Here is a 120,112-nt window from a genome sequence, read left to right as displayed (position 1 = left end):
TGGTTTAGGGTGGCAGGTAGCCTAGTGGTTAGAGTTTTGGACTAGTAACTGAAAGGTTGCAAGATCAAATCCCTGAGCTGAGGAGGTAAAAATATGTGGTTCTGCTCCTGAACAAGGCAGTTAACCCACTGTTCCTAGGCTGTCATTGAAAATAAGAATTTGTTCTAAACTGACTTGCCTAGTTAAATAAAATGTCCAGGCTCTGTTGCAGCTGGCTGTGATGGAGTGGCTCACAATTGGCCCAGTGTTGTCTGGGGGAGGGTTTGGCTGTCCCATTGTGCACTAGTTGTGCATTAGTGACTCCTGTGGTGGGCTGGGTGCAGTGCACGCTGACATGGTAGCACAGTGTTTTCTTCCGGCACATTGGTACGGCTGGCTTCCGGGCTAAGTGGGCATTGTGTCAAGAAGCAGTGTGGTTTGTGTTTTGGAGGATGCACGGCTCTCGACCTTTGCCTCTCCCTAGTCCGTACGGGAGTTGCTGTGCCACCAGAGACTCTGGGTTCGCGCCCAGGCTCTGTTGTAACCGGCCGCGACCGGGAGGTCTGTGGAGCGACGCACAATTGGCCTAGTGTCGTCCGGGTTAGGGAGGGTTTGGCCGGTAGGAAATGTCTCATCGCGCACCAGCGACTCCTGTGGCGGGCCGGGCACAGTGCGCGCTAACCAAGGGTGCACGGTGTTTCCTCCGACACATGACACATTGGTGCGGCTGGCTTCCGGGTTGGATGGCGCTGTGTTAAGAAGCAGTGTGGCTTGGTTGGGTTGTGTATCTCCCGAGCCCGTACGGGAGTTGTAGCGATGAGACAAGATAGTAGCTACTAAACAATTGGATACCACGAAATTGGGGAGAAAAAGGGGTAAAAAATATGCAGGCATGATACATTAGTGGGACCTTTGTCTGTGTATGAAAAGGGTATTACTGTATCCGTGCATGGATGCTTCTAGAATGGCCTAATAAAAAGTTTATTTGAACCCTGTGCTCTGATGACCTCTGTCTTGGCATCAGCTGCATCTCTACAGGGGTCACACAAACTTTAATGACACCAACCCTCTCATTAACTCCCAATGAGCGCCAAAATGCTTGTGGATGCTTCCAATAAACCATGACCTAAACCCCTGTGAGTGATGGGAGGGAGGACCGGATAGACACTCTGCTATACTAGACTTGGCTAACAGGGTCTGGTTAACACACCCCACCGCAATACTGGATGCTGAGCTCAGCCTTCTCGCTGCTTTGTTCTTCCCACAAACCATACAGCTGAGTGCAACTGATGCCAGCTCTCTCTCTCTCTCTGTCTCTTTCTCTCTCTCTCTCTCTCCCTCAATCTCTCTCATCAACAGCGGCCATCTTGGATGCATGATCCAAACAGATTGTGTAGCAGCTGGTGAACAAAAAGCAAATTACTTAACAAACGCCACAGTAGGTCACCCGCTGGATTGGGCCTTTTATAATGTCCACTGACATCTCAGATAGAGCGGAGAGGAAAAGGAGGGGGCATGATATCAACTTGATCAGATTTGGTATCCTATTATTACTGTATGATAACAGAGGAAAGGAGCAATAATCAGGTCAATTTTACAGCAAAGGAGGTTGGTGGCAGCTTAAAATGGGAGAGAGGGCTCTCGTTAATGACTGGAGCGGAATAGGTGGAACCGTATCAAATACATTAAACACTTGGTTTGCAGGTGTTTGATGCCATTACATTTGCTCTGTTGTGTGTTTTACAGGTAGGTCAAACAGTAGTTTTCTTTACATACATACAGTATGTATACATACATACAGTATGTATGCTAATTTAGCTTCCATTACGTGTACACAAATCTTGTTAGATGAGGCGTGTTCAATTCAGTGAATTTGACATTACAGAAACATCAAATACCTGATTCACTGAACCAAACTGAAAATGAGGAGTAAGTATATTGCTGTAAATTAGAGCAATTAGCAGACAGCAGGATTAAGAACAGTATATTCTGCTGTAAATTACAGCAGTTAGCAGACAGCGGGGTTAAGAACAGTATATTCTGCTGTAAATTACAGAAATTAGCAGACAGCGGGATTAAGAACAGTATATTCTGCTGTAAATTACAGAAATTAGCAGACAGCGGGATTAAGAACAGTATATTCTGCTGTAAATTACAGCAGTTAGCAGACAGCGGGGTTAAGAACAGTATATTCTGCTGTAAATTACAGAAATTAGCAGACAGCGGGATTAAGAACAGTATATTCTGCTGTAAATTACAGAAATTAGCAGACAGCGGGATTAAGAACAGTATATTCTGCTGTAAATTACAGCAGTTAGCAGACAGCGGGGTTAAGTACAATATATTGCTGTAAATTACAGAAATTAGCAGACAGTGGGATTAAATACAGTAAACTTTCTAAATCTCATAAAACGCATTAACAATCTGTGGTTAAAAATGAATAAGCCTAAAATATATCTGGTGAGACCTAAAGCAGCAAACAAATGACATGAATACTCTTCAATTCAGATTTATCTTTTTGTACTCTCCAGTGTGACAGTGCGGTGGATATTAATTATCTGAAAGCTCTAAGGAAGGACAGTAAGCAGACAATTAATCTCAAACAAGTCCTTTCAAACTGCCAGACACAAAATGGACTCTCAAACGCCCAACAGCATTGTCATTGACAAGCCGCGGTACAGGAACGGGTGTACTGGAACACTACATATTAAAAATGACACAGGCTAAAAACCAACGGTGTAACGTGCGTTGTTTGAAGGAGACCAAGGCGCAGCATAATTTGTGGTCATCATATTTATTTAAATGAGAACCAGCAACAAAATAACAAAGTGAAACCAAAACGAACAAACCGTTCCATAGGCTACAAGAGCTGTACAAAAACAAGATCCCACAACATAGGTGGGAAAAAGTCTACCTATGTATAATTCCCAATCAGAGACAACGATAGACAGCTGCCTCTGATTGGGAACCACACTCGGCCAAACACAAAGAGACCCCGCTCCACCTCTGGCTCCCCCTACTTTGGTGGCGCCCCTGGTGCAGGGACTCTCGTCGCCGACCCCAGACTGGGGATCCTCTCCGCAGGCCCCGGGCTGGGGATCCTCTCCGCAGGCCCCGGGCTGGGGATCCTCTCCGCAGGCCCCGGGCTGGGGATCCTCTCCGCAGGCCCCGGGCTGGGGACCCTCGCCGCAGGCCCCAGACTGGGGACCCTCGTCGCAGGCCCCGGACTGGGGACCGTCGCTGGAGGCTCCGGACTGGGGACCGTCGCTGGAGGCTCCGGACTGGGGACCGTCGCTGGAGGCTCCGGACTGGGGACCGTCGCTGGAGGCTCCGGACTGGAGGCCGTCCCTGGAGGCTCCGGACTGGAGACCGTTGCTGGAGGCTCTGGACAGCGGATCCATGCTGGAGGCTTCGTGCCATGGATCCTCACTGCAGGCTACGGGCCATGGGTCATCACTGGAGGCTCCGTGCCATGGATCATCACTGGAGGCTTCATGCCTTGGATCATCACTGGAGGCTCCGGGCCATGGATCATCACTGGAGGCTCCGGGCCATGGATCATCACTGGAGGCTCCGTGCCATGGATCATCACTGGAGGTTTCGTGCCTTGGATCATCACTGGAGGCTTCGTGCCATGGATCATCACTGGAGCCTTAGTACCATGGATCATCACTGGAGGCTTCCTACGTGGAGCCGGAACAGGTCTCACCGGACTGAGGAAACGTACTGGAAGCCTGGTGGGTGGAGCTGCCACAGGGCTTACCAGGCTGGGGAGACATACTGGAGGCCTGGTACGTGGAATCGGAACAGGTCTCACCGGACTGGGGAGATGCACTGGAAGCCTGGTGCGTGGAGCAGGCACCGGATACACTGGGCCGTGGAGGCGCAATGGAGGTCTCAAGCGTAGAGCCAGCACAACCCTTCCTGGCTGGATGGTTGCTTTCACCCGACAAATGTGTGGCGCTAGCATAGGATGCACTGGGCTGTGCAGACGCACCAGAGACACAGTGCGCAGAGCCGGTGCAGGATATCCTAGGCCGAAGAGACCCCTTGTATAGTTGCCGCTCCTCTAATTCCTCGTATCCTCGCCGTTCCACTCTAGCTGCTTCTATCTCCTCCCTTGGACGGTGATACTCTCCAGCCTGCACCCAGGAACCCTTGCCTTCCAGTAACTCCTCTCATGTCCACTCCTCCAGAAAACGCTGCTTGGTGTTTTTGTGGTGGGATCTTCTGTAACGTGTGTTGTTTGAAGGAGACCAAGGCACCGCATAATTTGTGGTCATCATATTTATTTAAATGAGAACCAGCAACAAAATAACAAAGTGAAACCAAAACAAACAAACCGTTCCATAGGCTACAAGAGCTGTACAAAAACAAGATCCCACAACATAGGTGGGAAAAAGTCTACCTATGTATAATTCCCAATCAGAGACAACGATAGACAGCTGCCTCTGATTGGGAACCACACTCGGCCAAACACAAAGAAATACAAAACATAGAATGCCCACCCCACATCACAACCTGACCTCACCCTATGGCTACACAGAGTTATGACTAAGAAAATAGCCATGAGCAGTGTAGAGATGTGTGTGTGTGTGTGTGTGTGTGTGTGTGTGTGTGGGGAGGGGGGGGCATCTATTGCTCTTCAGCATCTTCCACTCCCCTTTAAGTCCCCCCAACAATCCACACAGTAGTAGCTGACAAACCAGAGTTAGAGAGGAAATGGGCTAACAGTTGTCATAGTCGAGTCAGCCAGCCTCACGCTACATCTTACCTAGTCTGAAGTGAAGTTCCCACCCACACACAGCAGGACAGAACAGCAGGGTGTGTTAGACATGTCAGGTCCTGAATTTGAGACAGGCAATTACACAATAAACTTAACAGGAAGGCGAGGCAGGATCACAGTCTTTCATTCAGAGTGACAGCTCTTCCTCTACTGTATGTGAGGAGAGCAGGACAGTGTCCGCACACAGGAGTCATGTTACCTCCCAGGCCCAGATATAACAGAGACAGCTAGTTTGGAATGCAGTTTGGGTCTTTGCGTGTTTAAAAAAGATACATATGTCAAATAACACCATTTGACACGTTAAATAAGCGTCAAATAACTCAGTTCTATTATAGAATGATGTTTTGTGTTCTTAATTTGTACGTGCAAGCCAAGCGCCACCACTACTATCAGTAGCACTGTCAAAGCTGTACAATAATGCATTGGTAATAAGGCATTATTTGTTGGACAGCAACTTCTGGGGTAGCTAGCTGGCTTTAGCTTGGTACCTAGCTGGCACCAATACAACCAGCCTGAAAACAATGACCAGTAGAAACTGCAGTCATTTTCATTATTCTTAGCAATGATTTAAGAATCCTTGTGAGTAAGTATTAGCTAGGTGGTCACTTGTTGTTCGCCTATTGAAATTGAACTTCAGTTCATAAAAATAAATATCTAGCCAGCTACTTAACCCTGTTGCCCAAAGCTAACGCTATAAGCAGCCAGCTAGCTTCATGAGACTCGACCGGACCGGGTTATGTCTTGTGAAGCTAGCCACAATAAGGATTAGTGATAGGTTGTTTCGAACGAGTCGGCTCTAAGAGCCGGCTCTTGTAGGTGAACGTTGGGAGCCAGCTCGCATATCAGAAGAGCCGAATCTATTTATACAAATATTTTTTAAATTAAGATATGAATAGTCAAAAGATATAAATGAATAGAATGAACAAATTAAAATAATGAAAAAATAAATAAAATAATATAGGCCTAAATGCACATGCATTCATTCTGACTGTCTGCTCAGACTAACAGCCTCACCTGTTGTTCCTGTCAATCAGACACCCAGTGTCAACCAATGAACCAAAGATGCGTGAGGGAGGGCCGAGCCAACTCACTCACAGTCACACACTTAGCAGCCGAGGAGAGAGAGGAAGGACAGCTGTGAAAACAACAGCTGGAAAATGAGTTGGAAGCATAGTAGCATTTGGATGCATTTTAATAATGTAGACAATGTTAGAGCACAGTGTAGAATTTGCCAAAACAAAATAAATTTTAAAGCCGGTTCTAGGCACAACCTTCACCGGCATATGTGAACTGTGCACCCAACTGTGAAGCTAGCTGTAGCGGAGCTTCGAGAAACTAGCGGGCGTGCTAGTGTTAGTGGTGGAGCCAGCACCTCCACACGTGGAGATGTATCCACTCAGTCAAGTAGGTCTACTCCGCGACCCATGGCAACGCAGTCTTCTATGGACCAGTTTATGCCAAAGTCTATGTCTGTAGCAAAACAAGGTCAAATTGATATTGAATTGGCTAAAATGATTGCCACCGATTTCCAGCCATTTTCGATCATGGATGACAGCGGTTTTAGAAATTATAGCAATAGTCTAAATCCAACGTACACAATTCCAAGCAGGAAAACCCTTTTAAAATCACTTATTCCACAACTGTACGAGAGCACACAGGCTTCAGTGCGGGAAAGTGTCCAAAAAGCTACTGCAGTTTGTCTTACCACTGACTGCTGGACATCAAGGGTAACCACTTCTTACAAGTTACAAGGTTACATGTCACTTCATTGAAGATTTTTTTATGTCTAGCCGTCTTCTGGACTGCTTAAAGTTCAGCGACAGACATACCTCAGAGAACTTGGCAGAGGAACTGTTGAGAGTGGCCAGAGAATGGCAAGTAGATGGAAAAGTGGTCTGTTGTGTTAGCGACAATGCAGCTAACATAACCAAAGCCATGAAAATGTGGACCCATCATCCATGTTTTGCCCACACAATCAACCTGATTGTAAGAGATGCTCTGAAGGTGATGAAGCCCACTGTGGACTAAGTGAAAGCAGCTGTGGAATACTTCCAAAAACTAAAGTCTACACAACACCAGATGGGGATGCCTGAGCTGAGGCCTAAACAAGACTGCACTACAAGGTGGAATTCAACATTTTATATGTTTAAGCGGTTTCTTGAGTCAAAGGATGCCATCATCTCTACCCTGGCCATTGTCAATGCCTTCAGTGATGCCAGAGCGATTGATGAGGTTTTTAAATATATTGTGATTAATGTAGAGTATGATTTCATGTAATAATTTAATTAGAATTGTTTAAACACCAATCATAGTCAAACTATCGCAAACTGTTTGACTTGGAAAAATACAAAACATGTTTTTTTAAAAGAGTTGTTCGGTAGCCGAAAGAGCCGGCTCTTTTTGGTGAGCTGAGCCGAATGAGCCGGTTCACTGAAAAGAGACAGAATGCCCATCACTAATAAGGATTAGGCACAATAGTGGAATTTGGGGTTTGCCTTCAAAATAAAAGTACCTATTTGAAAGTGATGCAGAAGGTTACAATCGGTGGAATCATGCCATATTTAGATTAGATCATGTTAAACAAGGTTGGAATGTGAAGCAATGAAATTGGGTATCAGTCTACTCGGTGACACCCACAGAACACAGCTCTGAAGAGTTTATGCAAATATCAGCGTTGTAGCTCTTATCGCGGGACTGTGACTGTGTGAAATCCCATCCCCAGTCAGCCTATTGTGTGTATTGACATTCATTTTGCACTGTCTAGCTTTACCTAATGATTGGGGATCAATGAAATGGGGTATCAGTCTACCCAATACCCAAGATATTCTTTCTCAACGTTTTTCCTCTGGAATACTGTTCAATACGCATAGGTTGACAATAAATGTGGCTCAATTCACAGTTGTTTCAGAGTCCCGTAATAAGAGCTACAATGCTAATGTAAATGTAAATAAGTATGCCCCCAATGCAATTCTAAAGTACACATCCCAGTGTGATTTCAACAGATTTTTGTCAAATTAACAAATTATTGTCTTTTATTGATTTCATAGAACAACATTCCAACCTCGTTTAGCAGGATCTATTCAATTATGGCATAATTCTACTATTTGTATTAATTTGCATCGCTGTCAATGACATACTTTTATTTTGAAGGTTAACCGCAAAGTCCACTATTGTGGCTAATCCTTATTGTCACTAGCTTCACATAGATGGGTCCGACCACCATTAATCAAATAAGAAATGTTTTATAAATTAGGGTTATTTTAGATGATGACACCTAGCTATATAGTTAGCTAGCTAACTATACCTCCTGGAACAGATTATGTCGTTTTGCTATGTTTTTGGGGAAGAACATTGTCTGCATCCATGAGCTTAGCTAGCTTTTTTTTATGCCGGCGCGGGATGGAACGATAGGGCCCTGATCGACCACTATTGCTGCAGTCTGCGTGAGGACGTCCGTCGGGAGTTGGCCTCCAGGGACACCACCCTCACGTTTGACCAGCTGGTGGACCTGTCCATTCTGGTGGATAACCTGCTGGTCACCCACGGACGTCCAGATCGGGTTCTATCGGTTCCATCCCGCAGCACCACCGCTCCGGTACCCATGGAGCTGGGAGGTGCTGTGAGTAGGGAGACTGGAGGAGGTTCCAGCTCATGCACCATCTGTGGCCGCAGAGGTCACACTGCCGGTCGGTGCCGGGTTGGTTCCTCTGAGGATCGAGGCAGCAGGCAGGGCACTCTGGTGTCATCCCAGGTGAGCCGGCACCCTTCTCACCCAGAGCACTCTGTTGCACAAATGTTTTTGTATGTTTCTTTCCCTGAGTTTCCCCCGCATTCCCAGCATAAGGTGCTTGTCGATTCAGGCGCGGCTGGGAATTTTATAGACAGATTGTTCGCCCATAGTTTAGGGATCCCCATTGTTCCCGTGGCTGTGCCCTTCCCCGTTCACGCCTTAGACAGTCGACCATTAGGGTCAGGGTTTATTAGGGAGAACACCGCTCCTCTGGGTATGGTGACGCAGGGGGTTCACAAGGAGAGAATTAGTCTCTTCCTCATTGACTCTCCTGCATTTACCGTGGTGCTAAGACTACCCTGGTTAGCCCCACTGTTTCTTGGCATGGGAGGGCTCTCACGGGGTGGTCGCAAGAATGCTCGGGAGGTGTTTAGGGGTTTCCGTTGGTGCTACTACGGTGGAAAGTCCAGACCAGGTCTCTACCGTGCGCATTCCCCCTGAATATGCCGATTTGGCTCTCGCCTACTCAATTATCACCCCATCGACGGGGCAATTGTGCGATAAATCTCCTGGTAGACGCTGCACTTCCCAGGAGTGTCACGTGTATCCCCTCTCACAGGCGGAGACTGCGGCTATGGAAACATATGTCTCCGAATCCCTGCGTCAGGGGTACATTCGGTCCTCCACTTCACCCGCCTCCTCAAGTTTATTTTTTGTGAAAAAGAAGGAGGGAGGTTTGCGCCCGTGTATTGACTATCAAGGTCTAAATTAAATCACGGTAAGGTACAATTACCCGCTACCTCTTATCACAACGGCGATTGAGTCAATGCATGGGGTGCGCTTCTTCACCAAACTAGATCTCAGGAGCGCTTACAGCCTGGTGCGTATCCGGAGACGAGTGGAAGACGGCTTTCAGTATGACCTCAGGGCATTATGAGTACCTCGTCATGTCGTACAGGTTGATGAATGCTCCATCAGTCTTCCAAGCCTTTGTAGACAAGATTTTCAGGGACCTGCACGGGCAGGGTGTAGTGATGTATATTGACATTCTGATATACTCCGCCGAGCATGTGTCCCTGGTGCGCAGGGGGTGGAGATGGAGAGTGACCGCATTTCAGCCGTCTGTAATTGGCTGACTCCCACCACGGTAAAAGAAGTGCAGCGGTTCCTAGGGTTTGCCAATTACTACCGGAGGTTTATCCGGGGTTTTGGTCAGGTAGCAGCTCCCATTACCTCACTGCTGAAGGGGGGCCCGGTATATTTGCAGTGGTCGGCTGAGGCGGACAGGGCTTTTAGTCACCTGAGGGCTCTGTTTACCTCAGCTCCAGTGCTGGCCCATCCGGTTTGACGCTCATAGTGGAGGTGGACGCATCAGAGGCTGGGATAGGAGTCGTGCTCTCTCAGCACTCAGGTATGCCACCGAAGCTCGGCCCCTGTGCCTTCTTCTCTAAGAAGCTCAACCCGGTGGAGCGAAACTATGACGTGGGGGACCTGGAGCTGTTGGCTGTCGTCAAGGCTCTGAAGGCATGGAGACATTGGCTTGAGGGGGCTAAACACCCTTTTCTCATCTGGACTGACCACCGCAATCACTTGGCACTCGGCGTCACCGGTCTTCTAGCCATCATCGATCCAGTTTTCAATTTCCATGTGTTTTGTCTTGTTTTTCCTCACACCTGGTTTCAATTCCCTCAATAATTTGTTGTGTATTTAACCCTCTGTTCCCCCCATGTCTTTGTGTGGGATTGTTTATTGTAAGTGCTTGTGCACGTGTTGATTGGTGTGCGACGGGTTTTTGTACCCAAATATCTTGTTATTTTTATGCCGTTCGTTTTTGCTATTTAACTGCTCCGGCTATTACCAAGTTCTGCTCTCCTACGTCTGACTACCTTCCCACCGGTTACGCACCCCTTACATACATAATAGTGTTATTATATGTGTATCTTTTTTGACACGCAAAGACCCGGTAGAGAGAAAGTAGTGACTTTCCACTGGAAGCCTGTATAGCAGTGCATGAACATATGGCTTTATGGTACAGTAGCGGTAGTTTTGCACATTGTGTGAGATCATACCTCCGAGGGGAAGTCAGCAAAAGCCTGGTCTACACCATTGGATGAAATACTGCCAGACTTCAACAGCTGCCCCCTTTTAAATCCTTAAGAGTCTAAAAACGCACCCGTGCAGCAATCAAAGTAACATAATAAAGAAATCCCTATCAAAATCCATCAGTTTAAATGAGAGATATTTGGGTTTTTGCATGGGCTGTCTCAATCCACCGCATCCACCTATGTTTTTGCCTACAAACTAACTGACCATTCTATGTTTTCTTCTACGACCATCAAAAGTGTCACAGGACTCGTCTGAAGGTAACTGGTATTGGTTTAAAAATTCATGAAAGCATGGAGGTAGTTTTGTACCAACAAAAAAAGGGTGTTAAATATGTGTCCAAAAAACGAAAATATTCCCAGAGCTTTCTTATCTCCCAGATGTAGGACAGACACTTCAAAACCTTATTTCTTTTGATTTATTTTTTGTCCACTGTGAGCAACTATAGCCTTTCACTCAGCTTGTCTACTGTTTGTTGGTTCCTTTCTGCCCTGTATTTGGGTATGGGTGGTAGAACTACTCAACAATTACATCAAAAATGGCACTCTATTCCCTATGTAGTGCACTACTTTTGAACAGGACCCATAGGGGTCTGGTTAAAAGTAGCACACTATATACAGAATAGGGTGCCATTTAAGACACCTAAAGGTATCTTTGACTGATGGAGGGGAATGCAGCTGTGATCCACAGGGAACCACAGTTAACAAGGTTTGTTTTTCTCCCAGATGTATTTTTAAAACCCTCTGTAAAATCCCTGGCCTACTGTCAGACGCAAAGCATTTGCAAGGGTTTGAAAGAAGAAGAGTTTGAAAAAAGAGCCATCTGTCTGTTTATCCTAGTGTCCCTCTCTATCCTCAGAGGGCAGGCTCCAGCCGAGGAGCAACAGTCAACACTAGCTCTCCCTAGGAAGAGGCATTCCTCCTCCCCATACCCAAGCCTTTGGTCTAGCCGTCCTCAAGAATGCCAAACAGCACTTGTGAGAAAGGCATACAGGGTCTGCCAAATGGTACACACCTACAGGAAATGACTGGTGTCTGGCTTTTATTTCCCAATCCATTGTTTGGGAGGCCGTATGGCCTGTACTTGCCTTACCAACCAACTGTGTGTCAGAGGAATTAACTGTGCTGACATGATGTTACAGTAGTTACCTAATTCCTACTAGGCACACCGTGTCATTTAACGTGGACATAGGGTAATATTTGGTTGCAATGTTGATCAATGAGATTTCAACCTTTATTCACCCACTCAAAAAGACAGCCAGAGGTGTGTTGAATTCCCAATGTGTTATCACTATGCTTTCAACCATTTAAAAGAACAACAAAGTTAAAATAGGAATAAAATGTCAAATATTTTGTAATGCATTATCACTGTGCTTAATATAATAATCAAATGACCTGGATTGCAGATGAGATTACATTAAAAGTTAATAGTTCAAGCGATCAATGCTGTTCAAGATTCTGTGCAGATTATTATAGCAATTGCGAAGATCTCCACAGACCTGTGACTTGTGCATGCTATCTTGAAAATGCAGGCTTTCTATGAGTACATAAGACATTTATAGTTACACTAGGCTAACCTCAAAATGTGGCCATGGATGTGTTACTCATTTCAAGGTTGAATAAATACTGTTACATTAGTTTGTAAAATAGCCTTAACTTTAGGCTACTTACTGTATTACAAAAGTATTATTGAATTGAGTCTAATTGACAACACAATCAAATATCAACATTTGAGAGAGATGTATATTTTGTGCCACTGACTTAGTCTGGCTTTAATTCCAGTTGGTCTACAAATTAATAATTTATATATTGTATTCACGTCTCCTCAGCCAAAAATCCAAGTTAAAAATAGGACTAAATCTAATTTAAACAAACTTTAAATGCACTTTAAATAAAGTGTGATTTGATTTAGTCCTATTATTTAACTTAGATTGTGGTTTGGATTGAGATGTGAATACAATATATTAATGATTACTGTAAATTGAAGATTACATTTGAAATCAACCAAAGCTTCAAACTCCAGGACTGTATGTATTGTCTATTTTTTGGTCAACACTGGGTTTAATTGAAACAATAGCTGTTGATGACTTGGCAAACCAAAGTTTGACTACCTGTAGTCTAGTGGTTAGAGTGTTGGGCCAGTAACCAAATGGTTGCTAGGTCAAATCCCAGAGCTGACAAGGTAAAATACTGTCATTCTGACCCTGAACAAGGCAGTTAACCCACTGTTCCTAGGCTGTCGTTGTAAATAAGAATTTGTTCTTAACTGACTTGCCTAGTTAAAACATTTTTAAAAAAAATGCTATGTAGTCCTAAATAATCTCATTGATGTGATATAGTATGGTCACATTTCCTTTGTTCTGCTAAACCTGCCCTTTGCATTGACTTCACTATCAACAGTAAATATTATTAAGAGATCGCTTAAGAGATAAATCTCACGATAGCACATTAGTGTAGTAGTCAGTGACAGATATCAAAGCTAAGTAGGGCTGGGCATTGTTAGAACCCTGCATGGGAAACCAAATTCATAGCTGAAGATAGAACTCTCCAGTAGGAGGTGCTGCCCAGCCTATAGTTTTTTTCTTCTGATAGTGGATATAATGTTAGAGATCTGATGTTATTTCAAAGGTACAAATTCAACATATTTTATACAAGATTTGTCAATGTTGAAAATTCGTTACAATGATGACATAATCCTGTGGTTGAAATTTCACCCTCAAAACTAACGTTTTGACTTTTTTCAAAGCCACTGTATTTTCCACCTAGATTCCACGTCACAATACTTTGACAAATTACATTGATTCAACCAGTTTGTGCACAGTGGGTTGTGTTCTGTAGGCTACCACAAGAAGGTACATATCTAACTAGAGAAAAGTGGATGACAGAGAAACAAAGCAGAGACACTGATTGGTGTTTATTGTGGTTTTGGCAATCGATCCCCATCATTCAGACATCTATCCCCCACATGTTGTCCACTATGAGCAACTAGCCTTTCACTAATGCTCTCCAGACCCTAAGGGTTTGTTTGCTTGCTGGCGCTCAGCTTGTCTACTGTTTGTTGGTTCCTTTCTGCCCTGTTTTGGGGTATGGATGGTAGAACTACTCAGAGACTTTGTCCCAAATGGCACTCTATTCCTTATGTAGTGCACTACTTTTGAACAGGACCCATGTGGGTCTGGTTAAAAGTAGCACACTATATACAGAATAGGGTGGCATTTAGGCCCCCTAAAGGTATCTTTGACTGATGGAGGGGAATTTAGCTGTGATCCACAGGGAAACACAGTTTGTTTTTCTCCCAGATATATTTTGAAAACCATCTGTGAAATCCCTGGCCTACTGTCAGACAGAAAGCATTTGCAAAGTTTGAAAGAAGAGGCTGAAAATATAGCCATCTGTCTGTTTATCCTAGTGTCTCTCTCTATCCTCCAATAACAGAGGTCAGGCTCCAGCCGAGGAGCAACGGTCAACACTAGCTATCCCCAGGAAGAGGCATTCATCCTACCTATTCCCAAGCATTTGGTCTAGCTCTCCCCAGGAAGAGGCATTCCTCCTACCTATGCCCAAGTCTTTGTTCTAGCTCTCCCAGGAAGGACCTAATAGGGTCTGGTCGAAAGTAGCACACTGTGTAGGGAATAGTGTGCCATTTGGGACAGACTAAATGTACACTACACGACCAAAAGTATCTGGATACCCATTCAAATTAGTGGATTCGACTATTTCAGCCACACCCGTTGCTGACAAGTGTATAGAATCGAGCCCACAGCCATGCAATCTCCATAGACAAACATTGGTAGTAGAATGGCCCGTAGCGACGAGCTCAGGGACTTTCAATGTTTTACCGTCATAGGATTCCAACTTTTCCGGTGGCATTCAGTTTTACCTAATTTTTACCAGCATGTCACATGTGCAACCAGGGGAAAAATAATCCTAGACCACCTTTACTCCACACACAGAGGTGCATTCAAAGCTCTCCCCCGCTCTCCATTTGGCAAATATGACCACAATTCTATCATCCTGATTCCTGCTTACCAGCAAAAACTAAAGCAGGAAGTACCAGTGACTCGCTCAATACGGAAGTTGTCAGATGACGTGGATGCTACACTACAGGACTATTTTGCTAGCACAGACTGGAATATGTTCCGGGAATCATCCAATAGCATTGAGGAATACACCACCTCAGTCATCGGCTTCATCAATAAGTGCATCGATGATGTCATCCCCACAGTGACCGTACGTACATATCCCAACCAGAAGCCATGGATTACAGGCAACATCCGCGTCGAGCTAAAGGCTAGAGCTGCCGCTTTCAAGGAGCAGGAGATTAATTCAGTTGCTTATAAGAAATCCCGCTATGCCCTCAGACGAACCATCAAACAAGCAAAGCATCAATACAGGATTATGGACAACAAAGGGAAGTCCAGATACGAGCTGCCCAGTGACGCAAGCCCACCAGACGAGGTAAATGCCTTTTATGCTCGCTTCGAGGCAAGCAACACCGAAGCATGCTCGAGAGCACCAGCTGTTCTGGATGACAGTTTGATAACGCTCTCGGTAGCCAATGTGAACAAAACCTTTAAACAGGTCAACATTCACAAAGCCGCAGGGCCAGACGGATTACCAGGACATGTACTCAAAGCATGCGCGGACCAACTGCAAGTGTCTTCACTGTCATTTTCAACCTCTCCCTGATCGAGTCTGTAATACCTACATGTTTCAAGCAGACCACCATAGTCCCTGTGCCCAAGGAAGCAAAGGTAACCTGCCTAAATGATTACAGCTCCATGGCACTCACGTCGGTAGCCATGAAGTGCTTAGAAAGGCTGGTCATGGCTCACATCCACAGGATACTCCCGACACCCTAGACCCACTCCAATTTGCCTACCGCCCCAACAGTAATCCACAGATTACGCAATCTCAATCACACTCCACACTGCCCTTTCTCACCTGGACAAAAGGAACACCTTTGTGAGAATGCTGTTCATCGACTATAGCTCAGCATTCAACACCATAGTGCCCATGAAGCTCATCACTAAGATAAGGACTCTGCGACTAAACACCTCCCTTTGCAATGGGATCCTGGACATCCTGACGGGCCGCCCCTAGGTGGTAAGAGTAGGTAACAACACGTCTGCCACACTGATCCTTAACACTGTGGCCCCTCAAGGGTGTGTACTTAGTCCCCTCCTGTATTCCCTGTTCACTGTGACTGTGTGACCAAACACGACTCCAACACCATCATTAAGTTTGCTGATTACACAACAGTGTGTCAACGGTGAGACGGCCTATAGGGAGGAGGTCAGAAAACTGGCAGTGTGGTGCCAGGACAACAACCTCTCCCTCAATGTGAGCAAGACAAAGGAGCTGATGGTGGACTGCAGGAAAAGGCGGGCCGAACAGGCCCCCATTAACATCGACGGGCTGTAGTGGAGCTAGTCGAGAGTTTCAAGTTCCTTGGTGTCCACATCATGGTCCAAACATACCAAGACAGTCGTGAAGAGGGCACGACAAAACCCTTTCCCCTTCAGGAAACTGAAAAGATTTGGCATGGTTCCCCAGATCCTCCAAAAGCTTCTACAGCTGCACCATCAAGAGCATCCTGACCAGTTGCATCACCGCCTGGTATGGCAACTGCTCGGCATCTGACCGTTAGGCGCTACAGAGTGTAGCGCGAACAGCCCAGTACATCACTGGGGCCAAGCTTCCTGCCATCCAGGACCTATATAATAGGCGGTGTCAGAGGAAAGCCCATAAAATTGTCAGACTCCAGTCACCCAAGCTATAGACTGTTTTCTCTGCTACCGCACGGCAAGCAGTACCGGAGCGCCAAGTCTAGGTCCAAAAGGCTCCTCAACAGCTTCAACCCCCAAGCCATTAGACTGCTGAACAATTCATCAAAATTGCCACTGGACAATTTACAGTTACACCCTCTCCCCCCTTCGCCCCAACCTACAAGTACAGATTACCTCAACTAGCCTGAACCCCTGCACACTGACTCGGTACCGGTGCCCCCTGTATATAGCCTCGTTATTGTTATTGTTATTGTTATTCTTATTGTGATACTTTTTATTATTACTTTTTATTTCAGCCTACTTGGTAAATATTTTATTCTTCTTGAACTGCACTGTTGGTTAAGGGCTTGTAATTAAGCATTTCACGGTTAAGTCTACACTTGTTGTATTCGGCGCATATGGCAAATAAAGTTTGATTTGATTTGATTCCAACAAGTCAGTTCATCAAATTTCACCCCTGCTAGAGATGTCCCGGACAATTGTAAGTGCCGTTATTGTGAAATGGAAACGTCTAGGAGCAACAACGGCTCAGCTGCGAAGTGGTAGGCAAAACAAGCTAACAGAACGGGACCACAAGTGCTAAAGCGTGTAGCGTATATACATTGTCTGTCCTCGGTTGCAACACTCACTACCGAGTTCCAAACGGCCTTTGGAAGCAATGACAGCACAAGAACTGTTCGTAGGGCTCTTCATGAAATGGGTTTTTATGGCCAAGCATCCGCTCACAAGCCTAAGATCACCATGCGCAATGCCAAGCATCTGTTGGAGTGGTGTAAAGCTCGCCGCCATTGGAGTCTGGAGCAATGGAAACACGTTCTCTGGAGTGATGAAACATGCTTCACCATCTGGCAGTCCGATGGATGAATCTTGGTTTGGCAGATGCCAAGAGAACGCAACCTGCCCCAATGTCTAGTAACAACTGTGAAGTTTGGTGGAGGAGGAATAATGGTCTGGGGCGTTCGGGCTAAGCCCCTTAGTTCCAGTGATGGGAAATCTTAACGCTACAGCATCCAATGACATTCTAGACGATTCTGTGCTTCCAACTTTGTGGAAACAGTTTGGGGAAGGCCTTTCCTTTTTCAGTATGACAATATCCCTGTGCACAAAGCGAGGTCCACACAGAAATGGTTTGTTGAGAAAGGTGTGGAAGAACATGACTGGTCTGCACAGAGCCCTGACCTCAACCCCATCGATGAATTGGAACTTCGACTGCGAGCCAAGCCTAATGGCTCAACATCAATGCCCTACCTCACTAATGCTCTTGTGGCTGAATGGAAGCAAGTCCCTGCAGCAATGTTCCAGCATCTAGTGGCAAGCCTTCCCAGAAGAATGGAGGCTGTTATAGCAGCAAAGGGGGGACCAACTCCATATTAATGCCCATCTAATTTTGGAATGAGATGATCAACGAGCATGTGTCCACATACCTTTGAGTGATGGAAGGGAATCTAGCTCTGACCCTTATTTACGGCCCCAGACTTAAGGAATGGAAAGTATTTTGTGGCTTTAGGGGGAGTTTGCAAGAGAATGCCTTACCTTCTTTGCATAATTACTTCCAGACTATCTGCTGTTTCCTTCTCGTTAAGCTGCATACCTCTGTCAAGAAACATCAGTGAGTTGATCCTCGGTGAGAGACATCCTTAACAACCTTTTATGGCCAACTTCAGAGATTCAAACAGATGAGCTTCAACAATCAGTCCACTGTACCGTCCTCATCTAACCCTTTGGTGAAATGCAATACTTCAATATCTGTGGAAATCTCCACTACTGCCATGCAAAGGAAATGTAATCATGGGTGCACACATGTTTTCCATTATATTCTGCTTATTTCTTCAGGTACTTTACACACTTTACCAACATAACATGACGTAACATGTAGTGGTGTGTTTCACATTAGATAGCCAATGAAACAAAAGTCAAATACTCAGAAATGTTTATTTTTCTTTGATGTGTGGTGTGCAGGTTTGGGTATCGCACAATTGGCCTGTCAATTAACGTATTACAATTGCATATTTGTTTTGAGTTGCAGGCCTCAAGGATTTTGTGCTGAGTGGTGGAATCTTTCACTCAGGAAGGAACTACGTTGGCTTTTTATAACAGACCGTGGTTAGAGATTCATGGTTTCTGGTCTTGTGTGGTCAAATAGGATTTAGAGTGAAATGCAGAGAAGACCTGGGGGTCTGGATTCCCTCTCTAAGCTGCTCTTTGAAACACTGCCCATGCCTCCTCTCCTCTATATATTTATATTACACCCTGAGTGTTGCTAGTCAAGCACCCTTTCCAAATAAGAATAGCCATATACACTATATATACAAAAGTATGTGGACCCCTTCAAATGAGTGGATTCAGCTATTTCAGCCACACCCATTGCTGACAGGTGTATAAAATCAAGCACACAGCCATGCAATCTACATGGAAAAACAGTAGAATGGCAGTAGAATGGCCTTACTGAAGAGCTCAGTAACTTTCAACGTGGCACTGTCATTGGATGCCATCTTTTCAACAAGTTAGTCAAATTTCTGCCTTGCTAGAGCTGCACCGGTCAAGTGTAAGTGTTGTTTTTGTGAAGTGTAAACTTCAAGGAGCAATAACAGCTCAGCTGCAAAGTGTTAGACCACACAAACTCACAGAACTGGACCGCCGAATGCTGAAGCGTGTGGTGCATAAAAATCGCTTCTCCTTGGTTACAACACTCACTACCGAGTTCCAAACTGCCTCTGGAAGACGCATCAGCACAAGAACTGTTCATCAGGAGCTTCATGAAATTGGTTTCCATGGCCGAGCAGCTGCAAACAAGCCCAAGATCACCATGCGCAATGCCAAGCGTCGGCTGGAGTGGTGTAAAGCTTGACGCCAATGAACTCTGGAGCAGCGGAAACGAGATCTCTGGAGTGATGGATCACGCTTCACCATCTGGCAGTCCGATGGACGAATCTGGGTTTGGCGGAACTCTACCTGCCCGAATGCATACTGCCAACTGTGAAGTTTGGTGGAGAAGGAATAATGGCCTGAGGCTGGTTTTCACGGTTCGTGCTCAGCCCCTCAGTTCCAGTGATGGAAAATCTTAACGCTACAGCATATTATGAAATTCTAGATGATTCTGTGTGCTTCCAAATTTATGACAACAGTTTGGGGAAGGCCCTTTCCTGTTTCAGCATGACAATGCTCCCATACAAAAAGTGAGGTCCATACAGAAATGGTTTGTTGAGATCAGTGTGGAAGAATTTAACTGGCCTGCACAGTGCCCTGACCTCAACCCCATCGAACACCTGGGATGAATTGGAACGATCTCACTAATGCTCTTGTCCCAGTAGCAATGTTCCAACATCTAGTGGAAAGCCTTCCCATTAGAGTGGAGGCTGTTACAGCAGCAAAAGGGGGACCAACTCCATATTAATGCCCATGATTTTGGAATGAGATGTTCGACAAGCAGGTGTTCACATACCTTTGGTCATATAGTGTACCATAGATGTAATTTGATTATAAAAGAGCCTGTCCCAAACCTAGAGATGCTTAAAACTGTATTTTGTGGGCTCTGGACTTAACATTGTAATAGGAAATTATTTGACCTGATTTCAGATCTCAAAGGGGAGAGTTGTGGCATTAGCCACATGCTATCCGTATTGAAAAGCAGTTCTGCAGCAGTGTCTGTCAATCTGTCTTTCTCATTCACTGTTTTTATTGCTGTGGGAATTTCTGGGAATGCCAGAAGGGTGATTTCCAGTCCTTGTGTGGTAGATATGTAGGATCATCATTTGAGCCAGTTTGCTTCAGCAGGAAAATAATCCTGCAGTAACAGGAAATGTAAATTATTATGTGTGAACATTTTTGTAGAGGTTGATACATTTTTTGTCGGGGCAAATTAAGTCTGAATTTTCCAAGTGGAAATGACAAACTTTAGAAGCCTTTTTAAAACTCAAATACACTACAATTTGCATTTCCTGCCGTGCAGGAAAATTCTCAGCAACATAATAGTGTTCAATCGAAGATCCTACATCTGTACTGACGTATCGTGGACGTTTATCCCTCCAGAGATGGAGTCTATTTAGGTTAAGTTATATTTCATCCTCATATTCTTCTTATTATTGGGTTCCTTGCCTATGTTCTGTGCCACTATAAACCAGATAGGACCTACAGAACACTTTCATTAGATGCCTTTGAATCAGGGGCTTGGTGCTGAGAGCTACTCCCTACTGAGAGGTCCCTCTCTGACCTGGGTCAGTACTCAGTGGTTATTTTGGTGTAAGGAAAAGCCTCTCCCTTGTTTTCACCTGTATTTTACCACTGTGATGGGTGGCAACCTGCTTGTCCATCTGGCTTGGCTACTTATCCTTTCAGGAAAGAACTGAGTCAATATTAGTGAAGCCATAACTTAGTGATATGTTAAACAGTAAAGGATGCTTGAGTGACAGGGTCGTGAAGCCATTATTTAAAAAAAATAGTAATAATTAATTAAACATTTATTTAACCAGGTTAAACCCATTGAGGTTAAAAAACTATTTTGCGAGGGCGACCTTGCAAGAAGGCAAAACAGGGAAATAGCAGCGTGTCCATAAAATATTACAGAATAATACAAAATACACAAAAGACAAAGTGATATGTTAAACAGTACGGGATGTTTGAGTGCCATTACTGACACACACACTAATAGATTTGCATGGGTGCGTACTCAAGCGACACACACACACACACACACACACACACACACACACACACACACACACACACACAGTGTGTAAGTACTCCAGACATAGGATCGGGATCAGAAAAGCCTGCTCACTAAATAAATGCAATCACACAAATCATACTTAATTTCTCTGCCAGAGTGATGTCACCAACTGATTGAAATGATCTACCAGCTTAACCTCAACAAAAAGACTATTAGCTCTATTGTTGGAGAATGAGCTGTAATGACAGACACGGCTTGTAACCTGATCCCTCTCGTTGAGAGATTGCCCTTGAGTCATTCCTTGGCTGGGGGGCTGGACACACTAATTCACCCTGCCTAAATCTCCTGTTCCCTGCCTTTTGTTTCTCTGTCATGTTCTGTGTTCTGGAAGCCAGGCAGAACGATCAGCTCTGGAGAAAAGGTTCTGGAGTAGTAGAGGTATACCTTCAAGTACAGTTCCTTCAGATGACTGATAAAAGTTTATTAGAGTTAACTTAAGTAAATGGGTGGAAGGAATGCCGTTTTTTCGAGCAATTCTGTCACTATATGCACAATACTCAGCTACCTGATACCCGAGTAGACAAAGCCACCAACATATTCAGTACATAGTCATCAGAGTGTCAGATGATGGAACATACTATATACATTCTACAATCTATAAATATTATACATCTTCCTACAGTAACATATATTTTTAAAAGTTAACTTTAGACAGCTATGCAAGTCAGTTAAAGAACAAATTCTTATTTACAATGACAGCCTACCTTGGCCAAACCCAGGGCCAATTGTGCAACACCCTATGTGATACAGCATAGAATTAAACCAGGGACTGTAGTGACACCTCTTTCACTGAGATGCAGTGCCATAGACCACTGCACCACTTAACAGATGCTTTCATCCAAAGCAACTTAGTTACAGTGGGGCAAAAAAGTATTTAGTCAGCCACCAATTGTGCAAGTTCTCCCACTTAAAAAGATGAAAGAGGCCTGTAATTTTCATCATAGGTACACTTCAACTATGACAGACAAAATGAGAAAAAACAATCCAGAAAATCACATTGTAGGATTTTTAATGAAGTTATTTGCAAATTATGGTGGAAAATAAGTATTTGGTCACCTACAAACAAGCAAGATTTCTGGCTCTCACAGACCTGTAACTTCTTCTTTAAGAGGCTCCTCTGTCCTCCACTCGTTACCTGTATTAATGGCACCTGTTTGAACTTGTTATCAGTATATAAGACACCTGTCCACAACCTCAAACAGTCACACTCCAAACTCCACTATGGCCAAGACCAAAGAGCTGTCAAAGGACACCAGAAACAAAATTGTAGACCTGCACCAGGCTGGGAAGACTGAATCTGCAATAGGTAAGCAGCTTGGTTTGAAGAAATCAACTGTGGGAGCAATTATTAGGAAATGGAAGACATACAAGACCACTGATAATCTCCCTCGATCTGGGGCTCCACGCAAGATCTCACCCCGTGGGGTCAAAATGATCACAAGAACGGTGAGCAAAAATCCCAGAACCACACGGGGGGACCTAGTGAATGACCTGCAGAGAGCTGGGACCAAAGTAACAAAGCCTACCATCAGTAACACACTACGCCGCCAGGGACTCAAATCCTGCAGTGCCAGACGTGTCGCCCTGCTTAAGCCAGTACATGTCCAGGCTCGTCTGAAGTTTGCTAGAGAGCATTTGGATGATCCAGAAGAAGATTGGGAGAATGTCATATGGTCAGATGAAACCAAAATATAACTTTTTGGTAAAAACTCAACTCGTCGTGTTTGGAGGACAAAGAATGCTGAGTTGCATCCAAAGAACACCATACCTACTGTGAAGCATGGGGGTGGAAACATCATGCTTTGAGACTGTTTTTCTGCAAAGGGACCAGGACGACTGATCCGTGTAAAGGAAAGAATGAATGGGGCCATGTATCGTGAGATTTTGAGTGAAAACCTCCTTCCATCAGCAAGGGCATTGAAGATGAAACGTGGCTGGGTCTTTCAGCATGACAATGATCCCAAACACACCGCCCGGGCAACGAAGGAGTGGCTTCGTAAGAAGCATTTCAAGGTCCTGGAGTGGCCTAGCCAGTCTCCAGATCTCACCCCCATAGAAAATCTTTGGAGGGAGTTGAAAGTCCGTGTTGCCCAGCAACAGCCCCAAAACATCACTGCTCTAGAGGAGATCTGCATGGAGGAATGGGCTAAAATACCAGCAACAGTGTGTGAAAACCTTGTGAAGACTTACAGAAAACATTGGACCTCTGTCATTGCCAACAAAGGGTATGTATATAACAAAATATTGAGATAAACTTTTGTTATTGACCAAATACTTATTTTCCACCATTATTTGCTAATATATTCATTAAAAATCCTACAATGTGATTTTCTAGATTTTTTTTTCTCATTTTGTCTGTCATAGTTGAAGTGTACCTATGATGAAAATTACAGGCCTCTCTCATCTTTTTAAGTGGGAGAACATGCACAATTGGTGGCTGACTAAATACTTTTTTGCCCCACTGTATGCATGCATGCATACATTTTACATATGGGTGGTCCCAGGAAATGAACCCACTAGTCTAGTGTTGCAAACACCATGCTCTGCCAACAGAGCTACAGAGGACCATAGAGGACTACTGTCTTTGGTTTCATACCATGCCTTCGCCGCTTTACACGTAATTACTAAATCACTGTCTCAGTCAGAGCTTTCAGAGCCTCTGCTAAGGTGTAAAATACACCCAATGGCATATTATTCCTTAAAATCAACTGAGGTGACGGAATACCTTTGTGTTTAGTAGTTAAGAATAAATGAGACACCTGTTTGAGTCAACAAGATGTGATTCCTCATGTAGCGTCACAATGAGAAAGGTGAAAGAGAGGTGAGGCCTGACGTAAATAAACAATAGCAAAATATCGGAATATTCATACAATCAAACTGACCCAGACTACAAAACATACATATTATAGCCTACGTCGCACATGATAAACAACTACAAGTGATAAACCAATTCTATGATGGAAAGCTTTACTCTGCCATTTGATGGAGTTCAGAGTTCAGAAAGTTCTGTAGAGGGTGACATCTGCTGACCTTAGTATCTTCAACGGTATTACAATGATATGATATGTAATAATAATATAAACCTGATAATCAATGTTAGTAGCCTATTATGATACCTGTATAGAGGCCCTGTAGGGCCAAGGTACAATAAGGAAAGAACATGTCATTTCAGAACATTATTATTTTCTCACACATGGACCATTGCTGACACCCAATGGATGTAACTGAATAATGCAGCCTTGTATCTAACCAGGGGTGTATTCATTACGGAAACCGTTTACCGTTTAAGAACCAAACAGAGCAAAATAATAGATTATATTGGGCAGCGCCTCTTCCCCTCCAGGAGGTTGAAAAGATGCAGCATGGAACCGAGGCTCTAGAGTTGCGCAGCAGTCTACGGATCTGCATCTCAGTGCTGCAGGTGTCACTACAGACACCCTGGTTCAATTCCAGGCTCTATCACAACCAGCTGTGATTGGGATTCCCATAGGGCTGTGCACAATTGGCCCAGCGTCATCTGGGTTTGGCTGGTGTAGGCTGTCATTGTAAATAAACATTTGTTCTTAACTGACTTGCCTAGTAAAATAAAGGTAAAAAAATAAATGTTCTACAGCTGCACCACTGAGAGCATCTACGGCTACACCACTGAGAGCATCGACTGGCTGCATCATCGCTTTGTATGGCAACTGCACTGCCCTTGATCACAAGGCCCTACAGAGGGTGGTGTGGATGGCCCAGTACATCACTTGGGCTGAGCTCCCTGCCATCCAGGACCTCTATACCTGTCAGAGGAAGGCTCAGAAAATTGTCGAAGACCCCAGCCACCCAAGCCATAGATTGTTCACTCTACTACTGCATGGCAAGCAGTACTGGAGCACCAAGTCTGGGACCAAAAGGCCCAGACCCCCAAGCCATAAGACTGTTGAACAGTTAATCGAATGGCTACGCGGACTATTGCCTTGACCCTTTGTTGCACTGATTCTGTGCACACTCACTGGACTAAACATATACACACACACACACTAGTGGTGCGTGGGCCAACAGTCAGAGACAGTGTAATGATTTTTCAACAGGGGGTGCAGGAATGCACAAAGTAGATGTCCTAACCGACTTGCCAAAACCACAGTTTGTTAATATATATATAGAAATTCCTGCACCCCCTGTCGAAAAATCCATACACTGTCTCTGACTGTAGCCTACAGTGCATTTTCTATAACGGGTTAGGGTTGGATGCTGGCCTCAGATTTTCACTTCATCACATATAGTCAGGTGGTTGTTTGAAATTGTGGGCGGGTGCAGGTAAACAAACTTTTGGCCCACACACCACTAGTGTGTGTGTGTATATGTGTAAATTTGTGAAGTGGTTGAAAGACTCCAACCTAAGTGCATGTAAACTTCCGACTTCAACTATATATATATATATATACAGATGAAGTCGGAAGTTTACATATATAAAGTTTACACACACACACACATATATATATATATATACATACACACACACATACATATATATACTGTATATACAGTTGAAGTCGGAAGTTTACATACACTTAGGTTGGAGTCGGAAGTGTACACTTAGGTTGGAGTCATTAAAACTTTTTTTTCAACCGCTTCACAAATTTCTTGTTAACAAACTATAGTTTTGGCAAGTCGGTTAGGACATCTACTTTGTGCATGACACAAGACATTTTTCCAACAATTGTCTACATACAGATTATTTCACTTATAATTCACGGTATCACAATTCCAGTGGGTCAGAAGTTTACATACACTAAGTTGACTGTGCCTTTAAACAGCTTGGAAAATTCCAGAAAATGATGTCAGGGCTTTAGAAGCTTCTGATAGGCTAATTGGCATCATTTGAGTCAATTGGAGGTGTACCCGTGGATGTATTTCAAGGCTTACCTTCAAACTCAGTGCCTCTTTGCTTGACATCATGGGATTATCAAAAGAAATCAGCCAAAACCTCAGAAAATAAATTGTAGACCTCAACAAGTCTGGTTCATCCTTGGGAGCAATTTCCAAACGCCTGAAGGTACCACATTTATCTGTACAAACAATAGTACGCAAGTATAAACACCATGGGACGAGTCCTATATCGACATAACCTGAAAGGCCGCTCAGCAAGGAAGAAGTCACTGCTCCAAAACCGCTGTAAAAAAAAGCCAGACTACGGTTTGCAAATGCACATGGGGACAAAGATCTTACTTTTTGGAGAAATGTCCTCTGGCCTGATGAAATAAAAATAGAACTGTTTAGCCATAATGACCATTGTTATGTTTGGAGGAAAAAGGGTGAGGCTTGCAAGCCGAAGAACACCATCCCAACCGTGAAGCACGGAGGTGGCAGCATCATGTTGTGGGGGTGCTTTGCTGCAGGAGGGACTGGTGCACTTCACAAAATAAATGGCATCACGAGGCAGGAAAAGTAAGTGGATATATTGAAGCAACAACTCAAGACATCAGTCAGGAAGTTAAAGCTTGGTTGTAAATGGGTCTTCCAAATGGACAATGACCCCAAGCATACTTCCAAAGTTGTGGCAAAATGGCTTAAGGATAACAAAGTCAAGGTATTGGAGTGGCCATCACAAAGCCCTGACCTATTGAAAATTTGTGGGCAGAACTGAAAAAGCGTGTGTGAGCAAGGAGGCCAACTAACCTGACTCAGTTACACCAGCTCTGTCAGGAGGAATGGGCCAAAATTCACCCAACTTAGTGTGGGAAGCTTGTGGAAGGCTACTCGAAATGTTTGACCCAAGATAAACAATTTAAAGACAATGCTACCAAATACAATGCTACCCACTGGGTATGTGATGAAAGAAATAAAAGCTGAAATAAATAATTATATTTACTATTATTCTAACATTTCACATTCTTAAAATAAAGTGGTGATCCTAACTGACCTAAGACAGGGAATTTTTACTCTGTCCCTCCCAAGTCAGTTAAGGACAAATTCTTATTTTCAACGACGGCCTAGGAACAGTGGGTTAACTGCCTGTTCAGGGGTAGAACGACCTTGTCAGAATCAGGGATTTGAACTTATAACCTTCCAGTTACTAGTCCAATGCTCTAACCACTAGGCTACCCTGCCATGTATGTATGTATGTATGTATGAGTGTATATATATATCATTTTTTTCTGCTTTTAATTTCCAACATTTTGGTAAGCTATTTGTTACTAAACTTGTCTATAAATAGAAACATGCAGCTGTCATTATATGTTGCCCTAGAAGACTAAATAAACCCTTGCTCACCAGAATAATGTCATAAATCGATAGAATGAATGCTTCAATCTAGTTAAAGTTCTTTGGGATCTCTGCTTCTTTCAAAGATCAAAGACGTTTAAGAACCAGGGAGAAAATGCAATAACCAAAAAAAAACTGGTAATATTTTCTGTGCAAAATGTCCAAATGACATCATTCTGACCTGTTGTAAGGAAATAGGAATCAGTGAAAACAACCCAACATGTTTCTGATAAAATTTTAGTTTGGCTTGGATGCACATTTTATCTGGTGGAAATACTATCAGATTTTATGTTGCTGATAAAGATAGCACCTCTACAGATGATATCTAATTCTCTCAAGATGCTGAAAGAAAGAAATAATATTTCTCCACTAACGTTAATGTTCCCAAGTCAAAATGTAGCCTATATTTGGTGTATCATGTTACTGCAAAAAAATGCTTAATTCTGCAGGAGTTCATATTAGGATATGTCAGAGATTATGGTTCTACAGTCAGTGTCCAGATTTCAGTTTCAATTTAACCCATCTGAACAGTCGGCAACCGTTCCCTTGAAGTGCCATAGGCCTATTTTAAGTCCCCGTCATGTGACTGTCAAATTTGTATAGTACCTCACTATCATCACACATAACATAGTCGGCACTGCTATCATCCTCTTTTACCACAAACATTCCTTTTCTGTCCCTCCCTTTCTTTATTTTCAACTCTCCATTTCACAGCTTTTGTCTTATTGAATTAAACTCCGACATTGTCCTTTTTCTGTGGATCGAAGGTAACTTGTTTTCCATGTGTTTGACACTATTCAATTCCTTCCTTTCCAACCATTATTATGAGCTGTCCTCCCCTCAGCAGCCTCCACTGGCACACACACTTTTTAACTCTGCATTGTTGGGAAAGGGCTCGTAAGTAAGCATTTCATGGTAACATGTACACCCTTGTATTTGGGGAAAATTTGTGACAAATACAATTTGATTTGAGAAAAATTACTTAGTTGTGACTGTTGTTCACACCTGTATCTGCCCTCTCATTGGCTAGAATGGTCCCACCTGATCTGGCCTGCATTCAATCATTAAGGACATGTATTTCCATTCTTAGAGCGGTCACTCGGCTATCTTGTCAATATACTAGATAATCTTTGATTTCTCTCAAAAATAGAGTTTGACCCCTCAATTCCATGGTGAACTGTTGAAGAGTTGATTTACGTTCAGAAACAATACTGTGGTTCATAAAGTAGAAAATAATGAAAATACAATATACTCATCAAAAAGTGGAGTTTGACGTTTCCATAAATAAGGATAGTATTTGACAACAACCCTTTTTCAAAGGTAAGTAGTTCAGGAGACAACATATCTTTAAATTCAGATTTAAATGATATATTAATTGCATTCACATTTGAGTAATTTAGCAGACACTCTTATCCAGAGCCATTTATTCATCCCAAAGTAAGTGTTTAGAAGGAAATAACCTAAGAACCCTAAGCTTGGTAACACTTAATTTGAGTCTACTTTCAAATAATCTTTCTATAAACATTATAGTGTAGTTCATTTAATGCTTAATTAAATAAACATACATGCGTAAGGGCTATTGCTCATGATTAGTAGATGATTACAGGCTCTTGAAATTAATATTAACATATAGACCTATTTACTGATGTATAAGGCCTAATGTCAATATAATGAGTATGGAAACAGTCTACTAGTTTGTACGCAATTTATAGTTAGACAGATTATATGCAACAGTGTTGCATTTTCCTTTATGGTTTTCATTCAAAATTGATCAATAGGCGTGTTGCTTGTAGGCATACAGGCTGTAGCTGCATGCCTACAAAACTGACCTTAAAATCGGAATCAGTTCTTTGTTACCTAATTGTTAACTTCATTACTGAGTGGTCAGCAATTAATCATGAATAACCAAATTACCTAAAAGATTGGCACTTTACAGGTCTAAAAATGCAAACTAGGCCGAGTGAAGCAGGAGTTCTGGTGGAATGTCTTGAGTTTCCAGAAAGATGTAGAACTTTAGTGCTTTAGAAAAAAAATTGGACTGTGTAAACGTGCAGCTGGGCATGTATTATATTACCGTAATTACCTTCAGTCCAGACAGCAGTATGAATGTTGGTTGCATCTGTAGCCTAGTCTATATCCCAAAATGTATTTTCTCTTCCAAGACGTGTCGAACGGCTCGAACTAACTAATTATTTACATAACATTCCAGTTAAACTTGCTTCAGACATGTGCTGGAAAGTAGCATACAAGAAGGAATGTTGACCATTGTGCGCTAGGTTGTAGGTGTGCTACCTTTTTATAATGTATAATTTTGGTAATAAGGACCTTCCTTCCATTAAGTGCGCCATGGTATCCACAGCCCTTCTATGACGGTTTGTCATCAGTAGCCAACTATATGAGTCTGATTTAATGCTAATACCACCAGTGGGGTTGAAGTGTCCCAGAATGAAGTGCGCATTTTGTAGGAGGTCTTTGACCTTCTCTACGGATGAGAGGAGGTTCTGTACGTGGCAGGGATAACATCTCTGCTCGTCACACTACCGTTCTCCTGGCAGCAGGATATTATGCTCGCATTATCATCGTGGATTATAAAAAGAACAAGAGTCCCCCTGCAAAGACATGTTAAACTTTGTAATATCACAATTGTTTTGCACTCTAGTGTAGTACAACTGTTTTTCACAGCATTGAAAACACCTTAAAAAAATTAAAAGGATAAATTGACGTATTTAAAAATATATATTGTAGTATTTATACAAGCATTCGAACGTTTACTCAAATACTGGTATGTTGAAAGCTATTCATTAATTTATAGATATTTTTAAATACACTTTTAATAAAATACAAATATGAGGTATTTGAATTACTCAATAGAGTCTGCAAAACTTAAATGGGTCTCTTGTGCTGCGTAACGGCGTTAATACAGAGTACTGGTGACTCCTTAATCCACCCACTCCATTCACTTCAATACACAGTATACGAGATGTTTATTGGCTTGTAAATGAGATAACGAATCTACCTGCCTCAACTAAAGTAAGATGGGAAAGTAGGGTCTCTACTAACCAAATAGAGTTATTTTTGGAGGGGGACTGTGTCATACATACCCAGCAGCACTTCGTTCTCCACCACCCCTGTGGCCATTGATTAAAAAAGCCCTCATAAAAATGTATACAAATTCAATATAATCTGAATGAGTTGCACTGTTTTGAAATGAGGGCGTTTTATTTTGAAGGTGTCATTACCACATAAAACTGACGTCATCATTTGTGCTGCTGGCAGAATACTCGTGCTAATCGCCTACCCCGGGCGGTCTTGAATATATGTTCTGATGCGGTTAAAGGTGTAGGATAGTCTTGCAAGGGAAAGAAACGGTAAGATTTCATATACATTTTCATGTTCCAAATGCATACTGTCATGATATCTTACTTGATCTAATATGTAATATCCACACAGAGGCGCGCATCATGTTATTACTTTAACATGCTGTGTATGGTTGTCAATAACAACTGCCCCGTTTTATGGGACATTCTTGATGCTAAACTTGGGATTTCTGCTGAATTATTTAATGAAATCGTGAATTGCTCGCTTTTGCACATGTGTTTGCTTTACGTGCCTTGTTGGCAACTGTAGCATAATGCAGCAAAAATGTAACATGACTTGCAGAGAAAGTTTTAAAAGTTTTAGCCAATATTGCAGAATGCCATTATAACTTCAGGTTTTTGAGGGGTAGGTAAGCTATATGTATTTATAACATTACATATACATTCACCTTTCTCTCAACATAAAAAAATAGAGCGATTTCAGAACAATTTACATTCACGAGACCCAGAAGTGTTCCAGTGACGGGGATTTCTAGAAAAGTCGGTGTCTTGGCTGACGTCACTGGCATTGTAACGGCGTGAAGTAGCAAGAAGATGTGATTTCCAGACGTTGAGACAGCCGGTCTGGGTTATTTTTGTCCTTATGCTGGGGAGTGTTATTGGATACGTTACTTTACTTTGATCCGTGAATCAAATATACACATATCTAATTTATCTGTTTAACAGGGAAACAATAGAAAGATCCGCGATAGGCTAAGTAGCCTAGTTATAACGGTACTACAATGCATATTTGATATTGCCATAGGTGGAACCTCTTACTTTTAGTACGTCTTTGTGCATTCTGGCTGCAGATATGGCAAGCAGCCATGCAGGTTACAGAACTGAGAAAACTAAGAAGCAAGCATCCCAAAACAATCAGTTTGAATTGAACCATTTATGCTCTATAATCCATCAGACTCAGTAAAGTCGTCATTGACAAGTCGTCATTGACGTCATTTACTCCTCTATAGCCCTACTGTCAGAGAGAACTGCTCAAATAAGACAAAGGAACAAAGTCATCATTCCCCAGAAACAAATTCGATTTAATTGGGGGAAGAAACTTGCAAAGGACATTTCTTATTTGCAATGTCATTATCTGTGTACAGAGACTCTACTACAATGTAGGTTTACATCTCAATATTCTGTTTAAAGAACATCATTACTTGTCTGTGTGTGTCTGTGTCTGTGTGTGGTGTAAGTGTTTGCGAATGTTACTGCAATATAACACCGGAATTTTTTGAGCCCATATGTGTACACAGCCAGGAGGGAGCTTGGTGTTAGATCAAGTTTGTGTAATGAGTGCCTGCACTGCTTGAGTCAAACTGTATAAACAGATATCCAGATAAATGCCAAAATAGAGGTGAGCTAGCAGTGACATCATGAGGCTGAATGCTGAACAGTGTTGCTGCGTCCTTGATTGGATGCTTTGCAGTTCATTGTGGAGCTCACGTCAAAGGTTGCTCAGGCTGACAAACAACAAACAGTTGCAGTAAGACCTGGACTGTATTGAGGATCTTGATCACTTAGCCCTGACCTTGTGTCAACTCTGGACCCTTATCAAACTTACTGGATCTCAGCTCATCATACATATTGGAGAGGTCACTTGCTAGCCAATACTGCTCTGGAATAGTTCAGAGTTCTATTCTTGAACACATCTCCTTCTTTCAACTCAAGTAACACAGAGAAAACATTTTTTACTAGTGTGCTGCCGAGATGGAAGGGAGTGAGCGGGTTGGCCTCCTGTTCCCTCTAAGCTTTGCGGGGGCGTGCAGCTCCCTGGAGAATGCCGCCCAGAAGAATTATCAGCCTGCGCAGAGAAGCACAATATTCAACTTTTCCCCCATAGGTAACACTATCAACATTTGCTTTACTGTGGGAATTGTAATCGAATCAATGCAATTTGAGCCACTTTCAATGCAACGTGCCCGAAACAACTATGCAAGACTTAGTATGCAAAACGCATCGGAGTAGGTTTCTATTGCATTGACAGGCACGACTCAGGCTTGTACTCGACACAGACCGGTGCACCATGACCAATCAGAGCTGCAGCACGCCTATATGCAAATATAGATCTGTGCCATTCACTTTGAACTGGACTGTGTTAACAGTATGAGCGGTCGTGAGTAGATGTGCTTGAGGCTTCTAAACAGCTTCTACCCCCAAGCCATAAGGCTCCTGAACAGCTAATCAAATGGCATCCCAGACCTGTTGTATTCGGCGCATGTGACAAATAAAAATTGATTTGATTTGATTAGAGATCAAAGCGAGAGCTGCATGTAGCAATGTGCGCACATTTGTTCGTATCCTTTGCTAGTTTGTGAGTAATTAGCCCAGTTATAGATAATTTGCAGTCAGCAATGGGGGAGTGATTGCTTCTTACAAGAACACAAAACGTGTACATTTCTAGACAACTTTGAAAGGCAAGTGGGGTAAAGAGCTTTTTTTTGTCTTAAAGGGGCAGTGTTGAGTTTTGAGACAGGTTTGAATAAGCTAAGTAGCCAATAGGTAGGGTTGCATGATTTGTCTGATTCTCTGTAATAATGGTATGGGAAGTGTATAAACAGCCCTGCATGTTTTTTTCAGTCTCATGGGATGTAGAACTACATTGAACACCACAAGCAGTTGGCTGCTGCTTTAGGCTGAATGATTGAACAGCTATTTCCATGTTAAGGGATGCATTTTCTCCATTGTTTTTGATGGTAGGCCACTCTGGTAGGTCTACATTATCATCATCCACAGTAATCTACTTGACCACTGTCTGAAACAGTAAAGGGGGTACAGCCTCAGTTTTCACAGTAAACGCACAGAATTTTCACAACGTTGAAGTTTGCACTCAGCAGACCTGAAATTTGCTCAGCGCCCCAAAAAATTTGAGGGAAATTTTACTCCTGAGGTGAAAGGTGTTGTGGGATGAATGTTTTAGCAGTGTGTTGTGAGTAATGAGTTAATGTTAGGAAATGACAGATATCTGGAAAGGTGAAGTCTGAGGCTTGGGTGGGTTGTCTCAGCATGTTCTCAGCCTGGGGAGGGTGTGTGTGTTTATGCTTGATCAGGTCATTTATCCAGATTAACTAGAGAATATCTATTTTTACACAGCAACAGTTTCACTGTGAGTTCATCCCAGCCTCTGGTCAATGTTGAAACTGGAACGAACTACAAAAATCTCTGAAACTGGAAACACTTATCTCCCTCACTAGCTTTAAGCACCAACTGTCAGAGCAGCTCACAGATTACTGCACCTGTACATAGCCCACCTATAATTTAGCCCAAACAACTACCTCTTTCCCTACTGTATTTATTTATTTATTTATTTTGCTCCTTTGCACCCCCATTATTTTTATTTCTACTTTGCACATTCTCCCATTGCAAATCTACCATTCCAGTGTTTTACTTGCTATATTGTATCTACTTTGCCACCATGGCCTTTTTTTTGCCTTTACCTCCCTTATCTCACCTCATTTGCTCTCATCGTATATAGACTTGTTTATACTGTATTATTGACTGTATGTTTGTTTTACTCCATGTGTAACTCTGTGTTGTTGTTTTGTCGCACTGCTTTGCTTTATCTTGGCCAGGTTGCAGTTGTAAATGAGAACTTGTTCTCAACTTGCCTACCTGGTTAAATAAAGGTGAAATAAATAAAAATAAAAAAAATAAAAAAAATGTTAAGCAAAAATAAATATAATGTACAATCAGTCAGTAGCTAGATTGGTATATAAATTAGAGCCCTACCGATATGTTTTTTTGGGGGTCCGATACCAATTCCGTTATTTGGGGGGGACAAAACTTACCCATGCCGATATTTTGTCATTATTTATTTTATTTAACCTTTATTTAACTAGGCAAGTCAGTTAAGAACAAATTCTTATTTACAATGACCGTATACCCCGGCCAAACCTGGACGACGCTGGGCCAATTGTGCTCCGTTCTATGGGACTCCCAATCACAGCCGGATGTGATACAACCTGTATCACAGATATACAGTGCTTTTGGAAAATATTCAGACCCCTTGACTTTCCACATCTTGTTACGTTACAGCCTTATTCTAAAATGGATGAAATTGTTTTTTCCCCTCATCAATCTACACACAATACCCCATAATGACAAAGCACAACAGGTTTTTAAAAATGTTTGCTGGTAAAAAAATAATAAACAGAAATATCACAGTTACATTAGTATTCAGACGCTTTAGTACTTTGTTGATGCACCTTTGGCAGTGATTACAGCATCGAGTCTTCTTGGGTATGATGCTACAAGCTTGGCACACTGGTATTTGGGGAGTTTCTCCCATTCTTCTCTGCAGATCCTCTCAAGCTCTGTCAGGTTGGATGGGGAGCGTTGGTGCACAGCCATTTTCAGGTCTCTCCAGAGATGTTCGATTGGGTTCAAGTCCGGGCTCTTTTGGCCAATTAAGGACAATTCAGAGACTTTTCCCGAAGCCACTTCTGCGTTGTCTTGGCTGTGTGCTTAGGGTCGTTGTCCTGTTGGAAGGTGAACCTTCACCCCAGTCTGAGCACTCTGGAGCAAGTTTCCATCAAGGTTCTCTCTGTAATTTGCTTCGTTCATCTTTGCCTCGATCCTGACTAGTCTTCTAGTCCCTGCGACTGAAAAACATCCCCACAGCATAATGCTGCCACCACCATGTTTCATTGTAGGGATGGTGCCAGGTTTCCTCCAGACGTCCTTGGTATTCAGGCTAAGAGCTCAATCTTAAGAATTTGTTCTTAACTGACTTGCCTAGTTAAATAAAGGTTAAATATTATTTGTATTTTTTAAAATCGTGGTTTCGTCAGAACAGAGAATCTTGTTTCTCATGGTCTGATAGTCTTTAGGTGCTTTTTGGCAAACTCCAAGTAGGCTGTAATGTGCCTTTTACTGAGGAGTGGCTTCCGACTGGCCACTCTACCATACAGGCCTGATTGGTCGAGTGCTGCAGAGATGGTTGTCCTTCTGGAAGGTTCTCCCAACTCCACAGAGGAACTCTAGAGCTCTGTCAGAGTGACCATCAGGGTCATTGTCACCTCTCTGACCAAGGCCCTTCTCCCCCGGTTGCTCTGGGAAGAGTTTAGGAGGTTCCAAACATCTTCCATTTAAGAATGATGGAGGCCACTGTGTTCTTGTGGACCTTCAATGCTGCAGAAACGTTTTGGTACCCTTCTCCAGATCTGTGCTTCAACACAACCCTGTCGACCTCATGGCTTGGTTTTTGCTCTGACATGCACTGTCAACTGTGGGACCTTATATATATCAGGATAAAGTAAGACCCAGATGCAGACCGTGTCGAAGTAACAATGTTTATTACAGCAACAGAGGCAACCGTACAGGACGGCAGGCAGGCTCAGGGTCAGGTCAGGCAGAGGTCGGAAATCCAGATAGGGGCAAAGGTACAGGACGGCAGGCAGGCTCAGGGTCAAATTATTTCCAACATTTGGAAAAAGTCAAGGGGGTCAATACTTTCCGAAGGCACTGTAGGTAGTGCTTTAGCTAGAAGCCATCTCTGATCCTCCTCCTCTCCCTCTGCTCATAACATCACACAAATTATTATTGGACTCATCATCTGGAAAGACTCAAGGGATTGGTATAATTTTGATGAAAACAATGAATTGCAAAATGATGGCATATACTGTACATATAAATCTATCAATTCTGCCCTCCCTTTTCAGTGTTTCACTTTTAAAAGTATAGCATAGTAATAAACAATTGGAAGCATAATGTAGAACTAGTTACAAATATTTAAGAATTTTAAATCCGTTGTCATAGCTTTCACGGTTCAATCAAAACTAGACACAAACAGTTATTGATTAAGCTAGTTTTTTTTCCAACTCCATAGAACACATTTAGCATGCTTCAGATTCATGAGCTCTGTTTGACAATTAGATATCACACTGTATTTTACTAGACGTTGTTGGTGGTGGTAATCCCAAATTCGAGCTGGATTAAGGAGAAGAAAGGGGTCCAGACAGTTTGGAGTGAGCTGTGATTTATTAGACAAACTGTCAGTAAACAGTCATAACAGGAATTATATGGTGAAGCAGCTGGAGAGAGTTCAGAAACACTCTGCACAATGCTGCTTCACACCCTGTATAACCTCACTGTAAACTCTCTCTCTCTCTCTGAAGTATGTCTTTTGTGTGTCTATGTCAACAGTATTTGGGGTTTTATATAGGAGAGAGAAAGTGGAACATGTTATTTTGTCTTTGGTCGAATGAGTACTTCTTTCAACCAAGTAATTCCTCTGTATTTGTGAGCCAGACAGGTTTTTGGGATTCTTAACCATTAGGGAAGCAAATGAAGCAGCAGTCTAGTACACTCTGCATGTCCCCTAACCCCAAGACCCCATGAACCCAAGTTCCAGACATACTGTAGTTGGTTACCAGACCTTTTAGCACTCCAAAGCTCCACTAGCTTCCCTCTGATGTGTTTTAAGAGGCGAGGAGAGCGTATATGATGAGTCAAGGGAAATTCTTTTGAGATTCACTATTAGTCAACCTTTCTCATCAAGCACGTGATGGGCCATCCCGAATGAAGGCCCCTGGTTTTGCAGCCATTTTAGACTCAGATGACAAGACGCCAGACAGCACAGGGCCTACCAAGTAACAACTGGCCAGTAATGGCTCACATATTAGGAAAAGGCCTGTTGGAAACTATTAACACAGCATTATTGCACAGACAACTTTCAAATAATGGAAACATTGCCAGTTAAACAATTTTTCTCATATTGCATCTCTGAAAGCCTAATGTAATTTGTTGTGTGGATAATGAAAAGGATATGCCTGATTGACTAACTGACATGCCTTTCTTAATCGCCCCTGAGGGGATACATAACGTTGAATTGAATTGAATGACTGACTGACGTGATTGTGTGATGTCATTGCAGGTCTTGTCTACCAGTACAATGAGAAAATACCCGTCCCTCCTCTCCCTGGCTCTGGTCTGCTGCTACTGTAGCGTACAGGCTGAAGTTTTCACCTCTATAGGTAAGCCTATATGTACTGTATACCTATACCATTACGCCTCTGTAGTGTATGCCTGTACCACTACAAATCTATAAGTAGGCCTATACCATTACGCCTCTGTAGTGTATGCCTGTACCACTACAAATCTATAAGTAGGCCTATACCATTACGCCTCTGTAGTGTATGCCTGTACCACTACAAATCTATAAGTAGGCCTATAGCATTACGCCTCTGTAGTGTATGCCTGTACCACTACAAATCTATAAGTAGGCCTATACCATTACGCCTCTGTAGTGTATGCCTGTACCACTACAAATCTATAAGTAGGCCTATAGCATTACGCCTCTGTAGTGTATGCCTGTACCACTACAAATCTATAAGTAGGCCTATACGTATAGGTATGACATAACATCAGGGTTTTTTGTGTAGAAAAGTATTGAGTGGGCTGCCTAAATGTTTTTTCTGACCACCTAAGTCCAAACAATAAAATCAAATGATAATACTTTTTCAGTGTAAACTTAAACAACTTAAACCAGATATAAAGTATGCAAAAAAGATAAGGGTCCTATATAGTATTTAAATAAAGAATATTTGAGAACTAACAATCACCAAATTAAAGCTAGACCGTCAGGGAGAATCTAAAGTGCCAAAGATGATGCATTCAGGAGTATTTTGTCATGGCATGGGACCCACATTGATTTTGTTATAATGTTTGAGTCACTCAGATAGCATAAGAACATGGCATAGGTCAATAAAATAATTATCTCGATCACATTTTCTAAGTCTCTGAACTCTTCTCACATCTGACCCGCATAAAAGCAGCATAAAAGCAGCAAAGCTATCAACAGAAGGAAACGCCTGCATCAGACAAAGCTTAGGAGAGTTTACATCGTTTAAAGCAGCCTTATTAACAGATTTTCTCAATACAACAAATGTTAGTAACTAAGCAAGTAGAAGTTGTTCTTATTCAGTTCAATTTCTGAAATAACATTTTGAACTTAATTTCACTCCAAGGGTTACCAGCAGCCTGTATAATGTTAGTTGAAGTAGTAATTTACTTTACTTTGCTTAGTTTGGCAGCCATTAGACTAAGATACAAATGTGCCGTGAAGCTGTTTCACTGTCCTCCTGGCAACCGCATTGAGCTCACTCCTAACTGTCCAGCGTTGCTATGGAATTGTTTTCTGCATACATCGGGAGCCACACCCCCTTACCTCAAAGACACATGTATATTTATAATGCGGTGTGGTTGGACACATAATACTACACAATCTCAGCAGAGGAGGCTACGTGTTGAGCATTTTTTTGCGTTTTCACTTACTAAAGTCTGTGTCGGAAACTGTTCAGAAAATTGCTTAAATATTTCACGGACCATTAAACCGAAGCACATTCTGCATCCACTTTCTCTCAGGAAATGATGATCATGGGAAATGACTCGACCTGGTTGCCTAACACGTTTATAACATAGGTGTACAGTAGTCTGTTATGACACAAAAGATTCAGGATATTGAATGAGTCGTCTTCAGTTTTCAACTTCACAGAATTGCTTTTTTCCCTTAAACCTTCTATTAGGTCAAATGACAGACCTGATATACACAGAGAAGGAGTTGGTTCAGTCCTTGAAAGAATACATCAAAGCAGAGGAATCCAAACTAGATGCTGTGAAAAGGTGAACACTACAATCTGTAACCATAGACTCTGTAACCATAGAATCTGTAACCATAGACTCTGTAACCATAGACTCTGTACCCATAGAATCTGTAACCACAGACTCTGTAACCATAGACTCTGTAACCATAGAATCTGTAACCATAGAATCCTTTTAGCCTTTTTTTTCCCAATGATGTTAATTTGCCAGAATATGCCTAACTGACAGATGGAATAGGTCAGTTTGAGAGATGATCAATGATCGGATTGTAGCACGACTGGAGATACTATTCTACTAGCCTGAACCTGACTCTTTCCCTCCATGTGCTGTAGCTGGGCCAACAAGCTGGACGTGCTGACGCGTGCCTCTACCTTAGACCCGGAGGGCTACCTGGCCCACCCCGTCAACGCCTACAAGCTGATGAAGAGGCTCAACACGGAGTGGTCCGAGCTGGAGAGCCTGGTGCTGCAGGACCCTTCAGACGGTACGATAGGGATGGAGGGAGGGAGAGGTTACAACTTCTATATAGCTTCTCTCTGTGTGGGTGTGTGGAGGCTTGTGGAGAAAGGGGTGTGGGGCCAATTGTGATCCATCATGCTCCAACCCCACATCTGCAGAGTAGAGTGGAGCTGAGAGAGAACACTGGCTGTGCAGCTGTAACTGTATCAGTTTACATTGGTCACGTCTTCAGTGTGTGCGTGTGCGTGTGTGTAATTGTCTTCTGTCTTACTTATATGTTTGTCTTTGCATGCTGTATGCACAGCCATGCAACTGAGCGTAAATGTGGGCCCACCAACTTGGTGTTGTCAGATGTCTGGAAGGAGGCTAAATGGAAGGTCCAGTGTATTTGTTGATATTAGGGCTGGATCGTAACACACTCTGTGTGTTTGTTATCTAGCCATCACTAGAGGCAACAAAAATACCTGTAGATACCGTTATTATATCAGCTAGTCTCCCTTAGCCTATACGTCAGTGGTTCTCAAACCTCTCCTCAGTCACCCCAAGCCGTTCCATGTATTTGATATATTCCAGAGCTAGCACACCTGATTCATCTTGTCAACTAATCAGCAAACCCTTGATTAGGTGTATCAGGTGAGTCAACAAAATATTGAAATGTCTTGGGTTCCCTGAGGAGAGGTTTGAGAACCACTGCTATACGTGACTAGAATCACAGTTTACATTCTCTAGTTATCTGAACCTCACACACTAGATCACATATTTTATCATTGCACACCAGGCAGCTCCACTGCAGATGTTCTGTGCTTGGTGCCTTTGACTATTTGTATGCATCCCAAATAGCACCTTATTATTGCTGAGCGATTAGTGCTGCTTGAGGTCGGTTCGGTTTCATTTCAAATTTACTTCAAATTATTACTGTTTTTGATTTCAGTCATTTTTTTAGACAGTAAATGCACTATGCGTTATGTGGGGGGAATGCTCTAACAACACAGAATAAAACAATTATAAAAGTCCCATGATGCTAGTGACTTCCCATTACTGCTTATCACTTATTAACCATAATTTCTTCATATGACTTTACTTTAATAAAATATTTGTTTTATTTAATGACTTTATTCCAAGTCATCATCTCATCTCTATAGAGCTGCTGCCTGTGCTGTCTGACAAAATAACATTTTTAGTAGTTTTTTAAAGTAAATAAGGCATACTTTTATGATCGCTGAATAGCAACTATCAATCACTTAGATCATATATTTTCAGGTAGAGATACCTCACGAAGCAACTGCTTTCTATCCCTCTCGCACATTCTCTCCGTCTCCGTGTCTGCTCCACACAGAACGGACAAGTAAGCGGGCATGCAATGGATTATGGTCATAGTAGTTAATTGTCCTGTTTTCTGCTCTAAACTATGTCGAATATTGGCCTGTTTGAAACTACAACTCCCTACTACATCGCACAGTTCAGGCTTGATCTGATTTATTTCTACAGAAACTTTGTATCGAGCTCACAGTCAATTTGTTATTTATGTGCCCTGGTCAAATTGTTATTTATGTGCCCTGGTGCACTATAAAATGAATAGAGTGGTACTTGGGACAAAGCTTTCGATGACTCACAAGATTTGAATCATTTTAAACCGTTTCACTCTGTGTATGTATCACTGTGGTCCCTCAGGGTTTATCTCCAACATGACAGTACACAGGCAGTACTTCCCTGACCAGGAGGATGAGAAAGGTGCTGCCAAGGCACTGATGCGTCTCCAGGACACGTACAAACTGGACTCTGAGAGTTTCGCCAGGGGCAAACTGCCAGGTAAAGAAGGAGTGTTGTTATTCTCTCTCTGACTCCCTGCAGACACAGATAAAATCACTCCAACGCTGCCAAGGAAGATTCTAGAAGTCTCCATATGTGTTATCACAGTGTGTGAGCTGAGCGTATCTCAACCTGGCCCTTCCAGAATGCTTCGAACAAGCTAAGTGCTACTGCAGAGTGGTTTCTATTTCTTCCAGACAGATGTCTAACCTCTCCAGAAATGCAAGCTAAAACAGAACAGCCTTGACACCAAGAGCAGATGCTTTGACCACACATTCACTGTGTATATTTGTTTTACGACAAATGTGCATCCTTTCTTAGTATTCTACCCCACTAAGTCTGACAACTCTGTCAGAAAAAGGATAAAAAGCAAAGTGTTTTGATTTGCCCCTCTTATTGTTGCAATAGCAACATAATCTACAGTATCACAGCACCATTATGAATTTATGGAGCAATTTTATGGAGTAAACCTCATAAACAGTTCATTAACTGGTTATAGATAGTCTTATTCATGTAAGTTGTAATGAAGTGCTAAGAACAGAATGGTACATCAATACTATACTGTACTACACTATACTAAGGGTGGCAACATTTCCCCAAATTCCAATACTTTGCAGAAATCCTGTTTGGAGGATTCATGGATTTCCTGCTAATTCCCTCCTGATTCCAGGAATCTTCCAACTGGGAATTCTGGAAAACCTGGTAATTTTGGGAAAGTTACTGTAATTTTGCAACCCTAACTATACTATACTATAACTGCAGGGATGCACCACAACGCCATCCTGACAGTGGATGACTGTTACGACATGGGGAAGACGGCGTACAACGAGGCAGACTACTACCACGCAGTGCTGTGGATGCAGCAGGCCCTCAGGCAGATGGATGCAGAGGAGGAGCACGTGGTGTCCAAGGCCGATGTCCTGGACTATCTCAGCTACTCCGTCTACCAGATGGGAGACCTGCCCCGCGCCATCGAGTTGACACGCCGCCTAGTGGCCATCGGTAGGACACACACGCGACATACCACTGATACTCTTATACTCTCACTATCTCAATCTCTTATTATCTTACTCTCTCTCACACAATGTCACTATCTCCATCTCTTATACTCTCACTTTCTCTCACATATTCTCACTATCTCAATCTCTTATACTCTCACTCTCTGTTACAATTTCTCACTATCTCAATTACTTATACTCTCACTCTCCCTCACACATTCTCACTATCTCAATCTCTTATACTCTCACTCTCTCACACAGATTCCTCACATAATCTAATATTCTCATGCATTCTCACATAATCACCATCTCACCAACTCTCATATACATCTTCCATAGTTCCAGGGTGTAACCAAGAGAGTGGTCATGGTTTACTATTTTGAACTGCATCAGTGATGTTGTGTGCTGAAGGCTGCAATTATGGCGATCTGGTTGCTTTGTTTGAATGTGAAGTTAAATGGACCAAACCCGAAGGCGAACAGCTAGGAAAATCTACCAGTGCTGTCATATTTACCAAGGAAAGAATCAGATTTATAAGAGTAACATTAGCAACTGTAGTTAGCTAGAATAACATATTTCCGGGTAGTTTTCCCTAGTTTTGGTATGTTTTTGTGTGTTTGTGGCTGGAAAAGTGCTACTTTTAACCGTTTAAAGCGTTTGAAGTATATTAAGGGAAATACCGCACTAGGGAGTTGTCAGTAGATTGTTTTTGTCAAGGTAACTGTAACTGACCTAACTAAAATACAGTGCATTCGGAAAGTGTTCAGACCCTTTCACTTTTTCCACATTTTGTTACGTTACAGCCTTATTCTAATATTGATTAAATAAAATGTTTCCCTCATCAATCTACACACAATACTGTAGGGGGTGTGTACTGGCGGCAGAGAAGTCAGGCACAGGAGAGCAAAAACTGATTTCCAACAGCGCAGTTTAATAAACAAAACCACCATAAACAGAACCATAAATCAATTGGTAAACAAAGCCCGTTACACACGAGCATAACGTGCACAAGCACTACAATAAACAATTCCCGACAAGGACATGGGGGGAACAGAGGGTTAAATACACAACATGTAATGATGGAATTGAAACCAGGTGTGTGGGAAGACAAGACAAAACAAATGGAAAATGAAAGGTGGATCAGCGATGGCTAGAAGACCGGTGACGTCGACCGCCGAACGCCGCCCGAACAAGGAGAGGGACCGACTTCAGTGGAAGTCGTGACAAATACCCCATAATGACAAATCTAAAACAGTTTTTTTTTATGTTTGCAAAAAAAACAGAAATACCTTATTTGCATAAGTATTCAGACGCTTTTCTATGAGACTCGAAATTGAGCTCAGGAGGATCCTGTTTCCATTGATAATCCTTGAGATGTTTCTACAACTTGATTGGAGTCCACCTATGGTAAATTCAATTGATTGGACATGATTTGGAAAGACACACAACTGTCTATGTAAGGTCCCACAGTTAAAAGTGCATGTCAGAGCAAAAACCAAGTCGAAGGAATTGTCCGTAGACCTCCGATAATGGATTGTGTCGAGGCACAGATCTGGGGATGGGTACCAAAACATTTCTGCAGTATTGAAGGTCCGCAAGAACACAGTGGCCTCCATCATTCTTAAATGGAAGAAGTTTGAAACCACTAAGATTCTTCCTAGAGCTAGCCGCCCGGCCAAAATGACCAATTGGGGGAGAAGGGCCTTGATCAGGGAGGTGACCAAGAACCCGATGATCACTCTGACAGAGCTCCAGAGTTCCTTTGTGGAGATTGGAGAACCTTCGAGAGGGACAACCCTCTCTGCAGCACTCCACCAATCAGGCCTTTATGGCAGAGTTGCCAGACGGAAGCCACTCTTCAGTAAAAGGCACATGACAGCCCGCAAAAGGCACCTAAAGGATTCTCAGACCATGAGAAACAAGATTCTCTGGTCTGATGAAACCAAGATTGAACTCTTTGGCCTGAATGCCAAGTGTCATGTCTGGAGGAAACCTGGCACCATCCCTATGGTGAAACATGGTGGTGGCAGCATCATGCTGTGGGGATGTTTTTCAGCGACAGGGACTAGGAGACTAGTAAGGAAAGATGCACAGAGTAAAGTACAGAGAGATCCTTGATGAAAACCCATTCCAGAGTGCTCAGGACCTCAGACTGGGGGGTGAAGGTTAATCTTCCAACAGGACAACGACCCTAAGCACATAGCCAAGACAAGTACTGAGTAAAGGGTCTTTACTGAGTAAAGGGTCTGAATACTTAAGTAAATGTGATATTTCTGTTTTTTTGCTTTGTCATTATGGTGTATTGATGAGGAAAAAACTATTCAATCAATTTTAGAATAAGGCTGTAATGTAACAAAATGTGGAAAAAGTCAAGGGGTCTGAATACTTTCCGAATGCACTGTAACTGAATGCAACGTTGCCATATAATCCCTAGTTTTGCCTCTCATCTCATAACACGTAATGGCAATTATGAAATAACTGCAGTTGACTGACTCTAAAGACCACAAGAGGGCATCTTATTTCAGACATTCAATGTAAGTGTTTCTATCCTTGAAAATAAAATTTAAAAAAATACATGTTTTAGTAGCATGTAGAGAGAGACAGTTGTTATTCACTCAAACCAGTGATGAGAGTTACACATTGTTGAATTGTGCAATCACACAATGAATTAATGCTGATTCTAATATATTTCCCTCATATTCCCCATGTCCTGTTAGTCTGCGTAACTGCATGACCCGTGGTGTTCTTACAGACTCTAGCCACCAGAGGGCAGGAGGAAACCTGCGTTTCTTTGAGAAGCTGCTGTCCAAGCAGCTGAACGAGCTGAACCAGGAGGGCCAGGAGCCAGCCACAGAGGAGCCCATCCAGCTGGGGACCTACAAGAGACCCAATGACTACCTGCCTGAAAGGGAGATCTACGAGGCCCTGTGCAGGGGAGAGGGAGTCAAAATGGTAAGAGACTGATTGTCTAAGACTCTTCTAAGACAGTTGATTAGGGGAATGGCCAAAAGTTAGATTTACAATCTGTATGGCTATGCCTCGATAATGTCAATCTAGAGAGAGGCCCATGATGAATAAACTGTCCAAGTGGTGACATGAATGAGGGATTAGTGCTTAATTTGAGCTGGATCCTGCCGGACTGTTTTGTTCTGGAACCCATTTTCAAGGACCTCTCGTGGTATGAAAAATAATTTTCACTATGTGCAATGTACAAATTTCCAAAAAAGCAATCAGGGTTAATTCAATTTGCCTCCTCTTTAATTATCCTGTCCCCTAAAAAACATAATGTGAAAACGTACCTGATATTCTAAGAATTGATTCGTGTTGGGCCGGCCCGGGTTTATGGTTTGAGCAACATTAAAGCTTATAGACCAACGCGTGACCGTTGCTGTGGTAAGAGAAGCTTGCGCCTGTATCTCTCACAGAACTGGAATGAGATTCCCTTTCTATGATATCTCTCTGCTCTGATAGACATGAGCCTGCAACATTCATCTCTCCACCTTTGCATCTTCATCAACCCTTAGTAAACCTGTGATTGACTAGATACAATGCTATTTCACAGTGCTGATGTAAAAACGTATGTGTTATGGCTTTACACCCCATGCTATAATGTGGATAAAGAGTTACTTGTCTAACAGAACACAGAGGGTGTTCTTTAATGGAAGCCTCTCAAATATAATCCAGTTAGAATCAAGAATTCCCCAGGGTTGCTGTTTAGGCCCCTTGCTTTTTTAAATTTTTACTAATGACATGCCACTAACTTTAAAGCCAGAGTGTATGCGGATGACTCAACGCCATACACATCAGTTACTACATCGACTGAAATGACTGCAACACTCAACAAAGAGCTGCAGTTAGTTTCAGAGTGGGTGGCAAGGAATAAGTTAGCGCTAAATATTTCTAAAACTAAAAGCATTGTATTTGGAACAAAACACTCACTAAACCCTAAACCTCAACTAAATCTCGTAATAAATAATGTGGAAATTGAGCAAGTTGAGATAACTAAACTGCTTGGAGTAACACTAGATTGTAAACTGTCATGGTCAAAACATATTGATGCAGTAAAAGCTGAAATGGGGAGAAGTCTGTTTTTAATAAAGCGATGCTCTGCCTTCTTAACAACACTATCAACAAGGCAGGTCCTACAGGCCCTAGTTTTGTCACACCTTGGCTACTGTTCAGTCGTGTGGTCAGGTGCCACAAAAAAAGGACTTAGAAAAATTGCAATTGTCACAGAACAGGGCAGCACAGCTGGACCTTGGATGTACACAGAGAGCTAATATTAATAATATGCATGTCAATCTCTCCTTGCTGAAAGTGAAGTAGGGATTGACTTCATCACTACTTTTATTTATGAGAGGTATTGACATGTTGAATGCACTGAGCTGTCTGTCTAAACTACTGGCACACAGCTCTGACACCCATGCATAGAGGAGAAATACAGATCAGAGTTGGGTTATAAAAAAACATGTGAACATCCCACAGAGCACCATTAAATCCATTATTAAAAATGGAAAGAATATGGCACCACAACAAACCTGTCAAGAGAGGGCCGCACACCAAATCTCACGGACCAGGCAAGGAGGGCATTAATCAGAGAGGAAACAAAGAGACCAAAGATAACCCTGAAGGAGCTGCAAAGCTCTATAGCGGAGATTGGAGTATCTGTCCATAGGACCACTTTATGCCGTACACTCCACAGAGCTGGGCTTTACAGAAGAGTGGCCAGAAAAAAGCCATTGCTTAAAGAAAAAAAGAAGCAACACATTTGGATGTTTGCCAAAAGGCATGTGGCAGACTTCCCAAACATATGACCATCTGGTCAGATGAGACTAAAATGAAGCTTTTTGGCCATCAAGGAAACGCTACGTCTGGCGCAAACCCAACACCTCTCATCACCCCAAGAATACAATCCCCACAGTAAAGCATGGTGGTGGAAGCATCATGCTGTCGGGATGTTTTTCATCGGCAGGGACTGGGAAACTGGTCAGAATTAAAGGAATGATGGAAGGCGCTAAATACAGGGAAATTCTTGAGGGAAACCTGTTTCAGTCTTCCAGAGATTTGAGACTGGGACGGAGGTTCACCTTCCAGCAGGACATTGATCCTAAGCATACTGCTAAAGCAACACTCGCGTGGTTTAAGGGGACACATTTAAATGTCTTGGAATGACCTAGTCAACGCCCAGACCTCAATCCAATTGAGAATCTATGGTATGACTTAAAGATTGCTGTACACCAGCAGAACCAATCCAACTTGAAGGAGCTGGAGCAGTTATGCCTTGAAGAATGGGAAAACATTCCAGTGGCTAGATGTGCCAAGCTTATAGAGACATACCCCAAGACACTTGCAGCTGTAATTGCTGCAAAAGGTGTCTCTACAAAGTATTGACTTTGAGGGGGGTGAATAGTTATGCACACTCAAGTTCTGTTTTTTTTGTCTTATATCTTGTTTGTATCACAATAAAAAATATTTTGCATCTTCAAAGTGGTATGCATGTTGTGTAAATCAAATGATACAAACTCCCCAAAAATCTATTTTAATTCCAGGTTGTAAGGCAACAAAGTAGGAAAAATGCCAAGGGGGATGAATACTTTCACAAGCCACTGTAGTTGCTGGAGTCAGTGGTGTAAAAAGTACCCAATTGTCATACTTGTAAAAGTTTAGATCCCTTCATAGAAAATGACTAAAGTAAAAGTGAGTCAACCAGTAAAATACTACTTTAGTAAAAGTCTAAAAGTATTTGGTTTTAAATATACTTAAGTATCAAAAGTAAATGTAATTGCTAAAATATACTTTAGTATCAAAAGTAAAAGTATAAATAATTTCAAATTCCTTATATTAAGCAAAACAGACGGCATCATTTTCTTTTTTATTTAGGGATAGCCAGGGCCACACTCCAACACTTCGACATAATTTACAAACATAGCATGTGTATTTAGTGAGTCCACCAGATCAGAAGCAATAGGAAAGACCAGGGATGTTCGCTTGATAAGTGTGTGAATTGGACCATTTTCCTGTCCTGCTAAGCATTCAAAATGTAAAAAATACTTTTGGGTGTCAGGGAAAATGTATGGAGTAAAAAGTACATTGTTCTCTTTAAGATTGTATTGATGTAACATTTGTAAAGAAGGGAATAATAGAGTAAAGTACAGATACCCAAAAAAACTACTTAAGTCATACTTTAAAGTATTTTTACTTAAGTACTTTACACCACTGGCTGAAGGTGCTTCAACACCCCTGATACATTGCAATACATTTGCCAAGGTTATAGAATTACTGCTGTCTGTTCAGAAGTAAATTAAATAATTCAGAATACTGCACAAGAAGCAGACCTATAATTTAGCCACAGAGGATCAACAATAGCTTGTAAAAAAAATAATAATAATAATGTATTGTCTATCTGTGGATTGTGTGTAGCCCAATCACAAGGCATGCCTACAGTCAGGAATGCACATCCGTCAGTGAACAGCATACAGCCGCCAAAACAAGCCTTTCGCAATATTTAGAATACAATCGCGGGAAAAACACAAGTTGGAAAGCAAATGGTTCCTGCTGAAAAGAGATGACTAATCTGACTGTAGGCTGCCAAATAGTTATCAACTTCCAAATAGGCCTATTGAGTGAAGAGAATTGTTTTAGAAAGTTAAACAAGAGCGATATAAGCTTTTGGCACGAGCGCATCGGCCATCGCCGGTGAGTGAGCTACACATCATTCGGTGAGTCAGTGAAACTAGAAAGCTTTTTTAGGACTATAATTTCCTCCTCATATTTTACATTATGTGTGTCTCCACACACAGGTCTAGGCTACAGATGGATTCAAGACAAGGACGTTTTAATTGATCTCTGATTCTCAGTTTGTCAGTGTGAAAGTACCCTGTCATTTCGATCATTTGTGATGTATTAAAAAAGATTCAGCTAAAGTTTCCAATTATCAAAAATTTGTAGAATTGCATGAAATGCATTCATAAATGGCCCAGTTTTTCTCAGACTCTAGTCTTACACCCAGTGTGCAGCTTCTGAAAGCGCCTCCACTCTACTGCTCTATGCCAACACGCAAGAGTGATGATATGCATGCAATGTTTTATTATAAAGTTGTTGTTTTTTCTGGTGTTCCGGTACCTCAGAACCCCTCAGGTCACACCCAACTCAGCTCCCTTTTCGTTCCGGCACCTCCCAATTTACAAATTAAGCACTGGAGAGGAGATGTGAGGTAACTTAACAGGGTTTTGGAGAGGAGATGTGAATTCCACTTTAACTCACACTCCCAACCCATTCCACCCTCCATCCCATCCAGACCACTGAGAGGCGCAGCCGGCTGTACTGCCGCTACCATGACGGGAACAGGAACCCTCGTCTGCTGCTCCAGCCCATGAAGGAGGAGGATGAGTGGGACAGCCCACACATCGTCCGCTACCTCAACGCTCTGTCAGACCAGGAGATAGAGAAGATCAAGGAGCTGGCCAAGCCCAGGGTGAGAGGAGCATCAAACTGGGCCAGTTCCACTATAACCTTAGATGGTCTCTGTTAGTAGATGGAATACTATACCGTATGTCTCAGTGGTAGTATTGAAACATCTTATCATAAGAGAGAGAATGTCTCAGAAACACTCAATGGTGTCAATATTAATTTATACTGTATGTCTTTGTATAGCTTGCAAGAGCTACTGTTAGAGACCCCATAACAGGCATTCTGACCACAGCAAACTACAGGGTATCCAAAAGGTGAGTCATTATGTAGATCATGTTTAGTCATGACTCATCTCTGGGTGAATGAGTCATGTTGTTGGGTTGAGTCAGTGGATGTCTTGTCCTTCAGTGCGTGGCTGGAGGGGGAAGAGGACCCTGTTATTGAACGCGTCAACCAAAGGATAGAGGACATCACAGGTCTGACAACGCAGACTGCCGAACTACTCCAGGTACCGATCACATACATAATACATACAGTCTACCCATGGCCGTGAGAGGGGGGGGCTGGGGCGTGCAATCCCCTCAGCACCCCTACTTCCTGCGGCAATGAGCCTACCTGGTAGACATAGATAACTATACATATAGTCGTGTTAGACAGGGGTATACTGTAGTTTACCTGTTACACTCATATCAACATTGGGCATTATGTTAGAATACCCCTCTTCACTTTGTGAAACTTAGCTGATCATTTAACAGTCATCTGGTTTTGTGTGAGTCGTTGTAAACTTCAGGCTTCAAAAGTTATCTGATCGGATTTCGGCAATCGGATTTGATTAAATGCATAGAAATAGAATGAATAGAGCAGGCGTATCATTGACTTGAATGGGGACGCCCGTTCTGTTAATTATATTTCTACGACTTTAATCCTATCCGATTCAAGAAATCCGATCAGTTAACTTCTGAAAAATGAGGCCCAGAGGTTGTCCAATAACTTAGCTTCTACTCTTTGTCTCACTAAACAGATTGCTAACTATGGGGTCGGAGGACAATACGAGCCACATTTTGATTTCTCCAGGGTAAGGGTAACCTCTAGACGGGGACTAAAGTGTGCTCTCTGTTGCATCTGGGAAGGGATTTAACAGTCATGTAGTCGTTTATCCTGCTGTGATCTATAGAGAAGTACGTTTTCACACGTGTAGCCACACGCCACTTGCTTATGTTGTTTTTCTCCATTACAATGACAATATATGTTGACCTAAAAATAAATTAGAGCTGCACATTTAGCTGTCAACATGCAAGACAGTGTCAAAGGTCAATGTGGACCTGTAAAATTAGGGGGATTCTGGCTCTCACCGACTGCTAGAGTCTGCTTCCCAAATGGCAACCTATTCCTTAAGTAGTGCACTATCGAGTGAAGGGAATACAGTGTCATTTGTGGCACAGATAGAGTGGTGTGTATCCAAGAGGGGCCCTGAATTCTTAAATGGCAGATTGCCAAAGGAGACCTAGATGACAGTTCAACCAAGTCCATAACCCCAAGGGCATATTCCTAGAAGGAGAATAACTCAGAGGGCATATTCCTAGTAGAGTAAGAATAGTTAGGAACAGTATGTACAGATATATTGGCAGCCTTGCATTTTACAATGGAGTGCAACGGAGCAGAATGTTCTGTTTTCTCAATTCAAAACTGGTTGAATGGCTATTTTTACCCTGTAGGCACCTGCAACCTACCACAGGTGAAATAAACGACATCATAAACAAGAATCCTTACCTCCAACCAAATTCATTTGAATTTTGTAACATTTAGTCCAGGTCATTTTTTACTTTGAAGTGAAAAATCTCAATTTAAGTTTAGACAAATACATGTGTAAACAAATATATGTGCACACACCAAAAGTTCTCAAGTTCAATTTACTTGAGAAGAAATAGTGAATCATGCAAAAAAAAAGACATTCAGAAGCTGGTTTGAAGTTGTTGGCATGCAGATCACAGCATGATGAAGATTGCATTTTGAGCCTTGGGGACCTCAGGTTTTATATTCAGTGAGTATGTTTCTTCCGTTAGGAAGATTCCAGACTGCACGCAAGATGCTCAGGTCCTCAACCCAGTGGTAGACAGTGGCTCTACTGATTCTTAGCGGCACCCAGTTGAAGTGCGCAACGTACTGTATCAATTGGACTACATGAAAATATATCCACTTAATCTAATCTATAATCAAAGGATTCAATATTAGATTATATTTAATATACTAAATATTCAATTGTTGCTCATATTTTTGTGAAATTAGTCAATTTATCCCAATGATTTTCAATAACCAAATTAAGTCAAACAGATATTAACAATCAATTTGGTCACAAAGGATTTCTTTAATGGCGGGATCCTACAGACATTTTAGTCTGGGTTAAAAGTTATAAACATTTGTTGCAGCGTCCTCAGGACATCATGGTCGATGGAAATAGACTTGCTACCTTCCTGAACTACGTAAGTACATGTCCCTGTGTGTATTCAACTTGTGTTTTACTTCATAGAAAGAGGAACCTGATGCTTTCAAAACATTAGGCACTGGAAATCGTGTGGCTACTTTTTTAAATTACGTAAGTATGGGAATCCAGTTGCTGCTGTCAACTTACAGTAGCAGCTAATGATTTAGGGCTCTATTCAACATTACAGAGTGATTGAAATTTAAAGGCAATGTTCCCGCTTTAGCGGAGTCTGCATTCACGTTGAATGCTGCATATGTCGGCTCAATCGGCAATTACCTTAACAGATTGAATAGAGCCATTAGATTCTTCTTTGTGGCTCTCTGTTTTGCATAATTGTTTTTCGTAGATCCATGACCTCCATTTCAATATTGGACTTCAATTGATTGCCAAATGGTTGAGAAACATGGAATGTCAATCAATGTTACCGCATACTCATAAAATCACTGGCCGTGTCCGAACACACATACTAGTGTGCTACATACTTAAACTGCATACTATGTACTCGTCGTCGCATACTATTTATCACGTACCGGTTAGTAAAAAGTATACAGCCACGGCCGCAATGCAGTAGCGACTCCTGACAGGCTGAGTAGGTGGGGCGGAACTGAGTGCGGGTGTATTTTTTTCAAATTCAACAGACATGCATCGCATTAACCAGCCTGATAATAGTTATTTTCTCTAAACTCTGAAAAGAATAGGAATGGAGTTATAGGCCTACTCAGGCTGTTTATAGCCAGACTATCACATTATAGCCAGACTATCACAGCCAACTATACCGTAGTATAGAAACTGATGGGAGTTGTGGTGGTAAACATACTTGATCTTGCTATAACTGCTGGTTTGAGTAAGGGCTATCATGGTGGTGTCCATTAAAACACAGAGATGATGTCCCAAAAAGCAGCAGCTACTCTTCCTGGGGTCCACACAAAACATGAAACATGACATAATAAAGAACATTAATAGACAAGAACAGCTCAAGGACAGAACTACATCAATTAAATGTTTTTTTTTAAAAGACATATGTAGCCTACATTTCAATACCAATACATACACAAACTATCTAGGTCAAATAAGGGAGAGGCATTGTGCTACGAGGTGTTAATTTATCTGTTTTTTGAAACCAGGTTTTCTGTTTATTTGAGAAATATTTAGATGGAACAGAGTTCCATACAATAAGGGCGCTATATAATACTGTACACTTTCTTGAATTTGTCCTGGTTTTGATGACTGTGAAAAGACCCCTGGTGGCATGTCTGGTGGGGTAAGTGTTTGTGTCAGAGCTGTGTGTAAGTTGACTATGCAAACAATTTGGGATTTTCAACAATGTTTCTAATAAAAAGATGAAGTGATGCAGTCAATCTCTCCTCAACTCTTAGCCAAAAAAGAAAAAAATGCCAGTAGCTCATTTACAGTGTGGTTGTTGCACCGTAGTTTGATGTTCAAAGGGCTGTTGTCCGGTTTATTATTTCAGTTGAATTGTTGAAGATCATGAAGATGGATAAGGTTGAGTATGTAAGAATGGGATGGTTAACAAGGACAGTTAACTAGGTAACAAAAACATACATGGTAGTGATTTCACATAAACAAGATAAACAAATATACTCATGAATCTCAATAACATATTAAATGAATATTACGGTGAAGAAACATACACAATAGGTTTAAATATGAGTAAATGCTTAAAGGAAATGAATATATCAAACAGTAAATGTTCTAAATCAAATTATAGTATAAATTAAGAAATAATAACAAAATGACTAGTTCATATACATCCAAAATACACAAAGGAAAAGGTTACAAGAAAATAGGTGTCTTGTAACAAAACACTTGCAAACTGAAACGGTTAGGTCTGCCACACTGATTAGTGACAAGTGTGGGTATTTAAAGATGGTGAATGAGCTGGAGTCCTGCCTCTGCTGGAGGGGGATTGGACAGGGGATGGTGGTTGATGATAAGGTGAGGGCTGTAGTCAGGGTAGGGCCAATTTACCACAGTAGTCCATATACAGCCCATCTATCCTATCTAAAAAGGACTGAAGACAGAAACTTGGTTCCATTTCAACATATGTATTAGTGAAACCAAAGTGCTGTAACATATATACATTTTATCAAATTGCCTAGTACACACACCAAAACTTTTAAAATTGTCACGCCCTGACCGTAGAGAGCTTTTTATGTCTCTATTGTGGTTTGGTCAGGGTGTGATTTGGGTGGCATTCTATGTTCTATTTTCTAAGTTTTTGTATTTCTTTGTTTTGGCCGGGTATGGTTCTCAATCAGGAACAGCAGTCTATCGTTGTCTCTGATTGGGAACCATACTTAGGCAGCCCTTTTCCCCACCTTTGATTGTGGGTAGTTAACTTTGTTTGTGGCACTATAGCCCTTAAGCGTCACAGTTGTTGTGTATTGTTTATTGTTTTTGTTGGCGTCACCTAAATAAAAGGAATATGTACGCTCACCACTCTGCGCTTTGGTCCACTTCCTTTGACGGCCGTGACACAAATGTTCAAATAAAATTGGCTATTGCACGAAAAACTTAGACAGTCCGGTGCATCGCAAATTCACAACCACTGGACAACAACATAATAAACTAAAGCACTGATAATTGGGAGGGAGATCAAAATGACTGCTAAGGCTTGATCCATAAATTAAATCATTAAATAGGTACCTTAGCCTACAAAACTCAAACAATCCATACTGTATGTTCCTTATCAAAAGGCCGGATTAACATGACATCTATAACGCAGCCACATCCCAAGTCCCTGGTGCTGACAGATTCAGAAATCAAAAGATGGTTTAGTATTTGGTTTAAAAGCTCTGAGAATGCATCATCTGCGATTGTGTTGTTTCTCACTATTCGTTGATTTATATAATTGATCAGCTGTTGTCAAAGCCGAAATGAGTACGATATCCGGGCATTTATAGTACACTGTATACTCGATTTTCGAAATACTGCATACTATTAAACTTAATTTTTTCGCATACCCAAACGGCCTACTATTTAGGATGCAAGGATGGGTATTTGGACACGGCCACTAACATTGCTACAGTAGATGGTGGTGGGAAAAAAGTTTGTCAAACACTGGAAATTGACCGTTGGAGTCTGTCAGTTAATTTCTGTGTTGTACCCAATCAGACCCTCAAGGACTGGAATTGCCCTCCCCTGCCCTACAGTACACCATAACATGCTATCTCATTTAATGGCCCATGCTAATACTGTAAATATGATGTGAGTGTGTAAATAGAGGTAGAATGCCATGCTTTGCAGAACTACAGTGCTTTTGGATGACTACTTTTTATACTGCACTTCTGTCTAGTTGAATGACTGGTTATTATGGATTTGGTGTTATGTTTAGTGTTATTAAACAATGTTTCAAGACTTCAAGACTTTCATAACCCTTCTTCAGATCTTCAGTAAACTTTAGAATTGCTACAGATATATTTTTACAACTTGGAAACTATCATTTGTATGATTACGCCTGCTACATTACATTTTTTAATGTAAATACAGAACACATCCCTTAGAGAAGTAGGCTACAGTAAATGGTATTAGGTGGAGTACTTCAGTGTATTAGTGAAGCCAGCTCACAAGGCAGTCTTTTCCCTGACAGATGAGTGATGTTGAAGCTGGAGGAGCCACTGTGTTTCCAGACTTTGGAGCAGCTATCTATCCCAAAAAGGTGAGATATAAACAATGTAACTGCTGTCAAGCACAGCCCTCAGCACTAGGGGCCAGGAAAAACTATTGGTCAGGTCACACGGTCAGAGAAATCTCCTAGCCGTAGCCATCATACAATGTTAGCCTTAGTTGAGAGGGCCCACACTATCTTATAGTGAGCCATTACGTTGATGCAGTGGTGACTTACATGTACTGAACAGGGTATGTCTTCTCAATGTGTGTCCACAGGGAACTGCAGTCTTCTGGTACAACCTCTTTAGGAGTGGAGAGGGAGACTACAGGACCAGACACGCTGCCTGTCCTGTGTTAGTAGGAAGTAAATGGGGTGAGTCAGATGGAGAGTTTAATCTTAACACACAAGCAGCCTCTCTAATCTCAATATGTTTATTGGTGTCAGTCATTTGATGTGTTTCTTTGACTACTTCCTAGTCAGTCTTCCTTGTGTTTCTCTAATGTATCCCTCATGTAGGCTGCAATCAAACCTTCATAGCAATGTTACGGCAGTGTTTTTGTTTACAAACTTCTGATGGCACATACACTTACTTTGATAATAGGAAGCCTTTACCTGTGAGTGGAGTCTTCCTGGTAGTAGTACGTTTCAACAGAGCCCTTAACCCCATTTCCACTGGCACTTTGAATTAAGGCCAAATTAGGGATAAATTCGAGCTGGGTCGAGGCCCAGTTTCACAGCCCAGTTTTACTAAGCAACTGCCAGCTAATCACCGCTGGACGCTGACACCACGTTTAGCTAGGTTGTCTGGGCTTGTTGCTGACTGTTAGCTATCACAATGACAAGCAGTACTGTAAGTAGTCAGACATGACACGAATTACCACTATAGATGGATCCTTCATTTATTTTTGCACTGCACAATACACTTTTATGAGAACAGTCAGTCCTCGAATGATAGCTAGCTAACGTTAGCTAACATTAGCTTGCAAATCAAAGTTGAAACAAGTCTGCTAGCTAACATGAGCTAGCATTAATTTGATCTGGTGAGGTTGTATTGAAACCTGTCATCTGGTTTGCTTGGTTAGCTAGCTCTGTTCTCGTATCTAATTATCATGTGTTTTTGTTCTACTTTACTTTATAGTACTATATATTGATTACTGCATGGTTGGGAAAAGAGTTTGCAAGAGAGGAAATGACTGTAATCGTGCACGTGACAATAAAACTTTAAGCTTTGAGTCGTTCCGTTAGTAGTAGGTTTTAGTCTGGCACATTGGAGAGCCCTTAGTCTGGCACATTGGAGAGAATTGAGATTGGCACTGACATTTTATATTTCTCTCTGTTGCCAGTGTCCAACAAATGGATCCATGAGCGAGGTCAAGAGTTTAGGAGGCCATGTGGCCTGACAGAAGTGGACTGAACCGAACCTCTCACCTCTCACACACACCCTACTGTGGTATCCATTCTGGCTTTTAACATTGAGTTGAGTCTTGACTCTTCAGTACCTATGCAGATAAAAGGAGGTGGATATGTGAATATACTGTGGGTATATAGCGTTAAAGGCTCTAATTTCTTGTTTTGTTTAGCATTATGATTTTTTGTTAAAAAAAAATGACATGCATAATCACATACTGACAGCACAACCCAATGAGAACTTACTGTTTTCTGTCCACTACATTTGCATTTACAGACTGCTTAAATTATTACATTTTTAAAAATGGAAAATGTGAACCACAATAAACAGTGTCTTTTATTAATGACCCAATTCAGTCCTTTTCATTTTATTTTTCAATCATCACTTTGTCTACTAAATCTTAGTGAGCCTCCTTGGGCCACTGAAATGTTCAGTCCGACTATGTTGGCGTGGTGATATAAATTTGAATATATTTACATACAGGTCTGATTGGTTGATAGAATCATCTAGAGCCCACCCCCTTACCCCTTCAACAACAACAAAAACAAAGGCACATGGTATTCAACCTGTCAGTTGGAGCTGGACCCTGAAAGACAAGACTTCCACAGGTATGAAGGCTACTTTGTTTTGTCATCAAAACAAAAGGCTTGCATCACGCATCTTAATTTGCTATATCATTGTTGTACTATTTTCTATAGGTCAGAATATGCAAAAGATGCAGGACCAGAAAGGACGAGAAATATGTCATGTGTGGAGCATTTAATTAAAAAAATTCTAGGCTTAATATAGTCATAAAAAAATAATCGTAATTTCCCCCCTCCCTCGGCTCACTCGGCGTGTCTCACTCCAGTCACTTACCTAAGATGCAAGCAGAGATATGCACAATTATATATGTCTATGTCATGAGTTATTCAGACTCTGGGTAAATAGAAGGACTGCCTTCATTGCCAAAATCTTATCAGCCGTGTGTACACTGTATAGGCAACAGTCTCTTGGCGCTGAGGAGCAGCCAAATGGAGCAGCCAAATGCGGCACTAGGAAAAAGCAAACTGGAAATCACTCACCCAGAGGTGGCGCTCCTAGTGGCCGGGGACTTTAATGCAGGGAAACTTAAATCAGTTCTACCAAAATAATTATAGATCGCCTGTACTGTATTCATGCTTACAAGCAAAAATTAAAGCAGGAAGCACCAGTGACTCGGTCCATAAAAAAAGTGGTCAGATGAAGCAGATGCTAAACTACAGGACTGTTTTGCTATAACAGACTGGAACATGTTCCGGGATTCTTCTGATGGCATTGAGGAGTACACTACATCAATCACTGGCTTTATCAATAAGTGCATCAAGGACGTCGTCCCCACAGTGACTCTATGTACATACCCCAAACAGAAGCCATGGATTACAGGCAACATTCGCACTAAGCTAAAGGGTAGAACTGCCGCTTTCAAGGTGCGGGACTCTAACCCGGAAGCTTAAAAGAAATCCTGCTATGCCCTGCGACGAACCATCAAACAGGCAAAGTGTTAATACAGGGCTAAGATTGAATCATACTACACCGGCTCTGACACTCATCTTATGTGGCAGGGCTTGGAAACTATTACAGACTACAAAGGGAAGCACAGCCGCGAGCTGCCCAGTGACACGAGCCTACCAGACGAGCTAAATCACTTTGACGCTCGCTTCGAGGCAAGCAACACTGAGGCATGCATGAGAGCATCAGCTGTTCCGGACGACTGTGTGATCACGCTCTCCATAGCCGACGTGAGTAAGACCTTTAAACAGGTCAACATACACAAGGCTGCGGTGCCAGACGGATTACCAGGACGTGTGCTCCGGGCATGTGCTGACCAACTGGCAGGTGTCTTCATTGACATTTTCAACATGAGTTGAACATGATTGAGTCTGTAATACCAACATGTTTCAAGCAGACCACCATAGTTCCTGTGCCCAAGAACACAAAGGCAACCTGCCTAAATGACTACAGACCCGTAGTACTCACGTCCGTAGCCATGGCTCACATCAACACCATTATCCCAGAAACCCTAGACTCACTCCAATTTGCATACCGCCCAAACAGATCCACAGATGATGCAATCTCCATTGCACTCCACACTGCCCTTTCCCACCTGGACAAAAGGAACACTTATGTGAGAATGCTATAGTACACCATAGTAACACCATAGTAACCTCAAAGCTCATCACTAAGCTAAGGATCCTGGGACTAAACACCTCCCTCTGCAACTGAATCCTGGACTTCCTGACGGGCTGCCCCCAGGTGGTTAGGATAGATAGCAACATATCTGCCACACTGATCCTCAACACTGGAGCTCCCCAGGGGTGCGTGCTCAGTCCCCTCCTGTACTCCCTGTTCACCCACAACTGCATGGACAGGCACGACTCCAACACCATCATTATGTTTGCAGACGACACAACACCGACAACGACGAGACAGCCTATAGGGAGGAGGTCAGAGACCTGGCCGGGTAGTGCCAGAATAACAACTTATCCCTCAACGTAACCAAGACTAAGGAGATGATTGTGGACTACAGGGGCTGTAGTGGAGCAGGTTGAGAGCTTCAAGTTCCTTGGTGTCCACATCAACAACAAACTAGAATGGTCCAAGCACACCAATACAGTCGTGAAGAGGGCATGACAAAGCCTATTCCCCCTCAGGAAACTAAAAAGATTTGGCATAGGTCCTGAGATCCTCAAAAGGTTCTACAGCTGCAACATCGAGAGCATCCTGACTGGTTGCATCACTGCCTGGTACGGCAATTGCTTGGCCTCCAGAGGGTAGTGCGTACGGCCCAGTACATCACTGGGGCTAAGCCGACTGCCATCCTGGACCTCTACAGCAGGCGGTGTCAGAGGAAGGCCCTAAAAACTGTCAAAGACCCCAGCCACAGACTGTTCTCTCTGCTACCGCATGGCAAGCGGTACCGGAGTGCCAAGTCTAGGACAAAAGGGCTTCTCAACAGTTTTTACCCCCAAGCCATAAGACTCCTGAACAGGTAATCAAATGGCTATCCGGACTATTTGCATTGTGTGCTCCCCCTCCCCCAACCCCTCTTTTTACACTTCTGCTACTCTCTGTTTATCATATATGCATAGTCACTTTAACCATATCTACATGTACATACTACCTCAATCAGCTTGACTAACCGGTGTCTGTATGTAGCCTCGCTACTTTTATATCCTCTCTACTGTATATAGCCTGTCTTTTTACTGTTGCTTAATAAAACATGTATTTTTAAAAATGTAGGCCTGATGTAGTTTACTTAGTAATCATTTGAACAAAAATATAAACACAACATGTAATGTGTTGGTCCCATGTTTCATGAGCTGAATTAAAAGATCCCAGAAATTGTCTATACGCACAAAAAGCTTATTTCTCTCAAATGTTATGCACCAATGTCTTTACATCCCTGTTAGTGAGAATGTAGAGACAATACATGTACTGGTTTTGGTACCATGTTTCCATCCAATGAGACAAGTACAAAATATTAGACAGTTGTCTCCATGTCTGGTCTGCATCTGGTAGAGTTGGGTTAAGGTCCCGCGGGGTTCTTCCTGTTTGCTGGGGGAGGGAGGAATAGGCCCCATTGGTCAAGTAATGACAAACCCTAAAGCCACTGCTCACAGGCTATTAGCAGAGAGTCTACAGAGAACGTCATTGAACACTCAGTACAGAGTTCCAAACTTCCTCTGGAAGCAATGTCAGCACAATTACTGTTCGTCGGGAGCTTCATGAAATGGGTTTCCATGACCGAGCAGCCGCCTATAAGCCTAAGATCACCATGCACAATGCCAAGCATTGTGTGGTGTGGTGTAAAGCTTGTCGTCATTGGACTCTGGAGTAGTGGAAACGTGAGTGATGAATCACACTTCACCATCTGGCAGTACGACGGACGAATCTGGGTTTGGCGAATGCCAGGAGAACGCTACCTGCCCTAATGCATAGTGCCAACTGTAAAGTTTGGTGGAGGAGGAATAATAGTCTGGGGGCTGTTTTTCATGGTTCAAGCTAGGCCCCTTAGTTCAAGTGAAGGGAAATGAACGCTACACTGGTAAGCTTTTGGTTTTATTAATTTATTGCCACCGGGGCCCGCCAGTGTAACTGCTAAGCTGCTTGCTGCCCTTACACTGTACTGATTGTAGCAGGTTTATTAAGGTGTTCATTCTATTAGCTATATTGACTTTGACATTAGCTAAGATGTCCACCTACTTTTGGTCATGTAGTGTATGTTGCTGATACCAATCAATCAAATGTATTTATATAGCCCTTCTTACATCAGCTGATGTCACAAAGTGCTGTACAGAAACCCAGCCTAAAACCCCAAACAGCAAGCAATGCAGGTATAGAAGCATGGTGGCTAGGAAAAACTCCCTAGAAAGGCCAGAACCTAGGAAGAAACCTAGAGAGGAATCAGGCTATGAGGGGTGGCCAGTCCTCTTCTGGCTGTACCGGGTGGAGATAACAGAACATGGTCAAGATGTTCAAATGTTCATAAATGACCAGCAGGGTCAAATAATAATCACAGTGGTTGTCGAGGGTGCAACAGGTCAGCACCTCAGGAGTAAATGTCAGTTGGCTTTTCATAGCCGATTATTCAGAGTATCTCTACCGCTCCTTCTGTCTCTAGAGAGTTGAAAACAGCAGGTCTGGGACAGGTAGCATGTCCGGTGAACAGGTCAGGGTTCTATAGTCACAGGCAGAACAGTTGAAAATGGAGCAGCAGCACGGCCAGGTGGACTGGGGACATCAAGGAGTCATCATGCCAGGTAGTCCTGAGGCATGGTCCTAGGCCTCAGGTCCTCCGAGAGAAAGAAAGAGAGAAAGAGAGAGAGAAGTAGAGAGAGCATACTTACATTCACACAGGACACCGGATAAGACAGGAGAAATACTCCAGATATAACAGACTGACCCTAGCCCCCCGACACATAAACTACTGCAGCATAAATACTGGAGGCGGAGACAGGAGGGGTCGGGAGACACTGTGGCCCTGTCGGACGATACCCCCGGACAGGACCAAACAGGCAGGATATAACCTCACCCACTTTGCCAAAGCAAAGCCCCCACACCACTAGAGTGATATCTTCAACGAACAAATTACCATCCTGAGACAAGGCCGAATATAGCCCACAAAGATCTCACAAAGATCAAGGGGGGGCGCCAACCCGGACAGGAAGATCACGTCAGGGACTCAACCCACTCAAGTGACGCATCCCTCCTTGGGACGGCATGGAAGAGCCCCAGTGTAATTGTGTGTGCGTGTGGGCATTTCAAATTATTAATGTTCAGATATTTTTACCGTCCCCATAATCTTTTTCTGTAACCTGACGTCCCCGTAGAATTTAGTACAGCCATGGTGTTTTGGAGCTGTCTCGGAAGAGCTGTCTGTCTGTAAAGAGTTTGTCCACAACTCTGGAGTTGTTTCCTTCCTCTCCGGCAACTGAGTTAGGAAGGACACCTGTATCTTTGTCATAGGCGTGTGTATAGGTGGCAAGGATGTCAGGCGCAGGAGAATTTATCTTGGTAAAATGGAGTAGTTTAATGATGTAAAAACATAACTCCAAAACCATGAAAAAATACACAAAACAAAGTGGGTACGAGGACCTCACGCGCACCAATACAAACACAAAAATAATAACAAACAATCTCTGACAAAGACATGAGGGGAAATCCACTCCAAACCCCAAGAAACCCACAAATGAGGACAAACTTTTGCACCAGGGTGGGAATCAGTTTATGGATCACTTGCATGGTGGGTTCAGTTGTTTGATTAGTAACATTGTTTCACATCATCACATTTATGTGTTCCATTTGCTCTTTTTTTGTTGTTGTCTCTTCTTGATATAATATATGCATTTGTACATCGAATCTTGTGTTTGTTTATTCACTTATCATAGGAGGCAAAGGCCCTTGCAGCAACATCCACAATGTAAATTGAAAATAATTATAATTAAGAATTAATTAAAGCAAATGAAGACACTTATTTGATGCAGGACAAAAAAATAAAAAGGGAAGAGTATAAATTAAGTGTGTAAATTGTCATAAAAATTGTACCTGTAACCCCCCCCCCCCCTGCAAAAAAAGAAGAATGTCAAAGGAAATAAAAACATAAAGATGGGGGAGGGGTATCCTGTCTATAACGCAGGGAATATAAATTATAGTAGGCTATATACATGTTTATATACTTGGCTATATTATATAAATATATAGTAGGCTATATACATGCACATAGAACCCAATATTTGCAATTGGGTTCCCGCTCATACACACAACATTATAGTCTAAACATTAGCTGCTCAGCAGGACCTTGATAGGCGTTTCAGGATTGGATTAAAAGCCTGCACTCCCAGTAGCTCTCCAGATGGAGGATTGACCACGTGTTTTACGCAGTAGCCTAACAGTGCAGTTATTTTACTTTGTAGGGGGTTAAGTGCCTTGATCAAGGGCACAATGGCAGGAGATAGTAGACCAGCAGCCTTCTCACATCAACACCACATTTATCTGGGCATTTTCATGTAGGATACATAGAGACACCACCAATTATTGGTCATGGAAATTTGTTTAAAAGTCATGGAAAAGTCATGAAATTCCATCTGTCAAAATGTGTATGAACCATTAACAGTGAATAATAAGAAGTCTCTATTGCATAATGTCATTTGGGATTTGTTGTGAACATAGTCTAATGGACTGACTTGAAAAAAGACTCCTGTGCCTCTTTCATCCCAAGTCAAGCACTGGTAATATGTGAGATTTCAGATTTCCTGCAGCCTAATTGGAGTGGACTATCAGCTATTCAGAAAGCTGCCATGGGGTGGCAGTCCGTTGTCATTGGGGGTCTGTTGAACTCTCCCTCTGTAGTGTTACAGTCACTGATGAATCAACCCATATCCTCATTATTACAGATACTGATTGGTGGTATTGACAGTGCTTTACTATGTTTAAATTTTTTGGACATATTTACATTTTTCAATGTTGTTTACACATCATTTTAATGAAATAACTTAATAAAATGACCAAAAAAGAAGGAACCAGCACACTGCTCTTAATAGTATCACTGCTCTTTAATAAGCTTTACGTATCGGCATCACAGCCTTCGTCAGAGCTTGAAAAGCAGTGACCAGTGTGCGGGTTCCTTTTTTCTCTCATTTTATTCAACTGTTACCATGCACCTGCAAAAAAAGATAGCTCAAATGTGCGACTGCCTGTTGAATTTTAAATTAAATAACTGAACCAACGTGGAATAGACGTTGAATTGATGTCTGTGCCCAGTGGGATGTTGAGGAGCATACAGTACAGTAGGCTACATCTGTGTCTTGACTAGGCTACATAACCCATCATGACTTCTTGTGAATCATTACTAAATCAATGTCATATTTAGTTCATCGTTGTAGTGGGAAACTCTCACATGTTCCCAATATGTTAGGTTTTTAGCAGAATAGCAGCATACCACCCACTGGGCACAGACTTCAATTCAATGTCTGTTCCACCTTGGTTCAACAATGACGTGGAAACAACTTGGACTCAACCAGTGTGTAGCCAGTTGGGCATCGACATGTAACTCTGACACTGACTGATTTATGTTGTTACATTTTTTTTAAAGTAACTTTGAGCCACTTTGAGCATATTATATTTTACAGGTAGGTGGGATATTTATATTGTATGGCCAAGCAGGCCTATTAGGCTATATATGTAGTGAACGGAAGGCTGTGTCTTCATTCTCAATAAATGGCCTAGCCTTGCCATTTATATTGTTTATTTGCCTAACGCCCTATCTGAAAGCGACAGTGATGGCCGACTCCACTGCGACGAAAGGGCTTCTGGCTGCTTGTCATCCCTTTGTCTATGAGCGGTTGACATCGTTTCCGTGAACAGGGGATAGAGAGGAGGTAAAGAAGAAAGAAACTGAGACTAGGTCCGTGTATATCTTGTGTACAAGCTTCCTCTTCGGGTATGGCAAGTAAACCCACAGAACGGGGGTTTAGAAATGGTGGAGTTACAGACACTGCAGTTCCCGGGTGCTGAAGTCCGTGAGCTCGTTCTCGCTGCACGGGAAGGAGGGCGGGGTCTCGTAGCATCATCGCTCTCGATTCATTGTAAGGCTGCTGATGCTGATCAGCAGCAGAGGAAAAACCAAGGGCCATGGAGACGGGTATAAAAACCTTAGGCCTTAATACATTGTGGAGATTAATTACACGGTAAGAACGCTTGGTTTCTATTGAAATGTTAAGTTGTTATTTTAAATGTTGGACCAGCTATAAATAAGAGAGCGATAGGAGAGAGATATGTTTTTACAGCAGGTTGATGGGAATCCTCAGGAAGAGCAAGCGTCATGTTTGTGTTATTACTGTCGTTATCGTCAAGCGTATGTCAGGACATTGCATTGCGTCAATTTATTATTAGGCATATGTCATCTTATGCTTTTCACAATGAATGTATTGGATAATTGTTAAGTATTTAAACGTATCTGTCGGAAGCACTGAGATTTGTGACGGTCGGAAGGAACTGTATGGTCGGGAAGTAACAATCTTGGCCTGTGCATTAGGACGCATACAGATACAGCCCTTCAAATATTACGAGGAAATTGCTGCTGGCTGGCATGTTATGGTCAGGGCCATTTTAAAGATGAATATAGACGATGCGTTGGCAACACCAGTCTTTCTGTTAGCTACTGTAACTGATATCTGCCAATGGACATATGTTAGATAAATCCTCATCGGTTGTTGAAAAACCAGCTGTGAATTGCTATTTTTCACTAGCAATAGCATAGTGCTAACTGTTAGTGCTGTTGTCGCCATCATTTACCTGTCCCGGGCCATCTGTTATGCTTATTGTTGTGTTTGATATTCATAGGCCAGCACATAGGCCCATATTCAACATAGTGTTCACATAGTGTGTAATAGCCATAAGAACAATTAGTTACAATAAAAAACACCATCTAACAGCAAAACTGAAACCAAACATTTTTCTTGCTTATTTCTCTAATCTGATTGAAGACGTTTATAGTAACAAGGTAGGCCTACCAGAGGGCATGCATGGAGGCCTAGATGCATTATTACAAACCATCAATTGGGTTATTGGGAAGTGAACTTTCAACCAGAGGGGTGCTGGTATTAAATGTTAGATGCCATTGCCTGCACTTTAAAGCATTTATTGAGATTCGGTCAAAATTAATCATTTTACTTGCCCATGTCAACTAAATTTGTTGAGTTAACAAAATGTTTTAAGTTGAATTGACTTCAACTCACTCAAAATGTCAAAACATATTAAATCAAGTTGATTTAGCAAAAAACTATGTGTTTTCTCAACTTAGAAATTCACAACAATAAAGTCAGATCAACTGAAGCAACATATCAGTTGTGTTGACAAAAAAAATCGCTTTAGATAACTACAAAATATCAAATTGTCTTAACTTATGAAATCAAGTTGAATCAGCTAAGATCTACATGGTTACTCAACTCAAGAAATTCACAGCCAAGAAGTCAAACAAACTAAAGCAACTGAAAATGTCAAATTCAGATGATTTCAATTTATTTTGGGGGTGAAACTCATTGGAATAATATCATGTGTTACAACCATACATTTTTTACATTTACATTTAGGTAATTTAGCATACAATTTTCTCCAGAGTGACTTCAGTTAGTGCATTCAATGAAGATAGATGAACAACCAAATGTAAAAAGTAACCGTTAGCGAGAATTTAGTTGTAGTTAAAGTGGTCTGTTGGTTGGTTGCTGAGTTCACTGCCAGTTTTGAAACTGGTGTAAAAGCTAAAACAAGAGAGAGAGGGGAGCATAATGAAATCTCTATTAAATCATTTCAAGGACTTACTCAGTTCTGAAATGTGTAATTGTCAATGTAGTTGTTTCAACTGTATAGGAAGTTGACAGAATTTAAAATATTAAGGCATCCAGGTTACAAACTTTGGGAAGTTAAAACAACTAAAAGCTTTGGTTTTCTGACTGTCAAATACTTTGGTAATTTGTCAAATTAACTTTTAACAAGGCACACCTGTTAATTGAAATGCATTCCAAATCAAATCAAATCAAATTTTATTTGTCACATACACATGGTTAGCAGATGTTAATGCGAGTGTAGCGAAATGCTTGTCGCACTGTGACTACCTCATGAAGCTGGTTGAGAGAATGCCAAGAGTGTGCAAAGCTGTCATCAAGGCAAAGGGTGGATACTTTGAAGAATCTAAAATCTAAAATATATTTAGATTTGTTTAACACTTTTTTGGTTACTACATGATTCCATATGTGTTATTTCATAGTTGTGATGTCTTCACTATTATTCTACAATGTAGAAAATAGCAAAAATACAGAAAAACCCTGGAATGGGTAGGTCTGTCCAAACTTTTGACTGGTACTGTAAGTATTCAGACCCTTTACTCAGTACTTTGTTGAAGCACCTTTGGCAGCGATTACAGCCTCAAGTGGGTATGACGCTACAAGCTTGGCACACCTGTGTTTGGGGAGTTTCTCCCATTCTTCTCTGCAGATCCTCTCAAGCTCTATCAGGTTGAATGGGGAGCGTTGCGACACAGCTATTTTCAGGTCTCTCCAGAGATGTTCGATTGGGTTCAAGTCCGGGCTCTGGCTGGGCCACTCAAGGACATTCAGAGGCTTTTCCTCAAGCCTGCATTGTCTTGGCTGTGTGCTTAGGGTCGTTCTTCTGTTGGAGGTGAAACTTTGCCCCAGTCTGAGGTCCTGAGCGCTCTGGAGCAGGTTTTCATCAAGGATCGCTCTGTACTTTGCACTGTTCATCTTTCCCTTGATCTTGACTAGTCTCCCAGTCCCTGCCGTTGAAAAACATCCCCACACCATGATGGGGATTGTGCCTAGACACAATTCCTTCGACCTAATGGCTTGGTTTTTGCTCTTTATTTTTTATTTATTTTTTATTTCACCTTTATTTAACCAGGTAGGCCAGTTGAGAACAAGTTCTCATTTACAACTGCAACCTGGCCAAGATAAAGCATAGCAGTGCGACAAAAACAACAACACAGAGTTACACATAAACAAACGTAGTCAATAACACAAAAGAAAAGGTAAATAGAAAGATCTATGTACAGTCAGGAAGGATAACGTTCACTGCCATGCAGAGTGATTAAACCCCAGGTCCTCTGGCATAGCCAGCACTGGAATCAGAGGCCGCATCCCAAATGTCACCATATTCCCTATAAAGTGCACTACTTTTGACCAGGGCTCATGGGGAATAGGATGCCAGTGCCATTTGGGATGCAGAAGTGGCCCAACTGCACCATCTGCAAAGATTGCATAACCCTGATTCTCTTAAGAAATGTGACGCAAAATGCTGTATTCCCTCCCTGTCTGGAAATTACATGGGCATAGCACGACAGGGGCAATTTGGAGCAAACCAAAATCCGAGCTGTCGAGGCCTGGCATTAGGAGTGTATTACATTCCAGCAGCATGCAATCTGAAAAAGTTATGCATTGACAAATACAGCGAGACTTGCAAAACAAGCTGGAATTGAATATGTTGTATGATATGAATTGTATGTGAATAGCTTGGTTACATTAATGTGATGTATGGACTATGTAGCATGTATCTCTTTTTATTACTTGTCGTTGTTTCTGCCAGAATGGCAATAAAGTCATTTTATTTGTTTTGAGCGGAAGATGAAATTGGTTCCAAAGCCTTGCGAATAGACAGAAAGACATTTGTAGCAATTTGCTAAACGGTAGTCCTGAGGCTAGCAGTAGCATTTACTAATTATTGCCACAAATGAAGTGGCACCAAACAGCATTGGTGCTTAGAAATCTACCATAAACAAACATGACATTAGTACCCAACACAATGTAACACACTGGCAACAATTTCCACTAGAGATGGAAATCAGTAAAAGGGCATGCTATCACAGAACATCTTTATTTATGATTGGCGGGCAGCGGCTAAGCAGCGTCTGGAGAATCCGGTAGCAACACAAGTTTGAAGTCTCCGTGGAGACTATAAAGTGGGCCATGATGCCAGTGTGCTTTGTATGACCCCTCTACTTCAACAGCATAGGAATCCATGCATCAGAGCGGCTGGGAAACGGGCCACTCTGGTCTCTGGAACCTCACTGCCTTCTCCACTTTCTCAGTGTCCATTAGCCTTGGGGAAGCATTAACTACTGTGGGAAGCATTGGAGTCAACATTGGCCAGCATCCCTGTGGAATGCTTTCAACACCTTGTAGAGTCCATTCTCCGGCGAATTGAGGCTGTTCTGAGTGCAAAAGAGGGTGCAACTCAATATTAGGAAGGTGTTCCTAATGTTTTGTACACTCAATGTATAAGAGTTATACTGTGTGTCCCAATAATATCTCATTTCTCCTGAAGTGTGCACTCATTCACTTCTTTCCACAAATCTAAAAACATTGGTTTGGTGGAGGCATGGGCAGGTGGGAGTTTCCACCATATTTATTTTACCAGTCATTCCTTTGAAGTCAGAGATGAAATGTGAACAAGTGCACACTTTGCGAGGAAGGATAAATAATTGGGACAAACTCCATGTATATGAAAAAAACGCCTTTGGATTATGTCCCAGCACCAAATGTGGAACGGGTCAATAATCAGATTTATATGTAGCCTACAGCTTAATGTAACCCCGCCCCTGGTTCTGGCCGATTGCAGTCTACCGCTGCATCCCTCTAACATGGGCAGTTTCTGGGTTAATACCGCATTAGTGCTCATGTATAGTGTAGTGTAACAGGAGAGACAGCTGTGTCCAGTTGTAGTCTGCTAGTGCATGGGTTGTAGTAGTACCCACCATCATCCCAACATGTGCCAGGTCTTTGTCACAGCATGGACCAGTCCATGGGGAATATTTATGGTTTAACAACTATATAGATTGATTTCCATGAGGTCCACTGAAAATAATGTTGAACGTCCAATCCCCCAGTACAATTTGAAGCCAGTGGCCTTGATTTTGACTCTGGTGCAGGGAAAACATTGAATATAACCTTGGCAACAAAAAAAAGGCTGACTAAATAGTTGATTGAAGTTAACTAGCAATTTCCATAGACAGCTTCTTGCCAGCTAAATTCCAGAACCAACGTCATATGAACTGCTATCAATCCCTTGAAATGATATCAACAATAAGTAATGATGTATGACTGTTCTTTAATTAAGTATGAAAGATGAACTCAGTTTAAATTAATAAATATAAATTGTCTTCTAGGAACGTTATATTATGTTCGACATCTACAGTAATTCACCTGAAAATGTACCTGACCAGTACTGTTTCCTGTAATCATTCAAATACTTTAACAGGACAAATAATGCTATTATATTATATCTTCAGGTTGGTGAGACAACAGGTGTATTCTAAGAAATAATAATAGCTTTGCAGTACAGGACAATTGCAGTATATATAATCTACTCTTCAGCATTCCAGTCATTTTCCAATATCATAAAGTAAATCTTGTACAATTGTATTTGATACCTAGGGCAAGTTGAGGTTTAGGCCTTATTATCATGTCTCATCCTCAATTCATCCATAGTGAAGAGCGCTGCCACTGTGACGTATTTAACAGTGGTACTGTACAGCTCATTGTTGTGTTGGTGAGAACAGGATAACTCTGATGCCATAACTCCTCCTTCCAGATGACTTATTAAGGCTATCCTCCACACAACTGGGTTTGTAAGGCAGGGAGGGAGGGAGGGAGGTAGGAGGGCTGGGAGACAAGGAGAGAGGGAGAAGGACTGAGAGGGCAGGAGGGAAGTAAGAGTACTGGGAGGCAGGGACGGAGGTAGGAGGACTGGGAGGCAAGGAGAGAGGGGGTACATTTGGAGCAGTGGGCAGGCTGAAAGATATACTGTACCTGCTCAGAGTATGTGTACTAAAAGGTTTTTTTTTTTAACTCTGTGTTTTGACACAAGGGTTATTATTTTTTACACAAGATGGGCAGTTTCATACGAGGGATGGTTTGCTGTTATGTTTGAGTTGGTTTGTTGAAGGTTTCTGTAATCTCTGACCTTCTGTAGATTACACAATGTTGCCTGTTGATACATAGCCCGGTATTGTTACCTAAGAGCCTGGATGTCATCCAAACAAAACAGCACAGCTAAACAAAAGACTCTAATAACAAATTATGTTACACAAAACACTCTAATAACAAATGATGTTACACAAAACACTCTAATAACAAATTATGTTACACAAGACACTCTAATAGCACTACCATTGCCACAATGACATAATAGGAATTGATGTCACTTTATCATCTATCTGCCAAGTAGGCCTAAACAAAGTAGACTTTTGTGCAGTACTGTATACAATTTACCTGTCAAACAATAAAAAATAATTATCGAGTTCATTGCAGGATTGCTGTGATTAATCACGATTAATTCAGAATTTGCTCAAATTGAGCTGTAATTTACAAAAAACTATACAAAAAGCAACAAGAATATTGACATAATGTTTAGCTAAATCAGTAATGGATAGCAAAATCAGTAAAGGATAGCAAAATCAGTAATGGATAGCAAAATCAGTAATGGATAGAAAAATCAGTAATAAATAGCAAAATCAGTAATGGATAGCAAAATAAGTCATGGTTAGCAAAATCAGTAATGTATAGCAAAATCAGTAATGTATAGCAAAATCAGTAATGGATAGAAAAATCAGTAATGGATAGAAAAATCAGTAATGGATAGCAAAATCAGTAATGGATAGCAAAATCAGTAATGGATAGCCAAATCAGTAATGGATAGCCAAATCAGTAATGGATAGAAAATGGATAGCAAAATCAGTAATAAATAGCTAAATCAATAATGGATAGCAAAATCAGTAAAGGATAGCAAAATCAGTAATGTATAGCAAAATCAGTAATGGATAGCCAAATCAGTAATGGATAGCAAAATCACTAATATAATTCAGTAAAGGATAGCAAAATCAGTAATGAATAGCAAAATCAGTAATGGATAGCAAAATCAGTAAAGGATAGCAAAATCAGTAATGGATAGCCAAATCAGTAATGGATAGAAAAATGGATAGCAAAATCAGTAATGGATAGCAAAATCAGTAATAAATAGCTAAATCAGTAATGAATAGCAAAATAAGTAATGGATAGCTAAATCAGTAATGGATAGCTAAATCAGTAATGGATAGCAAAATCAGTAATAAATAGCTAAATCAGTAATGAATAGCAAAATAAGTAATGGATAGCTAAATCAGTAATGGATAGCTAAATCAGTAATGGATAGCAAAATCAGTAATAAATAGCTAAATCAGTAATGAATAGCAAAATAAGTAATGGATAGCTAAATCAGTAATGGATAGCTAAATCAGTAATGGATAGCAAAATCAGTAATAAATAGCTAAATCAGTAATGAATAGCAAAATCACTAATGGATAGCTAAATCAGGTACAGCAAACTATCTTATTTTAAGTTTTTTTGTTTTGAATTTTACCCCTTTTTCTCCCCAATTTCGTAGTATCCAATTGTTGTAGTAGCTACTATCTTGTCTCATCGCTACAACTCCCGTACGGGCTCGGGAGAGACGAAGGTTGAAAGTCATGCGTCCTCCGATACACAACCAACCAAGCCGCTGCTTCTTTAACACAGCGCACATCCAACCCGGAAGCCAGCCGCACCAATGCGCCGGAGGAAACACCGTGCATCTGGCCACCTTGGCTAGCGTACACTGCGCCCAGCCCGCCACAGGAGTCGCTGGTGCGTGATGAGACAAGGACAACCCTACCGACCAAGCCCTCCCTAATTGTGCGTCGCCCCACGGACCTCCCGGTCGCGGCCGGTTACGACAGAGCCTGGGCGCGAACCCAGGACTCTGATGGCACAGCTGGCGCTGCAGTACAGCGCCCTTAACCACTGCGCCATCCGGGAGGCCTCAGCAAACTATCTTTAACCTCAATGTCAATTTGTTTTGACATCGCGTTGTTGTTTTTAGCCGTATAGATTATTTATTTTTGATGTTTTCAGTGAATTTTGAACAATTTCAGACTAATCACGATAAAAAACTATTTTTGCACAAAAATTACGAAAACTGCACTTGAGTTAACTGCTCTAATAGCTCTTATAAAATTAGATTCCATTCTATTCTTCAAACCAGCGCTTATCAAATTGAATTGGTGCTTGATGTGTCGGTGTCTATTTCTAGTAAACACAAAGTGTTGATTCCTCTAGAGAGGTTCCAGACGAGGATACGGCAGACACTCAACATCTTTTAGTAAGGCCTGGTTGCCCTGTGCTACTGTGATCTGAGGGTCCTTTGAGTGGATTTAACCCCTCTACCCTCCCGTCCAATCCTAATGACCTTTCCTTATCACAGACTGCCATGAAAGCACTCCCCCCACCCCCTGCATGTGTTCATTGGGCTTTTTGAGGAAGGGTGAGAAGGAGGACGAGGGTATTGGGACGGGGTGAAGGGGGGAGTGTCTACCTGAGCCATGTTCCATGTCTTCTGGTGCATCACAGACAGCAGCAGGCCCTCTGGGCACTGCCTGACAAGCCTGGCCCTTACATCTCAATTGGCGTGACGACACGAAGGGGTACTTGTGCAAGCTCCAGAGGAGTATTTAGAGCATTTAGGAACAGCCCTGATCAAACCTCATGCTACTCCCACCACCACCACCACTGTTCCCATTACCAGTTCACCATGTCACACACACACATTCTTAGGCGTACACGCCAACGAACACAAGCACACACACCATGACCACCATCCCCATCATCACAACACATAACAACACAGGACCAGCAACACTGAAGGTTTGTTTTTGCATTATTTAAACCAAATTGAACATGTTTCATTATTTATTTGAGGCTAAATTGATTTTATTGATGTATTATATTAAGTTAAAATAAGGGTTCATTCAGTATTGTTGTAATTGTCATTATTACAAATAGATTTTTAAAAATCGGCCGATTAATCGGTATCGGCGTTTTTGGTCCTCCAATAATCGGTATCGGCATTGAAAAATCATAATCGGTCGACCTCTAGTCCAGACCAGAAAGAGCCATACCAGACTAACTTGCTCTGAGAAAGGTCATAAAGACTCCAGAGAGTGGTTTAGGTTGCTTTTCTTTTGAATGGTGGATGAGCCGTATTCTCTTGCGATTTCGTCTGCATATTCACACGAAGATATGAACTGTAGCCTATTTCTACAAAGCAGCCATGGTCCATGGACAGCGACCACAAGCAACACTTCACTGAGTGAAAGCACTTAAAAAGCCTAGTGACTGATAAGCGCAGGTGGAAGAAACATGACTACTATCTTCATCTGAAATCTTAGTGTGATGTTTTTATCATCATTATATGTCAACCTGCCTCTGATAATGAGGATATTTTATTCAAGGAGGCTATTGCAGTGTGTGAACAGTGGCTGAAATGACAGAGCATGGGTTCTACAGTCTTCGTAAGAGACTGCTGCTAAGTTCGGGGCCGTGGTCTAGTGGTAACATTTGTGACTCCCTGTTGGAGAGTGGGATTCAATCCCTGTGTCTCTTCACCTCTCGCTCACTATTTCTTATCTGTCAATAAAGCGTCCCAAAAAATATGAGAGGGATTCTCCACTTCCTTAACAAAGAGAGACTGCTGCTAGTGAGTCAGAGGCTAGTCTTTAATATTTATCCTGGTGTGGGGGAGGTTCTTCTGTCTCCTCTCTTTGGCTTGATGTGCGTAGGAGATTGCTGTAGTTCACAAACATGTTGCTAGGTTACGCCTGGCCATTCTTTCAATGGACGCCCAGGACTGCCTCCAAACTCCAACATCTCCCTCTGTCATGGTCTTTAGCCTCAGCCAATCATATCAGATCATTGTCATATCTCCTTATGCAAACACACAGCAGCACAATGCTGTGCCCCACTGTATTCTGCCCTTCCCCCTATACCCATAGGAAGATGTTTGGGGGTGGGGATGCTGCGATGATTTTTTGGTCCGCGCTATATCGGCCCACTAGTACATGATTAGTAAAGGCCCACTTCACTAAAAAAAACAAAATGATAATTTTTAAAATGATATTATGTCTGATTTTTCAGGGGGTGGCTATGCCTCCCCACGCTCTACTCTAACACCCGCCAACAAAACCCTTTCTCTTACCTAACAACATGTATACAGTAACATGTGCACAGTACTTCACATTGGGATGAGTAGGACATTAGTATAGTTAGAAAAACAGTTTGTTTCAGCAGTGATTGTTCATAACATTACCCTCTAAAGCTAATGAGGTGCAGACCTGTTGCACCCTCGACAACCACTGTGATTATTATTATTTGACCATGCTGGTCATTTATGAACATTTGAAAATCTTGTCCATGTTCTGTTATATTCTTCACCTGGCACAGCCAAAGGAGGACTGGCCACCCCTCATAACCTGGTTCCTCTCTAGGTTTCTTCCTAAGTTTTGGCCTTTCTAGGTAGTTTTTCCTAGCCACCGTTCTTCTACACCTGCATTGCTTGCTGTTTGGGGTTTTATGCTGGGTTTCTGTACAGCACTTTGAGATATCAGCTGATGTAATAAGGGCTATATAAATACATTTGATTTGATTTGATGATACACTGTAAACAATTTTATTTAAAAAAAGGCCATATTGCCCAAGCAATTTAGCTGGCAACTAAGTGGGGTATGAGACGCTGGAGCAATGATGAGCATTGAGCAACATTGACATGAGTAATATATTTCATATGAAGTACAGTGTTGGGGAGTAGTGAACTACATGTAGTTCAACTAGTAATTTAACTCCATTTTGCAGTAGCTTTTTTGGTTTAATTAAATTCTAATCTAGGTAGTGCTTTCAGTAGTTAATTACTTGATTACCATGTGGTGGTGTAGCTAACTACAGGAACTACACAAGTAGCCAATCATATATTTTTTGGGGGGAGGGGCAGTCCTGCCTAATTCTCACTTAAAGAGCTGCCTTATTCTCACTTAATCCATAATTTTTGTTTTTAATAGGCTAAATTACACTTTCTGTTAATACATGACTCCGAAGTATGATCTGTTAGTCGATTTACATATGATCATTTTTCACAAAGTAGTTAGGATGTAATGATCTACTTTTTCAAAGTACCTTGAGTTAAGTGAACAATATATATATATATAAACTCAGCAAAAAAATAAATGTCCCTTTTTCAGGACGCTGTCTTTCAAAGATAATTTGTAAATATCCAAATAACTTCACAGATATTCATTGTAAAGCGTTTAAACACTGTTTCCCAATGAACCATAAACAATTAATTAACATGCACCTGTGGAACGGTCATTAAGACACGAACAGCTTACAGACAGTAGGCAATTAAGGCCACAGTTATGAAAACTTAGGACACTAAAGAGGCCTTTCTACTGACTCTGAAAAACACCAAAAGAAAGATGCCCAGGATCTCTGCTCATCTGCATGAATGTGCCTTAGGCATGCTGCAAGGAGGCATGAAGACTGCAGATCAGGTTGCAATGTGCATACTGTGAGACACCTAAGACAGTGCTACAGGGAGACAGGACAGACAGCTGATCATCCTGGCAGTGGCAGACATCGTGTAACACCTGAACAGGATCGGTACGTCCGAACATCACACCTGTGGGACAGGTACAGGATTAGAGGTCGACCGATTAATCGGAATGGCCGATTTCAAGTTTTCATAACAATCAGAAATCGGTATTTTTGGGCGCCGATTTGACGTTTTTAAAATTGTATTATTATAATTTTTTTATACCTTTATTTAACTAGGAAAGTCAGTTAAGAACACATTCTTATTTTCAATGACAGCCTAGGAACGGTGGGTTAACTGCCTCGTTCACGGGCAGAACGACAGATTTTCACCTTATCAGGATCCAATCTTGCAACCTTACAGTTAACTCGTCCAACGCAATAACGACCTGCCTCTCTCTCGTTGCACTCCACAAGGAGACTGCCTGTTACGCGAATTCAGTTAGACATGGTAAGTTGCTAGCTAGCATTAAACTTATCTTATAAAAAACTATCAATCATAACCACTAGTTAACTACACATGGTTGATGATATTACTAGATATTATCTAGCGTGTCCTGCGTTGCATATAATCTGACTGAGCATACAAGTATTTAAGTATCTGACTGAGCGGTGGTAGGCAGAAGCAGGCGCGTAAACATTCATTCAAATAGCACTTTCGGGCATTTTGCCAGCAGCTCTTCATTGTGCATCAAGCATTGCGCTGTTTATGACTTCAAGCCTATCAACTTCCGAGATGAGGCTGGTGTAACCGAAGTGAAATGGCTAGCTAGTTAGCGTGCGCTAATAGCATTTCAAACGTCACTCGCTCTGAGCCTTCTAGTAGTTGTTCCCCTTGCTCTGAATGGGTAACGCTGCTTCGATGGTGGCTGTTGTTGTTGTGTTGCTGGTTCGAGCCCAGGGAGGAGCGAGGAGAGGGACGGAAGCTATACTGTTACACTGTCAATACTAAATTGCCTATAAGAACATCCAATAGTCAAAGGTTAATGAAATACAAATGGTATAGAGGGAAATAGTCCAATAATTCCTATAATAACTACAACCTAAAACTTCTTACCTGGGAATATTGAAGACTCATGTTAAAAGGAACCACCAGCTTTCATATGTTCTCATGTTCTGAGCAAGGAACTGAAACGTTAGCTTTCTTACTTCTTACATAGCACATATTGCACTTTTACTCTCTTCTCCAACACTTTGTTTTTGCATTATTTAAACCAAATTGAACATGTTTCATTATTTACTTGAGGCTAAATTGATTCTATTGATGTATTATATTATATTAAAATAAGTGTTCATTCAGTATTGTTGTAATTGTCATTATTACAAATACATTTAAAAAAATGGCAGATTAACCAGTATCGGCTTTTTGGTCCTCCAATAATCGTTATCGGCGTTGAAAAATCATAATCGGTCGACCTCTATACAGGATGGCAACAACAACTGCCCGAGTTACACCAGGAACGCACAATCCCTCCATCAGTGCTCAGACTGTCCGCAATAGGCTGAGAGAGGCTGGACTGAGGGCTTGTAGGCCTGTTGTAAGTGCTCTTCACTGACGAGTCGCGGTTTTGTCTCACCAGGGGTGATGGTTGGATTCGCATTTATCGTCGAAGGAATGAGGGTTACACCGAGGCGTGTACTCTGGAGTGGGATCGATTTGGAGGTATAGGGTCCGTCATTGTCTGGGGTGGTGTGTCACAGCATCATTGGACTGAGCTTGTTGTCATTGCAGGCAATCTCAACCCTGTGTGTTACAGGGAAGACATCCTCCCCCCTCATGTGTTACCCTTCCTGCAGGCTCATCCTGACTTTACCCTCCAGCATGACAATGCCACCAGCCATACTGCTCGTTCTGTGCGTGATTTCCTGCAAGACAGGAATGTCAGTGTTCTGCCATGGCCAGCGAAGAGCCCGAAACTCAATCCCCATTGAGCACGTCTGGGACCTGTTGAATCGGAGCAGGTGCCTTGGTGGAAGAGTGGGGTAACATCTCACAGCGAGAAGTGGCAAATCTGGTGCAGTCCATGAGGAGGAGATGCACTGCAGTACTTAATGCAGCTGGTGGCCACCAGATACTGACTGTTACTTTAGATTTTGACCCCCCCTTTGTTCAGGGACACATTATTCAATTTCTGTTGAACACATGTCTGTGGAACTTGTTCAGTTTATGTCTCAGTTGTTGAATCTTGTTATATTCACATAAATATTTACACAGGTTAAATTTGCTGAAAATACGGTTGACAGTGAGAGGACGTTTCTTTTTTTGCTGTGTTTATATATAAATGAACTATATTTAACCCCTTTATCTCCCCAATTTTAATCCTGTCTAATCGCTTTAACTCCTCAACAGGTTCGGTAGGCGAAGGTATGTCCTTTGAAATGCCAAACTTCTGAAACGCCAAACCGTGCCTCTTAACACCTGCCTGCTTAACCCGAAAGCCACCTGCGCTGATGTGTCAGAGGAAACACTGTTCAACTGACGGCCGGGGTCAGCCACAAGGAGTCGCTAGAGCACGATAAGCCAAGTAACCCGGACAATGCTGGGCCAATTGTGCACCGCCCTATGGGACTCCCGATCACAGCCAGTTGCGATGCAGTACCTTAGACTGCTGCGCCACTCGGGAGGCTTGAACAATATTTTTCATAAAGGTAGCTTTAGTGTAGCTTAATTTCTTCCAATGATAAGTAATTGGTAGCTTAGTAAACTATGTTTTCATAGCTTCCCCAACACTCAAAACTCTATTTCCCCCATTTATTTACTCATCTCCTATAGCTTGTTGTTGCATGTTGATTGCCACATCTGTAGGCTACTGGAATTTATCAGCTTACAAACAATCAACAAAGAGATGTTTCCCCTGCCCTGGGCATCCACTCAACCTTAGTGCCTGTCAAGTCAATGCAGACATAAGGATAACTAGCCCTAACTAGCCCTAACTAGCCCTAACTAACCCTAAGCTAGGAAGTTTAAATGGTATTCGTCCAGCTAGCCAGCTAGTTAGCATTCAAAACACTATCTAAAACTAAAAAACTAAATGTAAAATATACATTGCTAGCCAGCTATCAAATTAGCATGTTTGTCCCATTTAACTCCAACATGGGAGTTAATTTTCTCTTGCTTCAGCTCAAAAATGGTTGCCATGTTTTCTAAAATATTTTGGAACAGCACACTGATCACATGACCAATATTGGCGCTCTGATTGGAGGATTCCCAAAAATGTCCCTTTAGTAGCGCTGTTGATCAAGATTCCCAACATAATAAAAAGTAGCTAATTGAGGAGGTCCAGGGAGAAGACAGGGAAGCCTGAGAGGAAGACAACCAAATCTTTAGTTTCAAGACTATCATTTTACAGATGTATGTTGAAAACGTTTTTAGGAGATAGGATCATTGGGGATCATTCAATATTCCTTTTCTTTTGGTGTTCAGTGAAATCATCCCATGTGAAGAATCAACTCATTTAATTCAAGTAAAATTCATAACTAAATTGTTTTTTTTTCTATTGGAAGGATTTAATCATTTGCAATTATGTCTACTTATGATAAGGTAAAAGGTTTATGTTTCTGTCTCCGTATGATATGGTAAATACAGTTGAATTCGGAAGTTAACATACACCTGATCCCTCTGGAACTTTCAATTCTCACTGATTGTACTTGTATACAGTTGAAGTCGGAAGTTACCTTAGCCAAATTCATTTAAACTCAGTTTTTCACAATTCCTGACATTTAGTCCTAGTAAAAATTCCCTGTTTTAGGTAAGTTAGGATCACCACTTTATTTTAAGAATGTGAAATGCCAGAATAATAGTAGAGAGAATTATTTATTTTAGCTTTTATTTCTTACATCACATTCCCAATGGGTCAGAAGTTTACATACACTCAATTAGTATTTTGTAGCATTGCCTTTAAATTGTTTAACTTGGGTCAAATGTTTCGGGTAGCCTTCCACAAGCTTCCCACAATAAGTTGGGTGAATTTTGGCCCATTCCTACTGACAGAGCTGGTGTAACTGATTAAAATTTGTCGGCCTCCTTGCTCGCACACGCTTTTTCAGTTCTGCCCACAATGGCCACTCCAATACCTTGACTTTGTTGTCCTTAAGCCATTTTGCCACAACTTTGGAAGTATGCTTGTGGTCATTGTCCATTTAGAAGACCCATTTGCGACCAAGCTTTAGCTTCCTGACTGATGTCTTGAGATGTTGCTTCAATATATCCACATAATTTCCCCCCCTCATGATGCCATCTATTTTGTGAAGTGCACCAGTCCCTCCTGCAGCAAAACACCCCCACAACATGATGCTGCCACCCCGTGCTTCACGGTTGGGATGGTGTTTCCTTGGCTTGCAAGCATCCCCCTTTTAACATCCAAACATAACGATGGTCATTATGGCCAAACAGTACTATTTTTGTTTCATCAGACCAGAGGACATTTCTCCAAAAAGTACAATCTTTATCCCCATGTGCAGTTGCAAACCATAGTCTGGCTTTTTTATTGTGGTTTTTGACCAGTGGCTTCTTTTTGCTGAGTGTCCTTTCAGGTTATGTCGATGGTGGACTCGTTTTACTGTGGATATAGATACTTTTATACCTGTTTCCTCCAGCATCTTCACAAGGTCCTTTGCTGTTGTTCTGGGATTGATTTTCACCTTTTGCACCAAAGTACGTTAATCTCTAGGAGACAGAACGTGTCTCCTTCATGAGCGGTATGACGGCTGCATGGTGTTTATACTTGCGTACTATTGTTTGTACAGATGAACGTGGTACCTTCAGGCGTTTGGAAATTGCTCCCAAGGGTGAACCAGACTTGTGGAAGTCTACTTTTTTTTTCTTGGCTGATTTATTTTTATTTTCCCATGATGTCAAGCAAAGTTTGAAGGTAGGCCTTGAAATACATCCACATGTACACCTCCAATTGACTCAAATGATGTAAATTAGCCTATCAGAAGCTTCTAAAGCCCTGACATCAATTTCTGGAATTTCCCAAGCTGTTTAGTGTATGTAAACTTCTGACCCACTGGAATTGTGATACAGTGAATTATAAGTGGAATAATCTGTATGTAAACAATTGTTTGAAAAATTACTTGTCATGCACAATGTAGATGTCCTAACCGACTTGCCAAAACTATAGTTTGTTAACAAGACATTTGTGAAGTGGTTGAAAAATGAGTTTTAATGACTCCAACATAAGTGTATGTAAACTTCCGACTTCAACTGTATATACAATGCAAAAAACATCTACATTTAAATGGTATTAATATTTATTTGCATATATTTCGGTTAATCCCCATATATTCCCGTTAATTCCCATATATTCCCGTTAATTCCCACGACAAGTTTCCACCTCTGAATATTACCCAAATGTGCAACCCAGGTTGAGGATCAGACCTGCATAACGGTCAGGAGGAATATTGGACCATTCCTCTTTACAAAACTGTTTCAGTTCTGCAATATTCTTGGTATGTCTGGTGTGAACCGCTTTCTTGAGGTCATGCCACAACAGCATCTCAATCGGGTTGAGGTTAGGACTCCAGAAGGCATATTTTCTTCTGTAGAAGCCATTTTGTTGTTGATTTACTTCTATGTTTTGGGTCGTTGTCCTGTTGCATCACCCAACGTCTGTTGAGCTTCAATTGGCAGACAGATAGCCTTCCATTCTTCTGCAAAATGTCTTGATAAACTTGGAAACTCATTTTTATGTTGTTAATTGCAAGCTGTCCAGGCCCTGAGGTAGCAAAGTAGCTCCCTTCACCATACTTTATAGTTGGGATGAGGTTTTGATGTTGGTGTGCTGTGCCTTTTTTTCACCACACATAGAGTTGTGTGTTCCTTGCAAACAACTCAACTTTAGTTTCATCTGTCCACAGAATATTTTGCCAGTAGCGCTGTGGAAGATCTTTTGCGAACTTCAGACGTGCAGCAATGTTGTTGTTTTTTTATACCAGTGGCTTCTTCCGTTGTGCCCTCCCATGAACATCATTCTTGTTTACTGTTTTAAGTGTTGTAGAGTCGTCAACAGAGATGTTAGCAACTTCCAGAGATTTCTGTAAGTCTTTGGCTGACACTCTTAGATTCTTCTTAACCTCATTGAGCATTCTGTGCTGTACTCTTGCAGTCATCTTTGCAGGACGGCCACTCCTAGGGAGAGTAGCAGCAGTGCTGAACTTTCTCCATTTATAGACACTTTATCTTACCATGCATGGACTGATGAATATCAAGGCTTTTAGAGATATTTTTGTAACCCTTTCCAGCTTTATGCAAGTCAACAATTCTTAAATTTAGGTATTCTGAGATCTCTTTTGTTCAAGGCATCAGGCAATGCTTCAAATGTTGTGTGTTTTGTATAGGGCAAGGCAGCTTTAACCAACATCTCCAATCTCGTCTCATTGATTGGACTCCAGGTTAGCTGACTCCGACTAGCTTTTGGAGTAGTCATTAGGGGTTCACATACTTTTTCCAACCTACACTGTGAATGTTTAAATGATGCATTCGATATAGACAAGAAAAATACAATGATTTGTGTGTTATTAGTTTAAGCAGACTGTGTTTATCTGTTGTTGTGACTTGGATGAAGCTCGGATCTAATTTATACAGAAATCCAGATAATTCCAAAGGGTTCACATACTTTTTCTTGCCACTGTATGTTAACACTTAAGTTGAGGTTATCTTCCTGATCCTTCAATGACAGTTGTCTAAAATGTTTCTTATTCCTCTCCACACTTAGCTCTTCTGTCTACTAAGATCATGAGGAAGAGGAAGAACTGGAAACCACAGGAGGGCCTCTGTTCGTTTCTATGAAGTCTCAATGAAAGCATTGGAGCAGCTGTAATATTTGACTCAATGGCAAAGAAGGGACGCACCAAGGGCGAGAAGCCCGAAGCGCTCATCTCTGCTTTACAGGCAGCTAACGAAGATCTCAGGTCCAAACTGACTGACATTCAAATAGAACTTCATCAAGAGAAATGCAAGGTAGGCCACATTGGAACACTACATTACATGTAAATCTTCCCTTCTTAAATACACCTACTGAGTGTACAAAACATGATGTATTCCTGCTCTTCCCATGAGATAAACTGACCAGGTGAATCCAGGTGAAAGCTATGATCCTTTATTGATGTCAGTTGTTATATCCACTTCAATCAGTGTAGATAAAGGGGAAGAGACAGGTTAAAGAAGGATTTTTAAGCCTTGAGACAGTTGAGACATGGATTGTGTATGTGTGCCTTTCAGAGGGTAAATGGCCAAGACAAAATATTTAAGTGCCTTTGAATGGGGTATGGTAGTAGGTGCCAGGTGCACCAGTTTGTGTCAAGAACTGCAATGCTGCTGGGTTTTTCACACTCAACAGTTTCCCGTGTATATCAAAAATGGTCCACCATCCAAAGGACATCCAGCCAACTTGACGCAACTGTGGGAACCATTGGAGGCAACATGGTCCAGCATCTCCGTGGAACGCTTTTGACACCATGTAGAATCCATGCCCTGACTAATTGAGGTTGTTTTGAGGGTGAAAGGGTGGGGCTGCAATCAATATTAGGAATGTGTTCCTAATGTTTTGTACACTCCGTGTATAACATTGTCTTCAACTGCAAATGGCACATGCTTTTTGTTGGTAATGAGTTGCTTGACAAAGTCCAACAATTTAAGAAGGATCTATTTGAAATTATGACTTTACCCCTTGGGTCAAAATTGACCCCTGTCGGTGATTTTAGGGTTAATCACTTTATCAACTTAACCGGTGCTAGATCAAGAGAATTGCCTCCGGGCTGTATGTAGTCCTCTCTCTGACATGCCTTTGTAGTGTAACCCAGTTCTCTTTGTCTCCTATTCCTCTCTCCCTGGGGGCTAGGTGAGTAAATTGGAGCGTGAGAAGGTGCAGGAGTGCAAGCGCATCCGGGAGCAGGAGCAGCACCGGCACACGGCCACGCTGACAGAGCAGCGAGCCAAATGGCACGAGGAGAAGCAGAAGGAGCTCCAGGCGCTCAGAGAGAACCTGGTCCGCCAGCACGAGCAGGAGCAGGCCCGCACCGCCAAGATCAAGGACCAGGAGAACCAGCGGCTCAAGGCGGCACTGAGCGCCATGCGGGACGGCAGCGGAGAGAAGGTGCGCACAGCATTGACCCTGGAGGCCAAAGAAGAGGCGCGGCGCTTCTTCGACGTGGAGAGGGTCAAGCTGCTGCAGGAGATCTCCGAGCTCAAGCAGACCAAGAAGCAGACAGACGAGGCGCTCAGCACCATGATCCAAGCAGATAAGATGAAGGCTGGGGACCTGCGCTCCGAGCACCAGATTCACCAAGAGCAGATTTCCAAGATCAAGTGGGACAGCGAGAGGGACATCCGCAGACTGGTGAATACTGGCTGAGGGTCTGCAGACGGTCTGATCTCCAGAATGCATGTCTGGCTGAACACTAGATGTAGCCTTAGCTGTTCTTTCTCATTGCTCCATTCATTTTTATTTATTTAACTAGGCAAGTCAGTTAAGAACAAATTCTTATTTACAGTGATGGCCTACCAAAAGGCAAAAGGCCTCCTGTGGGTACGGGGGCGGGGATTAAAATAAAAATATAAAATATATATAAATATACGACAAAACACACATCACAACAAGAGTGACAACACAACACTACATAAAGAGAGACCTAAGACAACAACATAGCAAGGCAGCAACACATGAAAACACAGCATGGTAGCAACATAACACGACAACAACATGGTAGCAACACAATATAGTAGCAGCACAAAACATGGTACAAACATTATTGGGCACAGACAACAGCACCAAGGGCAAGGTAGAGAATACAATACATCACACAATGCAGCTACAACTGTCAGTAAGAGTGTCCATGATTGAGTCTTTGAATGAAGAGATTGAGATAAAACGGTCCAGTTTGAGTGTTTGTTGCAGCTCGTTCCAATCGCTGCAGCGAACTGAAAAGACGAGCGACCCAGGAATGTGTGTGCTTTGGGGAACTTTAACAGAATGTGACTGTCAGAACGGGTGTTTTATGTGGAGGATGAGGGCTGCAGTAGATATCTCAGATAGAGGGGAGTGAGGCATAAGGGGGTTTTATAAATAAGCATCAACCAGTGGGTCTTGCGACGGGTATACAGGGAGGACCAGTTTACAGAGGACTATAGTGTGCAGTGATGTGTCCTATATGGAGCATTGATGGCAAATCTGATGGCCGAATGGTAAAGAACATCTAGCTGCTCGAGAGCACCCATGTCATGGCTCTCGTCGAAAGGAGTGGACCAAAGCGCAGCGTGGAAAGTGTTCATGATATTTTATTCAAAAACACTCAAACAAAATAATAAACGTGAAAACGAAAGCGCACAGTTTTGTCAGGTACAGACACTAAACAGAAATAAAGATCCCGCAAAACCCAAAAGGAAAATGACAACTTATATGTGATCCCCAATCAGAGACAACGATAGACAGCCTCTGATTGGGAACCACACAAAAACAAAGAAATAGAAAACATAGACTTTCCCACCCGAGTCACACCCTGACCTAACCAAACATCGAGAATAAGAAGGATCTCTACGGTCAGGGTGTGACAACCCTTACCTGCCTTTTCTATAAATTATGTCTCCGTAATCTAGCATGGGTAGGATGGTCATCTGAATCAGGGTTAGTTTGGCAGCTGGGGTGAAAGAGGAGCGATTACGATAGACAAAACCAAGTCTAGATTTAACTTTAGCCTGCAGCTTTGATATGTGCTGAGAGAAGGACAGTGTACCGTCTAGCCATACTCCCAAGTACTTGTATGAGGTGACAACCTCAAGCTCTAAACCCTCAGAGGTAGTAATCACACCTGTGGGGAGAGGTGCTGATGAAGGAAAAATCAAGTCTGAAATTTCTAAGTGGAAATTACAAACTTCTGAAGCCTTTTTAAACCTCAGATACACTACAAGTTTGATATTTTCTGCATTGCATGAAGGTTCTCCTGCAACAAGGTGATCAAATTAAGATCCTACATTTGTAGCTAATTATCATGATCCTTATCAAAGCTAGTTGGTATCAAATCAAATTTTGCCAAGGTTATGACTTTGTTCCAAAGCAATCAATTAGCAAGGAGTAGCCCTTTTACCTTGGCAAAGGTCAGACTCTGTCACGTTCTTTCCAGGCAGACTTTCACATGATACAATTTGATATATACTATCATGTTTCAGGGAATACTCAGATGCAGACAGTGTCAAAGTAACACAAGTGTATTACTAGAACAGGGGGCAGGCAAAACAACAAGTCAAGGTCAGGCAGAGGTCAATAATCCAGGGTGGTGTGACAAAGTACAGAACGGCAGGCAGGCTCAGGGTCTGGGCAGGCAGAATGCTCAAAACCAGGAAAACTAGGAAACGGGAACTAGAAAAAGACAGGAGCAAGGGGAAAAACGCTGGTAGGCTTGACGAACAAAACGAACTGGCAACATACAAACAGAGAACACAAGTATAAATACACTGGGGATAATGGGTAATATGAGCGACACCTGAAGAGGGGTGGAGACAATCAAAAAGACAGGTGAAACAGATCAGGGTGTGACACATACAGTATGATACAGCATACCTTCAAATTATACTTTTAGAACTGTGCACATGTCTGTCGTTCCGTCTGTCCTGTCCGTCTCTCTGTGTCACCGAGTTTCCTGTTTCCTATTCCTTCCTTCAGGTGGATGAGATCAAGTCTAAAGAGCGCACCATCTTCTCACTGGAGAAGGAGTTGGAGAATGCCATTGGCTTGCTGCAGAAGCTGCAGATGCAGAAGGATGCCCTGGACGACCAGCTGTTCCTGGTCAAGGAGGCAGAGTGTAACCTGGGCAGCCCCAAGAGAGAGATCCCTGGACGGGCTGGGGACGGGGCAGAACACTGTGGCAGCCCGGTACGACATAGAAAGGCAGAGGGGAACTTGGAAATGGTACAAATGCAGTCTGTAGATTATAGAAATGTAATAATGAAGCCAGTCCAAAATAAATTACTTTGAAATTAATCTGACAATTAACCCATAATGAGAGGTAAAATAGGCCTACACTAGTTTATGTACAGTATAGCCAATTGCCACACTCCAATTACCTATTGCCTACTGTATAGGCTATGTATAGAAGCAGCCTGTGTAGTTCATGTGGAAAAAAACAGAGACAAATTACATAAACAAGTGGTCATAAAAAATATGAAATAAGTCTGGAATTGTAATACCATCATCCACATGCGGAAACATGGTCTTTGCTCAATACAGGACAATTATCAAGCTGCTTTCAAACAAACACAGTTTGGGTGTGGCCATTCTTTATATGGAGATTTTGTGACTCAGATAATACCACATAATACCACCATTTTAAGACCAAAAATATCAAAACGTTTTCAAAGCCCCACTCCATAGTGCCCCACCAACAAAATGTTAGTAATAGGGCAAGTGCATCCCATCATACAGTATCTTCAAATGCACATATCACTTTTTATGCTCAATTAATTACTTGCTATGATGGTAATATTACTTTTTAAACATGACAAAGTAGTACTAGGTAATATGTCAAATGAAAAACACAAAAAAATAGATAAATACTCCTATCTGCTAAAAAAGTACCTGTCAATTTACTACACAATAAATCAAGCTCCTACCTGGTGTTGAACAGAGAACTGAAGGGATCTGAAGGCCGTTGTATCTGAAGATAGCTGGTCAGTCAAGAAGACTGCTAGTCAGTTAAGAAATCTGTGAGGTTTTAATGCAGTCTCACATTCTGGATTAGTCATGGTCTGCTTGAAAATCACCACATGACAGAAAACTATTTGTCTTTGGCTTTTTTTTTCTAAAGAGATGTGTCACTGATACGTCTAAATAATTACCTTATAAGTAAACTCCAGAAATAAATGTCCTATACATTTGTATTTTCCTAACAAATCTGTCCCCAACATGTATGTCATTGAAATAATTTATATTATACAACTATTCACAATAATGCATTTGTGTATAATTCACAATAATCCATATAATTTTTGTCGTATAGTGAATGTAGTGTGTCGTAACACGCCATGCGTTCTGTTTCAACAACCCAGGACATGCGCAGGAACCAGAGGCGCATGGCTGACCTCAACTCCACGATCCGCAAGCTGGAGGACCGCAACTCACTGCTGGTGGATGAGAGGAATGAACTGGTATGATCTGGTCACTCTGAATTCCCCCTACCTGGCAGAGAGCCTAGCAATGAATCACATCTTGGGGCATTCCAAATGGCTCCCTATTTAGTTCTGACCAGGGCCCAGAGGGTGTAGGCAATAGGCTTCCATCTGGAATGCAGCCTTGGTCCTCTGTCACTGAAGGATAACAGTCCTCTTTAATCTGGATTCATTAAACATACAATGAATGCACCCGGCAAAACACCTGTAAATAATTTATAAATACAGTACCTAGTCTAGACCCCTGCCATGTTGACACATTGGACTGAGCGAAACTCTCCATCCCTCCATCTCCCTTTGTTCCCCTTATATTCTATCTTCATTTGCATCTATCGCTCCCTGTCGCTATCTCACTCTGTCTGTCTCTCTGTCTGTCTCCTCTCTCTCCCTCTCCTCTCTCTTCCTTTCGCTCTCTCTTTTGTCTTTCTCTCTGTCTGTCTTTCTGTCTCCTCTCTCTCTGTTTTCTCTATCTCTTTCTCTCTTTTCTCTCTCTCTCATCCTCTCAGCTGAAGCGTGTGCGGGAGTCTGAGAAGCAGTGTAAGCCCATGCTGGAAAAGAACAAGGTGCTGAATAAGAGGAATGATGACCTCAGCCAGACCCTGCAGCGCATGGAAGAGAAACTCAAAGGCCTGGCCAAGGAGAACCTGGAGATGGTGAGTGGCATAGAAATAGAACTACAGACCATTGTCTTAAATTGGGAATCCCCATTCTAGTAATTATATTTCTATGGTGAGTGGAATCATCGCACAGATCTCAACACAATTAGGGCTCCAATAGTTTAGTAAAATGTTTTACATTTTACCTTTATTTAACCAGGTAGGCCAGTTGAGTTCTCATTTAAAACTGCGACCTGGCCAAGATAAAGCAAAGCAGTGCGACAAAACAATAACACAGAGTTACACAAACAAACGTACAGTCAATAAAACAAAAGAAAAGGTAAATAGAAAAATCTATGTACAGTGTGTGCAAATGTAGAAGAGTAGGGAGGTAGGCAATAAATAGGCCCTAGAGGCAAAAATAATTACAATTTAGCATTAAAACTGGAGTGATAGATGTGCAGATGATGATGTGCAAGTAGAGATACTGGGGTGCAAAAGAGCAATAGGGTAAGTAATAATATGGGGATGAGGTAGTTGGGTGTGCTATTTACAGATTGGCTGTGCAGGTACAGTGATCGGTAAGCTGCTCTGATAGCTGATGCTTAAAGCTAGAGAGGGAGAAATAAGACTCCAGCGTCAGAGATTTTTGCAATTAGTTCCAGTCATTGGCAGCAGAGAACTGAAAGGAAAGGCGGCCAAAGTAAGTGTTAGCTTTGGGGATGATCAGTGCAATATACCTGCTGGAGCGCGTGCTATGGGTAGGTGTTTCTATTGTGACCAGTGAGCTGGAATAAGATGGGGCTTTACCTAGCAAGGACTTATAGATGACCTGGAGCCAGTGGGTTTGGCAACAGATATGTAGCGAGGGCCAGCCAACGAGTGTGTACAGGTCGCAGTGGTGGGTCGTATATGGGGCTTTGGTGACAAAACAGATGGCACTGTGATAGACTACATCCAGTTTGCCAAGTAGAGTGTTGGGGGCTATTTTGTAAATGACAATAATAATAATAATAATACAAGCATGCCACAATAGCTCAGTGTTTATGAAGACTGTCTGCAACACATTGGCTATGATTACAGTCCTTATCAAAGTACAGTCTGCATTAGTCTTGTGGATTTAGAAATCCATGATCTTGCAGCTTTGGCCTCAGTGCCCTAACAACCACCACAAATCTACTTTACTAATTACAAGTCCATACTGAGCAATATAGAGGGTTGTTTAACTCAACTACAACTCGCTCCACTCACAAAGGTATTTTCTGTTTCTGTAGAAGGAGAAGATCAGCTCCCACCTGCCACTGAAGAAAGCCAACTGTAAGTCTCTGAATGATCTGGACCAGGCGCATGATGACCAGGAGATTGAGTTCCTCAAGCTGCAGGTGCTGGAGCAACAAAGCATGATCGACGAGCTGACAAGAGTGAGTTCTCCTTTTACAAATTTGAATTCCCCAATGTATATATTTTTTAATAAAATCAAATCAAATTTATTTATTATAGCCCTTCTTACATCAGCTTATATATCAAAGTGCTGTACAGAAACCCAGCCTAAAACCCCAAACAGCAAGCAATGCAGATGTAGAAGCATGGTGGCTAGGAAAAACTCCTTAGAAAGGCCAAAACCTAGGAATAAACCTAAAGAGGAACCAGGCAATGAGGCGTGGCCAGTCCTCTTCTGGCTGTGCCGGGTGGAGATTATAACAGAATATGGCCAAGATGTTCAAATGTTCTTAAATGACCAGCATGGTCAAATAATAATAATCACAGTAGTTGTCGAGGTTGCAACAGGTCAGCACCTCAGGAGTAAATGTCAGTTGGCTTTTCATAGCCAATCATTGAGAGTATCTCTACCGCTCCTGCTGTCTCTAGAGAGTTGAAAACAGCAGGTATGGGACAGGTAGCACGTCCGGTGAACAGGTCAGGGTTCCATAGCCGCAGGTAGAACAGTTGAAACTGGAGCAGCAGCACGGCCAGGTGGACTGGGGACAGCAAGGAGTCATCATGCCAGGTAGTCCTGAGGCATGGTTCTAGGGCTCAGGCCCTCCGAGAGAGAAAGAAAGAAAGAAAGAAAGAAAGAAAGAAAGAAAGAAAGAAAGAGAGAATTAGAGAGAGCATACTTACATTCACACAGGACACTGGATAAGACAGGAGAAATACTCCAGATATAACAGACTGACCCTAGCCCCCGACACATAAACTACTGCAGCATAAATACTGGAGGCTGAGACAGGAGGGGTCAGGAGACACTGTGGCCCCATCCGATGATAACCCCTGACAGGGCCAAACAGGCAGGATATAACCCCACCCACTTTGCCAAAGCACAGCCCCCACACCACTAGAGGGAAATCTTCAACCACCAACTTACCATCCTGACACAAGGCCGAGTATAGCCCACAAAGATCTTCGCCACGTCACAACCCAAAGGGGGGGCACAAACCCAAAGTTTATTTTGGGATATTCAAGGTTTTATTTACAATGTAAATAACATACAAATACATTTAGTCAAAGAGTACATTTTACAAATAGGCATCCACTTCTAAAATGATCCAAGGTGTTGATTTACTTACTAATCTCTGTGGAGCCCAGAACCAAATCTTGTGTACACTGACCATCTAGCATTTACTTTGTGTTAATAGTATGTCACAAGAGACAATTGACTTACTGACTAAACAAAACACAAGAAAACTTGTGGACACACAGTATCTGGAGAACTGGTGGACACACAGTATCTGGAGAACTAGTGGACACACATTATCTGGAGAACTGGTGGACACACAGTATCTGGAGAACTGGTTGACACACATTATCTGGAGAACTGGTGGACACAGTATCTGGAGAACTGGTGGACACAGTATCTGGAGAACTGGTGGACACACAGTATCTGGAGAACTGGTGGACACACAGTATCTGGAGAACTGGTTGACACACAGTATCTGGAGAACTGGTTGACACACATTATCTGGAGAACTGGTGGACACAGTATCTGGAGAACTGGTGGACACACAATAACTGGAGAACTGGTGGACACACAGTAACTGGAGAACTAGTGGACACACATTATCTGGAGAACTGGTGGACACACAGTATCTGGAGAACTGGTGGACACACAATAACTGGAGAACTGGTGGACACACAGTATCTGGAGAACTGGTTGACACACATTATCTGGAGAACTGGTGGACACAGTATCTGGAGAACTGGTGGACACACAGTATCTGGAGAACTGGTGGACACAGTATCTGGAGAACTGGTTGACACACATTATCTGGAGAACTGGTGGACACACAGTATCTGGAGAACTGGTGGACACACAGTATCTGGAGAACTGGTGGACACACAGTATCTGGAGAACTGGTGGACACAGTATCTGGAGAACTGGTGGACACACAGTATCTGGAGAACTGGTGGACACACAGTATCTGGAGAACTAGTGGACACACATTATCTGGAGAACTGGTGGACACACAGTATCTGGAGAACTGGTTGACACACAGTATCTGGAGAACTGGTGGACACACCGTATCTGGAGAACTGGTGGACACACAGTATCTGGAGAACTGGTGGACACACAGTATCTGACTCTTTTGCTCTTTGACAGGTACAATTGGCTGATCTCAGGAAATGTATCCATGGTTGCTGAAGTTGTATGTTTGTTTGTTGGTAGTTCTTAAATGGAAAAGTCTAAATGGTGTCCTTGGGACACTCTGACGTCACCCCATTTAAGTTTACATTTAGAAAGGTAAGGGTTAAGGTTCGGGTTAAGGTTAGGTAAGGGGAATAGTTAGAGTTAGGTTTAGGGTAGGGGTTAAGGCTAGGGTTTATGGTAGCGAGGTCCCAAGGATTCCCGGATAGCTCTAACTGTTCTGACATGCTTGATATGTTTCAGGATAGGGAAAAACTATTGCGGAAGAAGAGGCATAAACGAAACAACAGACCAATAAAGGTAGAGTTTTTTCTTCCCATGACAACACAATAAAAAACATCAGTACAATAATACATTCATCTGCCTTGGGAAATATCTACTTCCCCACAATCCTGTGATCTCTCTCTACACAGAGACACATTGTAGTGGACACCTTCTTTGGATACGATGAGGAATCCATGGACTCAGAGACGTCCTCCGTGGCTTCGTTTCGCATGGACCGCACTCCAGCCACTCCTGATGAAGACCTGGATGAGGTGAGACCTGTTCACGTCACAGGCAGTCGACACAGTCCCTGGGTGGGGGAGGAACTTTATTTATGATAAGTGATCAATAACCTTTGCACAAGCACCAGCAGCACATCAGCATCTACTTTCCCTGAACCAATGTGTTTCTAATCTCTCTATGGGAGCAGGTGTGACACTTTCTGGCTTTCCTCCCAATGTCTTCTCTCTAACCCTGGTGTCTGTTCATGGTCACAGGGACTGGTCAATGAGGAGTCGGAGCTGCGCTTCAGGCAGCTGACCAGAGAGTACCAGGCCTTACAGAGGGCATACGCCCTGCTGCAGGAACATCAAGGGGGCCTTCTGGACGCTGAGATAGAAGCTAAGGTACAGTGCCACTGCCATTAATGTTAACTTAAATATCACTGCCATTAATGTTACCTTAAATATCACTGTCATTAATGTTAACTTAAATATCACTGTCATTAATGTTAACTTAAATATCACTGCCATTAATGTTAACTTAAATATCACTGCCATTAATGTTACCTTAAATATCACTGCCATTAATGTTACCTTAAATACCACTGCCATTAATGTTACCTTAAATATCACTGTCATTAATGTTACCTTAAATATCACTGCCATTAATGTTACCTTAAATATCACTGTCATTAATGTTAACTTAAATATCACTGTCATTAATGTTACCTTTAATATCACTGTCATTAATGTTAACTTAAATATCACTGCCATTAATGTTAACTTAAATATCACTGCCATTAATGTTAACTTAAATATCACTGTCATTAATGTTAACTTAAATATCACTGCCATTAATGTTAACTTAAATATCACTGCCATTAATGTTACCTTAAATATCACTGCCATTAATGTTAACTTAAATATCACTGCCATTAATGTTACCTTAAATATCACTGCCATTAATGTTACCTTAAATATCACTGCCATTAATGTTACCTGTGTAGGCTGTCATTGTAAATAAGAATTTGTTCTTAACTAACTTGCCTAGTTAAATAAAGGCTAAATTAAATTAAATATTTTTTTTTACATAAATATCACTGCCATTAATATTCAGTTAAATATCAGTGCCATTAAAGCTGGAATGTGGTCATGGTGAAACTGCCTCGTCCGGTTGTGATATTACAACAACAAAGTAGGTACTTCAAACATCGAACACTGTTTTCCCCTCGAGCGCCAGAAAAGCAGACTATCTACTGCAGATGATTATTTTACCACGATGCTGGATGCTCCTCTCCTCCGTTTCATCAACAAAACAAAGACAATTAAAAATGAGCTGGGGTGAACAGTGGCTTTAATGTTCAGTAAAATATCACCCACATAAGATTGTATTTGGCCATCCTCTGCGACAATAGGGATGGGGTCATGCCAGATTGGTTTCTGTATTCAGTAAAATGCTGATAAGACTGCATATGCATTCTAGACTAAGTGTACAAAATATTAAGAACATATACCCCAATACAACTACAGCACTGCTCATGCGTTCTAAAACAACACCAACCAGTCACATTCAGCTGTATCCAGTGGATGATGTTAATGTGAATAATGTTGTGTGTCCCAGGCTCAGGAGCAGCTACATGCAGACATTCTCAGGTACAAGGCCAAGATAGAAGACCTGGAGAAGGAGCTCGCCCACAAAGGACAGGTAAATGACATTACCCCCAATACAGACCAATGACATTACCCCCAATACAGATCAATGACATTACTCCCAATACAGACCAATGACATTACTCCCAATACAGACCAATGACATTACCCCCAATACAGACCAATGACATTACTCCCAATACAGACCAATGACATTACCCCCAATACAGACCAATGACATTACCCCCAATACAGACCAATGACATTACCCCCAATACAGACCAACACTAAGACATGGGCTGCTTCCCAAATGGAACCCTTGTTTCCTATATCGTGTACTACTCTTGACCAGGGTCCAGGGCTCTGTTTGGTCAGCGTAGAACGCTATAAAGGAAATGGCTGCCATTTGGGATGGGTCCTACGACATCGAGAAAGGCTATACACAATGTCCCAGTCGTGTCAAGAACTGCAACGCTGCATCCTTGGTACACACAGTTTCCTGTGTGTACCAAGGATGGTCCACCACCCAAAGGGCATTCAGCCAACTTGACACAACTGTGGGAGGCATTAGACTCAACATGAACCAGCATTCCTGTGGAACGCTTTTGACACCTTGTATAGTCCATGCCCTGACGAATTGAGGCTGTTCTGAGGGCGAAAGGGTGGGGGTGCAACTTAATATTAGGAAGATGTTCCTAATGTTTTGTACACTCAGTGTATGATATCGATCTACGGGAGCATATATACATTATATAATGTTATAATATATTGTTATTATATATAGATGTTAGATATTTTATAAGACAAGCCTCATCAGTACGTTGTAACCAGAGAAATAGACTGGTAAACTCATTGGTACACTCACTCTAATTCCATGGTTATAAGTAACACAAGACAATGTTTCCCTCATTGAAACTGGGTTCTCTTCTGGCAGGACTCCAAGTGGGTAGAGGAGAAACAGCTGTTCTTCAGGAGGAATCAGGAGCTGCTGGAAAAGGTCTGTCCTTCTATGATATCATTGATGTTATAATAGTATTGCATTTACACCATTCATCATCACATGGAAGCACTTTACTTTCTGCAGTAAAGTCAACTCACCTCGCCCTCCACTAATGTCCACTTCTGAGAAGGGTGATGCATGGTAGCCATTTTGGATCTGAACATTCACTATGCACCACTTGATATTGCAGAGGAATGGAAGTCCATGCAACTGGCAGGCTCTGACCTTCATGCTATACATCTGGTCTTCTGCAGGTGGAGAAGTTAGATGCAAAATGTGGTCGACAGCAACAGGAGCTGCAAGACTCCAAGGACCAGAATGAGCTCTTGGAATTCAGAATACTGGAACTAGAGGTGGGCCTGGTTATGACAGGTTAATGAAGCTACTGTACATTTGAATGGAATCACAGCTGTTTACTTAAATAAAATTGTCAGTAATGGACTAGATAAATATATATAATGGGTTTGTAATATTCCCATCAATAGATGTTTTACTAAATTGACAAGAACAGAGAGGGACACATTAAACACTTTACTTCAGGCTTGTTTGGGGAACCTTTGTATTTAGTGTTACAGTCTCTCAGCTCAGTGTTTCTCAGCACCAACACACACACACACACACACACACACACACACACACACACACACACACACACACACACACACACACACACACACTTGGCAGGCTATTTTCTCTGTTCCGAGCACATCTAGGCCCTGGCCGTGCAGAGCATGATAATTCCTGCCCCAAGACCTACAGCCCAGCCCAGCATTGCTTGCTGCTTCTGCCAACATGCTAATCAATTGCAGTTTTTTTTCATGGCCAGGCTGAGACAGGCTCAGAACACAGGGCTTTGTGCATTCTGTGCTGCAGTGCAGATACTGCAATAAGCCCCCAAAAGGATGGTGCTTCCATCTACTGGATAAAGAATAGAACAACAGAAAATACCCCTGCACTGAATCCCTCCACAGTCTTCTTTGTCCAATCATAAAAATATATATACAGTACCAGTCAAAAGTGTGGACATACCTACTCATTCCAGGATTTTTCTTTATTTTTGCTATTTTCTACATTGTAAAATAATAGTGAAGACATCAAAACTATGAAATAACACATATGGAATCATGTAGTAACCAAAAAAGTATTAACCAAATCAAATCATGTTATTTTTGAGATTCTTCAAAGTAGCCACCCTTTGCCTTGATGACAGTTCTGCACACTCTTGGCATTCTGTATAACAGCTTCACGAGGAATGCTTTTCCAACAGTCTTGAAGGAGTTCCCACATATGCTGAGCATTTGTTTTCTTCTTTTCAAAATAAAGAAAAACCCTTTAATGAGTAGGGGTGTCCAAACTTTTAACTGGTACCATATATATGTTTTATTGTCACATACAACAGATATATGCAGGGAAATGTATTGTTTTACAGGGTCAGTCATAGTAGTATGGCGCCCCTGGAGCAAATTAGGTTGAAGTGCCTTGCTCAAGGGCACATCGACAGATTTTTCACCTCGTCGGTTCCATCCTTTTAACCAATGCTTTTAACTGATTAAATAAATGTAATTTTCCTCCTGTAGGAGCGTGAGCGAAAGTCCCCTCCGTTTAATCATCTCCGCATGCATCCGTTCTCCGAGGGTGTCAGCGCCCTACAGATCTACTGTATGAAGGAAGGAGTGAAGGTATAACCCATCTCAATAATATCTGGTTGCGTTGTAACATTTGACATTTTAGTCATTTAGCAGACGCTCTTATCAAGAGCTACTTACAGTTAGTGCCTTCATCTTAAGATAGCTAGGTGAGACAACAACACATCACAATCGTATCAAGTACATTTTTCCTCAGCAAAGTATTTTTTCAGCAAAGTCGTTTCTTTTTTTTTTTATAACACGTGATATTTTGTCTTCCTGCTAAACAATGTCAGGCGAAATAGGATGCTGATTGTTTATTTCAATCCTTTCCCAGGATGTCTGTGTACCTGACCTGATCAAGCTCCTAGACATTCTGGGTGATAATGGGGTAAGTCTGTTGGAATGGGCTCTATAATATGTTGTTACTGATGTTTTGCCAATGTTATCCAATCACTCCTTCTTTGCCAAATTATTAAAAATAAAGATTGTTTTACCTTATTTTTATTTTATTTATTCAGAACTTGCGAAATGAGGAGCAAGTGGCCATTATTCAAGCTAGCACTGTCCTCTCTCTTGCTGAAAAGGTATGCCAATACAAAACAAATATTGTTGCTTAGTTCAAAGTTACTTGTCATAGCCATTCATATAGCATTGTTACTTATCAAAGTCATTGTTGTGCATTGTGCTGTCCTTGTCTCCCCCTAGTGGATACAACAGATTGAGGGAACAGAGGCAGCGCTGCACCAGAAGATGATTGACCTGGAGCTCGAGATGGTGAGTTCCTTCTCCATTCACATCCCTCACTCACTGTCACATCACGCTAGCTCGGCTTGACTTGAGTAGTTTTTACTGCGTTTCATGGAATTAAAATGTCATATTGCTGCTTATATGGTTTATGGGCGGCAGGTAGCCTAGTGGTTAAGAGAGTTGGGCCAGTAACTAACTGAAAGGTCGCTGGTTCGAATCCCCGAGCCAACTAGGTGAAAAATCTGCCGATGTGCCCTTGGGCAAGGCACTTGACACTAATTGCTTCTGTATGTCGCTCTGGATAAGAGCCTCTGCTCAATGACGTAAATGAAGAGTGTATGTGCACAAGATATTTACTCTCCTGTGTTCCTGGTTTCCTCCCAGTCTTGTCAATATCGCTGAGGCTGTTTCCACTATTCCAGGTTTGTAACTGTGACATAAGCAGGACGTTTGTTGTATGTTGTTATCTCGCAGAAGCAGACGAGTGTGTCTCTGAATATTGCCTACAGTATTATAAGCTTGGCACATGTTGTGTAATATATCATGTTTGTGTGGAAGAGATGCTCAAATGACTATAAGGTGTAAAGACAACACTACCTGTTGATGTGATGTTAGGAACTGTTGAGGATGGTACTGACTTCTTCAGTCAAAATCAAATCAAATTTATTTATATAGCCCTTCGTACATCAGCTGATATCTCAAAGTGCTGTACAGAAACCCAGCCTAAAACCCCAAACAGCAAGCAATGCAGGTGTACAAGCACGGTGGCTAGGAAAAACTCCCTAGAAAGGCCAAAACCTAGGAAGGCCAAAACCTAGTCACAGTACTGAGATCAAAACACTGACCCGAGAGCACTGTCCCCCACAGGAGATGTTCTGTAAGCAGAAAGGCTATCTGGAGGAGGAGCTGGACTACAGGAAGTCAGCCCTGGATCAGGCCTACACGGTAACTGTTGCATTCCCCCTCATTCAACCTCCTGCCTTTAAATACACAATTGCTTTTTCATTGGCCACAAACGTGTTCCATTTCAAGTGAACTTTGAACATACTGTAAGTGTAACATCGATTATTGTGTGCAATGCATACACCTCTCCCCTAGCCAGTACCGACTTGTAGATGATGGCTATCTACATACATTATATTATCGTCACTTTGGCTAACTACCCCCTCAACCTCCACCCACAGCAAATCCAGGAGCTGGAGGCTACTCTCTACAACGCGCTGCAGCAGGACAAGGTGATCGGGTACGGCGAGCCTCTGAGTGACATGCAGAAGGACGAGCTACGTACGTCTGTGGAGAAGCTACGCAGACAGATGCTGAGGAAGAGCAGAGAGTTCGACTGTCAGGTTCTGGCTGAGAGGATGGAGCTGCTCCACCAGGCCCATCAGGTACAATATACAGTCACACAATATATTCCATTCAGCTGACGCTTTTGTCCAAAGCCACTTACAGTGTATTCATACATGTACATTTTCATGGGTGGCCCCAGTGGAAATCAAACCCTTATTAAAATGTATTATAAGTACACTCCCTTTGATGACTCAACATGAGACATGACTCAACAGATGAGGACTGTCTGTTGGAATTGCAGCTGAAACTATGTTTTCTCTATGAGTCGCCTTGTCTGAGACTTTAGACCTGAAGCTTTGTGTTAGTGGACACATGTCTTAGTCACACAGACAACCCAGGGTCGATACCTGTTGGTTAGACCAGGATATTCTATTGTCTAATTCTATGGTGGTTACACCAAGGTATTCTAATGTCTAATTCTATGGTGGTTACACCAAGGTATTCTATTGTCTAATTCTATGGTGGTTACACCAAGGTATTCTAATGTCTAATTCTATGGTGGTTACACCAAGGTATTCTATTGTGTAATTCTATGGTGGTTACACCAAGGTATTCTAATGTCTAATTCTATGGTGGTTACACCAAGGTATTCTAATGTCTAATTCTATGGTGGTTACACCAAGGTATTCTAATGTCTAATTCTATGGTGGTTACACCAAGGTATTCTAATGTCTAATTCTATGGTGGTTACACCAAGGTATTCTAATGTCTAATTTCTGAAAGAAAGATCAATAAAATACAGTATGTCTAGAAAGAACAGAAGGATAGCTTTCACAGATCCTCAGTCCTAACATCAGTTCAATACTTGACACCTGACATCAACTTTATATTGTTACTCTAAGCAGTTACAACATTTAACAGAACAGCATATGTTTTCTGGAATGAACAAGAGATTGTTCAACCCGAATTGTAATTTACTATAACGTGGAACAAAGATGATGCAGCTGCTGCAGTTCCTAAATGCTACTGTAGAGGGCGATGTTCAATTGATTTACAGTTTACACTGGCTGATCCACTCCAGAGGGTAGCAGCATCGTGTGGCAGCCTCTCACACACAAGCAGCTGCTGAACCCCTTACCAGGCTACTCCAAGGGCAGAGCTGTCAGCATACCTGTCTCACCCTTGGTTTTACAGAAAGCATTTAATGTTTCAATAAACCATGCCATAGGCAGATGCTCCAATGAAACCCCAAATTCATCTAAATCATTTGTACTGATACACCAAAACTGTAATACTGATGTTTACCTGACTGTACAATACATATATGTTTTCTTAACGTTTGTTGTAAAGTTTATTTATATTTCCAGCAGTGATTCAAAAGTGTATGTAAAATATAGATTTATGGAGCATATTTGTGTTGGCTTGGCATAAAGTTAATTCAGCTGTAGCATGCAATGTTACTGTTGAATAGATTGGATATACTCACTAAGGGAACAACAATGTTTTCAGAGAATCCGAGACCTGGAGGATAAGACAGACATTCAGAGGAGACAAATTAAGGATCTGGAGGAGAAGGTAAGATGGCCAAGTTATTTACCTTCACACAGGTTTTTCTCTCTCCTCCCTGTTGGCTATAAACTGACTATGACTGTGTCCCAAATGCCATCCAAATGCCATCCTACATCCTATCTAGTCCTATGGACCCTAGTTAAAAGTAGTGCACTACATAGGAAATAGGAACTCAGCCCCTGTGATGCTTCTGTGACCTGAAGGGGCCTGTTAAAAGATTAAATATAATGTGTTGTTATCCCTAAGGCTTTCCACTTGACTGACATTCAGTCTGTCTTCTCCTTATAGTATCCTTACAGTCAAGCATCAGGCAGACCTTTGTCCCACTGAACTCCACATCACTGACTAGTTAATGAACCAAACATAATGAAGCGTGGCCAGTAGTTCTGCTTCCATTGTTGCACGATACAGAGGGGGATGTGCAGTTTGGTCAGGTCAGCGCATATAGTCAGGACCTCGGCCCTGTTAGAGTTAAAGTCCTGAGTGGCTCCCGAGTAGTGCAGTGGTCTCTCAGTGCTAAAGGCGTCACTACAGACTCTGGTTTGATTCCAGGTATCACATCCGGCTGTGATTGGGAGTCCCAAACCAACGCACAATTGGCCCAGTGTTGTTAGGGTTTGGCTGGGGCAGGCTGTCATTGCGATAAAGAATTTGTTCTTAACTGACTTGCCTAGTTAAATAAAGGTTAAATATAAATTAAAAGTTGTATATGAACCAAGTTGTACATGACTCAGAATGGCTTTTTGCTGTAGTTCTGTAATGGCTATGGTCTGTTTGACACCATAGAGGCTAGCCATATCAGGACTAGATTTCTCTGTATTTAAATAAAGTTCAATTCATTGATTCATTGATAGTTCCCCACCTAGTAGAACAGTGTTTCTTAAGCATCCTCTGTTTCTGCTTGTAACTAACATGTCTTCTGTTTTTCCGACTCTCTCCTCTCTTTTTCTCTCTCTCTTTTTCTCTCTCGCTCTCTCTTTTTCTCTCTCTCTTTCTTTCGCTGTCTCACTCACTCTCTCTCTCACTCTGTAGTTTTTGTTTCTGTTCTTATTCTTTTCTCTTGCCTTTATCCTTTGGCCTTGATGTCTGTGACATCTCCTGCAGCAGAGGTGAGTCTGGCCTGGTCAATAAACTCAAGAGAATTTTCTCATCTTCCTTTCTACACTCATCTGTTTCCCCTGTTGTTCTTCATCTCCCTAGCGACCATCAGGACCTGTGATCGTCATGAGTGAAATCGTCTTTGTAGTGTAGCCAACCTGTCTTTCCACAGTTGTGATTCATGAAGTTCCATTGTTTAGGGAATCATGCTATATGTAACTAATACTTTTCCTTTTCATTGAAGCCAACCCATTTTTCCTTCACAGTTATGAAGAAGAGCATTATTTAGTGCTAACCTTTGTCAGACTGGGACGTTGTGTTCTTGGCATGTAAGCTTTGTTTGGTCTGCCGGCTGCTCGGTCGCTTCTTAGTCCTCCGTATGGATAATGCTGTAATGTACACACAACCATTGTTGGATTGATCTCATACTCTTCTATCGTTGTCTCTTTCTTCTTAGTCCTCCGTATGGATAATGCTGTAATGTACACACAACCATTGTTGGATTGATCTCATACTCTTCTATCGTTGTCTCTTTCTTCTCTGTTTGCAGACAGCGTGGAAACCTGGAGATTGTGTTTGTGACTGCAGTGGGTTTTATTTTGGAGAGAAGAGAGTCGACTTTGTGACTCATATTGTAACAGTGAGTGGATATGGAACTGTTGTGTGTTGGACATGGCTGGGAATTCACACCTGTTTGATTTGGGACCTCACTCTGGGGATATACATAATGCTGCACTGCACTGGACTGATCCTTGGACCATGGAACTTCAACTCAGTGGGATAACTGGAACAGAACCCTCAGTCGGAAAACACACACACTCACACACACGTGTAAACAGTCATATACACTGTACACGCTGATACGAACATACTGGAAACACACACACACACACACACGCATGCACACACATCAACCCACTTTTAAAGACAAAGGAAACCAAAGTCTAGGAGATCTTATCTCTGCCATGCAGGGGAACGCTACACCATCCATCTACTCCAAGACTACACCCTGGCTACACACCGGCTACCCCCAGACTACCCCCCGACTACCCCCAGAGTACCCCCCGACTACCCCCAGAGTACCCCCCAGACTAACCCCAGACTACCCCCCAGAGTACCCCCCAGAGTACCCCCCGACTACCCTAGCCTACCTCCAGAGTACCCCCGACTACCCCAGCCTACCCCCAGACTACCCCCAGACCACCCCCCTTGACTACCCCCAGAGTACCCCCAGACTACACACAGAAGAGGACAGGAATGACTGCTGTAGGCTACATCAACAGGCCTCACCAGACCACAGTCCTTCCAACTCTCTCCCTCTCCTCTCTCTCTTATAAACCTGATCGGACGCTCTTATGTGTGAATGCACCCCTTCACAGGAGTGACGAGACATGATCAGGGCCTGTGAGTGTGGTGACTGACTGATCTGATGGTGACTGAATGACTGATCTGATGGTGACTGACTGACTGTTCTGATGGTGACAGACTGACTGTTCTGATGGTGACTGTTCTGATTGGGACTGACTGACTGTTCTGATGGTGACTGACTGACTGTTCTGATGGTGACTGACTGACTGTTCTGATTGGGATGGACTGTTCTACTTGTGACTGAATGTTTGAATTGTGACTGACTGTTCTGATTGTGACTGACTGATCTGATGGTTACTGACTGACTGTTCTGTGACCAGGAGACACAGGACATGGGACACCCAGCTCAGGTGATGGCAGAGATAGAGAAGTACGGGAGAGAGGATCCACTATGTGCTCACACACTGACCCACCAGATATCCTTTTCAACAGAAGACCAAGGTTTCTGTTTGTAGACTTTAACTGTCATTTTTTAAACCAGCAGACAGAATGGAATTAGGTCTCTGGTTCTACTTCCTTTCCTTTTTTAATAAACCAAAAGTCCCAGTCGATCCCCATGTACCAAGATTTCCACAGAGAAAAAAGAAGACCCTCTATATGGCTGTGTAATATATAGATTTGTTGATATGTACATGTGTCTTGATGATTTCTGTAGTCTCTTTTCTTCTTTCTGTGAATATGACCTCTTTCTCCTCTGCAGCTTGAACAGTAGAACTCCTCAGCCGTTTCTAAATACTCCAACGTATGAAACACTGTTTATTGTGGTGACAGCTGCAAATGAACTTTACTTCCTCAATTGTACTGAACTTAAAATAATTGGAATATCGATATTCTCCTCCACTCTTTTTCCTTTCACATTCCCTCTCTTTTGTACTCTTTCAAGATGGTCAATTGTAGCCTACCAGCAGGAGTTTCATGGTTTATACTGAATGACAATTACCACTCCCTTTAAATGAACAGTAAACACTACGTCCCAGCTACCTACCTGCATCCTTAACAGCTTTGGCTGATTCTGGTCATTGTCTTCTCAGCAAATCGATCAGGAATACTGTAAAACGAAAAGGAATACTGTACCTCTTTCAGCAATGACATGCCTTTTTGCTCTACTGTATTTGACTAACACCTCTTTCAGCACCATGGACACCACAGGGGTTGGTTCTAACCTTCCTAACCCACCATCCCCATCTCCCAACTGAAATAGGAGAAAGTTGACGAAATGTCTACCTGCTGGTTCTGCTTCTCTCCTTTCACCCGGACTATGTCCTGGTCTTGCAATATTAACTACATGCCCCTGTCCAACCCCTCACCCACCCACGCTAGCTCCCCCACCCGGCCCTATTTAGCGGCCTAGGAACCCAAAGCATCCCATTACATACCTGTACATGTCCCACTTCTCTTACATTACACTGTAGGAGAATGATTGACACTATTTTGGAACAAACTCAGCCAACTAGCGATTGCCTTAAATGCGCTTTCCCCATCAATTTGTAAGTTATTTTTAATGATTATGTTTTTGATCAGTTAGTATGATTATGTAATGTTGTACATTTCTTTTCACCGAGGACATTGATTTGTATATCTTTACCCTCCTGTCTTCCAACGAGAATTTAACCCCCTCCTCTTCTTTCAAGTATATTAAACAAAACAAAAAGGGATAATGATGAAAATAAAAGTTCATGGCTTGCAGTTTTAAGTGTCAGTATTTTTGTGACATCTTATTTCCAAATCTCATTTGTGGTTGTGACTGACTTTTCCAGAACCTGTTGTTACAGCGTGTCTCAGTTCCTCCAGAACCTGTTGTTACAGCGTCTCAGTTCCTCCAGAACCTGTTGTTACAGCACGTCTCAGTTCCTCCAGAACCTGTTGTTACAGCGTGTCTCAGTTCCTCCAGAACCTGTTGTTACAGTACGTCTCAGTTCCTCCAGAACCTGTTGTTACAGCGTGTCTCAGTTCCTCCAGAACCTGTTGTTACAGCGTGTCTCAGTTGCTCCAGAACCTGTTGTTACAGCGTGTCTCAGTTCCTCCAGAACCTGTTGTTACAGCGTGTCTCAGTTGCTCCAGAACCTGTTGTTACAGCGTGTCTCAGTTCCTCCAGAACCTGTTGTTACAGCACGTCTCAGTTCCTCCAGAACCTGTTGTTACAGCGTGTCTCAGTTCCTCCAGAACCTGTTGTTACAGCACGTCTCAGTTCCTCCAGAACCTGTTGTTACAGCGTGTCTCAGTTCCTCCAGAACCTGTTGTTACAGCGTGTCTCAGTTCCTCCAGAACCTGTTGTTACAGCGTGTCTCAGTTCCTCCAGAACCTGTTGTTACAGCGTGTCTCAGTTCCTCCAGAACCTGTTGTTACAGCGCGTCTCAGTTCCTCCAGAACCTGTTGTTACAGCACGTCTCAGTTCCTCCAGAACCTGTTGTTACAGCGTGTCTCAGTTCCTACAGAACCTGTTGTTACAGCACGTCTCAGTTCCTCCAGAACCTGTTGTTACAGCATGTCTCAGTTCCTCCAGAACCTGTTGTTACAGCGTGTCTCAGTTCCTCCAGAACCTGTTGTTACAGCGTGTCTCAGTTCCTCCAGAACCTGTTGTTACAGCACGTCTCAGTTCCTCCAGAACCTGTTGTTACAGCGTGTCTCAGTTCCTCCAGAACCTGTTGTTACAGCGTGTCTCAGTTCCTCCAGAACCTGTTGTTACAGAGTGTTTCAGTTGCTCCAGAACCTGTTGTTACAGCGTGTCTCAGTTGCTCCAGAACCTGTTGTTACAGAGTGTCTCAGTTCCTACAGAACCTGTTGTTACAGCACGTCTCAGTTGCTCCAGAACCTGTTGTTACAGAGTGTCTCAGTTCCTACAGAACCTGTTGTTACAGCACGTCTCAGTTCCTCCAGAACCTGTTGTTACAGCGTGCCTCAGTTGCTCCAGAACCTGTTGTTACAGCACGTCTCAGTACCTCCAGAACCTGTTGTTACAGCGTGTCTCAGTTCCTCCAGAACCTGTTGTTACAGAGTGTTTCAGTTGCTCCAGAACCTGTTGTTACAGCGTGTCTCAGTTGCTCCAGAACCTGTTGTTACAGCGTGTCTCAGTTCCTCCAGAACCTGTTGTTACAGCGTGTCTCAGTTCCTCCAGAACCTGTTGTTACAGCGTGTCTCAGTTGCTCCAGAACCTGTTGTTACAGCACGTCTCAGTTCCTCCAGAACCTGTTGTTACAGCACGTCTCAGTTCCTCCAGAACCTGTTGTTACAGCACGTCTCAGTTCCTACAGAACCTGTTGTTACAGCGTGTCTCAGTTCCTCCAGAACCTGTTGTTACAGAGTGTCTCAGTTCCTCCAGAATCTGTTGTTACAGCGTGTCTCAGTTGCTCCAGAACCTGTTGTTACAGCACGTCTCAGTTCCTCCAGAACCTGTTGTTACAGCGTGTCTCAGTTCCTCCAGAACCTGTTGTTACAGCGTGTCTCAGTTGCTCCAGAACCTGTTGTTACAGCGTGTCTCAGTTCCTCCAGAACCTGTTGTTACAGCGTGTCTCAGTTCCTACAGAACCTGTTGTTACAGAGTGTCTCAGTTCCTCCAGAACCTGTTGTTACAGCGTGTCTCAGTTGCTCCAGAACCTGTTGTTACAGCACGTCTCAGTTCCTCCAGAACCTGTTGTTACAGCACGTCTCAGTTCCTCCAGAACCTGTTGTTACAGCGTGTCTCAGTTCCTCCAGAACCTGTTGTTACAGCGTGTCTCAGTTCCTCCAGAACCTGTTGTTACAGCACGTCTCAGTTCCTCCAGAACCTGTTGTTACAGCGTGTCTCAGTTCCTCCAGAACCTGTTGTTACAGCACGTCTCAGTTGCTCCAGAACCTGTTGTTACAGCGTGTCTCAGTTCCTCCAGAACCTGTTGTTACAGCGTGTCTCAGTTGCTCCAGAACCTGTTGTTACAGCGTGTCTCAGTTCCTCCAGAACCTGTTGTTACAGCGTGTCTCAGTTCCTCCAGAACCTGTTGTTACAGCGTGTCTCAGTTCCTCCAGAACCTGTTGTTACAGCGTGTCTCAGTTCCTCCAGAACCTGTTGTTACAGCACGTCTCAGTTCCTCCAGAACCTGTTGTTACAGCGTGTCTCAGTTCCTCCAGAACCTGTTGTTACAGCGTGTCTCAGTTCCTCCAGAACCTGTTGTTACAGAGTGTTTCAGTTGCTCCAGAACCTGTTGTTACAGCGTGTCTCAGTTGCTCCAGAACCTGTTGTTACAGAGTGTCTCAGTTCCTACAGAACCTGTTGTTACAGCACGTCTCAGTTGCTCCAGAACCTGTTGTTACAGAGTGTCTCAGTTCCTACAGAACCTGTTGTTACAGCACGTCTCAGTTCCTCCAGAACCTGTTGTTACAGCGTGCCTCAGTTGCTCCAGAACCTGTTGTTACAGCACGTCTCAGTTCCTCCAGAACCTGTTGTTACAGCGTGTCTCAGTTCCTCCAGAACCTGTTGTTACAGAGTGTTTCAGTTGCTCCAGAACCTGTTGTTACAGCGTGTCTCAGTTGCTCCAGAACCTGTTGTTACAGCGTGTCTCAGTTCCTCCAGAACCTGTTGTTACAGCGTGTCTCAGTTCCTCCAGAACCTGTTGTTACAGCGTGTCTCAGTTGCTCCAGAACCTGTTGTTACAGCACGTCTCAGTTCCTCCAGAACCTGTTGTTACAGCACGTCTCAGTTCCTCCAGAACCTGTTGTTACAGCACGTCTCAGTTCCTACAGAACCTGTTGTTACAGCGTGTCTCAGTTCCTCCAGAACCTGTTGTTACAGAGTGTCTCAGTTCCTCCAGAATCTGTTGTTACAGCGTGTCTCAGTTGCTCCAGAACCTGTTGTTACAGCACGTCTCAGTTCCTCCAGAACCTGTTGTTACAGCGTGTCTCAGTTCCTCCAGAACCTGTTGTTACAGCGTGTCTCAGTTGCTCCAGAACCTGTTGTTACAGCGTGTCTCAGTTCCTCCAGAACCTGTTGTTACAGCGTGTCTCAGTTCCTACAGAACCTGTTGTTACAGAGTGTCTCAGTTCCTCCAGAACCTGTTGTTACAGCGTGTCTCAGTTGCTCCAGAACCTGTTGTTACAGCACGTCTCAGTTCCTCCAGAACCTGTTGTTACAGCACGTCTCAGTTCCTCCAGAACCTGTTGTTACAGCGTGTCTCAGTTCCTCCAGAACCTGTTGTTACAGCACGTCTCAGTTCCTCCAGAACCTGTTGTTACAGCGTGTCTCAGTTCCTCCAGAACCTGTTGTTACAGCGTGTCTCAGTTGCTCCAGAACCTGTTGTTACAGCGTGTCTCAGTTCCTCCAGAACCTGTTGTTACAGCGTGTCTCAGTTGCTCCAGAACCTGTTGTTACAGCGTGTCTCAGTTCCTCCAGAACCTGTTGTTACAGCGTGTCTCAGTTCCTCCAGAACCTGTTGTTACAGCGTGTCTCAGTTCCTCCAGAACCTGTTGTTACAGCACGTCTCAGTTCCTCCAGAACCTGTTGTTACAGCGTGTCTCAGTTCCTCCAGAACCTGTTGTTACAGCGTTTCTCAGTTCCTCCAGAACCTGTTGTTACAGCGTGTCTCAGTTGCTCCAGAACCAGTTGTTACAGCACGTCTCAGTTGCTCCAGAACCTGTTGTTACAGCACGTCTCAGTTGCTCCAGAACCTGTTGTTACAGCACGTCTCAGTTGCTCCAGAACCTGTTGTTACAGCGTGTCTCAGTTCCTCCAGAACCTGTTGTTACAGCACGTCTCAGTTGCTACAGAACCTGTTGTTACAGCGTGTCTCAGTTCCTACAGAACCTGTTGTTACAGCACGTCTCAGTTGCTCCAGAACCTGTTGTTACAGCACGTCTCAGTTGCTCCAGAACCTGTTGTTACAGCACGTCTCAGTTAATCCAGAACCTGTTGTTACAGCGTGTCTCAGTTCCTACAGAACCTGTTGTTACAGCACGTCTCAGTTGCTCCAGAACCAGTTGTTACAGCGTCTCAGTTGCTCCAGAACCTGTTGTTACAGCGTCTCTCAGTTGCTCCAGAACCTGTTGTTACAGCGTGTTTCAGTTGCTCCAGAACCTGTTGTTACAGCACGTCTCAGTTGCTCCAGAACCTGTTGTTACAGCGTGTCTCAGTTCCTCCAGAACCTGTTGTTACAGCACGTCTCAGTTGCTCCAGAACCTGTTGTTACAGCACGTCTCAGTTGCTCCAGAACCTGTTGTTACAGCGTGTCTCAGTTCCTCCAGAACCTGTTGTTACAGCACGTCTCAGTTGCTCCAGAACCTGTTGTTACAGCGTGTCTCAGTTCCTACAGAACCTGTTGTTACAGCACGTCTCAGTTGCTCCAGAACCAGTTGTTACAGCGTCTCAGTTTCTCCAGAACCTGTTGTTACAGCGTCTCTCAGTTGCTCCAGAACCTGTTGTTACAGCGTGTTTCAGTTGCTCCAGAACCTGTTGTTACAGCACGTCTCAGTTGCTCCAGAACCTGTTGTTACAGCGTGTCTCAGTTCCTCCAGAACCTGTTGTTACACCGTGTTTCAGTTGCTCCAGAACCTGTTGTTACAGCACGTCTCAGTTGCTCCAGAACCTGTTGTTACAGTACGTCTCAGTTGCTCCAGAATCTGTTGTTACAGCACGTCTCAGTTGCTCCAGAACCTGTTGTTACAGCACGTCTCAGTTGCTCCAGAACCTGTTGTTACAGCACGTCTCAGTTGCTCCAGAACCTGTTGTTACAGCACGTCTCAGTTGCTACAGCTCCACTAATGGAACTAATGGAATCACACGGTGCTCTGCTGACTGAGGTGGGGAAGGGAAATAGGGTCTGGTCATGGTTGTTAAGGGATATTACTGTGTGAGGTGCGGAAGGGAAATAGGGTCTGGTCGTGTTTGTTAAGGGATATTACTGTGTGTGATGTTCTACTTGGCCATCAATTGGAAACAACATCCAAAACAGTACTCATACTGTAGCCATTACCTACCTATGTAGGATCGTAATTTGATCACTCTTTTGTTGCTGAGAATTTTCCTGCGCAGCAGGCAATGCAAACTTGTAGTGTATTTCAGTTTTTAAAAGGCTTCAAAAGTTTGTAATTTCCACTTTGAAAATTCAGACAATTTTGCCAATGAAAAATGTATCAACCCTCTTAAACATGTCCATTAATTATAATCCACATAATAATTCACATTCCTTGTTGCTGCAGGATTATTGTCCTGCTGTAACAAACTGGCTCAAATTAAGATGCTACATCTGTACCAGCAAGTTAGGGACATGAATTATGTTTTCTTTTTTGCTGTACATTACCTATCATACACTGGTTTGAATGATGTTCTTTTTGTATTCTGACCATTTTCTTTGTCCAATAGGTAATCCATTGACATATTACTGTATGTTTGTGTTATGGAACCCAGTTGACCTGGTCGCTGAAAGCTCTTCTACATTTTGGGAATCCTACAGTAAGTGCTTTTTGGCATTTCACCCAGGCAGAGCTAAAGGTCCCTGTTCTCTGACTAATAGAAAAAGGAGATGTTTCAGAACAAAGTCAATCCAGGCTAAGAGTCTGTCTTTTCACTTATCCTCTCTGTCCCAAGCTCTGTCAGAATAGAATGGACCCATTGAGAACTCTGGTACACCTCTGCCAGTGGGTATCTGCCATGAGTAGGCTTTCATCTCTCAATCCATCCACCTTTCACCATGTACTCTAATGACAGAAAGGTCATTCCCAAGGAGACAGAGCTGGTACAGTTAAACAATCTGTTTTTCTAAAATGCCTGTCTACAAATGTACTTTATTTTCAAGATAAAATGAAGAGTGACAGTAGAGAAAATAGCATGGCTTAATTCTGCACAGTTGTGGTCTAGTCAAAACAACATCTTAGGTGACATATTGCTGTGTGTAAACACGTTTTTGTCAGCTGCTCACTTGGGAAAGTAGAACCTTTTCAATCAGCACTCGTACTCTGACACATATGGCTTCTGAGCTACAGCTCATGCTATGAATCAACAAGGATGTGTTTCATAGAAAGGCCATCTCCAGACCAGACTGTCCAGTGACAGCGTCTGGGAGTCTCTTACAGTATTTCATTACTATTACTAACTGGATTTCTGTCCCAGCAGCTCGGGAGGCTCTCCCATTACAAATGGATGCAGCTGGGCAGCTGGCCTGATCTAACTGCAGCATCATATAAATAAATATCAATGGCCTGTATTTGTTGTTCTCCACCCAGGTTATAACGGTGTGTCAGCACATCCATCTGTCTTCCCCACCCCAACCAATTCACCAGGTGAGGGAGGAGCTGTGGCTTAGAGAGGATGGAAGAAGCTGATGGATAGACACTTTGATAAATTCCTGTAAAGGGAGGGCCCTATTTTAATGGATTTGTTTGCGAAAAATAATCAATAATTTTATCCTGCAGGAATGATAATTTGTTACTTATATGTTTTCTAAGTGTGACGGTTTCTGAGGCCTTATGTGCCAAGAGGCATGAAGAGGATAGACTGTGTATTGTGTCTAGGCATTATAAGGGATTGTTGTATCATGCCTGACTGAGACCTGTTGTCTTTTTTAGGGGCATTCATTTCAAAGTCCTCCATTGATTTTTTTTTTATAGTATGTCTGATAATCCTCCCTGTGCTCCGATGTGGGTCAGTGTTCATACTTAAAAACAAAATGAAGTATAGAATAGCATCCTGTAGGCATAATCACCGTGTCCTTGAATCCAAACGGAATTCTGCGCGTCACAAAAGTACAATATAAAGGTCAGATACTATAACTCCCAGCGACAAAGAGGAATCTCATCATTCACGTGGGAAAATCTGACTAAATCAGAGGGATGGTTGTTATTAGTCTTACACATATCTCCTGAGTGGCGCAGTGGTCTAAGGCACTGCATCTCAGTGCAAGAGGCATCACTACAGTCCCTGGTTAGAATCCAAGCTGCATCACATCCGGCCGTGATTGGGAATTCGGTAGGCCAGCGTACTATTGGTCCAGCGTCGTCAGGGTTTGGCCGGGGTAGGCCATCATGGTAAATAAGAATTTGTTCTTAACTAACTTTCCAGGTAAAATAAAATATCCTTTGCAATGGGGCTTCAGCATCCTATATGCTTCAGGGTTATGTGTACTGCACATAATCAGAACCATTTTTTATAATTCATTCTGATGTGCCTGTAATGTCCAGTACCATTTATTTTGATCTGCTTGCACTGCAGCCATGAGATCACACTAACTATACTATAACTAACATCATACTATACCTCCCAGAAACAAAATGACCTAATAGCTTATACTTGGTGTACCAGTCAGGCCTAGAAATCAGCCTCTCAGGCAGTATGAGAGAAGAGTGCAATCAAAATAGGAGGATAATTGTATATTTGGCATCTCTATAAGCTTCATTCCTTAGTCACATGCATGTGAGAGCAATACACTGTCATTCTTACACGTCGATGTGCTAAATGTCATCTTTTAGCTAGACTTACTGTGATAGCCAGCGGATTTTGTCATTTTCCGTGAAGAATGTTTGAAAATAGACTTCCAACAATTGTGGGCAAATTTGCAACTGAGCTGGGGAACATTTGCAAGTTGAATAAGAAGAAACATGTGGCATTCATTTGAAAGGATGGACATGATCCAAGGCTGTAAAGCATTTCATCTGTTGTCTTGTGTTGTTTAGCATTCTCATGTCATGAATGTGGTTGAATGTCGCTGGTTACATTGGTTGCTGCTCGGTAGTCAGATAACTTGATATGCCATGGGAACCACTCAACTGGGCTTCATTCAGTGGATTATCTTTTGATCCTAAAATCCAAGTGTGTTTACACTGTAACTATTAGGACATGAGAGAGTGGTCCGTCCCTTGAAGAGCAGCCAGGCCTTATTCGTTTGACTGCTTAGTGTCAGATAATAAGCCTGATGAGGCTGGACATTAAACCAAGTTTATTTCTAAGTAGGTCAATTCCAATTGACGGCACCCAAACAGACTTTATGAGAAGGAGCTGTTTGTTTGTTAAAGGCACAGTGCAATCAAAAAAAAATGTGCCTGTTTTTTATATCATATTGTACAACAGCTGATGAAACTAGCTGTGTTTTTTTATCAGTGTTATTTCCTGATAGTTCCTGGATGTAAATACACAGGACCTTCTAATCAGCAGGTTTGCATGGATGGAAGTTTCAGCTTTCCATGGTCACATCACCATGCGGTAAATTGGTTAATAGACCAATAACAAAGAGAGTTCTAAACCTCTCTGCCAATAACAGCGAGTTTTGAGTTTCCCCCTCCCACTCAGACCACTCCCAGACAGTTCTAGCAAAATTCTTGAGAAGTATCCAGCTGGAGACTATGCTCGCTGAAGCCGCCTGGTCTGCGAATCACAAAGCGCATGCATCGCAGATGGTATTTTTGTGACTCAGTTGGTATGTGCGCGCACAACCTGAACTTGCGATGTGTCCCAGGGCGTTAGCACATACAATTGAAGTCGGAAGTTTACATACACTTAGGTTGGAGTCATTAAAACTCGTTTTTCAACCACTTCACAAATTTCTTGTCAACAAACTAGTTTTGGCAAGTCGGTTAGGACATCTACTTTGAGCATGGCACAAGTCATTTTTCCAACAATTGTTTACATACAGATTATTTCACTTATAATTCACTGTATCACAATTCCAGTGGGTCAGAAGTTTACATACACTAAGTTGACTGTGCCTTTAAACAGCTTTGAAAATTCCAGAAATACCAGAAATTCTGATAGGCTATTTGACATAATTTGAGTCAATTGGAGGTGTACCTGTGGATGTATTTCAAGGCCTACCTTCAAAAGTGCCTCTTTGCTTGACATCATGGGAATATCAAAAGAAATCAGCCAAGACCTCAGAAAAAGAATTGTAGACCTCAACAAGTCTGGTTCATCCTTGGGAGCAATTTCCAAACGCCTGAAGTTACCACGTTCATGTGTACAAACAATAGGACGCAAGTATAAACACCATGGGACGAGTACTATATCGACATAACCTGAAAGGCCGCTCAGCAAGGAAGAAGTCACTGCTCCAAAACCGCCACAAAAAAAGCCAGACTACGGTTTACAACTGCCCATGGGGACAAAGATTGTACTTTTTGGAGAAATGTCCTCTGGTCTGATGAAATAAAAATAGAACTGTTTAGCCATAATGATTATCGTTATGTTTGGAGGAAAAGGGGAGGCTTGCAAGCCGAAGAACACCATCCCAACCGTGAAGCACGTGGGTGGCAGCATCATGTTGTGGGGGTGTTTTGTTGCAGGAGGGACTGGTGCACTTCATAAAATAGATGGCTTCATGAGGAAGAACAATTAAGTGGATATATTAAAGCAACATCTCAAGACATCAATCAGTAAGGAAGTTAAAGCTTGGTTGCAAATGGGTCTTCCAAATGGACTATGACCCCACGCATACTTCCAAAGTTGTGGCAAAATGGCTTAAGGACAAAGTCATGGTATTGGAGTGGCCATCACAAAGCCCTGACCTCAATCCTATAGAACATTTGTGGGCAGAACTGAAAAAGCGTGTGCGAGCAAGGAGGCCTACAAACCTGACTCAATTACACCAGCTCTGTCAGGAGGAATGGGCCAAAAGTCACCCAACTTATTGTGGGAAGCTTGTGGAAGGCTACCCGAAACGTTTGACTCAAGTTAAACAATTTAAAGGCAATGCTACCAAATACTAATTGAGTGTATGTAAACTTCTGGCCCACTGGGAATGTGATGAAATAAATAAAAGCTGAAATAAATAATTTTCTCTACTATTATTCTGACATTTCACATTCTTAAAATAAAGTGATGATCTTAACTGACCTAAAACAGGGAATTTTTACTAGGATTAAATGTCAGGAATTGTGAAAACTGTAACGGTTTTCGTTGTCTGAAGAAGAGGAATCGGACCAAAGCGCAGCGTGGTAAGTTTTCATGCTTTTTATTGAAACTGAACACTATAACAAAATAACAAAGAGAATAAACGAAACCGAAACAGTCCTGTCAGGTGCAGAAAACACTAAACAGAAAATAACTACCCACAAAAACCATGTGGGAAAAGGCTACCTAAGTATGGTTCCAAATCAGAGACAACGATAGACAGCTGTCCCTGATTGAGAACCATACCTGGTCAAAACAAAGAACATAGAATGCCCACCCAAATCATGATCTGTCTGCACCATGTCATCACTCTGGAGAACAGCCTGCCTGGAAAGCATGTTCTGCCTGCACCATGTCATCACTCTGGAGGACAGCCTGCCTGGAAAGCATGTTCTGTCTGCACCATGTCATCACTCTGGAGGACAGCCTGCCTGGAAAGCATGTTCTGTCTGCACCATGTCATCACTCTGGAGGACAGCCTGCCTGGAAAACATGTTCTGTCTGCACCATGTCATCACTCTGGAGGACAGCCTGCCTGGAAAACATGTTCTGTCTGCACCATGTCATCACTCTGGAGGACAGCCTGCCTGGAAAACATGATCTGTCTGCACCATGTCATCACTCTGGAGGACAGCCTGCCTGGAAAACATGATCTGTCTGCACCATGTAATCACTCTGGAGGACAGCCTGCCTGGAAAACATGTTCTGTCTGCACCATGTCATCACTCTGGAGGACAGCCTGCCTGGAAAACATGATCTGTCTGCACCATGTCATCACTCTGGAGGACAGCCTGCCTGGAAAACATGATCTGTCTGCACCATGTCATCACTCTGGAGGACAGCCTGCCTGGAAAACATGTTCTGTCTGCACCATGTCATCACTCTGGAGGACAGCCTGCCTGGAAAGCATGTTCTGTCTGCACCATGTCATCACTCTGGAGGACAGCCTGCCTGGAAAGCATGTTCTGTCTGCACCATGACATCACTCTGGAGGACAGCCTGCCTGGAAAACATGTTCTGTCTGCACCATGTCATCACTCTGGAGGGCAGCCTGCCTGCAGAGTGCTAGTTGCTAGCCGAGTAGCCCTGTTCTTTCTCATAAATATTGTAATAAATTTGCCAGAATATGTTACATCTTCTTCCCATAATATTGAAGGCGGTGTGATGTTACAGCGGCTTATCTTTAGACATACTGTATATCCAGTAGCCATCCAAACTAGGCCTATCTGAAATATGAAGATGATTCATCAAATGACCAGGTACCCTATTCTGGCAAAGATAAGTCAGTAGTTTGATTGATTGCAGTAATAGCTACATGTGTAATTATACTGTAGCAAGTATTGTAATTAACTGTAATAACTCATAGTTGCAGTGTAATAACATGTAACTGATAGCAATTGCAGTCTGTAATTACAGAAGTAACAACGAATGCTTGTTACAAATGGGTAGGTTTCCACAAAATTCACCAACTTATTTTTGTTGTTACTTCTCAGCTGTATCTCATTCATTAACTGTGACAAAGGTTGTGTTGTGAATGCGCTAGGTGTCTGAGAGATAATAGCCTATGCTGAATAGGCTTGAATTACTTAACCATGAATGTGCACTGTTCAAAATATATCTCCTACCAATGTTGTTGCTAGAACTTGCCCCGAAAATAAAGCGTACCATCTGGGTTAACTTGGTTGAGTTTACAAAAACAGGTCTAATACAAGTGTCATCCCAGATGAGGAATAAGCCACTAAGTACTCATTACATTTCGAATGCTTAGCAGGACAGGAAAATGGTCCAATTCACACTTATCAAGAGAACATCCCTGGTCATCCCCAACTGCCTCTTGTCTGACGGACACACTAAACACAAATGCTTTGTTTGTAAATGATGTCTGAGTGTGCCTGAGGTTATCCATAATATGTTTCATATTTTTTATTTGTGGCGTCTAGTTTGCTTAATATAAAGAATTTGAAATGATTTATACTTAATAAAACCAAGTACTTTCAGACTTTTACTCAATGAGTATTTTACTGGGTGACTTACACTTTTATTTTAGTCATTTTCTATTAAGGTATCTTTACCTTTACTCAAATATGACAATTGGGTACTTTTTCCACCACTGGCTATCGGTACACTATAATTACAAGTAAGTGCCCCTCAAGATAAACTTCACTATAACTAGCCAAATCCTGTGTAACACCTACAGTACATTGTACTTATATTACACGTATTACATGTACTCTGTGATGTACTAGTGTGTTTATTCTCCCACTTGCTTTTCACTTCCACATGGTTTAAAATGAGGGCCAGGTTGTCAGGATGGGTAATGTACTGTATGAGCACACATTAGTTACAAGTAAGTACCTCTCAAGATACACTTCATTTTAGTGCACATTCATGGATAGACTATAATCTCTCAGACACCCAGCACATCCACAAGGGATCAAAACCTTTGTCACAGTTGTTAATGTGTCGGATGCAGCTGAGAAGAAGCGAAACACTAAGCAATCCCGTAGAGGTTACTAAAAAGCTATTTTCCCATTATAATGGGAATCTATTACAGTAAGGTACTTAATTGTTACCCAAGAATAAATGTAATATTGATGTAAAAACGTCTGCATTGGGCCTTTAAAACATTTGCGTGGTTCTCCTTAGCCAGTCGAATGAGGTTTCATCCCTCAGTTGCTGGCTGCTTGTCTCTAGCACTTTTAGACGTGAACGTCTTTCTTCCTGCTGACTGGACCCGCCTGTATAATTCTGCTAATCAGGCCAGTGTCAGAGAACAGTGATGCTGTCGTCTGCAGGCTCAGACACGTGCTTAAAGATATAGCTTTTCTGAGTGATACGAGGGAAATTGTGTGTTTGAACTGCCATTACCACTGTCCAGTAGATATGAGAGACGAGCAGTGGTGATTTTAGCATGTAAATCTTGGTGGGGCAAAAATGTAATAAAAAAAATGTGGGATGCATGCCAGCAAACCCACTACACAACACTAAACAATACATGAATTATACTATAACGGTGACCAAACTGTTAGGACCTACATAAAGCTGTCCCAACACCTTACCACTGCTACACCTGGCTATCAGCGGAACCTTGTCTGGCAGAGAAACAGTTCCTTCAGCCTCATTTACTGCCTTTAAAAAAAACATAGCTGATATGGCTGACTTGCTTAAACAAATGTGGTTTCTACTGACAATTGAGATATACTGACGTATGGCATAAGGGGACGACAAGTGGATAAGAGGCAATTCGTAATTTCAATTAAGACCATTAACGAGCGAGCTAAGACGGACATAATCAATATAACTATTTGTTCAGCACTTTTGAAATGTACAGCCACATAATTCAAATCATGGGCCGTTCTTACAGTGTACTCCATGTACAGAACCAAGTCAGAACCGTAGGATGAATAAAGGGGGCATATAAGCAGACAATGAAAGCTCATTTCTCAAAAACAGGTTATAGGCTACATGTGCACCACCAAGTCAGAACAGTAGGCGAAATGAAGAGGTGAAAATAGACCAAATTATTCATTATTCATGTACTAGCAGCTTACTACACAACATACACTTAGTATTATTAGTATTACTTTCTTAGCTACAGTATACATATCTCCCTGGCATATTACATAATTAATGCAGTAGCATACAAGACATTTTTGGACTCATCTTGTTCTGCTGTGCTCACTTGAACAGGAAGGTGGCGAGGCAGGCCTTGGTGGGCAAATTTTGTCATCAAAATTTGTCATCAAAGTCTGGCATTCTCTGGATTTATGGTGCTTTCAAGACAACTGGGAACTCTGATAAAAGGTTGACTCATGATGACGTCAGTGATCTTCAGGTCGTAGCTCTAGAAAGAGGTCAGAGTTCCCGATTTACAATTCCGAGTTGGATGAAAGTTCAAAATGTATTATCCCAGTCGTAGCTCATTTTCCCAATTTCCCAGTTGTCTTGAACTCACTGAAGTCAGATTTTGCAGTTCCAAGTTAACAGTTGTTTTGAGCACGCAAAAATCTTGCTTCATTGACAGCATGGACAATGTTGAATGTTTATTTTAAACTAGGAAAAGA

The 120,112-nt window shown here is 42.3% G+C and overlaps 2 protein-coding genes across 6 annotated transcripts; both read left to right on the top strand.

The window, feature by feature from the left end:
* Positions 1 to 30,630: 30,630 nt before the first annotated feature.
* Positions 30,631 to 57,861, top strand: LOC139418028 (prolyl 4-hydroxylase subunit alpha-2-like). Of its 4 annotated transcripts, none has more exons than XM_071167124.1 (15): positions 30,631 to 30,726; positions 37,592 to 37,691; positions 39,243 to 39,339; positions 39,651 to 39,802; positions 41,449 to 41,586; positions 42,349 to 42,588; positions 45,337 to 45,536; positions 49,882 to 50,058; positions 50,238 to 50,308; positions 50,403 to 50,502; positions 51,016 to 51,069; positions 52,421 to 52,474; positions 56,087 to 56,155; positions 56,383 to 56,479; positions 57,451 to 57,861. In XM_071167124.1, exons 2-15 carry the CDS (start codon positions 37,610 to 37,612, stop codon positions 57,519 to 57,521), a joined length of 1,602 nt encoding a protein of 533 aa, XP_071023225.1. In that variant the 5' UTR covers positions 30,631 to 30,726; positions 37,592 to 37,609; the 3' UTR covers positions 57,522 to 57,861. The 4 variants fall into 4 exon arrangements, 3 of the variants coding, with proteins under 3 accessions (XP_071023225.1, XP_071023224.1, XP_071023226.1); XM_071167123.1 differs by lacking the exon at positions 52,421 to 52,474 and adding an exon at positions 52,522 to 52,587 and having other exon boundaries at positions 30,643 to 30,726; XR_011635266.1 differs by having other exon boundaries at positions 30,651 to 30,726; positions 52,421 to 52,587; positions 57,451 to 57,518.
* Positions 57,862 to 65,301: 7,440 nt separating this feature from the next.
* LOC139418027 (janus kinase and microtubule interacting protein 2) lies at positions 65,302 to 105,895 on the top strand. 2 transcript variants are annotated; one of them, XM_071167121.1, is made up of 22 exons: positions 65,302 to 65,722; positions 83,692 to 83,936; positions 84,817 to 85,314; positions 87,634 to 87,879; positions 89,016 to 89,114; positions 89,642 to 89,788; positions 91,006 to 91,152; positions 93,618 to 93,674; positions 93,788 to 93,910; positions 94,136 to 94,264; positions 95,481 to 95,564; positions 96,444 to 96,506; positions 96,764 to 96,862; positions 98,087 to 98,188; positions 98,472 to 98,525; positions 98,656 to 98,721; positions 98,843 to 98,911; positions 99,752 to 99,829; positions 100,069 to 100,272; positions 101,684 to 101,749; positions 102,776 to 102,852; positions 103,392 to 105,893. In XM_071167121.1, the coding sequence occupies exons 2-21, from the start codon at positions 83,808 to 83,810 to the stop codon at positions 102,824 to 102,826; spliced, it is 2,511 nt and encodes an 836-aa protein (XP_071023222.1). In that variant the 5' UTR covers positions 65,302 to 65,722; positions 83,692 to 83,807; the 3' UTR covers positions 102,827 to 102,852; positions 103,392 to 105,893. The 2 variants fall into 2 exon arrangements, with proteins under 2 accessions (XP_071023222.1, XP_071023223.1); XM_071167122.1 differs by having other exon boundaries at positions 65,633 to 65,722; positions 87,634 to 87,843; positions 103,392 to 105,895.
* Positions 105,896 to 120,112: the final 14,217 nt, after the last annotated feature.

Source organism: Oncorhynchus clarkii, chromosome 10 (assembly GCF_045791955.1).
Source record: "Oncorhynchus clarkii lewisi isolate Uvic-CL-2024 chromosome 10, UVic_Ocla_1.0, whole genome shotgun sequence".
Classification (NCBI taxonomy): domain Eukaryota; kingdom Metazoa; phylum Chordata; class Actinopteri; order Salmoniformes; family Salmonidae; genus Oncorhynchus; species Oncorhynchus clarkii.
This window is presented reverse-complemented; position numbering and strand designations above follow the sequence as displayed.

Bases quoted from the DNA above. Each gene is read 5' to 3' on its own strand.
- LOC139418028 (XM_071167123.1), top strand. From the start codon at position 37,610: ATGAGAAAATACCCGTCCCTCCTCTCCCTGGCTCTGGTCTGCTGCTAC. The intron at 52,588-56,086 runs GTAAGTATGGGA...TTTCCCTGACAG, and splicing joins TGGCTACTTTTTTAAATTAC to ATGAGTGATGTTGAAGCTGG. The intron at 56,480-57,450 runs GTGAGTCAGATG...CTCTGTTGCCAG, and splicing joins GTTAGTAGGAAGTAAATGGG to TGTCCAACAAATGGATCCAT.
- LOC139418027 (XM_071167121.1), top strand. From the start codon at position 83,808: ATGGCAAAGAAGGGACGCACCAAGGGCGAGAAGCCCGAAGCGCTCATC. The intron at 99,830-100,068 runs GTAACTGTTGCA...CTCCACCCACAG, and splicing joins CCCTGGATCAGGCCTACACG to CAAATCCAGGAGCTGGAGGC. The intron at 101,750-102,775 runs GTAAGATGGCCA...CTCACTCTGTAG, and splicing joins TTAAGGATCTGGAGGAGAAG to TTTTTGTTTCTGTTCTTATT.